Source organism: Artemia sp. Qi Xiang Cuo, chromosome 18, assembly GCF_049724085.1.
Source record: "Artemia sp. Qi Xiang Cuo chromosome 18, ASM4972408v1, whole genome shotgun sequence".
Taxonomy (NCBI): Eukaryota; Metazoa; Arthropoda; class Branchiopoda; order Anostraca; family Artemiidae; genus Artemia; species Artemia sp. Qi Xiang Cuo.
In genome coordinates, this window is record NC_142811.1 from 1,098,908 (window position 1) to 1,243,086 (window position 144,179).

Genomic DNA, 144,179 nt, shown 5'->3' on the forward strand with positions numbered 1-144,179 from the left:
AGTCGAATGAAAATTAAAATTGGAATGGTAGTACCTATAATATTTCTAATAAATTTTTGATTCACTGCCTAAGTGATTGATACCCTTGCATTAGTTATACATATTGTATTATGATAATATGACAGCTTCTTATAATTTAGTCTAAATCATTTCTGGACTGATCTTAGCAATCTTTCCCCCAAAGCTTCTGTTGTAAAAGATTACTATTATATTACTGTAATCTTTTAATTCGAGCCTCAAAATTTTTGTATACGCTCCACCATAATGTTAGAATATAGCTTGGTTCTATCTCGCGTAGAGTTCTATTTTACTGGGAATGCTCTGCGTTGTGCCGTCGCAAGTGTGACAGAGAATGTGTGTATAAGAAAAGTCGGCTGCCCGAGACTCTAGGTGGGCGTGTCTCTCTAAAAGCAAATACACAAGTATTTGAATTGCTCCCGCCAAGAGTCTTAGTTACTCCCGTCTCCTCAAAATTTATTTTAATTCAAAATTATTCATATAATAATGCAATCCTTTAATTAAAACATTGATTCACTTCAACAATTCTTCCCGTGGGATTGGGAAAGACGCTATTATGTCGCTAAGTTCTGTTTAGTCACGCCAAAAAGAGACTTTTGAAATAGCAAAGCTTTTAAAATCCTTTGACGTGCTCAGCTATGGACATAGAATCACTTGAAGTTTCTATTAAAGAGAATGAGCTTCAGGTCTGAAAAAAAATCTTAGAAATTTAAAATAAAAAGCCCTGACAAATTTGGGGTTCTTTATTAGTTTCTGGCTAAAAGATGAACATAGCTTAGCCAATTGATCCACCTTTTAATGTTCAATCCCAATAGGCTGTCTTAGGCACATTGATACCCTTGCAAACACGTCTCATCTATCCCCCAGTGTAGCAGGTATAGCCCTGGGCTGCATACACAGGTTTACTGATCTGTCTTTTTAATATCTGGCTTCAGGTCTATTTGGCACTGTAAACAGCTGTTGATGGACATTAGCTAATAGGCTACAAGCCAACAAAATCAGCAAAGTTTAATAGGCCTATTGGTAAATATTTGGCAGTCCATATTATTGACTTACAAATAAATTAAAAATAGCCTACTACTTGATGCCTCTTTTATGCTCTTTCCAAATATAACAATCATTTTTGTTGAATGAATTTTACCCCCACCCCTATATATACCAATTCAGGGTATTTAGGCTTATTTGATCATTAAGAGGGTGGGGTGAACTTTATTTCTGATTCAAATGAGAGGTAAGTTTAAACTTTACCCCCCCCCCCCCTTAATGTGCAAATATATAGGCTAGGCTACCCTGAATTGGTATAAATAGGCTATAAGGGTTGGGCTAAAATTCATTTCCGACAAAAATGATTATTTTATTTGTAAAGAGCATAAAAGATGCATCAAATAGTATGTTCTCTTTATTTGTAAGTCAATAATATGAACTGCCAAAAATTTACCTTAATATTTAGTCTAGGGCTCTAGCCTATCTTTTGACGTTAAGGGTGTATTTGTTAGGATAGTGATTATTAGCCTATATTTAGAATTAATGTTAAACTGTGGATTGAATGGTCCTATCTTCATCTTTTAGCTAATGATTTAGGCTAGCTGAATTGATCAAGAAAACTTCAAATATGTTAAACCTGCTCATTTATTATGCAACTAGTAGCCTAAGGTCCAGGTTATCCAATGAAAAGACTTAGGCCTAGGCTGCTTTTCTGATTTGATTTTGTTTAGTCAGGCATGACTGTTAAAAAGAATTTCCCTGGGAATTAGGGAGCTAGTTCCATATTATAAGGCTTTCATTACATTTTACATATAAATAGAAAACATAATTCTGTGCCAAGACTAAAGGAAATGCTTTAGCCTAATAATAAAGGCAAATTTGCAGGTTGCACTATCATCCTAGCTAAATTATAGTGCCACCTGCAAATTTACCATAATAAATAGGTAGGCTAGCCTTAATTTTATTAATTATCTGCTCACACTCTTTCCAAATGTGGCCCTATTATTTGCTTTCTTAGCATTTGCACCCCACTTTCCTTTAAGGGGTACAGATACAGCCCTAGCTTTTGTACAACATTTACTGATTTTGTTCCTTTTTTTAAACAAGCATTATTGTACCTGAGCCAAATACTGATGAGAATTAAATTCACAGTTATTGTAAATCTACTGAATCACCTACATTTTGAAACATATATAGCCTATATTGTGTCATTGGTAGGAGCTGGGACACAATTTTCATTATAGCAACCATAATATTTAAAAAGAATATAGAATACCCATAATTAACAAGAAATAAAATGAAAAATCAAGTCAAACTTAGAATGAGCAGAAGTTACCACAAATAGAGGAACTATATACCCCTAAGTCTTTGAAAGACCAGAGTATCATTTGTGCTTTACTGAGAACAATCATAATAACCAAAACTGGACTACATATAGAATTAATTAATGTAGATTGAAAGTTTAATAGGCTATGTATTGATATTTAGCCCTGGGAGTAATGGTAATTTTGAATACACAAAAGTAATATTTGCTATAGAGAGAAAACATTTGAAATATATCTTGTATTCAATAAAGCATAAATGACACTCTGATTTTAGAAGATGTAGGGGCATTAGCTGTCTCTCAGTTTATAGTAGTTTTGGTTGTTTAAGTTTGACTTGATTATTCATTGTAATTGTATCTTGTTTTGGGTTTCATTTATTTTTTGATGACAATTTTTTTTTGTTTAAGGCTTGACTAATTATTTGGCTTTATTTCTGTAAAACAAAGCCAATGCCAATAAAGCAAAATGAAAGTCTGAGCAAAATGAATGAACTCTTAAAAGTTTTGCAAATTCAGGGTGCTAGAATAGGTTTAAAAATTTAATGTTAAGACGACTAAGTCCCTAAGGCTAGGAATAAGTGAAGATGAAAAATATGACATTGGGTAACAAAAATATTGATCAGGTGAACAACTTCACTTACTTTGGTAGTGTTATTAGTAAAGATAGTGGGAGCAGTAATGATGTTAAAAGTAGGATAACAACAGCTCAGTTTTTTTTTTCACAGATAAAATAAAGTTTGAAAGAATAGGAAGATAAGTCTGCAAACCAAGATTAGAATATTAGAGGCAACAGCAGCAACATTTTAAGAAATTTACAAATCAATTTCTTGTGAATTATTACCTTGATTTATCAGTAGTTGTACCAAACCAATCATGCTGAGAATCCTCCTCAGGGCCATACTGTGGTGTTTCTTTTGTGGATGGTGAAGATTTTCCCCACAGTAGCATGCAGACAGTCTGTTATCATAGTATTATCCTTTCTTGTTTTAGTTTAAAGCTTATTCCAATAGGCAATGCATAGAACTCTTCCAAAAAAAGTCCCCCAGATCCCACTCCAAATACCAGTGAAATTGATACCCATCTTGGCTGATCAAGATCATTATCATAAAGTTCACATGATAGCTCCAATTCTGAGAATAGGACAATGATCAGTGTAGGGGCTAATGTCACTATAATTGATGATAATGGGTTCCAAGAGGTCCTTTCTAGAAGCTCTAAAAAAAGGAAAAAAATCTCCCCAATCAAAAGTATTGCCCCTCTCCCCGCCCAAGATCCGCCCTCCCAAAACTTAGGAATTTACCTTAAAATTTCTCCTAATACCCCCTTTGAAATAAAAAAGATTACTGCAATAAGAGTTGCAATTTTCAAATTGCTAAAATCAATGTTCTCTCTTAATATTCACCGTGATGGATCTCTGCTAATAGCTATTCAAGATCAGAAATCAGCAGACACAATAATTAATCTAAAATCCCTTCTGAATATCCCAATTAGTGCATCTAAATGGAACCCAAAACAATCCCCAACAAAAATTGTAGTTTATAATGTTCCCCCAGAAATACCCTTCTTTTAACTCCAGGAGTTAAAAGAAGGGCTCTCAGATAGGGCTGGCAATGCAATCCCAGTTGAAGATGTTACCCAACTTGGTAAACCTAACTCTAATGGCCTAAAAACAAGTAGATCTTTCTTATTTACACTGAAGGAAAAAATTAATATCCCAGAAAAGTTATTCCTATTTGGGCAAATCAAACCGCACAAGGAATACAAACCAAAGCCCATCCACTGTCAGAAGTGTCTCAAACTGGGACACACAACTAACAAATGCAATGAAATTCTCCTAGCATGTAGTAATTGTAAAGCATCCCATCCTAAAGAGTTGACAACTTGCAACAACACTCAGCCTACATGTATCAATTGCAAAATCCCACATTAATCTACCAATAAATCACTATGCCCTGCATATAAGAAAAGAGCACTGACACTCCAAATAGCAACTGAGAGGCCATTCCATACCCCTTTGCAGCTATGGAAGCAAATGCTGCCCAACCATACCAAATAAAGCCCATAATGAAACCAACGCAAACCCCCAAGTCAAATGAACCCAATGCATCAAGTACCCTGTATAAAATACCATCCTCTAAGCCCCCTAGCTCACATCCCTATCAGATAGAATCACCAAGTCAACAACCCTCTGTGCCCAGTGAGATGAAGTCAGCCTGGCCCCCCCCTCCCAAGAAGAAACAAACCAGAAACACTACCAGGAATTAATCCCTTAACTGACAAACAGGATGCACAACTAAACATGCAATCCCCAAATATATGCTTATTCATTCTAAACTGTAATGCAGTTCAGGCCATGAATATACATCAACTACAGAAAACAAAAATCATTGCAGAATTTGAAAAAATCTACATCCCTGATGATATGCTCATTCAAGCAAAAAAAAGATCTTGCTTTACCATTAACAAAGCTGAACATTGATACACAGTCATATGAAAAATAAATCAGCAGCACAACACATATCAATACTCCAGTGGAACGTAAGATCACTCACAGAAAATAAGCTAAATGAACTAATATCTTTTATGAATAATAATTCCATCAATATTACTTGCCTCCAAGAAACTCATTTAACCCAAAATCAACAAATTAATTCTCTGGTATATACTATCCTGAGAAAGGATAGATCATCAGAGAGAAAAGGAGGTGGAGTAGCTTTAATAGTTAAAAATAATATAAAATTCTGTGGCATCAACTTTCCAGATTTTGTAAATGGTGTTGATGCAATTGGTATCAGTGTTTAGCTGAATAATACAAAAACTTACATAATAAGTTTTTATAACCCTAATGGCCAAACTACAGATGCCATGGATTTCTTTAGCTATATAAATAATTCTAATATGTTAAAAAGTATCATTATTTGTGGAGACTTCAATGCCCACAGCCTTTTGTGGGGGAATAAACCAGCAAATAAAGCTGGTAAGTTCACTGAGCTTATGACTTCAAATAATATTGAATTAACTGTTGCTACCCCTCCAAACCTGAATTCATATTTCAACCCCAAAAGTGGCAGCTTCTCTACAATTGACCTACAAATTGTATCATTAAATATTTTGAATAAAATTTATATAAATAAAATTGATAGTCTATGTACTGACCACTTTGCTATAGTTTGCTCCCTAAACAAACCTGCTGAAACCCTATCACACACCTCCAAATATATCACCACTAAAGCAAATTGGCCTATGTTCCAAAATAAGCTAAATGATGAAATTACAAGTTTCACCCAAAATTCATGCATTTCAAACACAACTGTTGACACACATGCTAAAGTTTTGGCATCTTTACTAACAAATACAGCTAATCACACTATCCCCAGGACAACATCCAAGAAAACCTTCCCTAAACACATTCCCAAAGCTTGGTGGACAAATGATTGCCAAAATAAATGGAGAACAAAAAAGGCAGCTAGGAGAACATTCATAAAAAAACCCATCCCCTACTTCATATTTAAAAAAATTACAAGCAGAATCTAATCTAAAAAGGACTATAATAAATGCTAAATACAACTACTGGAATAATTTTGCAAATAATCTCCAGAGAAACACATGAGCCAATTATACATAAAGTCATAAGCCACATCTGTGGGAAAAAAGACTTCCCCCAACCCACTCCTGTATGAGCTTATACATGATAATACCCATTGTGACAATGGTAATGAAAAAGCTAAGCTATTTGCCACTCTTTTTGTTAATAAGCTAACATCAAATAATTGCAGCAAAATTCCCCAAATTTCTATGAACCCAAGTTACCAACCACGCCCAGGATCCGAGAATATAACCAGCCCATTCTGAATCTATGAAATGAATAATGCAATACATCATATTAGGACCAAGACTAGCGGCAGCTATGACAATATACACCCTACATGGATAAAGAATCTCACCCCTTCATACAAACATGAACTTATAAATTGTTATAATCACGCTTGAGCATCTTCTATGTTTCCCAATATCTGGAATTGTTCCTCGCTCTTACCAATCCTAAGGAAAAATAAACCCAAAGATAACCCTGAGTCTTAGAGGCCCATAATGATTACTCCTGTGATGGAGAAAATGATCTATTACCGACTCCTCTGGTTTGTTGAAAAAAAATAATATGATCCCTCATACTCAAACTGGTTTCAGGAAACACCACTCCTCAACAGATGCTTTCATATTGTTAACAAATGCAATAAATGAATCATTCTCAAAAAATAATGTCCTAGTTGCAGCTTTCCTAGATTTTGAAGGGGCATATGACAATGTGAACCACCAAATCCTTTTAAACAAACTTGCAAACCTTGGATTACCCCCCAAGCTAGTATCTTTCATAAAATCTTTCATAGAATTGCAAAGTTTCATTTTTTGTGTAGGTTGAGCCTCTTCACCCCAAAAGACAATAACCAAAGGCCTTCCTCAGGGAGCAGTCCTCAGCTGCCTCCTCCTTGCCCTATATCTCTGGGACATGAACCTCCCCCACACAAATCTACAATATGCTGACGATCTGGTGCTATGGTCATCTGGCAACACCTTTGAGATAGCACAGTCATAGCTTCAAAAGTCACTTTTCGAATTTGAAAAATTCTCTCAACATTTAGATTTACCCATTGCACCTACCAAGTTAAAAATAATCCAATTTCACTGAAAGCAAAATCATGTTAATGCAAGACTAACCCTAAATGGAACTACTATTTCAGAAGATAATCATATTAATTACCTAGGTCTTATGCTCAACCAAAAACTTAATTTCCACCTCCACATTTCAAACACAATAAAAAAATGCTATAGAAAAACAAATATACTAAAAACACTTCTTTCCACACCCTGGGGAAGTAAGGAGAAAACCTTACTCCAGATTTGTAAATCACATATAAGACCCCATATTGGCTATGGGCTCATCGTCTATGGTGCATGTGCAAAGACCCAGATGCAAAAAATTGAAACAATACAAAATGATATAATATGTCTCATATTTGGTCTTAGGAAACCCACAAGCACCAAGTTTCTGCTTATGGAAAGTGGATTAACAACAATAAGGGATAGACATAGCTTTTTCTTGACAAAACATCTTACAAAAATTGAATCAAACAGCTCACACACCCTACGTAATTGGTTAAGAAATCCAGTCATGTATAGAGGCATTGCAGATGAGTATGCCAATATTCAGAAGAATTTCCCTGTACCGGCAAAGCCTATTGCATCTACTTTCCCCCAATCTCCTTCATGGAATTGGTCAATTCCCCTAATAAATACTGATTTCTCAAAGTGGAATAAAGATTTAACCCCCAATGCTTTTGTCCAGAAAAAAATTGCTGAAATTAATACAATTACTTATAAAAACCACTTCCAAATATTTGTTGATGGGTCAAAAATGAATGAGAAGGTAGCAAGTGCTGCTTTTCTTCCTCACCTGAAAATTGCAATGGGTGAGAGATTGTATAATAATGTATCTATAATGTCTGCTGAGTTAAATGCCATAATCATAGCATTAGAACACCTTATAGAAAACCAACCTTTGATTGCTAATTCAAAAAATATTATAGTCTATTCCAACTCTTTATCAAGCCTTGAGTTGCTGGCCTCAGCCCCTCAGTATAAGTTGGACATTGACACTTATCATTGTCTTAGTATTATAGATAATCTTGCTTCAAGTGGCATAAGAACTTATCTTCAGTATATTCATAGCCACTCTAGTATAAGTGGTAATCATCAGGTTGATGAAATAGTAAAAAATGCTATAAATATTGACCAGCCAAGTGGGAGACCAATCCCCATTAGAGATATTTACCAATGGAGACTATCAGATATTACATTTAATAAGAATAATCCTATCCTTTCCCCAATTCCCAATAAGTATTTTTCAAAAATTTATCATAGAATTCGTTCTGGAACAAATGGACTAAACTTTCTTGCATTCTCGTACCAGTTTCCTAATTCAAGTGGTTCAGTTCCCCTGTCCCCTCTTTGCAGGTATTGTAATATGAATAAAACAATTGACCACTGCCTATTTGAATGTAATACGCTGACGTCTGCACAACATACCTTGCTTTGTAAACTGTTAAAATGCTTCAAACACCACAAAATCTCACTATCAGCCAAGAGCCTAGCCAACTATACCTGCACACAGAGCATATAAATCGACATCTATCATCTTATATTTGAACTCCTTGAGTCGAAAGATCTACTGAAAGATATCTGAAAATATCTAATAAATGAGGGGCAATTAAGCCAGTAGCTCTGTAGCCCACAGACTGAAGCAAAAGGAAAAGGGCTAAATAGTATTACTGAAAATCCCGCCTGCTGTGAAACAGAAGAAGAAGAATATTGGAAGCTTCAGTGATGACGGTGGTCAACTATGGCTCTGGAGCATGGGTGCTCCAAAAAGCAGATGAAGATTTGCTAGGTGTTTTCCAGAGGTATTGCCTATGGATTGTTCTGTGTCCACAGCTGACTGACAGTATTTCAAAAAGTAGGCTTTTCAAAAAGTATGGTTCAATGCTGCTTTCTAGGGCTATAATGAAGTAAAATTTGAGATGGCTAGGGCAATTTCTGTGGATGAAGGGTGACAGATTGCCTAAGATTGTCCTTTTCAGCCAACTGTCTATGGTTAAATGGAAAGCAGGTTGTCTGCAGTTGGGGTGGGAGGATGACATAAAGAAAGGTTTAAAGGAAACGGGAACTTCCTGGGAGGTTGTAAAGAGGGAGGCTCTGAATGGATTGGGATGGATGAGTGTGCATAGCTGTGTTGTCCTCAAGCAGCTTGGTGTTGTGGTACTTCTTTACTAGTAGTAGTTTATTTCTGCTTATCTTTGCCTTAATCTAGTTCTTTTCTTTTCTTTGAAGCACTTCTTTTGCAGAAAAAGTATTTCAAATTAATTTCTCTCCATTTTTAATTGACACTGTTTTTTGTTATAGGTTAATACAAGGAATACCTATAAAGTTGTTTTTGAAGTTTCTTGATAATAATCAAGATTTTGCCTTGCTACTTATATTTTAGACCAAATTTCAATAACCGGTTTAGTATAGTTGAGCAAAAGAAGTCTGGACAGATAGGGGAAAATTATTCAAATAAATGCACTGAAGATCTGTATAATTTATGGCCCTACATTAGGCTGAAGCTATAGTGATCCCCATCATGCTACAAACTTGAGCATAAATTAATACTGATTGACTACTTCATTATAACAATCAAATTATGTGAATTTTTCAAAGTATTTTATTTTAAAAATAAATGCATTTGAGCTGATTTATGAAAAAAGGCTCTGATTTGTTGTTTTAGAAGTGAAAATAAGATATCAAGAATCAATGCAACCAGATTTTGCCTAAAGGTTTGATTCCCTTGGTGCTGGTATTTTAATCGAGGTGTCTTCATTGCTTGAGATTTTAAGCAGATTAACACACAAAAACAAATATTTAACAATAAAAATCAATACTACAACATTTGGTTTCAAACACTTCCTTAATATGCTTCTCTTTTTCCCGAATGTCAAAGTTTAAAATCTACTTTTATATTCCTATCCAATATTCCCTCAAAGTTTTGGCTGGATTTTAGGCTAATAATTCATACCACTAGCCATAACAGAGTTGCTGCAAATACGCCCTTTTTACAACCTGAATCCATATAGTGTCTTTTGATTTTATTCAACATCCCCTTCAATTTTTCCTGATAGTTTCATGTTAATGCCCTTAGCTGCACCTCAGGTGCAGGAAAGAGACATGTTTGACTACCTGGATATACATAGTAAATTTAGATTTATTTCAACATTCTTGAAAGTTTAAACTTGAAACCTTGGCCATCCCTCAGATCTTGCAGAAGCACAATTTTGACAAACAGGATGCACATATTTCTGTGGAAGTAGTTCAACATTTCCTGAAAGCTTCAACATAATACCCTAAGCTGCTTCTGAGACATGCAAATAGTGTCTTTTAGTTTAGCTCCACATCCCCTGCAACCTCCCCTAAAATTTTCAACTTAGTACCCTTAGCCACTCCTGGGATATTGCTGATAGCCTATGCCATTTTCACCCTTAGCTGCTCTTGAGATATTGCACATATGCATTATTTTTTGGCATAGCTGTGCTAGGAGATAGTGAACTATTATTGCATAGCTATGCAAGGAGTGAACCAAGTAGCTAATCTCTCATCAGGTCACTCAGCTTCAAGAATGTTGTTGATTTGTGGTACTTCTCTGGGTATTATAATGAATCTTTACAATTTGTAATTATTCTCAAAACCATAGTAAAATTGCTCCAGTTGCTGGTAGCTATCATTTTATATTGCAGTGGAACCTGTTTAAGAAAGTTAAAATTAGTTAATCAGCAACTCAATAACTCCTAGGCCAATCCTTCATCCACAGAATGTGACCTAGCTGTCTCAAACTTTCTCTCATTATATCCCTAGAAAGCAGTACTTTTTGTACAGACTATTGTTTGAAATACAGTGAGTCAGCTGGGTACCCAGCACAATCTGTAGGCAATTTCTCTGGAAAACATCTAGCAAATCTTTGTCTGCTTTTTGGAGTATCCATGCCTCAGGTCTATATTTGACCACTGTCATGTAGCTTCCAATATTCTAATCTTGGTTTGCGTTGGTAAGGTTATAAACCTAGAAGAGGCCCAGAGACAGTTAATTTCATAAAGGCAGAACCAACAGAAAACACAAAAACAGCTTTAACTTTCATTTTGCTTCTATTGTACAGTTGTATCCACCACTACCTTCTGAAAATGCACCTTCATTTTCAACTGAAGCACTGTTCCCAAATTCACATGAAGATTCAAATTTAAATTCAATGCCTAAAGTCTCAATTTCAGAAATTAGAAAGAAAGTTGCCTTGTTAAAGATAACACCAGTGGCATATTTTGATATTCCAGCAGTATTTTTAAAAGAATTGTTGATCCTCTTTCATAGTATTATACAATAATATCACTAAAACTGGATATTTCCCAAATAAAGATGAAAATTAAATTCATCAGTCCTATTCCAGAATCAGAAAAACACTTTTTTTAAGTGAAAGTAAGGAGCAACATTTAAATTTAAACCAAACAAAAATTACTCAGTATCAATCAATTACTCAGTATCAGTATCAATCTAGCTTTCATTGAGTGAACACTGGATAAACATTTTGACTATTAACTAACCAGTGTGACAAGTTTATTTTATGAACAGGATATCATTGCAAGTTTACCTGGACTTTTTTGGACTATTTACAAACCTGTATGGCAAGTTTTTCTTCATAATAGGATATTCATTATAAGCTTTCAAGATTAGCTGTCGGACTGAAATTCCCCGCGTATTTAAGATTGGATTTCGTAGTGAATTTTCTTCTCCAGTTATGCAAGCGGGTGATCGTGTATTTGCGCAGTTTAAATATTACAAACTTTGGCCGTGCAAAATTAAGAGAGTGATTACTGTTTGTGACGGTCGATCCAACTATGAAGTTTGCTATTATGGAACGGACGAAACCAAGATTGTGACGTCTGATAATATTTTGCGCTACTCAATAAAGTATTCTCAAGCGGTAAAAGATGGGAGAAGAAGAAATTTACAAAGAGCGATTAAGCTTTGTATCAAAGATTCAGATGGATTGCCAGATGAATTATCTGAATCCGTGCTATCTCTACAGACTGATCTGTAGGAATTGCGAAGCGGTGTAGAAGACAAGATCCGGAAAAAGTGGACAAAGAGTTTTCCAAGTTAGATATATCTCCATTGCAGTTTACAAAGGAATTTTTAGACACGATTACACAAGCGGTTTATAAAGCAATTGAGATGCAGTTTCAGTTGAAGTTTGAGCAGGTTGAAAAGGCTCTCAAGGGTTTACGAGTGAAACTTGTTCAAAATGAGTCCAAACTTGAAAAACTTGAGTCGAAGTTGGACAACTTAGGTCAGTCTGCCCTTCTAAATAAAGTGATTGTTGCTGGGGTCGAGACAACTGCCCGTGATCTCCCGGTACTAGGTGAGAAAGTTCTTGATCATTTAAATTTGCAAATGGGACGTCAGCTTGAAAAATCAATGATTAAGGGGGCTAAACATCTAGGAGCTAATGATCAAGCTCTAGCCCCTATCAAACTTACATTGATCTCAGAAGCTGCAGCAGTCGAAATACTTCGCAATCGAAAAATAGACTCATAGACTCATAGACTCATTTATTTATAAACAACTATCGTAGCCGTGGCCGAAGCCCCGACTAAATGGCGCTGTTTAGTACATTACATAAAACTGGTCACTGGCGGTTTAAATAACTGACAAAAAAAGGCACGAAAGAATTGCTGTGACGGGTTGTTCGACACTTTGGCGGCACTAGTTGATTTTTATGGCGGGTGTTGGCGGTGATAGGTGCAGGTGGGGGAAGCAACGAACGGTGTTTCTGGGACGAAAGAAGGGACTGCCCAAAATTGCACATTAACTGTAAGCGCCTATCACGCAACGTTGGCAGTCGTAAGGTACTAAGGGCAGCCTCATAAGAGTTGTATTTCGGGCCTAGTATCACTTTCACTGCCCGTTTTTGAATGGCTTCCAGATCTTCACTTAGGTATTCAATATTATGAGCCTGAGGGCCCCACACAGGACACGCATATTCAAGGATTGGGCGCACATACGTGACGTAAACCGTCTTCAGCTGACTTTGTGAGAAACCCAGTCGGCGCAAGGTAATTAGCGACTGTAATGCGTAACTACCTTTTTTCACCAGACCGGCGATGTGCGCGCTAAATGAACAGTCGTCACTGAAAGTAACCCCGAGAATCACTGAGGTTGAGGTAGTAGGGTACCAAGGAACCGGGCATGAGAGGTCACGCTTAAGCGGATTAAACCTCATGACTTTTGTTTTATTCATATTAAGCTGGAGGTCATTAATGCTACACGCCTCGAGAAAGGAGTTCCTGATCTCACTGCTGAACTGGGGATACACGTCTGACTTTTCAGCAAGATATTTCAGAAGTAGGGAGAGATCGTCCACGTATTTGAATCTGTCTTCAAACTCGAGGATAATGTAGTTAATTACCGCTAAAAACAAAAGAGCTGCCAGCTTAGTGCCTTGTGGTGCGCCACACGTTAGTTCAGCCCACTCAGAGTTTAAGTCACTAGGGAAGAGAGCATAGACACACTGACAGCGGTTACGCAGGAAGTCAACAACTAAGAGCAAAATATGCTTCCTAGCGCCCATCTTTTTGAGGTTATTTGCTGCTGTATAGTGGCGGATCAAGTCAAAAGCCTTACGATAGTCGACTAAAAGCAGGTCAACGAGGCTACTGCCTTTGTCCAACCACTCGGTAATCAGGTGGTAGAGACGTACTAGATAATGCGTCGTACTACTCCCTTTCAAGCAGCCGTACTGAAACGGATCTAGGGCTGGCTGAACTTGGGCTAGGAGCTCTCTATAAATAAAAGATTCAGTCACTTTAGCCATATTAGGCGTAATAGAAATCGGACGAAGCTGATTGCAGGACTTCGGGTCTTTGACTTTAGGTAAGACGCGGACGTAGGCTTTTTTCCAAGCACTCGGGAAATGCTCAAGGGTTCCCGCGTCTTTGTTAATGAAGCGTTAACTAGGGAGAGGCAGGAGGTTTTCAAGCTTGCTTGCAACAGATTTGAAAATAAGAATGTGTGGACGATGTGAAAAATGGCTTCATTTTTGTGAAAAATGGCTCGCAAATTATACCATGCAAAACAATAGCCAATGTGGCTTAGATCCTCAATCTGGCTAATGAACCTTCACTGTGAATAATTGAAGTTTGATTTAGTTTTCCTTTGTTTATTTGTGATATGGATGGATTTCAGTCGTTTTCGGAGTCCCGTTTAAACTTAGATGCGATACTTAATGATTTGACTGGGAGTGATAAAGATGTACAGTATGTCAGAAATCTACCGGATTGTAACTTTTTGGATGAGCCTTTAACTAATGAAATTGAGCAATGTGAATTCCTGATAAGGGTATTACATGTTAATGCGCAAGGATTACAGGGTGCATGTAATGAACTTAAGTTCTTATTAAATTCTAGTCCTAAAGATATTGTAGCTGTATGTGAAACTTTTTTGTCGCAAAAGTCTCCAATGTCTATGCTGTCCCTTTCAGGTATGAAATCTGTTTCAAGGTGTAGGTCTGAGAGTGCGAAAGGTGGTCAATTAATTTATGTTTGACAGGATTGGTCTGTTAATATACTTGACGATTTTTCAGGTTGGGAAGAAGGTTTATGTGAGACTCTATTTATTGAATTACATCCCATTGGCTGCGAACCTTTTAGTTTTGGGTCAGTATATAGACCGCCATCAAGTAACCCCAAAGAGTTTTTAGATTTTTGAGCCCCTAGTTGTAAAACATGGTGGATGTAAAAAAACAGCAATAATTTCAGGTGATTTCAATTTTGATTTGTTGAATTTAGATGTGGCTTTTCATAAAAAGTTTCTGAACATTATGCTGTGTTCAGGACTTTTTCCAAGTATTTTGCTACCTACAAGAGTAACAAAGACTACTGCAACTTTGCTGGATAACATTTTCTTTTCTGGTGTTTCTTTTAAAGTGATAAAGTCTTCTGTTAGTATATGTGACATGTCTGATCATTTTCCAGTTAGTGTTGTTTTAGATGTAGCCCAAAAATTATTTCAACCTGCATTTAAAAAACATAGAAATAAAAATTTTTACCGACAAAAAAATTGATTGATTTTTAAGCTTTTGCGTGAATTGATAGATAATCAAGACTGGCCCCCCCATTTTTGATTCAAATGATGTTAATGATGCTTTTTGGAAATTTATCCATGATATGATGCAGCTCCGAGATCCAGTAGCATCGACAAGATTTTTGCACGGAAAGTTTTCAAAAAAATTTGACCCGTGGATTAGGGATGGTATTTTGACGTCACTTAAGATGAAAAGGAAAAAACATCGTCAGTATCTGGCTGTCCAATCTGATGTATTTTATGAGGAATATAGAACTTATAGAAATAAACTGAATTCTATTATAAGATATGCTAAAAGAAAATATTTTTCCGATAAATTTTTACAGTATAAGTCAAATATGAAACAGACATGGCAGCTAATCAATGATAAAATCGTACCAATCATCGTTCGAGTTCGGGAGTTAATTGTCTTGAACTTGATGGTTCAAAAGTGACGGATCCAAAAGAAATTTTGGATATTTTTGGCAAGCATTTAAGTACTATTGGGTACTATTGATTGTATTGAGTACAAATAGGCAAGAGAGTCAGTCAAATGATTTTGTTGTTGAAGATGAAGCACCAAACTCATTTGATTTATCTGAAATTGCACCTCAGGAAGTTAAAGGACATATAATGAAACTAAAGCAAAGTTTTTCATTGCATGATTTTGGGTTTTCTACACAAATTGTGAAACAAATAGCTCCTAATGTTGCCCCATTGTTGGTGCATATTTTTAATTTGTCTTTACTAAAAGGAGTTTTTCCGGATCTTTTAAAAATTCCCTGTGTATTAGCTTTGTATAAAGGTGGTGCTTCTATGGATCCTTCAAATTATAGGGGAATTTCACTGTTATCTGTTTTTAGTAAAATTTTGGAAAAAAATTGCTCATAAACAACTTCAAAATTATTGATGTAATAATAAAATATTGCATCCTTTGCAGTATGGATTCATTAAAGGAAACTCAGCAGAACTAGCAATACATCAGCTTTTAATTGAATTAAATAATGCGCTGGACGCTGGTCAGGGTGCCTTGGCTATATTCTTGGATGTGGCCAAGGCGTTTGACTCGTTGGATCACCATCTTTTACTAAATAAATGAAAAAAATATGGGTTTTCTTCAAAATCTTTAAATTTTTTTACATCTTACCTTGCTGAAAGAAAAATTGAATCCCATGATAGTAAAAATGGAATCCGATCTAAGTCATTTTTCGTAAATTGTGGGGTTCCTCAGGGCTCTGTTTTGGATCCTACCCTATTTCTTCTTTTTATTAATGATTTGCCTGTGTTTCTTCCAATCTGCAAAATTGTTATGTTTGCGGATGATGTTTTGATTTTTTCTTCCCTTTCAGATTTAACACAGCTTTTCTTGAACATCCAAAGTACTCTATCAACTACTTCAGAGTGGTATTGTCAAAACCTTCTTCTATTAAATGAAAGGAAATGCCAGTATATGCTATTTTTACAAGTTGGTTCAGTCAATTCTGATGTTTTTTCTCTTTATTTGAATAATATGGAACTGAAACGGGTACAACAGTTTAGATATCTTGGGATAATTATTGATGAAAATTTGTCATCTCATGAACATGTTAAAACTCTATCGGTAAAAGTTTGTAGGTTTGTTGGGATTATGTTCCGTCTCCGCCATGTTTTTCCGGTTAATATACTTAAATCAATTTACTTTTCTTTGGTCCATCATTTTTTTCTATATTGTGTTTCAGTGTGGGCTTTAAATTTTCCTTCAGTTTATAAACCCCTTCAAATTTTACAAAATAAAGCGATAAGGATACTTTTTGAGATTGATAATAGGTCTTCTATTACTCATCTTTTTGGATCAGCTGGAATTGTTTCTTTACATCAACTTCATTTCATTGCAATATCCCAGATATGTCACAATTACGTTTTTTGCCAGTTAGCATCATATTTCCATGGAATTTTCCCTTTTAACTCGCAGCGTCATTCATATCCGACATCACTCAGGTTCAATTTCTCACTCGAGTTTAGGCGAACAGCTAGAGCAAGATTTAGTTTGAGGCATATTGGTCTGAAGGTGTGGAATTTTATTCCCCTGGATATTAGAGAGTGCGCTGATTACCAGCAGTTTCACAGAATTCAATTTATTATTAAATTTATTATTAAATACTACAATAAATACATAAATACACTTAAGCGCTAGAGGTCCCAAGAACCATAGCTTGTAGAGGATCTCGTATCAATCACAAACTGTACACTAAACAAATCAGGGAAGCAAAAAAAAAAATACAACAATATCTCAAAAATATAAACACAATGCGAGAAAAAACAACAAAAAACAAACAACTGCTAAACAATAACCTCTTAATTAATTTTATCCAAAATTAAAATGGCTTTTAATTTATGAAAATTTCAAACCATTGTAGATATTATTAAATGACAGGGTTTGAACCTAATTAAAAATAACAAGAGAGGGGAAAAGAAAAAAAACTATATACATAAAAGCGGAAAAAAAAGATAAAGCAAAATGAATAAAGAAAAAAAACGAAATTACTTCAAGCCTTAGAGAATATTTTTCTGCAAAGGGAAGAAGAGTTTTTGATAAGAGAAAATTCACTGGGAATAGAGTTCCAAAGAGCAATTGCTCTATAAATTGGTGACCTCTGAGCTGCTGAGGATACCCTTTTAGGCAACCGAAATTGGTGAACAGAGCTCCGAAGCAAAGGCTGGCACTTACGTGTTGATGCTCGATCAAAGTAGGATATGATGTTTGGAGGAAGCAAGAAATTGAAGGCTCGATGAGCTAGTTTTGGGTTCTGCTTCTTTATAACCACATCTAAGGCATCTAGACCAGTGTCACTGCAAAGATCAGTTGTAGGATAGAGTCGGGGAAGGCGAAAAGTTGCCTTCACCGTTCTATTCTCTACTGTTTGGAGTTGCCGAAGGGAAGAATGGTTAGTATTGCCCCATACAGTGTAGCAATAAGAAAGATAAGGAAGGACAAATACAAAATAAAGAGAAAGCATTACATCAGGAGGAAGAAATTGATTGGCACGATGAAGCAAAGACACTTGACGAGAAATTATAGAATGTGTATAGGAAATATGAGTTTTGAAAGAATGAAAACAATCAACATGCACACCATGAAGTTTAACAAAAGAGCACTGGGGAATTATATCAGTACCATAAAAAACAAAGATTGTTGGAGAAGGTTCAGACATGTGGTATGGGGTTCGAAAATGAATAATGCTACTCTCAGAGCTATTCAACAGCATCCTGTTCTGCTCACACCAATCACGCACATGGTTGAGCAGAAGCTGAGCCTTAGACACAGCAGAGGGCAGATCATTAGAAACCACAAAAAATTACTATCGTCTGCAAACAAAACAGTGTGAGTATCAAGGTTGGGAGATGGAGGAAGGTCATTAATATAAATAAGAAAGAGGAGTGGTCCCAAAACTGAGCCTTGAGGAACCCCTTTGGAAACAGAAGCTAGATCAGAATATTTCCCATCGTAACACACAAACTGAGATCTATTAGACAGGTAAGATTTAAACCATTCAAAGGCAATTCCCCGAACTCCAAGTAGAGACAGTTTTCCCAGAAAGACAAAATGATCTACCACGTCGAAAGCTTTATAAAAATCAAGAAATAGTCCTAGAACACAACGACCCTTGTCTATATTAACACGCACGAATTCTGTAACGTCAACTAGAGCACATGCAGTAGAGAGTTTAGGTCGTAAGCCATACTGGTGATCAGACAGAACAGAACCGCTTCCAATTGAAGCACCAGTAGACAGGAATGAAAAAAGCCTCTTATGCACAACTTTTTCAAGTAGCTTTGAGAAAATTGGAAGAATTGATATAGGTCTATAATTTGACACTAAGATGGGGTCACCCTTCTTAAAAAGAGGGAGTACTTTTGCAATTTTAAACGAATCAGGGTATACACCTTTTGAAATAGATAGAATAAAGATATGGGTAAGAGGTTCAACAACATAAGAAGAAACAGACTTAAGCACATGGTTTGTTAGTTCAAGCGCATCAGCTGTGTTACTGCTACTTAAAGAAGAAATAAAATCACAGATCTCTATGCTTATACAAGGAGTTAGAAAAATACTTCTCTCAGCTGGTGAAGATTTACCTAGTTTAGGAAAGGAGGGGGTCTTAACAGTTGGTAGGGTGGTAAAGTAAGAGTTGAAGGCACTAGGTACAACTGCTGTTTCAATAGTTGAACTATATGCATTCTTGAAGGCAGTAGGCTGTTTCTTTGATTGTTTACTACGAGATAAAGCTTCATTAACTACACTCCAAACTTTCTGTAGATTACCTTTGCATTACCTTTGCATAAATCATCAGGATCAAGGCTTTTGCAAGCCAGCTTAAAAAGCTCTGACTTCTGCATTGTTGATCTCACAAGACTAGGAATGGTGAGGAAGTTTATCTCTGAGAGTTGACTTTGGTTTTATTTACCTTGTTTGTATTTGGGCAGTTGTCCAAGAGGCTTGTTTCTGTTTTTTTTTGTTGTTTTTTTTTCTTTGTTTTTTCTTTTTTTCGTTTTCATTGAAATTGCTACCAGTGTTTAATAGTTTGTTGTAATTTTAATGCGCTCAATTATGCCACTAGGCATGTGCGCAGGTGTATTTTGTAGCGTTATGTATATTTCATAACTAAATATCTATCTATCTATCTACTCTGTACATGAAAGGGCTGCCCATTCCCCAATCTTTGCTCTTTATGCTGAAGTCTTAAAAGTTCTTTTAAAATATATCTCATTCAAATTCAGTAGTTCTTATGTTTTAGGAGCCGTATTAAAGAATTGTGACAAAAGTCAAACTTTAGAATAAAGAGAAAGGGGAAGACCCACTCATTTACAGAATAATTTCTGCTCTTTTGATGTTTTAATGCTGTTCCTGACTTTTAGTTGAAAGAGTTTTTTTTTTAATTTCTGACTATTTTAAATTAAAGCTAGAAAATCCTCTTTCCTTTCCTCTATGTAAAGTATTCCCTGGAAAATTTCAACCCCACATAAAATCCTACCCGTGGAAAATCCCTTTGCAGAAAATACACCCCCAAAATTTCTATGTATTTCCTAATAAAAAATATGCGAACAACAGGCTAGTTATATGACCTACAGCCTTTTCCCCAGGGTCTGTGGGGGGTCATGTCATTCTCAGATGCAACTTATTGGACTTTTCAACTATGCTGTATCAAATGGCTGTTTTAAAGTTTTAATTGGATTTGTTCAGGGAAAAATGGGTATGGAAAGTAGGCTAGGTGCCCTCCAATCTTTTTGATCACTTAAAGAGGGCACTACAACTTTTGATTTCTGATCAAGTGAGCTATCTCATGGTCTTCTAGGATCACTGGTTTGATATGATCACCTCTGGAAAAAATAAACAACAACAAATAATTTTGCAACTGTCATCTTTCTTGTGTCAAAAAAATGCTAAATTCTTTTATTTTTGTATATAGGAGCCTGTAATCTCTATAGTAGAATTATCTAATGTGCTGAATCTGATGGTGTGATTTTCATTAAGATTGCTTGACTATTTGGAGGGGTTTCCCCCTTTTTCAAAAATTGGTAAATTTCTGCAGCCTTTTGGCTTTACACAAACTGTTTGAAAAGATGCAGTTAATGATTTTGCTGATATGAGGCTGATTGCTGTTACACCAATCTTCTGGCAAGTTTATGAGAGTTGTGTTGCTTTTTGGATAAACAAAAATATCTTTGAGAAGTAATTAATAAGGAGACTGCATTAATAAGGTAGACTTCAATAAAACAATAAAAAATTTATAATAAGAAAATAAATGAATAGATAAAAATGACTTCTTTCACCACTCTATTAATGTAACTCCTATATGAACTTCTATTTTCGGCCAGGCGGAGAAGGTAGAGCACGTTCAGTGACGTGAAATTGTCTTTCCATCTCTTTGGGGGGCATCATCAAGGGCAAGAACCATATACACGCCCTTCAAGGGCTATCTTTGGGAGGTGAGTTCTTTCCATAGGCTTGGTGTGTTCTAGCCATCTAAGTTGTTACAGTTTTTGGAGTACAATTTTTAAATTTGTTTTCCAAATTTTTCAGGTTGTTTCAATTTCAGTTAAATTGAGCCTGCTGATATTTTGTATCTGCTGCTTCTCAATAATTTGTAGATAATGTTGTTGACTGAAATTTTAAGGTAACCAATAATTGAATTGTATTAATTAGAAGGTTTAGTTGCTGAATTGATCGATTCAAGTAACCCCTCCATTGTGGATTACTTTTAAAAGCAACTGTTCCAAAGGATCATAATCATCTTCTAAAAGATCTTCTTCTAAAGATCATCTTCTAAAAGACTCGCTTTATATTTTAATTCTATTGAGAATTTTAGTTTTCTCTCCAAATATGAAGAAGTAGCAAATAACAATTATGATCAGGTTAATGTACACTGTTATAAAGGGTTCATTAATGCTATTTTTAGTTTTCACTTTATTATGATTGAGACGGTATAGTATCCATTTCAACAAGGACCTTAGGCAAGATTTAAGTTAAGGGTCTTAATTTTTTTTTTGTAACCATTGTAATAAATTTCAAGGTACTTGTATAATATAGCCCCTGCCTAATATTCTTCTAGTATGTTTCTCTGACGCTCAGTCCTAATGAAATATACCTAGGTATAATAAAAATAGAATACTTTAGAAACAAATTTGAGCTATATATTTGCATTAGGGGGGGTGGGGGTGGGGTAAAGTATAGCGGGTATGTATGCCTAATGTGATAGGTACAAGTTTTCTGCATATTATGAAGTAAGAATTGTTTTCTAACTTCACACTGCCCAAATAATCCCCCCGCCCCTAATGTGCAAATATATAGCCCAAATTATATATTTTCCATCTATTCTGTCACTTCTCTTTGTCTTGTCTTGCGCTAATCTGAAAGAAACTAACGAAAAAAGCTGATTCTATAATGCGTCAATGAATGAACAACTTGGGCGGTAGAGGCTATATTATACAAGGCCATATCATATATCATACCAATTTCAGATATGTATTGTATTTAAAGAATTGTCCTTTAAACAGGAAAAATATTAAAACGAAACAATAGTAAAAAAAGAGAAAAACGAGGATTATACAAGCCAGTGAAACATATGAACTAAAATGCAAATATTTCGGTCAAGACCTCCGCTTGACCGTCCTCAGTGCAGGATAATAACATCAAAATTACTAATAAAACTCCATGGATACTATAAATTTTTTTTTTTTTTTTTTCCAACCTTGAAACGAAACGCAACTAAAATTTGAAGACCCTCTCCATGTAACGGTGAAATTATTTAGGAAAAATATTGTTTTTGAAATTTTGGAACTTGTACATTTTGATAATAATAATCAGGCTTTCTTATATTATTAATTCTATAGCTTCAAAATGTTGAACTTCTGGGCCAAACAGCCTCTGGAGAAGATCTTGATAATTTAGGGAAACTAGCTGCTGATCTAAGAGAGGTCATTTCACTATCAAAACAGAGCCTTGATCTCCTGAAAAATCCGGCAAAGGGAAATGAGAATGTCATTGAAGACCCATTTGAGCTTGAATATGCCAGACTGAAGGTTGGTTTTATTTTTATTATATAAATCAATTTATATAATTTATTTATTCAGATAAATTTATTCAGAAACTCATTATCATAACCATGAAGCGATGGTAAAAGAGAGGGGCCCAAGACACACGCTACATTTTTCACCGAGCATTCATTTTGCTGTTGCTACTCTAGTATGTAGACAGTAAACATTCCGTCCTCTCCGTTCCCAGGAAATGAAATTCATTTATGAATTCCAATTTGGTTTTCGATTATGATGTACCTGTAATACGTTTTTATTATGATATGTGATATACCTATATGTGTATATAGCTATATTTATATAAAAAAAAAACTTCCGAAAAATAACTTTTTCAAAGAAAATTAAATGTCATTTTAAACTTAAGCTCAAAAAATACAAATACCTTTAAAAATTCAAAATCAAAACGACCAGAAATTACTATCAAAGAATAAATGAAACCCAAAACGAACAGAAATTAAATTAACAATCATAGCAAAAACATACAACAAGTAATAATATAAATGAATAAATAGATCTTAAAGAGAGTAACGCTTAAATTGAATATGAAAATCAAGTGTAAAACTAAAAAAAATATTTTCCTATTGAAGTATAAATGAAACTTAAAACGAACAGAAATTAAATAAACAATCAATTCAAACAAATATAAAATAGATATTAATTTAAATTAATAAATAAATCTTAAAATGAATGAAACTTAAATTAAATATGCAAATCAAGCTTGAAACGAACAATAATCACCACAAACAAGAGTTTGGGTATGACCTTCTCTCACTGTAAAAGTCTAAAACCTACTGCGTCATTGGCGCTTTACTGAAAATCAATTTTATGATAAATATGTTCTTTTGTACTTAATATTGAAAATAAACATTGAAATTATAGTAACATTTTGAACTGATAAGCTTTCAGCAATTAATATCATTATACATCAAATATTCAGTTTAATTTATTAGCTCTTTTTAAAGTTGTTTAAGATGAATATAGTTTCACTACAAACAAGTGTTTGGATACTGCCTCCTTTCCTAACTGTAAATAAAAACCACAAGCCTACTGTGTCATTGGCGCTTAACTGAAAATGAATTATATTACAAATATTTTCTTTTCCAGTTGTTACAGCATTGAAAGTAAAAATAAAATTACAGTGAAATAAATTCTTGAACTGATGGATCTTTCAACAATTAATATCATTATAGGCTACATCAAACATTCAATTTGATGTTGTTTGTACTTTCCAAGACTGTTCAAGACGCATATAGTTTTCAGTGAAGCGCCAATGACGCAGTAGGTCTTAGGCTTTTACAGTCAGAGAAGGAGGTCATACCCAAACTCTTGTTTGTAGTGATTTTTGTTCGTTTCAAGCTTTATTTGCATATTCAATTTAAGTTTCACTCGTTTTAAGATTTATTTATTGATTTACATTAATATCTATTGTATGTTTGTTTGCATTGATGGTTTATTTAGTTTCTGTTCGTTTTAAGTTTCAATTATACTTCAATAGGAAAATATTTTTTTTCGTTTTACACTTGATTTTCATATTCAATTTAAGCGTTACTCTCTTTAAGATCTATTTATTCATTTATATTATTACTTTTTGTATGTTTTTGCTATGATTGTTTATTTAATTTCTGTTCGTTTTGGGTTTCATTTATTCCTTAATAGTAATTTCTGTCATTTTGAGTTTGAATTTTAAAAGGTATTTGTATCTGCTGAGCTTAAGTTATAAATGGCCTTTACATTTTTTTGAAAAATTTATTTTTTTGAATGTTTTTTTTTTAATTAATTTTTGTTCGTTTCTGATTGCAAAAAGTTTCAAGTTTTTAAAAATTCCTTATTTCAAAATCAAACTTTAAAAAGAAAAAAACAAATATTCATTAAAGTATCAAAACTGGTATCAAAGTAACAATATCAAAGTGAAATAATGGGTTTGTGTTAACCTCGGAGTTTTTATTATCTGATGTTTGAATTATTTTTAACAAAATTGCTATCTCAAAATTTTTGTACGTTTTTATTATATGTGATATACCTATATATGTAAATAGCTATATTTATATAATAGATAGATAGATAGATAGATCGTGTATTTCAAAAGCCCAAGAGCCATATACACACAAAAATTATTAAAAATAGAAAAATTACAACAGAGGAAATTACGAAAGACACATTAACATGATACATAGCGAAAAATACCTTCTGGTAAATTACCAAAAAAATAACTTTAATTCCATATAATTAATAATAATTAATTTTAAAACATTTCCTTCTTTCTAATACCTACACTGTATACACACCAATACAAAATTTTATTGTTGGATTTCTACTTTGTAAAATTTTTTGAAGCAGCAAAACAATCACTTGTAAGTAATTTTCCTTTAAATCAGAGAACACCGAGCACTTCGGAGAAAATCGTCCAAATCTTCGTCCTCATCCCTACAAAGAGGCCACACATACCGACCATCAGGATGTACTATCCCCCTGTCGAACACCATTTGTCTGCTCTGGATTGGAAGGCAATTCGCCCTAAGCTGAATCCATCGACATGAAATCATAGCCGGTAAATTGAATTTAAAATTAATTTTCTCTCCAAAACTAGGTTTAACCTGATTATAATGATTCAATGTAGCAGAATTTAAAACCGGCCCTTGCCAATACTGAATTTCATAACCCTCTAAGATAAATCGTACATGGCTTACTAAATTTGTTGGTAGATCAGGGGAACCAAGACCGTCAATCTATGAGCAAGCCATTCCCACTTTTTCTTAGTAATGACCTAATTTAGGATGGCCGTGATGTCTTTGAACAAAAACTCAACCTCTGATAATTAGTGGCACTTTCTAGTCTATCTTCATTACACCTAATGATCTTCAACCAAAATCTAAGCATCAAAATAGACCTACGTAGTTCTAACGAAAACAGGCCCATATCACCTTTCAGAACCTGTGAATGAGTTGTCTGATGTAATCTAAACAGTCTTTTATAATACTGGAGCTGGAGGGACTCCAACTTCTGTGCCGCTTCTCAGCTCCATATTCTAATACTGGTAAAATTTTTGTATTAAATATTCTTTTATGCATTTTTAGGTTTTTAATTCCCATTATCGTCAGATATCTAAAAATTGCAGACATGGCCACTTTACCTCTATTAATTAGTTCATCAACATGACTCTTTAAACTTCCATTTTCCGATAAAACAAATCCTAAATATTTTATTCTTTTACTTACTTTCAGTTCCTTATTATTAAATTTAAATTTATAATTATCTTCGCCACTTGTTTTCCTTTTTTTAAAAATAACAACTTCACTCTTTTCAACATTCAGCCTTAGTTTTTTCATCTGCAAATATTCTTCTATAAGACTCAAAAGCGTCTGCAGATCTTGCGGTGTGCTAGCCACCAAAGCAATGCAATCATCTGCAAATAATAGTAGTGATAGTTTATGGGTCCCTAGACTAACATTCGGAGCCCATCTATTCTCTAGATAATCAACAATATCATTTATAAAAATGTTAAACAATTTAGGAGAAAGAGTGCTGCCTTGTTTTACACCCAGCTTAATATTAAAAAACCTAGAAAACCTGTTACCAACTAACACGATTCCACTCTCACAAATATACATACTCACTATCAACGTCACAAACAAATGAGGGAGGCCAATTCTAAACAGGGCATCCTTTAATAGCTCTCTGTCGACACTGTCGAACGCCTTGTGGAGGTCCAGAAATCCCACATAAAGACAAGTTTTTCCCTTTCCGTATTTATCAATTAATGCCTTTAAAATAAATATTGTATCTACTGTCCCGTACCCTGTCCTAAAACCTCCTTGTTCTTCATGTATTATATTATTTTTATTTAACCATTTAGAAGGCCTTGTATCTAGTATTTTCTCCATTATCTTACTTAAAGCAGAGACTAGCGCTATTAAACGGTAATTTATGTGCAACTTAGAGTTACCTCTCTTAAAAAGCGGCATAAGCAATGATCTCTTCCACTCATTTGGCCATTGTCCTGAAGTTAACACCTTATTACAAAGAAAAACGATTATCGACATAAAAATTGAAAGAACATTCTTAAATAACGTTATTGGTACACCATCAACACCCGCAGCCGAACCTCCTTTTAAATTCTTGAATACAAACCTCATCATTACTCACTTCCCCTACTAAATCATAATCATGTTCCTTCATGGGATAAACAACCATCTCTGTGGTATGTGTTACCTCTTGTAATTCTGCGCAATCACCTTCCAAGCTTTTTAGGTAATCAGGCCATGAATTGGCGTCTGGAGCCACCTGTGTCTTTCCTTTTTCATTTCCAGTATCATTCCTTATATAAACCCAAAACTTCTTAAAATCTTTGTTTCTAAAATGATCTGCAATGTCCAGTTTCTTCTTAATTTCAAGCTCTTTTTTTTCCTTTAAATTAACCTTTTATAATATCTCCTTTTATGTTTATGTTCGGCTAATCTTAAACTTTGCTCTTCAGTTTTATCACAATCTTTTAAAATACTCAATCAATATCTTACCTTTTCTTTCATTAACTTACTGTCCAAATCAAAATATCTCTCGTTTTTATTCTCGTTTTTATTCAGATTACACGATGCTGCACAACTGCAAATTATTTCATTTAACTCCATAATTATACCATGTATATCTTTTCCATCTTATTTTAACGCTTTCAACTTATTTGTTATATGCAACTTCATAAGCTCCCTTTAAAATTTTTCAAAATCATTATCATTTAAATCATATCTAATTCTTTTTCCTAAGGCCTCTAATTTAAGCTCCCCATTAGATAAATTTCTAACTCGAGGAACAACATCCTGAAGCTTCCCAGTCTTAAGCTCAGGCTTAATAGCTCTTTGATCAGATCCAACTAAATCTAGTACATCAATATCAGTTAATCCAGGTACAAATTTTGTATTAATCAGCACATAATCTACAACACTTGGAGTTTGGCCTGAAAGGAAATTAAACTCGCCCAGACCCTTATCATTTCCAAGCCTTCCATTCGCAATGATCAGACCATGTTCCCCGCAAAGCGCCAGGAGCTTTCTTCCCCAAACATTTATTTTTCTTTTTTCATCCTTATTACTTCGCGGTAATCTACAACGAATTGGGACCAAATCCCCTAAATCTGGGATTAATAAATCTGGAACCTCAACCTCAACGCCGGTATAAGCGTCGAAATCCCCCATCAAAACGCACTCAAAATCACTATAACTTTCTTGTATTAGCGACAATTCATCATCTGAAATTTCCCAAGTATTTTCTCGATTATAAGAACTATTTTGTGCAGGGATATACACAACGCCCCAAATTAATCTCTTCCTACATTTAAAAAAATACTCAGCCAAAGTAAATTTTCAGATCTACTATTAACTCTTTCATAACCAAAATACCACCATAATGTCTATTATTTCTTGCTGGTTTACGCACAACCTGTTCAACCAAATACCCTGGGCAAGGTGATATAGGAGAATGATCGTTCCATGTTTCAATAAACGAAATCACATCAAACGAAAGTAATTCATCATATAAATAAGGCAACTTATCACGTAGTCCTTGTATGTTCCATGACACTAAACTCAGTATATGGCTCTTTATTTCCTATGCGTCTATGCTTTCTGTCAGTGCATTAATATCACTAGCTATTTCTTGGAGTTTCTCGTTCCTGGCCTCTGTCGAAGAAAAGGCTAAATGGTAATACTCACGACTGCGACTATTAATATCTGTTAGCACTCGCTGTCTATTATCAATAAAATCACGGAAAAATACACTAGAAGGTTTTCTATTAAACTCTTTTCTTGAATAATGGTTTTCTCTGGATGCCGCATTACGAGTAACTGTTAAATGTAGCTCATTAGGGCTAATAAAACCACTAGCAGGTCTTTTAGTTGCCGATAATGCCTGAGAATAGGCTATTGATGGTATAACTGTCTCGGCATCGCTATTACTGGCATCACTATTTAGCCCCCTCGGGATAACAGCAGGGTAATTTGGGAGTCTAGCACTAGGGGGTGGACGAAGATTTTTATCTGGCGCCAAGTTATAATTAGCCTCAATCACAGACTATCCATCGTACCTGAATAGTCGGCCTTGGATAAACAGCTTGTCACCTCGTAGCATTGCATCACGGGCGTCGTTATGTGCAAGATTCATAATTTCCTTTAAGTGTTTACGGGCTTCTCTTTGTTTAGCTGTGTATTCTGGGGCCACCGATAGACCTGCCTTTCTCAATAAGGAACAATTTCTTAAGATGTAGTCTCTGATTTTGACCGAGTTTAGCTTCACTACTACTGGCCCTGATTTCAATCTAAAAATGTCACGTACATCACATCGACTTATTTTGAGAGAAGGCATAGCACGGTTTAATAAATCCATTATTTCTTGCTTCACAGTATACTCGCCATGCTGTTGCGGAGTATAATTATAAATAATCAAATTTGTTCTTTTCTGCTCTGTTTCGAGCTGGTTGGCTCGTTCAGATATGATTACTAGGTCTGATTTCACATTTTCCAGCTCTTTTTTAATTTCTTCATTTGTCTCAGCATTGCTTGATAGCTGTGTACTTTCTCGCAAAAACTGGGCATTTTGCATTTTCTCGGCCTCTAATGTTTGGTTTGTCATTTTCACACTTTGGATCTTATCGATACACAAATGTAGTCCTTAATTTGATCTAGTATTGTAACAAAGCAATAAGTTATTTTTCTTGTTTTCGAAAAAGATATTCACAATTTTGGCACAAAGCCACACACAGGTAAAAATTGGTTACGCAAGCTGTCCAGATTTAATCCTTTATTTTATCCGATTGAATTGCTCTTAACTCTCTGAACTCTGAATCAATACTGTACCAATAATATAGGTACATACATAATATGTATTTACCTATATTATGTGTACAATATACCTGTGTGCATATAATGTATGCATGTACCTTATGCGATATACCAATATACCTAAACTCATATATATATATATATATATATATTTATATATATATATATATATATATATATATATATATATATATATATATATATATATATATATATATATATATATATATATATATATATATATATATATATATATATATATATATATATATATATATATATATATATATATATATATATATATATATATAGTGGCGTATCCAGGATTTTGTTTCGGGGGGGGGGGCTGTCAGTCTACCTTTTTATAGCAGTCATGTGAGCAAGAAAATTATCTATCATAGTGCAAGATTTCAGGCGGGGGGTAGCTAGGTAAAGAAATGAAAAGTACACACTTGTCATGAGTATTTCTAGTTGTAGACTTTTTTTGTTTGAGAATGGATGACAAAATTTTGCCAACAAAGTCATGGAACTGCCACGAAGCAGCAGAACTTAGAAGATATAAAAAAACAGGTGCATTATTCCTCATATTTGCCTATAGGAACCTTGTTTTAGAGAACCAAATAAATAAAAATAATATTATATCAAAAACAATTGCCCAGAATTTGGTTTCGGAGGGGTGGGGGCCTCAGTCTACCTTATATAGCAGCCATGAAGGCAAGAAATGTATTGATATTAACATTGTTTACAGAGGATGAAGCACAATTAAAGTTTAAAAAACAAAATCAACTGCACTTAGAGAAACGAGGAACGAAAGACGACCTAACATCTCACAGTAACAGCCGCCGATCTTTTTTGGCTGCAAATCGATCAAAAACTTGGTCAGCATCGACCTGGATATCGTGGTTCAGGGTCATGTGAGCTAGTCCGTTCAGACGCTCCTCGCCCATTGAGCTCTGCAGATAAGTTTTTAATCGCTTTAGACATCTAAAGCTCCTCTCAGCAGAAGCGGTAGTCACTGGTAATGTCTGAAAAATCATCAAAAGCCTTCGAATGCATGGGAAAAATTTTGCATCGCATAACGCAAGAGTCGAAATTACAGTTGATGGTTTCTCAGACATTCCGAGCCACTTCTGTTTCCAAAGGACTAACTCACATTCGAGCGCACGTCTACCCCCGTGAAATCTCTCGTAAACAGCAACAGCGTTCACAAATTCATTAATATTTAATGACTCGCTGTTAGCTGGCAAAAGCCTTCCAATTTTGAAAGATGCCTCCTGATGGCGCAAAAATCTTTGATCAAGTTCTTCAATAAGTGAAGCAAAGTAAGTTTCGGACAATGACTCGCGATAAAAACCATGATGGACTCATTATCGTTGACGGACTTTCAGCGGATAGACCTTGGAACAGCCGGAGCCACATTTAACTCTTGTGCAAGCTCATAGACTTTCTGAAAAATTGTTTCAAAATTATTTTATTTTGACTGCAGTAAAGTATCAGAACATAGCTTAATATGCTGACAGCACTCAACTAAGTCTAAATCTTTGGCTTGCAGCGCCTTAGAGACAGAGAGCATTATGGCACTTACAAACTCTAGCATAGCCATCGTGAACATAAAGCTAAATTCGGTTGCTGCTGAAACCAACGCATTCGCTTTTGAAATAGCTTCCGTATCGCACCGTATGCTACCAACTATTTCCTCAAGTACGGAAATAATCGTACAATACAAAGACATAAAAACTAAAATGCAATCGTGACGCTCCACCCATCTTGTTTCCCACAACTTCAGAAGCTCTCTCACAGAACTATCGGGACAAACGACAGCGACCGCTTTTACAAACATATTCGTTCTTTTTGGTGAGGATGATAAAAATGATATAATCTGCTGTATAGTAGCAGAGGTTGACCTAACAAGTCCTACCCTACTAGTTTTACATAAAGCCAAATTTAAGCTGTGCGATGCACAGTGGGTGTAGATCACATGCGGATAAATTTTTCCTAATTTCTGCCTGTGCACCAGAATAGCAGCCTGACAAGTTGCTGGCCCCATCAAAACCAACCCCCACAAATTTCTTCATTTTTAAGCCAAACGCAATGCATTGGCCGATGATTTGTTCTGCTACTGCAGAGCCGGTGAGATTTCCACAAAAAGAAAACCCGAGAAACCGCTCTTCAAGTAAAGCACGAGTTTCATATTAGTATCTGACACCAAGAACTAACTAGAACTAATTAGGCTTGTCAGCATGTATACCAATAACTGTACAACGAACCTGAAGAATACTTTGACGCTATATGCTGATGACTGCAAGCTCCTAGGACTGGCCCAGAACGACCTAAATCTGTCAACTATGCAAGAAGATCTGGACAGACTATATAGATGGTCGTTGGATTGGTGTCTACAGTTCAATGCCTTAAAATGTAAAGTTCTACAACTTGGACGTAATAATCCAAAACTTGCGTATCACATAGGAGACTCCTATCTTGAGGCAGTCAGTGAGGAGAAGGACATGGGGGCTATTGTTGACAATGAGCTGAAGTTTCACTGCCACACACGAGCTCAAGTTGCAAAAGCAAACCAAGCCCTTGGCCTCATAAAGCGAACATTTACCACCAGGAAGTCAGGAGTTATTAAGAAACTGTATAAAGTCATGGTCCATCCTCACCTGAAATTTGGCATGACCCTAGCCTCTCCGTACTACAAGATAGATTTGAAAGTACTTGAGAGTGTCCAAAGAAGAGCAATTAAGCTTATCTCTGCATTCCAAGACAAATCTTACGAGGAACGTCTCACCTTACTCAAACTCCCTACCTTAGTATACCGTAGGAAAAGAGGAGACGTAATAGCAACTCGTAAGTTGCTAGGAAATGACCTATTAAGTCATGTCTTTTCCCCGTCCTTCTCAACTACCACAAGAGGACACACCAAGAAGTTGCAGGCCCCCGTTGCATCAAGCGAGAGCGCAAACAGTTCTTCTCAATCTGTTCTGTCCCACTCTGGACAGCCTATCCGAAGCCACCGTCCAATCTAAAACTCTAGATGCCTTCAAGAAAGGAGTTGATCAAGACTGGGCCAACGCCGGATGGAGACTGAACTGGGATGTCAAATCATAACCTTGGAACACCCCCAGCAAGATTTCTACAGGAGGCTCAACACCACCTTATATTACTGAACATGTGATTTACTGTAATTTAAGGTAATTTTCTTTGTTTTCTCTCATATGACCTGTCCTTTTCAGTGCTTAGTTTACATTGGAATTATAACAGCGTTTGAAACTTTGAATGAACCATCGCCTCTTAGTCCAATTCCTTATCGCAATTCATTCATTGCAGAGAAGCTAGTGCTTATAGCTGCGGGGGTTGAATAGTGAGAAATTTTTTCTGACATCTTGTTTGATTACAGGAGGCGATTGAACGTTTGATGATAAAATAATGATATAAGCTTGCTGGAGAAATGGATAGCCATTTAACAAGAAATGAAAAAAAAGAACGGGTGTTGCAAATAACTTAAAAGCGTGAATATTTCGGGACTTATTATATTGGCACTTAAAAAAAATAAGAAAAGAAATTTTTTTTTTTTGGGGGGGGGCCGCTCCGGCCCCTCCCTGGATACGCTACTGATATATATATATATATATATATATATATATGCGCGCATGTATGTATATATATATATATATATATATATATATATATATATATATATATATATATATATATATATATATATATATGTATATATATATATATATATATATATATATATATATATATATATATATATATATATATATATATATATATATATATATATATATATATATATATATATATATTATGATATACCTGTAATTTAGTTTTTTTTTATAATATATGAATCCTTACGTAAAAGTTTCACATTTATCGCTATTCTTTATGAGAGACTGCTCAAACCCAAGGGCCATTAGATTTGAATGAGAAGTATTTTTAAGCGGCTTTTAGTGTGAAGACCAAAAGTTGAGAAAAAGCCAGACCCCCTCATATACAGATTAATTTCCGTTATGCTTAATTTTTTAATATCTGAAAAACTTTTTTAATTTTTTTTTATTAGACAAACACAATGGTACAAAAAAATGTTAGTGAATACAAATATTCATTTTTGGTTTCGGGTAAATTGTTAATCCTGTATTCTCGGTTTTTTTCTATGAACTAAAATTTCTAAAGTTGAAGCTCTCTATTTTTTTTTCCATCGCAAAACTAAACTTCACTTCTAAAACATGTAAATCCCTTGTCTGAATGGATTTTGTACAAAATGTGAATTTTTTTACTAAAACGCCTTCTATATACCTTTCTCAAAATTATTTTCTCAAAAGGCTTGAAAAAGCATCAATTACCTCCAATGGTATTATCCTTACATAGTCTGGCTAAAAGTGATCTTTCAAACCTTGTAAGCCTCTCAGTTTTTTAAATTGTTTTTTTTTTTAAACTGAAAGGAATTTGTCAGTTAATATTTAGTAAGTTCTAGATAAAAAATATTTTAAATTTACCTACTCTTAGCTACATCACCAGCTTTTTAATTCACAAAGGGTCTTCAAACCTATTTTTAATTTCTTCAACTAATTATCAAGAAAGCAGGAAGGGTATGTGAAAGCACAGGATGGCTGGCCCCCAACTCCTCATTGCACTTCCTAGTTGAAGGGCCACGAAATGGAGATCAGCACTGCCGGTTCGGACCTTGAGGGTCTAGTGCCGTCATACTTATTTTCTTACTTACTTACTCACTGTACTTCTTTGCTGAAGGGCCACGAAACAGTGATCAGCACTGCCGGTTCGGACCTTGAGGGTCTAGTGCCGTTATACTTACTTACTCATTGTAATTCCTGGCTGAAGGGCCACGAAAAAGAGATCAGCACTGCCGGTTCGGACCTCGAGGGTGTAGTGTCGTCATACTTACTTACTTACTTACTTACTATCAAGCAATTGAAATTGTAAGAATTAGGACCCTCAGAAAATCAGCTTCTCAGTGTGAATGTTTTGGCTGTATATACCTGAAGTGTCTATTTTGTGACATGAAGGCTCGTTTAATGGCGTTCTTTTCTCGTTTGTTTTTATTTAGTTGGATTTCCACTACTACTCCTACTAATAACTCACCATAGAACCAAGCCGCCTGAGGCCAACACAGCTACGCACTCTCCTCCTCAATTGTAATCTATTTAAAACCTCCCTTTTTACACCCTCCCAGGTAGTTCCCATTTCCCTTAAATCTTTCTTTACGACATCCTCCCATCCCACACGCAGATGACCTGCTTTCCGTTTAACCCTAGACGGTTAGCCGAAAAGGACAATCTTTGGCAATCTATCATCCTTCATACGCAGAACGTGCTCTAGCCATCTCCACCTTTCTCAGATTATAGCCCTAGAAAGCAGGATTGAACTACACTTAAGTCCAGCGTGCTGTTTGAGATAAGGTCAGTCAGCCGGGTACGATTGATTTTGTGGTTTTCATTTAATTTTTTCTTGTTGCTGATGATGGCTGTTGCATATTTAATGAAAAATTTTCCACGTAAGTCGACCGTCTTGTTAATGGCAAGTCGAAAATCCTGAGGACTTTATTGGTTTATCTGCTAGCTGAAAATCCAAGTCTACAGTTTTGGGTAAATGCTAAAACATGACTTGACGTCTCAACGCTCCCCAAATGTTCCATTGTACCATCAAATTTTAAATCGAAACAAACTAAAAATGTTCACAACTATCAGTTTCATAATATTTTTGAAAGTTTGAAGGCTCAAATTGTAGAATTGGTGGTCGTGACGTCGTTGTTATATATCTATATCAATATATATATATGTATATTTATGCTGTGTGGAGATTTCTTAAACTGTGTGGAGATTTCTTAAGCTGTGTGGAGATTTCTTAAACGTAATGGTGATCAGAATAGTGTCGAACCTGTGATCTCTGAGCAAGATTGGGTGTCCCACTTTACTTCTGAGTTCTCTCCACCCGAACAAGATCTTGAAGATAAATATGAAGTCGAACTTGATAAGTTCATGGAATTGCCTAGTTCTGGTGTTGGCTACATAGTAACTGTTCCTAATCTGATTCGTGCAATTTCAAAATTAAAAAGAAACAATCGAAAGGTGTCGACAAGTTGTGTGGGTTGCATCTTGTACATGGTACTGCTGGTCTCCTGAGTCATTTAGAGCTTCTATTCCAAATTATCTTTAATTCTGGTCTCGTTCCCGACGTTTTTGGTACTGGAGTAATTACACCTATTTTGAAAAAAGGGAAAAATCCGTTTGAATGCGTATCTTACCGCCCTATAACTGTTTCGCCGGTTTTATGTAAGCTTATGGAATTGCTAGTTATAGATCATATTGCTTTTCAATGTTCTACCCCCGATAATCAGTTCTGATTTAAAAAAGGTGTTGGTCGCGAGCACGTCCATTATATTCTTGCTAATATATTAATAGAAGCTGATGAACTGAATGAATCCCTTATTCTAGCGAGTCATGATGTTAGACGTGCTTTTGATTCTGGGATACATCCCCAGTTATTAGTGTCTGCTCATAAACGTGGTGTGGACCGATCGGTTATTTTGCCTTTTCGGGATATGTATAAGAAGCTTCGAGTCCAAGTTAAAGTCCCGTCTCCTAACGGGCCGATTGTATTACCAAAAGCTATTCCGGTTAGAAAGGGCATTAGGCAGGGTGCAATTTCGTCACCCCGGTTGTATAATAATAGTGTTCTCGAGGCCCAAAAGTTAGTGCAAATGAGCTGCATTTTCCGAGGTTTGGATGTAACATTACTTAATTACGCAGATGATATTTTTAATTTAAGTAGATGTTTGTCTCGTATTGAAGAAAATTTTCAGATTCTAGATGATGCTTATAGAGAGATAGGCCTATCTTTTAATGCAAGTAAAAGCGAGATTGTTGCTTTCAATAGGAGAAATGCAGATTGTATAGATCTTGCTGTCAAATTTGGTGCTCAAGAGGTTCCACTGTCTGACTCCATAATGTACTTAGGAATGCCTATAGGTCATAACATGGCATCTACACGTGCTCGCCAAATAAGTAATTTCGCAGAAAAGGCACGTAAGGCTTACGGGGCGCTATCTTCAACTAAAGCGAAATATAATCGACAAATTCGAGCTAGGCTATATAATGCACTGGTGATCCCACACTTTCTGGCTTTATCACCGTTTTGGCATATATTTAGTGTTAGTGATAAAAGAAACCTTCGATCACTTTTTTACAAATATGCAAAATTTCTTTTAAATACCCCACCGTGGGTTAAAAATTCCAAGATGTCTGCAAGGTTCGGTATCACAGATCCGATTGCTGCTGTGACGAAACGTCGTTCTGAATTTTTGGGGTCGCTTGGGCCTAGTAGTCTGGCAATTGCAAGTCGTCCTTCGTGAGTTTTTGTAATAATGTCTTTATTTTTTGGCGGTTTATCGTAACGTTTTTTTTTTTTTTTGCAGTTAAGTGTTTTTTTTGTTTTTTTTTTCTTCTTCTTTATACTCCATTCGTGCCATTTGTGGTTTTGTATAGAGTGGGTGAATAAAATTATCTATCTATCTATCTATCTATATATATATATATATATATATATATATATATATATATATATATATATATATATATATATATATATATATATATATATATATATATATATATATATATATATATATATATATATATATATATATATATATATATATATATATATATATACAAATATATAATATAATATATATCTAAATTTAATTAATTGTATTAGAATATATTATATTAATTAGATAGACATATATATTAATATATCTATATACAAGATATAATATAATTAAGATATAAATATATCTATATTTTTAAATTACTTTTTTTATTTATGTTTATCAAATCTGCATTTTCTGTTCTAGGCGGAACTAGGTGACTCAGAACCTGAAGACACAAATAATACTGGAAAGCTTAACGGAAGCCAGTCATTGAGTCTTACAGAAATATCAGAAAATATTCAATTAACAGACGAGGTTAGTACTCTTGTTTTATATCCTGTAAAGGTGAATCTAGTTAGCGTGGCCTCATAATGCTGTCGGGGTGGATATTTTTGACGGGTTAGCTGACCCAGACCCATGACAACGAATGTCCTTGTGGGGTAACATAAACATTTTACATTATGTTTGACATTAATGACATTAATGTCTGAAAGTCATGATCTTCTAAGATGTCTAATGAATGTCTAAAATGTCTTGCAAATTCTAATACTTGAACAAAAAACCGTTTTAGGGTGTGCTCTTTAGGGCGTATGTTTTTCCTGGCGTATAGACAGATGTATTTATTGAAAAGCGATGAATAAAGAACTTTATAAAAAATTTTTATATTTTAAAGAAGAAGCTGAAAATACATTCAACGATGGTAACGATAAAATGCTTATTTCAAGAACAACTCACACAACTGTCAACACAGCGGAACTTTTGTTTTCCTCATTGAGCTAGAATAAACAAAGAACGAAAAGAAATACAAAGTAGAAACCCATAAAGTTAATTCGATGTTACATTTACCCAAGTTAAGAAATTACATGACATAATTATCAAGGCCATATCCAGGGGGTAGGTTGTTTGCCTTCCCCCCTGAAATGTTTGTCCAACTACAAGGAATGTAAACGAATTTTTGATGCGTTTAAAAAAAAATTTCTACTCCCCTCCTCCCCCCAAACAAAAATCCTGGATATGACCCTGGTAATTACACAGATTCTTTAGGATACAATATTTAAAAAAAAGTAGAAACGAAATTTTGTTCTCATGTCGCAAGACGTTCGACTCTTGTTTGGGAATAGGTGCTGCCGCTTGGCAGTAGGTTCTCATGGGGAATTTTGACGGCTCAGCTTCTGGCGGTATATTTACAGTTCCAGAATAATAAAACACCTACAATTTTGGAAATAAACTTTTTTTTAAAACAACGGTTCGCATTCTCATTTCTTTTTTTTTGTGATTGTAGATTGTTATTTTTCTTCATGTATTATTTTTTTCTTTAGTTTTTTCTATTTTTTGTTTTCTATCCTTTAGTTACTAAACTTGGCAAATCTGATTAGGCAAAACAAGCATAAATTTTGGAATTGTTTTGCGATGCTACCGGGTGTGACGCTTGATTTTAAATAAAGGTCAATATTCTAACTCTCTTTTTCATTCAGATTTATTACCATTCTTCTTCATTTTATTTTTCTTTACTATTTCCCTTCATTTTGTGAGTTTAATTTTCATCATCCTTTACTTTCCGAAATTAAAAAAAAATTGAAGGACAAAAATCTTTTGTGCCCTTTTCATGAAGTTGTTTATGGTTCATATTTATTTTCTTACGGCTTATTTACGTTTATTTAATGTTAAAACCTTGAACATTTTTAAAACTCACTGTTTTTGAATTACAGCACTATTCCGGGGTAAAGGTGCAGATCACGGGACAATTTGTTTAACCCCCAAAATTATGAAAACTGCGTTTAAATAATCATGAATATTTACTTAACTCCTTCCCAAAGAAGCAATGATTTATTTTATCAACCCCCCTCCCCCGGAAGGAAAATATATAGCCCATTTTATGTATTTCGATTATATTTTACAACATTGAACTGTGGACGCTAAAAGAGTATTGCTATTGTAGAAATATAATGGGAATATATAAAGTTGGCTATATATTTATCTATCACGGAGGGGGTGTTTGCAAAAGTAATGCCCCTTTATTAGTGAGAAATGTAAGTATTTATGAATGTTTTCAGAATTAGTGAGTTTCCTTCAATGGAGTCCCCTTTACCTATTCTTGGATGCTCCTGTTTTGGGACTTTAGATCAGTTCTTGTTCATCTTGGTTTTTCTTATTGTTTGTGTATTTTTTTCCTTCATTCAGTTTCCAGAATTAGCAAATCTCGAAGGACAAAAATGTCGTGCGCCTTTTAGTCACTCATGGGGACCTATTGAATATCACAATGCTATGATTGTCGGCTTGGAAGGCATTGAAGTCTTGAATGGGGAACCTAGTATAAAGGTTAGTTTCAATAATCTTATATTGATTAGACTACATCAGTCTTAACGATTGATTAGACTACATCAGTCTTAACGAGATGATGTCGATTTCTTTGGGCAGATTATACATTCGCTTGATTATGTTGAGACGTTACTAAGTAAACTTAATATTTGAAAAATCTGTCAGATCAAAACACAACATGACGGGGTACTTACGAAAAAAAGGATAAAAGAAACAAATTAAAATAACCGAACTGACTGAGAAAACAAAAAAGGGATCCAAAATTACGAAAAAAGAGGAAGAAAATAAGTTAAAAATTGCTGCTTGCATCGAAATTGAGCCTCTGTGACTAGCCAGAGCTTCCACCCCTGTAACAAGAGATACATCTTCTCATTGTAGACTTACGAGTCTATACAAAACAAAGAACTTGGAATAACAAAACATTATTATGTTATTATATATATTTATTCATTTAACGTATGTAAATAGACCGTGTTTACGCATTATTTCAAGGTAGTTGATTTCTATCCTGGGATCCCCAGGAAGTAAAAACGTTCCGTTTATTTGAGCTTTGTCTTTCAAAGCGTATGCACACTACCTCAGTGCCACAAGATAAAGCCAAGTGAATAGTTGGGCTTCATTAGTGGTGGCACTGTACCAAAAATGGTCTAGATTTCCCCGGGAAAATACACCCTCTCGGGTACTTTTGACGGCCAATGAGAATCCGGGAAATGACGACATGCCACTCATTGAGGCTTTTTCATTATGGGTGTCTGGTTTCCGCCAAAATTGATTATAAAATTTTCTGAGCTTACTGAATCTGACTTTCAGGCCAATAATAAAATACAGACGTTCACAATGAAAACATGTCAAAGCTTTTTATGAATAGGAAAGGACAAAATGTAAATTTAAATCTAAAAATATGAAATCATTGTATGAAACGTTAAACCTGTAACATGAAGAAATGAAGTAAAAAAAACAAACATAGATTACAATTAACAAAGAAGCCAAACTTTAGATTAGCATAATTTACCGCAAATAATGGAGATGTTGTCATTGTCTTAACCCCTTAATAGACTAGAGCGTCATTTAAATTTTTACTGAAAACAAAATATATTTTACGTACCATTTATCTTCTTCATCATATAAAAATGAAATACCGCCCCAACTTCCAAGAATTTTCGTTTTTTCGATATCAATACATCACAGACAATTTCGTTTTATTAGTCTTACATGTGATTATTTGAAAAAAACTACCGTTTTCTAAAGAGTTAAAGAGGCTGAGTCACAAGTTCGAACCTTAAAACGTACAGGGATTAGGAGGTGCAGTTGGGGGGCTGCCGCCCCCAAACCCCGCTTCCGTATATGAAAGGGGCTGTGCCCTCCTCAACACCTCGCTCTTTAAGCTAAAGTTTGACTTTCTCACAACTCTTTTTTAATCAATAAAAACTTTAGCGTAAAGAGCGAGGCGTTGAGGAAGGCACAGCCCCTTTCATATACGGAAGCTGGGGGGTAGGGGGCGGCCGCCCCCCAACTGCATCTCCTAATCCCGGTACGTTTTAAGGTTCGAACTTGTGACTCAGCCTCTTTAACTCTTTAGAAAACGTAGTTTTTTTCAAATAATTTCTGCACGTTTTTGTACAGTTTATAACTTATTATTGCTTGAGTAACTGTTAGCTGATCTTTTCAGGAGTTAAAGATGGGGGGCTGCCGCCCCCCAAACCCCCTGCTTTTGAAGATTCTTGTGTTAAGGCATTTAATTCCTGAATACTCAAATCAAATGCACAGTAAGATTTTTATCAGCCGCCCCAGGCCCCATGTTATCAAAGCAGTGGAGACTTACCTGTAACCTGAAGGCCGACTGTGATATTCTTCTGGAGACGCCTGTTGAGCCGAAGGGTTTAATAGATTGGATTTAAAAAAGAAACAGAGTTTCTTTTTTAAATTTTGAATTCAATATATAAAATAATCTCTCTGACGGGGAATCGAACTTTGATCTTCCTCCTGTCCGTCAAGAATAGCGACCACTGTACCACAGAGACATTACATTATTTTTATTCTGTGCGATGTATTTTTGACGCAAGCAAATCCCCTCAAAACTTGATATTTGTTTTTTGGAAAACAGGGAAGGAGTGATCGGATTGAGCTGAAATTTAAGGATAAGCTCCCAGGCCCCAGGAAAGCTTATCCTCTAGATTTCAGCCCGATCAGACAACGTTAAAGGGGGGCTGTGGTGGGAAAAATTAACATGGGCTCTTATAGGAAAACGAGGTTTTTCGTAAATGTAAATTCGGGGGATAATTTTTTCGGTCTGAAAATATCAAAGGCCCTAACAGGTCAATTTCCGGTTCGAATGAGTCCTCATTCACCCGGATCCGTTGCCAGCTGTGGCCTGTAGGCGTGTCTGATAAAAAAAAATGAGAAATGAACTTTAAATGGCTATATTTGGTTTTCGGAAAACAGGGAAGGAGTGATCGGATTTAGCTTAAATTTCGAGGATAAGCTCCCAGGCCCTAGAAATGCTTATCTACTAGATTTCAGCCCAATCGGATAACGCTAAAGGGGGGCTGTTGTCGGAGGGTCGAAACATCCGGCCCACTTTTACCCATGAAGATAAAGTCGGAGGGGGTGAAATTTTGCACGTTTCTTAGTTAGAGCTTGGGCTACAAAATGCGATCACCGCTGTCTCTCTGCGACCGCTAGGACCGGAAATCGCTTAACATTGTGGTGGGTCGCCTCTTTATAGAGGCACAGGTGTGCCTCCTTGATTATTAAATTCATCCCTTTCAAAAGCATAGAAAATCCCCGGGGAAAATGCACATGCTCTTCGGTACTTGTGACAGCCAATGAGAACCCGGAAAATGATGACGTGCCACTCATTGAGGCTTTCTCTTTCAAAGCCTATGCATCTTGGAATAGTGGATTAAAGTGACTTTTCTTGCAAAGAAAAGACACATAGAGATCGCCAAGTGATTTTTTATTTGGTTTCGAAAGTATGCAAAAGTCTTTGGTTGATTGAAAGTATTTTAATTGATTTTTCTTTTGTTTCAAAGAGGTCTAAATTTATTTTTTCAGTATGGCGGTGAAGTTTAGGGAAAGTAAAAGAATTGTTTCCTTTTAAAGCAAATTATTGAGCATAATTGTAAATCAGGCACACGCCGAGGGGGAGGGTGGGGGCTTGTGATTATTATGATTCTTCTCATGCAATAGATCCTGTATGGGCTTTGCATATAATTGCTTACCCCCTCCTAGTAGAAACAGCTGCATGTTGACTAGAAAAGAAAATATTGTTTTCCCTGAAAAAGGGCCAACAAACTCTTTTCGTTTTCTGAACACGTTGAAATTTAATGTTGTAACTTCTTGAACTAAGTGGACTCTAATGTACCAAAAAAATTGAAGTTTTGAGGGCTGGATTTTGCCACTGGAAATGGGGACCAAAAAGGGCAAAAATGTTTTTTTTTTCCGAATGACTTGAAACTTTCAAGGATTGTTGTCTAGGCTTAGAGGGCCACATCTTTTTGATTGAACGGGGAAGGTTGTTGGGGGCCTGGAAAAGGACATAAAAACTTATTGTTGTTGGTGTGTATGAAACTTCCAGCTATAAGTCCCAGGATCAAAGAGAATGATCGTTAAATCGATTTAAAAAAAGTTGTCAAGTTAAATGGGGCCAGAGGCAAATGGGGCGAAAGAGGGCTAGAAACTTTTGAAAAACCCCTGACAGGTACTTCCCGATCGGATTTGTAGTTACATGTATGTAGGGCCAAGAAGAAAAACCTTACCGAAGACGAAAAATTCTGAAAGAACGGATTGTATCGATTCGTGAGGTTAGAAACTATGCGTAATGTTTCTCGGCCTTTTTTTGAAATTAAATAAGAAAAACATGTTTTTTCAACTGAAAGTAAGGAGCAACATTAAAACTTAAAACGAACAGAAATTATTACGTATATGACGCGTGTTACTCCTCCACAACCCCTCGCTCTTTACGCTAAAGTTTTTAGTACTTTAAAAAAAAACGTCTTATTGTATCAATTAAACAGACATAGTGTTTCAGGAGTTGTTCTTAAAGAATTGGGACAGAATTCAAACTTAATCTTTTTTATAGCTTTTCTTCAGTTTTGAATCATCCCTGAAACAGAGCACCCTTATTAAAATTTGTTTGTGGAGGATGTTAAAGTAATTGCAGTGGTGTTAACACAAAATTCATGAAAAAAGTCTATTGACTAAAGACAATTCTATATATAAAAACATATGTAGATAGCGCTTTGTTTCAGAAAAATGGCCAAAATAAAGGTTAGCCGCATGCAAAATGTATTAACTATGATTATTCTGCATAATATGAAGTAAGAATTGTTTTCCTAACATGTTTCCATCTCTCAATCAATCAATCATTTTATGAATATTAAAACACTATTACAAACGTAAACAAGTTATTCGGCCCAAGAAGCCAGGCTTGTGGGCCATACAACACAATAACCAAGCACTAAAAGAACGACAAATAATACCCTAAATTAAACAATACATATGAATTGAAGATGAAGGAGAATAAACACTAGCATACAGCAAAAAAAAAATGAAAAAAACTGGTAATTATTATTATAATAGAAATAAACAGAAACAAAAAAGTAGAGAAACAGGAAAGACAAAAAAAAAAAAAAAAAAAAAAAAAAAAAAAAAAAAAAAAAAAAAAAAGTAGGAAGATTCCTGAATTTTTTTTCTTCTTTTCCCTTCCTTCCCTCACTTTTTTCTTTTAAGAAGAACAGGAGAGAGATATCTGTTGGGATAGAAGTTAGATCAAGTTAGATCTCTAGCAAAACACTTTTTTTCTTTCCACTTTTATTTTCATCTCGTTTTATTTTTAAATGGAAAAACAGTGTGGTATAAGTTATTTGTAGAAATTTACAGTTTTTAGAGATGTATGGTGCTAGAGGAAAAAAGGAAATTGCATTGAACTGTAGATGACAGCGAACAGTATGTATACAGCGATCCCAAAAATGCTAACAGCCAGAAATTTGAAAAAACAGTATGCACATAAAAAGAAAATAAATATCAAGGTGATTCAAATATATTTATTTAGGCGATGCTTTCCATTTGTTGCAGTGTATCTATTTTAGAGTACTGTTAAAGCGACTATTTTATTCATCTTCAAAAGGGGATACTATAGCCAAGTGTCTATGCAGTGCAAGGAAACAAATGCATTTTGGAATCCTTTTTTTGACATCTTGAGTAGTTGAATGGAGCTATTAAAGATCCTCAGGATATTATATTTTATTTGAACTGTTTTCTTTTATCCACTTAACGTTACAGAAAAACATTAACCGCCAACGAAGAGCAGGGCTTATAAAGTTTTTATAGTGATAAAACAAAATAACCTGGTTAGCCCCCCCCCCCAAAAAAAAATAACAACAAAGAAACATAATATATGAAACATAAAAAACCAAGAAACGCTGCGGAAAAGGAACATGGAATGCTACCCCCAAACATGGGAACATTAAAATAAACACACATAAATAAATAATTGTAATATATTTCATAAATAATTGTAATATATTTTAATATTCCATCATAAATAGTCAACAAATAATCTTTAATATTTTCTTCTTTAACTTCAGCTGAAGTATCCGGGATGAATGAATTAGAGTTTTATCATTTAACTTATATTCGTTTGAAATTAATGGTATTTGGTATCTAATTTAAAATCCAGATATTTCAGAACTATTATAGGGAATTCGGTACGTTCTATATTGCCTAAGAGTCGAAGGAGGAGGCATTTTCAAACACAAAATCCAATAAATGCTTGGATTTTGTGTTTGAAAATGCGATATCGAAGGATTGTCTTCTCTTATATGTTTTAAACCTAAAAAGAATATTGTTTCCTGGATCGTAACTATGAACTGGCCATATTATTCATCTAGTGACTTCATTGTTCAGAATAGGAGTGGCACCAGGACCGGTTTCCATACTAGATTTTCAGGACCTAATGTGTGGAACTCTGTTCCTGAGAGCATTTGAGTGGCTGAGCACCTGGGTTTATTTAAAAATGAATTGAAAAAATACTTGTTAGGTCAAAATTCAAAGTTTTTTTTCCTATTTTATAGTTAATTATTTGTTAGTAGATGAGTTGTATGTACCTGGCCAGTCGCAAGTGGTTTTCTATTATTATTATTATTATTGTTATTATTATTATTATTTGTTGTTCCTTTGTTTATAGTTAATTATTAGTTAGTATAGGAGTTTTATGTACCCGCCCAGTCGCAAGTTCTTTTTTGTATCTTTCTTGGGGCGGGTATTGGAATATTAGTTAAATTTGTTTTTGATGTTAAATAAAATGAACTGAACTTCAAAAGGGGATAATACAACCAACATCATGTGGTTTCTCTATGCAATGCAAGGACAAAATTGCTTTCTAGGATGCGTTATTTGACATTTTGAAAGTAAATAGTTGTGGTAGGTCAATGAAGCCATCAAGCATTTTCAGGATTTGATATTTAATCTAATTTCTGTTAGTTTTATTCATCTGGCTCTACCTTTGTCTTTACCTTTCTGTTACCTTTCTTAGCTTTCTGTCTCTTTCTCATAGTCTTTCTCTTACCTTACTCTGTACTTTCCCTAACTGTTTTTTCTTGATAGGTTCGTATATTTTACTTGATGCCTACTCATGAATCAATGAAAACTTGTCAATATTTTTTGGATGGCAAATGTCATTTTGATGAAGAAGAATGCCGATTTTCACATGGGGAAATTGTCAGTCTTCAAGATCTTAGAGACTATGAGTAAGTATTTGACAGGTATTTCATCCCTTAGGTTGAATGATATCTAAACCTATGCCCAAAAATTGCGCTTTCTTGAAAAATTTGAAGCTGCCTAAAAAGTCAATTGACCAAATTTCATGGAATGTTTGAAAACTAGATTGGGAGTAATTCCTGGAATGAAAAAGACAACAGTAGAAGGATAAGACCAAAAATAAAATTTTAATAACAAAAAGAGGAAAAAGGATAAACCAAAGGTATGTCTACCTATAGAAACATAGTTTATTGAAAAAAAAATATTTTAGGCTGCAATTGTGTGCTATAAATTTTATTTAAAAAAAAGGGAAAAAAAACCCAAAAAAACAAGGATAGTATTCCCTGTTCTCCTTCTTTTTAGTGTTAAACTTTAGTACTTTAAATTAAACAAGGTAAATTATTTCTGAGAATTAAAATTAATGTGAATTTTAAATCTTTTATTCTTTTTTAAAACTTAAATGTGGTGTAGCTTTAAGCATATTCAAAGTGCCCGATATAGCTATTTAGTTTCTAAGTTATTTGTACCTGTCGACCCTTGGCAAAAAAAAAAAAAATTGAGAGAAGATGGTGAATTTTCAAGTGAAAAACAAGAAAGTGACATGGTTTGGTACATTCCCGCTGGGATGTCTGTTTAAATTTGAAAGGATCAGGACTATTCTAAGATAATATCCTGGAAAAAGAAAATAATCTTTTGAATATGCATCTAATACATGCAAAAACACACAAAAACAGGCGTTAACACGTAGCTTGTATGTGTTGAAACCAATATTGCCAAAAAGCAAGTCCAACAGCCGTGTCACTATTGAATGAAAACTCCCAAAAATACTAAATGGTATTGGAATAGAGTAACAAAAAAAAGGGGAAAAACCATCTATAACATTTATTAAAACACTTAAAAAGGCATGGAACGAAACAACGCAATATTGGCTGCCGAAAAAAACGAACTATCGAGTTGATCTGAAACGTAAGTGAACCGAATATTCATCCCAACTTAAATATACAAACGTGACTAAACCCAACTAGAGAGACATTAGGGATACCCCCAGATGGCTAATTTGACAGTGTATATATATACAAATCTTTGAATTAGCCAACTGAACAACCAGTATTTTAAGCCTAGGAGTTCAGCTTGACATAAGGAAACATATTAAGAAAACAATTCTTACTCCATAATATGCAGAATAATCCTAGTTGACACATTTTGTAGGGGGAGAGCCTTTATCTTCACTTCTTTCCTTGTTTTTCCACTTTTTCTAAGAAATTCATGAATTTCTTAGAATGTATATATTCACAGAATATATACCCCCACCCCCTAATGTGCAGATATATACCTAGAATTGCATCCTCAATCTGAATATAACATCTGTTTGCATCACAAATGAACATTACTCCCATAATAGTCATGTTGTGGATGTCCAGAGACATTACACCTAAGTAAACGTAAACAAAGTTGCGTCCGTTTCTCCACCAATCTCCTCCCAATTCTTATCTAATCTGAAACATAGTGGTTTTTATTGGTCCTTTATGAAACTTCAAGCCTTCTTTAGTAGTAAAATTCAACTACTTAGCTGTATTTGTTGCCTTTGAGAGGAGGAGAGAAGGCAAAAACGAGGTCCAGGTCTGATGGACGCCAAGTCTGAGACCTTTTAGGATTGGTTTTTTACATTGCCAGATTTGTTGGCTATTTTCCAAGACATAGAATTCAAAATATAAGGGGAAAATGGACCCAGGTCAATATTAGGAACTGTCTCTCTGAGTCAGAGATATGATAAAATTGTACTCTTAGTTTTGATCTGAAACATCACACACTAAAATAAAAAACTAAGTTTTAACGATTGACACAGAAATCATTTAGGCATATAAGTTAGGGGAGGCATTTGGATCAAATCCTTCCTCCACCCCCCCCCCTAACTATATTGATTTTTGGGCTCTTTCCTATAACATCTTGTATTTTTCATAATCATCAGTATAATTAGCTTGTTGTTTGTAATCAATGTTGTGTCCCCGGAAACGTGGCCTCGCTCCTCAAAAAGCCTCCCGAATTCATATCTGAAAGGTCATGATTGACCTTTTCCAGTGTAGGAAAAATACTGCGATTCAACGTGATTTGCTTTATTTTAATATAAATAGTATATTGTTTTGTTTAAATAATAAGTACCATGCGACTGAGGTTCAATCGGTGAAAGGAAAGACAGTTTTTTCATCTCTTTTGTAAAACAACTTTCATTTTATTTTTTTCGATGTTGAAAGTAAAACTATTAGATTATTTGTCGGTTGGGTATTTGTGACGTCATTCGTATGAAAAATGTTTTTCCAAAATTAATTACGGCTGTAAACAAAATTTCCCAAAGTCGTGACCAATCAAGATCGTTTCTTCACACCGGAAAACGATCAGTTTTCTAATTACGAACAATTTTGTTAAGCGAACAATAATCACCGAGCGAAGCTTGGTCCCCTGGTAACCAAATTATTATCACAATTTTTTCGGTCACAATTCGTATCATCTAGTGCGAAGTAATTAAGAATCTGAGACTCACTCCAGTGGTACCAAACAGGATTTACTGTGTGTTAAACCTCACAAGTAACTGATTAGTCAACAAACAAATTGCGTTTTGAAACTCCTCTAACTTATGTTGAAAACTTTCAACTTTCATGGGTCTCTAATTTCAGTCAGTAAACTATTTATGAAAAATACTAAGGAGGCTTGGAGGGAAAGAAGACTATTTTAGACTATTTTCCAGCGTTGTGACCTATCTAGATAGTTTTTTTTTTCAATTTGGAAAATGATAGTATGCCAACTTACAATTATTGCTCATTTATTAAAATAAGCTAATAATCATTTAATTCCACGCGATCTAAATAATTAATATCACAGCAATCCTCCGCCAATAGATCATAATGGGACAAAAAAAACGAAAAAAACAAACAACAACAACAACTTCAGTACTAGCTTCTACAAGAATACGCAACTATGCTTTAATCAATGCAGATGAAAAACGGCATATCTAACTTTAATCTCTGAATTATGTCGAATGCTAGGCCATTGTTTGTATGGCTCTGGAAGGTCACATTTTTCAAATCATAAATTCTTATGACGCTTCGGTATATTCTTTGAAAATTTGGCTTATTTATGATAACACATTCCGATTTTTTTTGTTTACTGTCTCTCATTGTCAGCGCGTGGGATACACCGGCAAGGTAAATTAGATGTGGCTGTCAAATTGAACAAGAGATTGAGGCCAGAGTGGTGGGATCTGAGGTTCTACCTTTCAATTTGGCAGAAACTGGTGAAATTTTCGTACCAGAATTTCATGGTTTCACCATACTCGCCCTTATGCCACTGAACAGTAGATCACTCATTGTACAGGTATTAGGAGGGTAATCTTACACCAATCAATCAATCATAAGTCATTTTATTAATACTAAACCACTTTTACAAATATGAAGTGGTTATTTGGCCCAAGTAACTTGGCCTATGGCCCAAACAGTACAATAATAAATCACCGACAGAACCATAAAAAATACTCTAAATCATGAAATACATACAAAATGAAGGTAATGGAGAATATACATTAGACTACAGTTAAAATACTTAAAAAAGTTGTAATAATAATAATAGTGATAATTAGAAACAGAAGAAGCAGATAAAACAGAAAAGGCCAAGTTGACATTAGGAAATGGAAAAAAAAAACAATGAGTAAAAATGGGGGATTTTTGGGCGGCCATCGATGAACGTTTAGCAAAATAAAATTCTGTGAAGAATTAAGTCGCAACGAAGAGTACTTGTGTCATTTGGACAGGGTAAACTACCAATATTTCTATTCTTTTTCAGTTAGTTGCCCTCTCCTATTATATCTCCTCTCCATCTCCTATGCCAAACAATTCGTTTTATGATTATGCTGTTTTACTTTCGTTTTTGTACTTATTTCAATAACAGCGCCGTTTATCCCCTCTTCTGAACGAAACATTGCAATAAGAACATTCTTACTTCATTCCATTCCGGAATATTTCCGTTTGATTTCCTTAAAGGATCACTTCCAGTTTAAGGGCAACCCAACCCTCCGTCGCCCGCTTCTCTTTATGACGTCTCGATATGACGTTGGGCTATATACAAAAGCTTGTTAATTTTTTCAGTTTTTATTATAATTTTTTGTCCTCATTTCTCATCAACAGTTGGCTAAAAAATGGTTAACCACAAAATCAACAAGCTTTTATATATAGCCTGGGGCTATATCTTGGCATTAGGGGAAAGGGGCTGGGATGCAATTAAATGGAAAGGGATTCTGGAATGTCAATAAAAACTAGTTTTCTTACTATAATCAAGTACAGATTTTGATTTCGTAGTGTTTAGTTCACAAGAGGATGAACTGCACTATTTTTTTTTTTGAAGAAATAGAAATAATGTTTTTTTCTTAACACGTTTGTTTTTTGATTTGAGGATGACGTACATGGTAGGGAGAGGGAGTGTCTTTCTTTGGGCCTGGTCATGGCTCTTGGCGATTTGGTGTGCCTTATTACTAATGGTGGGTTGGGATTTACTGTTAAAATTGTTTCTACCTGTGTATTAAAAAAAAAAAAAAAAAAAAAAAAAAAAAAAAAAACTGAATGTAAGAACGAACTTAGAACGAACAGAAATTATTATGTATGTGAGGGGGGTTTCTCCTCCTCAACACCTCACTCTGTACGTGAAAATTCTTAGTACTTTTAAAAAAGCTTCTTATTGTTCTAATTAAACGAACATTGTGTTTCAGAAGTCATTCTTAAAGGATTGTGGCATAATTCAAACTTTAGCGTAAAGAGCGAGTTGTTAAGGAGGAGGCAACCCCCTTCATATACGTACAAATTTCTGTTCGTTTTAAGTTTTAATGTTGCTCCTTACTTTCAGTTGAAAGAACTTGTTTTTTTTTATTTAATTTCTGATCGTGTTTTAAATAATGCCTGGAAATCTGACTACACCTCCACGGAAAATTCCCTCCTCTTCACGGATTTATTCTATAGACAATTCAATCCTGGTGACAATCTGCCCCGGGCAATTATCCTTAAAATCTCAAAAATTGAGCCGGCAAAGAGGAAGCCTGACAAAAGAAGAATTTCGTGGAGGAATTCATGCAAATTCCTCCTGTGTAAAATTTCTACTGAAATATTTATCCCCTGGAAACTTCCCTCCCCAGGGAAAATTACCCCTGCGGAAATTCCCATCATCAGAAATTTCGCCCCCCACCCTGAAAATATATGCATACTTCCCAATAACAAATACTATACGTAAACAATGGGAAAATTTTGTAATTTAGACCGTTCTTCAGGGGTTGTTAGGGGATGCGATATCTCCAAAGGCATAGTTGTTCGGCCTTTCAACTATGCTGAACAGAATGGCTCTCTCAAAATTTTTATCAGACGATTTTGAGAAAAGTGGGGCTCGGCAGGGGGCCTTGTTGCCTTCTAATCTTCTTGGCCACTTAAAAAGGGTACTAGAACTTTTAATTTCCGTTTGATTGAGCCCTCTCCCGATATTCTAGGACCACTGGGTCGATACGATCACCCCAGAAAAAAAAACCAAAAAAAAAACACGCATCTGTGATTTTGCTTCTGGCACAAAAAATACAAAATTCAACATTTTGGCAGATGAAAGCTTGAAACCTCTACAGTAGGGTTCTCTGATACGCTGAATGTACTGGTGTGATTTCATTAAGATTCCACGACTTTTCCCCCCTTTTTCAAAAATAAGTTTTCCAATTGTGGAAAAAACTTTTTCCACAAAATAATTTTTTCAAAAGAAAGTAAAGAACTTCATTAAACAAAAAATGAGCAAAAATGAAATCAAATAATCTACCAAGTGTGAAACTACCACAAATCAGAATCGATAAATAAATGAAACCCTAAACGAATAGAAATTACAATAAACAAGCGAGTCAAACTCAAAACGAGCAAAATATAACATAAGTTGGGCTCAAAACCCCCTAAAACTTCTCAAGGCTGGAATAAAATTTATACTTTACTGAAAAAATTGTAGATGTTTTTACTTTTATAACTTTAATAAATTAAATAATATTAACATTTTGATTACTAAATATCAGTATACGTATGATAAACTGACAATGCACATTCATTTGTGTTTTTTCAGTAAAGTGCAAATTTTGTTCTGGCCTTGGGAAGGCATAGGGGTTTGGGAAGGCAAAAAAAATCTATTTACTTTCTTTGATAGCTTGGATTCACTTACGCTATTTTGATTTGGTTAAATTTTAAGAGCAGAAGTAGCCCCAAAAGTTTGAACATAATACTCTCAGTCGACTATTAAAAAGGGCACTAGCCATTTCAATATCCAATCGAATGAGCCATTTTGAAGTTTCTACGACAATGCGTTCTATAAAAACCTTATATGCCCCAAGGGCATAACGTACAACCCTTGCCCTGAGGGGTGTGGGGTCATCATCCTCAAAGACCTAATTTCCAGATCTCTCAACTACGTTGAACAAAATGGCTATCTTAAAATTTTGATTAAATGTGTTTGGGGAAAAGGTGGGCGTGAGAGGGGGGTTAGTTGCCCTCCAATCACTTTCGACTATTAAAAAGGGCACTAGCCCTTTGAATTGCCAATTGAATGAGCCTTTTTTGAAGTTTCTACAACAACGCCTTCTATAAAAACTTATATGCCCCAGGGCAAAACTTAGAACCCTTGCCCTGAGGGCTGAGGAGGAGTGTCCTCCTCAAAACATAATTTATATCTGGAAATCAACTACGCTGAACAAAATTGCTATCTAAAAATTTTGATTGGATGTGTTTGGGGAAAAGGTGGGTGTAAGTTGCCCTCAAATCACTTTCGACTATTAAAAAGGGCACTAGACCTTTTAATTTCCAATCGAATGAGCCCTTTTTCGAAGTTTCTACGACAAAGATTTCATTAAAAATTTATATGCCCCTAGAGCATAACTTATAACCCTTGCCATGAAGACTGTGGGGGAGTGCCCTGCTCAAAGGTATAATTTCCTGAACTTTAAACTGCGCGGAACAAAAAGGCTATCTCAAAATTTTGATTGGATGAGTTTGGAGAAATCGTAGGGCGTGCAAGGGGTGTTAGTTGCCTTCCTATCACTTTTGACTATTAGAAAGGGTACTAGTCATTTCAATTTCCAATCGAATGAGCCCTTTTTGAAGTTTTTACGACAGCGCGTTCTATAAAAACCTTATATGCCTCCAGGGCATAACTTACAACCCTTACCCTGTGGGCTGTGGGGGTTGTCATCCTCGAAGACTTAATTTCCAGAACTTTCCGTTGAAGAAAATGGCTATCTTAAAATTTTGATTGGATGTGTTTGGGGAAAACGTGGGCGTGATAGGTTGGTTAGTTGCCCTCCAATCACTATCGACTATTAAAAAGGGCACTAGCCCTTTGAATTTCCAATCGAATGAGCCTTTTTTGAAGTTTTTACGACAACGCTTTCTATAAAACCTTATATGCCCCTAGGGCATAACTTACAACCCTTGCCCTGAGGGCTCTGGGGGAGTGTCCTCCTCAAAAACATTATTTATATCTGGAAATCAACTACGCTGAACAAAATGGCTATCTCAAAATATTGATTGGATGAATTTGGGGAAATGATGGGCGGGGGGGGGGGGGTGTTATTTGCCTTCCAATTGCTTTCGACTATTAAAAAGGGTACTATCCATTTCAATTTCTAATCGAATGAGCCCTTTTTGAAGTTTTTAGGACGACAAGTACTATAAAAACCTTATTTGCCCCCAGGGCATAACTTACAACCCTTGCCCTGAGGGCTGTGAGGGGGTTGTCATCCTCAAAGACCTAATTTACAGAACTTGAAACTACGTTGAATAAAATGCCTATCTCAAAATTTTGATTGAATGTGTTTGGGGAAAAGGTGGGCGTGAGAGTCCTCCAATCACTTTCGACTATTAAAAAGGGCACTAGCCCTTTGAATTTCCAATCGAATGATCCTTTTTGAAGTTTCTACGACAACGCTTTCTATAAAAACATTATATGCCCCCCAGGGCATAACTTACAACCTGAAGGCTGTGGAGGAGTGTCCTCCTCAAAAACATAATTACTATCTGGACATCAACTACGCTGAAAAAATTGGCTATTTCAAAATTTTAATTGAATGTGTTTCGGGAAATGGTGGGCGTGGAGGGGATATTAGTTGCCTTCCAATCACTTCGTCTATTGAAAACAACAATAACCACTCCAATTTTCAATTGAACCAGCCCTCTTCGAAATTTCTACAACAAATTTTTTAATAAGAAGTGATGTGGTTTAAAGGGAAAAAATAATAAATAACACATTGTGCCAACATCGTTCTTATATGCAGTCAGGGCATAACTTAAAACCTTTGCCCCTTTGCCACTTAAAACCTTTGTGGGGGAGTGTCCTCCTCAAAAACATATATTCTATCTGGAAATCACCTACGCTGAACAAAATGGCTATATCAAAATTTTGATTGGACGTGTTTGAGGGAATGATGGGCGGGGGGGGGGGGGGGCTAGTTGCCCTCCAATTTCTTTCGACTATTAAAAACTGCACTAGACCTTTAAATTTCCAATCAACTGAGCTTTTTTGAAGTTTCTACGACAACACCTTCTATAAAAACCTTAAATGTTCAAAGGGAATAAGTTACAGTCCTTGCACTGAGTGTTGTGGAGTTGTGTCCTCTTCCAAAACATGATTTCTCTCTGGAAATCAACTACGCTGAACAAAATGGCTGTCTAAAAATTTTGATTGGATTTGATTCGGGAACAGGTTGGCATGAAATGTGTGTTAGTTGCCTTCCAACCACTTTTGACATTAAAAAGGGCATAAGCCACTCCAATTTCCAATTGAATGAGCCCTTTTCGGAGTTTCTACGACAACTTCTTCGATACGAAGTGCCCTGTTCTATAGAAAAAAAAAAATAATACTTTTTGCCAATATCGTTCTTATATGCCCTCAGGGCATAATTTAAACCCTTGCCCCGAGGGTTGGGGGGGGAGTCTCGTTCTCAAAAACATAATTTCTATCTGGAAATCAACTACGCTGAACAAAATGGCTATCCCAAAATTTTGATTGGATGTGTTTGGGGGAATTTGGGGGGGGGGGGGGGGGGGCTAGTTGCCCTCCAATCACTTTCGACTATTAAAAAGGGCACTAGCCACTCCAATTTCCAATCGAATGAGCCCTTTTCGAAGTTTTCACGACAACTCCTTCGATACAAAGTCCCCGGGTATTTAAACAAAAAGAAAAAAAAATAATATATTAGCCAACATTGTTCTTATCTTAGGGAGCGCTATTGCGCTGCCTATGATCAGGCAAATTTTCTCAGGCTCGTAGCCTTTGATGGGTATGACTAAGCTTAAGGAAACTTATATATCTGAAATCAGCAACGTAGAGTTTCTGTTACTATTGAGTCGGGTCCCTCCTTACTTACAGTTCGTTATCACGAACGTTTTGAACAGCGGTTATAAAAAACTGACGTTTTTTTCCACAAAATAATAAATTACAATAGCGGACACACTCCACGCCATATTATTTATGCTGTTATTAAGTATTATAATAATATCTATTTTAAGAAATAGAGTAAATAGATTAGAATTATGTCTGCTCTAGAAGAAGGTGTAGTGTGCATTGTAAAAATCCTCTCCAATTAACCTTTGATGCCCTGTTTTTTTAAGAATTCGTTTTTCAAGAACGAAACAGGCTGCAAAAATGTAAAAAAAACAGTGAATTTATCTTTTCTCTTCTGATATCCTGGCTGCTGCTATACGTCTTCTACAAAAAAAAAACAACTTAGGAATGTCTTTCAGTATTTACAGTGTGTCTGAATATACCGTAATTAATATTGTCAAACCTAAATTTTGCGTCCAAAACTTTAAAAATTGATGTTCCTGGGATGAATAGTAAAAGGTTTAATGACAATAAAAGGCATAAGATGTGATGGTGTAGGTCAAAATTTCCCTGACTCCCATGTCCGCTTGCTTTTGCCAGGAGGGTATATGGTGGAATGTGATCCTAATGTGCCGTCAATTTTTTATTTTCTTCGTCTTCTTTTTCTACTTGTCACGTTTTTCAAGACAGAAAAAAGAAAAAGAAATGAGGAATTGCATAAGCATAATAAGATATAACTCACTAATTAACAAATAATAAAAAGTAAATATAAAACGTGTTAGCTGGGCTTTTCATTTTTCACTTAAAAAAAAAAGTTCAGCAGTAATGTCTATCCAAACCCAACAATTATTTTCACTGTCTGGCAGACCAGTCCTACAATAATGATTATAATAAAAAAAGGTAAGTACAGTTATAAAAATTGTAGAAAAAAGAAAATTGATGAAAAAAGAATATCATAACAACAAAGGTCACGACTATGCGATTATCCAGGTAAGAACGCGACCCCAAAGTACAAATGCACTAGTAGTCTTCTGATAGCATCTTGAACGAAATAAATGAAAAATTTACAGTAACGAAGATTATTGTGTCAGTAGCTCGGGTAATATATAGGCCTTGCCTTGGGAATGAGGGCTTTAGGACTCCCAAATCAACCTTCCAGCTGCAGTGAACAGGATCGAGGTGGAGGAACTATCCTTAGAACACCTCACGCTGCACCTACCAATCAGACCTTCCCTCTCTTAACATATTCCTGCAGCCCGAGTGAGAAGATTTGCTGGCGGCAGGAGGATAACTTTCTTGATTCTTTTTTGATGCCTCTGGAGGCGCAACAAATTAATACTAAAGCTTACCTTGCCTTATGCATTTTTAGGGAGCCAAATTTTTTGGGTATCACTCAATTGAGCAAAATCCTTTGCCGTTACGAAGAAAATAATCTATGGTATAATGCGGCTGTGAAATCAGTTGGAGAAAACAATCGCCTCATCATAGTCTATGATAGCTATCCTAATCAAGATTATGAAGTTGGCTTAGAGGATGTTTGGCCTTTAGGTAAGTTGCTATTTGTTTAAATTCTTTGAATCTGCTGCTGACAATGTTGAACCGCTCCATAGGATCTATGGTCTTCCGTGATTGTACGTGATGAACTTGGAAGTTGATCATCTTCTAAAGTCAGCTATCCTCAAGGATCATTGGTTCTTTATTATCGTTCTCATCATAAAACTGCTCCGTCCTAGCCGAGTGGTTAGCGCTCCGGACTTGAAACCCTGAGGTCAGGGGGTTCGAGACCTGGTATTGCTGGTTATTTGGTTTGGAACGGGGGTCAATATTGTGACCCTGTAAGCTCAGCCAGAGTTGACCCAGCACTAAATGGGTACCTAGAGAAATCTGGGGGATAAACACAGAAGCGTCGAATGATTTGCCCCAAACCACGCATTGCACTCCTCACCGAAGGCATCGAATTAGGATATTGGCACCTGCGCAACGCAGACCTTTGGTCAGCATGCGAAAGTTTTTTTTTTTAAGTTCATCATAAAATTGCGGGTTTCGGCAAATTGACCCAAGCATATAAATTAAAAACGGCTAACGTATTTGTTCCTTTTGCACTTACGATTCTAAGAATCGACTATTGATTGTTTCATTCATTCATTTAGTAGTTTTAAATTTGAATTTGGGACTATCTGCTGTCTTTGGGCACACACACCAGCAGCGGTGAGGAACAGGGAGGAAAATGCCCTTTCCTTAGAGGAAAAAAGAAGACAATGAAAAACTTTATTTTGGGAGCAAGTCTGCTGTGTATTTCTCCCCTTTGTCATATGCTCTGTATAATACTTAGTTACGGTATTCTCATTTTTATAGCAATGTTACAATCTATTACCACGTTTAAAGTTCTTTAAATTATTACTTTCACACTTATTCATTGCAATAAAAATTTAAGTCAAAGCAGCTATCTTTTGTCTATGTTTCTATATTTTTTTTGATTGCTCTTCAAAATAAAATGGTATTATAGATTTTAATACCCTCTTCTGAACGCTTGAAAAAGAAAGTTTCGTTTAATGAACTTATTCCAGACGGGTATGTTCTTTTCAATTGCTCAGTAGAAATCAAGTTGATGAAAATTAAATATTTGTTTTCAATGCAGAATTTATTTTCAACAAAGATAAGCAAAATAGGATACCTGGTAGTTAATTTTTATATTTCGATTTCCATAATTGAATTTTATCAACGTCCCTGGTTTTTGTACCTCTGAAAGATAATTTTGAAGACCACACTGCCTTTCCATGACAATAAATAAAAGTTCAAATAGAGATAAATCCTTTTAATCGACAGTGATAAATTTCACAAAAATACTAGATATTTGGTCACATATGCTAATGAAACGGATCCAAGAAGGTCAAAGAGACTAGCTTCCATTTTTGCTTCGGAAAGAATTAGATTATTAAACATTATGTAGTTTTATTTTACTTCGTATATAAATTATTGTTTTTAATCGTTATAGTTTAGTTTTACTACTGATGACGGTCACTGCATATGTGACCGAAACATCTAGTATTTTTGTGAAATTTATCACTGTCGATTAAAAGGATTTTCTCTCTATTTGAACTTTTTTTTACTGTACATCGGAATTAAATAATAACTAAATCTTCGAATAGATGGGAATGGAAATTTCATGTAATAATGGATGGTAATGTCTATGATTTTTTTTCTCTTAGTCTTTCAGTACCTGTCAAATATTATTATTTTTGTTCATTTCCGTACCCGTTGTTTAGTAAAGACTGCACTCAACGGAAAGTAAAGACAAAAAAGAGAAAAGAAAACAAACTGACTTCATAGCAAATAAATAGAAACTCCATTCAAATCCCTTACAAATAATAGGAAGCTCTATTCAAATTATAAAAAAATATATCAACTATATGCCACACCAGCTGAGGTCATGAAGGAAATTTCACCTTATTTCTGTTGAGTTTCATTTAGTGAAGTTGCAGCTTCTTCAAGGTCAGCTGCTCCGAACCTCCGAAATACTCTTGAAATTCAGGGCTCGTGAGGGGAGTGAAGCATATATTCCTGTTATCTAACTTCAGATATAATTTTTCGAAGAAGAGGGGGGGGGGGTAATTTGCAGAATGTGGCGAAAAGTGAATGAATTGAAAGGGAAGACATGAATAGAAGCGCACATTTATGTTAAGTAGGAAGTGAATGTAGCAGGAATGAATCTTAAATTTCAGACCAAGCCCCAGGAATATATCTTAAAGGGTATTGACAATTTCAGAAAGTCATCCAATAGTTCGATTGATGCTAAGGGTATCATAAACATATGAAACATATGAATTCCCCCATTTTACACTGGGGGAATTCGTCAGAATTCCAATACGAAATTCTTCTTAGGTTTTGCTTCCTCTTTGCCAACTCAATTTTACGCGTGGAGATGTTAAAGGTAATTGTCCGGGGTAAATTTTCACCAGGATTGAATTGTCTAAAGAATAAATATTTGGGGAGGAGGGATTTTTCCCTGGAGGAGTAGCCAGATATTTAAAAACGATCATTATTTAAAAAACGATCAGAAATTAAAATAAAAAAACGTTTTTTCAACTGAAAGTAAGGAGCAACACTAAAACTTAAAACGAACAGAAATTATTACGTATATGAGGGGGGAGTCTCCTCCTCAACACCTCGCTCTTTACACTAAAGTTTGAATTCTGTCCCAATTAGAAATGCAAAAAGACGGTGATTTTCGTGGGGCTCCATAACACAGGTATTAAACAGAACAGGAGAGGAAACTCCGTCTTGTCGGTTTCCTTTTCGAACAGATCTGTTTCCATCTGGGGTTACTGGCTCTTTAGATTTCAAGAGAGAGGTTTTGTGAACGATTTGAAGGCAAGACTACATCCTATGGAAAGCCTTCATGACGATGGATTCAGTGCTGCTTTTAGCAGTAAGAAGGATTAGTGCCGAATGAGTAAGGAAGTCTAAAGCCCGACTCTCATATAGACCTTCAAGAACTAGGGAAAGACCAAAAATATCCGCTACTATGTGCAAATTGGAACAGCAGACAGTGCCTCGCAACACCCAAAATGGCAGTGGAGGCCGAATTGTTTTGATGGGTGTTAAACCTTACTTTGAACCTTAAACCTTACTTTATGCCGCCTGATAACCTGAAACGTTAACCTGATAACCTTGTTTAGCTATAAACAAGTTAATTAAACAGCAGCCTTTTCCTTCTTAGAAATGGATCGGCACAAAAAGATGACGGAATAATACCCACGATTGCGATAATTTACATGAGCAGTGTTAAATGCTCAGGTCCGATCCGGAAGACGGTTTAGGCTTCATTTATTTTTTCTCCCTTTCTCTGTCTCTCTCTCCCGCTCTCTCATTACATCTCTCTCTCCTCTCTTTCAACTTCCTCTTTTTCTCTTTCTTCCTCCTCCTCTTTCTCTGTCCCTCTCTGTCTCTCTCTCTCTTTCTATATTGCATAATTATTCTTTTCACTGTTTCTTCCAAATAAACGGATTATATAAAAAAATATATAAGAAATTTCTTACCAACATACTTACTCGTGCTTGCTGTTGAACCAGAAGTGGACGCCTCACCCAGAATTTAAAAGAGTTCGTAGGGTTGACCCCTATTTGTCGTTATGATCTGCTAGCTCCAGCAAACTAGATCGAGCAGCTCTACCAATTCTTCAATTGACCGCCAGGACACACAGCAGAAATATATATAACGAACAGTAGCAAAAAGTCCTGAGCTCTATATTAAATATTTTTGAAACACATTAACCTAAGCCACCCTTAATGACTCCACCCTCGCGCACGCGCAATGACAAAGGTTTAGCACATCGCGACGAACTTATGGGACCTATTCCTCTGACGGCTTAGGAACCTTCCCCAACTAGCGCGCTTTGATGTTGTATCATTTTTGGAAAAAAATTTCGCTACTGTTCGTTATATATGTATTTCTGCTGTAGCCAGGATGTCTCCGTCAATCTGCCAGAGGAACAGCTTGGAGAACTCTCTTGATGATGCGGTCGTCGGATCTTCTCTTTTAAGTTCAAATAAAGAAAAATTGTACATCCAGTGCATCAATACACATCGGTTTCCTCGAGGCCGTATCCAAGAGGGGGGGTTACCCGGCTTGAACCCCCCCCCCCCCCCCGAAATTTGTGACCGAGTCGAAAATTAGTCTAAAAAATACCTGTAAAGACAAAACCTTACCAGAAAAAAAATATGCTCCCACAGTAAATCCTATTGCATTTTGTGAGTTAACGGTTCTGATCAGCTTACGCATATTAGGTAACCGTAGGTAACCCCATGTTCACCTGACTTTTCATAGTAAATTAGGGTTAATAATATGTGCTCTGATCAGCTTACGGAATTAGATAGCACCAAGTTCGCTTGACCTTTCATAGTATATTAAGATTAATAGGCACTTGAGGTATACTATAAGAGAGTGCAAGATTGTCAGTTCAGTTCAGTTAGATATTAGACCTGGATAAGAGAAGAATAATTTTCAACATGAACAGAAAGTTTGACATTACGTCGTTTTTCGCGCCCAAGCAGACCAGGGATGTTTCTGACTTTGGCATTAGCGGGACGTCTGCGGAGCATTCATCTAAACCTGTGGATCTGAAGGGCACTGGAGCCATCGTTGAAGCTTCTGAATCACGCACACTGGAACCAACCACGACGCAATAGGCACTTGCACCAGCCCAGTCTTTGTCGTTGTTTGCAAATGACATCAGTCGTTTTGTCAACAAATCATCCAGTCTCGATTCAAATTCTGAACTTCGTTTGCTGAAGAGCCCTTGGACTCCAGATGTCTCCTACATTTTTCGAGTATCTGAAAAACGGAAGCTGAAGTTTCAGTTAACTTGGCTCGCTCGTTTCAGTTAGTTGTCCAACTCTCCGTCTGAGGACGCTGCTTTTTGAATATTTTGCGTTCTATTCTCGTCAGAGACAGCTGGGAAAGACTGCCACTAGTGCTTGGGGAATCTAGTCACCAAACCATTCAGGAACTGGAAGGATGCGATGGATTGCTTCACAGCTCATCAACAAGCACAGTTTCATAGAAACTGCATCGTATCGGCTGAAAACTTCATTTCTGTCTCGGAGAAAAGGCATGACAATATCGTGCACTAACTAGACGCGGCGAGGAAAGCGCAGGTTCAAGAAAATCGCCAGAAGTTGCGACCAATTGTTGAGACGGTGATATTTTGTGGGCGGCAACAGCTTGCCCTTCGTGGTACCAATGATTCCGGCCCCATTTCGGTCTCGGATCCAGAACCTTCTCACATTGATGGCAACTTTCTAGCACTACTGCGGCTGAGGGCGAGAAACGGTGGCGATGTTCAGCAGAACCATCTTCTTTCTGCGGCCAGAAATGCCACTATCTTTCTTCCATCATCCAGAATGGTATTATCACCGCATCCGGGGAGCTTCTTCAGCAGTCTATTGTGGAAAGAGTAAACGCAAGTCTATCGGTGCTTGCCGATGAAACGGCGGACGTTTTGAATACCAAGCAGCTGTCTGTTTGCGTCCGCTACACTTTCAAAGGGAACTTGCATGAGGACTTCCTTGGTTTTACCCCAGTTTCTGATTTGACTGGGCAAGATCTGGCTTCATCAATCCTGCAATTTCTCGAAAGTCTTGGTCTTAATCTAAACAAGATGGTTGGTCAGGGATATGACGGTGCAGCAGCAATGAGTGGGCATTTTAGGGGTGTCCAGGCTGTTATACGTGAAAAGTATCCGAAGGTGCTTTACGTCCATAGTAGTGCGCACAGATTCAACTTGGTCTTCTCTTCTGTATGCTCTATTCTGGCGTTTAAGCATTTCTTTGGTGTCTTATCACAAGTCTGCATTTTTTACCATACTTCCCCAAATAAGACACATAATTTAATAGAGGAGATAAATAAAACACTTCCGGATTTGAAAAAAAATGCTTGAATTAGACTCTGAGAAACAAGGTGGGAGGAGGACCACGATTCCTTCGTGTGTTTTCTTGAGCTATAGCGACCATTCCTGCGATCTCTGGAAGCCCTTGAAGAGAACGGAAATGCAAAAACGACGGCAAAAGCGGCGCAGTTGCTGGACACGATGAACCAGTCGCAATTTGTTGGGTGTCTCCGTGTGGGTAATGGGCTTTTCTACCTTATACTTCTACTGTTCAAGACTCTTCAGCCAGTTGACTATGATTTGGCAGCTGCATGCAGGCACATGGAAACTGTCCTTCTAAAAACAAATGAAATGCGAGGAAGTACTGCTACTGCTTTCACGTCTATTTTCGACGAAGCTCAGCGTTTTGCCAGCGACTTAGGACTGGAGATGACTTGTCCAAGAACAAGAGGTGGCCGGAGTATGCACGCAGACGATCCAGACCTTCTCAATCACTATAAAATCTCGATCTTTATTCCTTTCCTGGACCACTTCATTACCCAGCTGAAACAACGATTTGTGCTTCACCAGAAACTTCCAAATCTGTTAAATCTCAGCGTCCTTTCTCCTCTGTCGATCTAAAGGCATTAAACCTGGAGTCATTAGTTGAATTTTTTGGCGATATTCTTCCCGAGCCAGACTGTCTGAAGCAAGAAATTGAGCTATGACGCATCAAGTGGGAGAATGTTCTGGTATCAGAGAGGTCTACTTGTGCTGTGTCTTCGCTTCAGGCATGCAACACTAGCTTTTCTCCAAATGTTTTTCTTCTTCTGGCTGTTCTTGCGACGTTACCTGTTAGCACTGCTACTCCGGAAAAAATGTTTCTCAACGCTCAGAAGGCTCAAAACCTGGCTGAGAAATTCAACAGGAGAAGAACGACTGAATGGCTTAGCCCTCCTTGCAGTCCATAGGGACGTTGACATCTGCCCTGACAAGGTCATCGACATTTTTGCAGGGAAGAAAAATCGTCGCCTGGATTTCGTTTTATAGATATTCGCCCTTACTTTTAGCTAAAAAAAAACTAAAAAATATATAGACTACTTCTAGCCTACTATTTGGCTTATTTTTGCGCAAAAAAAAAAGCTTTTAGGTTTTAACTGTATTTAAATACTTGTCTTGTTTTTGCGTTACTAAAAAAAAAAAAAAAAAATAAAAATAAAAAAATAAAAATGCCCCTTATAGATACGAAAGTTTGCCTAGTGGACGCGTTCTCGTACGCAAGGGGCGGACTAACGGTCTCGAGCTGACGTAATGTTGCTCGAGGATGTTATACAAAGTCCCCGGGATAAAATCGGGTAACCCCCCCCCCCCCCCCGAACAAAAATCCTGGATACGGCCCTGGTTTTCTAGAAGTTAGTAAATAGTTATACAAATATTTTAGCTGTTTTTATTTTTAATTTATTTATATCTTCTTTTATTTTGGCTTTGAATTGAGCCCAAAATAAAAGAACCCCTTTTGCCAAAAGGAGACGTTAGGTACATTTAGCGCTTTTCCCTCTTCTTTTTTAAATAAATAATAACAAAAATCATGGCTATTCCCCTTTTTACATTTTTACTGTAGCCATCATCTTCACTAATAATTTCACCCAAGGGACACTATTCTCTTAACTGATTTCCACGTTACCTTTTTCCCCTATATTTATTCCATGTCTAAGTGACTTAATCTTCTTAACATTAATTTTCAAACATATTAACACCAACATTGCTCCGAGATAACAAATATCACAGCCCCCCTTAACAAATATCACTTTCGCATTAAGTGATGTCTAGTTCGAGCCCAGTTATACCGTTTTGCTAATGCAACATATTTTCTCCCTAGAAACAGTAGTGAGGGAAGCAGCTAGTGACGACGAAAGTGACTTCGAATTCAACCCTACTGATGATCAAATTATACAGAGAGAAGAAGAAGAAGGAAGTGAGATTGTTCAAGCGAATTTTTTTTCTAGCAACGTTGCTACTTCCGCCTTAGGTGAATGGGAAAAACATACTAAGGTTAGTTTTCATTTATCGAATATTATTAAGCATTTTTAGTGTTATTTGCTACTTGCGTGCAGGGGAGAACTGATGGAGAATTGATGCCGCCTTCTCTTAAATATTTCTCACGAAAGTAAGGAGTTTCATAGGAAGTAGGTCTTTCCATATGCACCATTATGTTGAAAAAGCTCTCTTTAAATCAAGATGCGGAACACTCAGAAAAATTACCCTGCTTTTCTTTTTCAATTATCCCACGATATATCAGGGTAGATTTAAGGAAGCCATGGATTTTTATCATTTTTCTTTCTAAAAAAGGGATCCAAAGGGCTGTTTTCTAGAATCTAAATGAGGGGTTCATTCGGGTGTTCTCTTAGAATTATTGGGTGACCAAACGAAAAAAATATATTTTGAAGCATCAGGAAAAGGGTAATCCCTCTCCTTTGGGTCCCCTGAAAAAGAGTAGTTTCCAAGAAAATTATTTCCTGAAATATTTCGTCTAATAAAACAGAAGTATAGGGAACCTGAAGAAAATTAGGATCTTGTAATATCAAACAGTTCGTGGTAACAAACTGTAAGTAAGGAGCAACCCGGCTCAATAGTAACCAAAACTCTAAAAATGAAAATCAAAAGTAAAAAATCAAAACCTTGCACCAAACTCCTAATAAGGGGCTATCATCTAGTCCAATGTAGTACTGTAAGTAATCTAGCAGTTCAATCCACGGAAAGGTCCAGAAATTATGTCTTTGAGGATGACAACCCCCCCCCCCCCTGCTCCAGGGAAAGGATTGTAATTTATGCCCTGGGGGCACATAAGGTTTTTTTTTATAGAAAGCGTTGTCCAGTCCACTGAAAAGTACTGTAGCTAACACTTAAGCGCAATATGATATCCAAACAAAATAGGAAAGTGAATAGTATGAGATTTGTGAAATAGTGTTTAGAAAAAAGCATCAAAACATGGATTTGTGTTGTTTTTTGTTCTTCGTTTTATGAAGAAAAAAAAGCAATACTATGGAAGATGAAATTAATAAGAAATGTCAGAGTTGTCATGAAAAATATTAAGTTGGATATTTACATCAAGGATATTTACATTTTACATGGTACCATGTACCATGTACCATTTTATTTTTATACCATGGAGGTAAAAAAAAAATTAATAACGTAATGAACAAAAATACGCAGCGTTAAGTACCATGTATGATCTCTAGAATCTGGTGACGTGTGACTTGTAAAACTTGTAAAAGGATTGTTTTCTGTTTTTTTTTTTTTTCATAAAGCTTTGACACTGCAATTTTTGAAATTGCAATACTGTTTTGAATAAAATATATTATGTTTATATAGTGTATGTTTCATTTTCAGGGATTTGGATCTAAAATGATGACAAGACTTGGCTACGTTATGGGCTCAGGTTTGGGAAAAAGTGGAGAAGGACGAACAGAACCTGTTGAAGCCATTGTCTTTCCACCTGGAAGATCTTTAGGTTGGTTATATATATATATATATATATATATATATATATATATATATATATATATATATATATATATATATATATATATATATATATATATATATATATATATATATATATATATATATATATATATATATATATATATATATATATATATATATATATATATATATATATATATATATATATATATATATATATATATATATATATATATATATATATATATATATATATATATATATATATATATATATGTGTGTGTGTGTATATATATATATATATATATATATATATATATATATATATATATATATATATACATATATATATATATCGGCGGTGTAAGACTATAAAAATTTTGCGCAATTAGGAAGTTTCTGCTAAGATTGTGAAGATTAGAGTTTGCCTTGTCTAATCCATGTATAAGACCATTAGAAGGGACCACCCCATTCTATCTTTCTGAACCAATAGGAATACTGAGCCTGTAATGGGTATTGTTTCTATGCTAAGAGGAATAAGGAAACTAAAACGGTGTTTAATTTGGTGTGAGTAGCACCATTCTCCTTATTTTAAAAAAAGTCCTAAAATGAAGTACTCTCATTGACTTTACTTGGCAATCAAGTCATGCCACTATACCTATGAAGACAGGGGTTTACTATAGTCAACATTTTAATACTTGTTGATGGCTCGAGGTTAATGCTTTTCAACCATTTATGCATTTTTGGCCTCTTTATTCTGATATCACTGTGATTAAGACGCCATCTGTAAATCTTTGTTGATTAATGTTTCAGTGGAAGTTTTGCATTGCACCATAGAATAAAGCTTTTAAGGGAATCCTCATCCGAAGAAAAACCGAAACAATAAAAGAAATAGCTTTTGTTCTCTGCTTCTCTGGCTTTTAATGTTTGTAAAATTGCGCGTAAATAAAATGATGATACTACTACTACTTTCAACTCATAGCAGCACCAAGCCGCCTGAGGCCAACACAACTACGCACGCTCCTCATCCATCATATTCTGTTCAAATTTCACTTAAATCATTATTTATGTCCTCCCCCCGCCCCAACTGAGGACGACCTACTTTCCGTTTAGCAATAGACGGTCGGCCGAAAAGGACAATCTTCGGCAATCTGTCATCCTTCATCCGCAGAACGTGCCCTAGGCACCTTAACCTTTCTCTCATTATGATCCTAGAAAATGGGATTGAACTGGACCATAGTTTTCGTACAGCCTACTGTTTGAAATACGGTCAGTCAGCCGGGTACCCTGGGGAAAAAAAATGCAGTAAATTACATAACCATTTATTTTTACACTATAATTAAAAAAAAAAAACAGTAGAAAACGCTGAATATGAAAAATTTAAAGTCAATGCCCCTTGAGAAGCAGAGACGCTGCCGCTACTTAACCAGCAGAGTAAGTGGGATATTGTGTTCCTTTTTATCTGTTTTACTAGACAGTCATTAAGTCCACTTTAGCATCTCACTATTGTCAGGTGTTTATTTCGTTTTTTAATGACATAGGCTGCGAAATGTTAAAGAAAAACTTGCATCGCCTGAATGAACTTTGTCTTGTCTGTCTCAATGCCTTCGGGGAAGAAGGTATGGGACCAGTTTTCGATTTAATAAACCCTTGACTTGTTGCGAAGTGGCCGAAAATAAAATATGCATGGAACATGGATGCACCCGGAAGACCCACGTTTTTGTAGGGAGGAGGGGATTACTGACTTACATAAATCTGTTAAAAAAGGTATTTAATCACAACAATTACTCAAATACGATTATAAAACACCAAATCGTTTTTTAACATTTATTTTTCCAAGTATCAAAATAAACAATTAAGTATAACAATTAACAACTAACAATTAAGTATAACAATTAAGTTGCAAGTAAAATAAACAATTATTTTGCCAAGTATCAAAATAAACAATTAAGTTTGCTGAAATGTTGTTTTTTATAGTATTTAGGAAACTTTTGAATATTAGATAGCTAATAGAAGGAAGGTGTTCTAGTCTACTAACACACACTGTCTCTGCATGTTAATCCCCTGCATGCCAGTGTTCTTAGCAGCATACAGAATATCTTTAGTTTGTCAATAGCTGTAGAAACCACCTTATTTTGTTGAAAATCTAAGTCTTTTTTACAAAAAAAGAAAAATTCACGAAAACAGCAATACACCGAAACTTTTTTCTCAAAATAGTAAAGCCACGCTTTCAGGCTCAGCGGGTTCGAACACGGGCTGTTTTCGTCTAGTTTCGAGTTTTTTGTCTAGTTTCAGCGGGTTCGAAGTTTCAACCCCGTGTTTGATGCACTAGATGCACTGATGCACAACGCTTGTTGCATTAGACGAGAACAACCCGTGTTCAAACCCACTGAGCCCTTAACAACCTGTTTCCAAACACGGGTTGTTCTCGTCTAATGCATCAAGTGTTTTCACAAAGTGGGTTCTTAAGGAAAATACGGGATTGAAACTTCGAACCCGCTGAGACTAGCCAAAACTAGACGAAAAACTAGAAATTTGAAACTAGATGAGAACAACCCGTGTTCGAACCCACTTAGCCTGAAAACGTGGCTTAAAATATTCCAATAACCAAAAAGACAAAAAAATGTTAAAAAGCAAAATTGCCTTGTAATAATTTAATCTTGTCTTTGTTTTTATATAACATTAAATACGATAATGCATATTATTTGATCGTTTGATTGGCCTTCAGTTCATTTAGAGATGATCCAATTTGTTGTTTCCTGTTTCTTTATTTTCTCATTGTCTTTTTCAGATCGTTGTATGGAAATAAAAGAGAAAGCAAAGGGGAGATGCCTACTAAGTGTAGAACAGCGACTGAAGCGACAAAAAATAAAAGCAGAAAGACAAGACAAACAGTTTATTGATGAACAAACTGCACAGGAAAACCATTTTCAATCCCTTTTTGACGTTTTAAACGCAAGAATGAGTTCTGGAATTCAAGGTTGGCCATTTTTGTATTTTTAACCATGGTAAAGAACAAATTACGGTGTTAAAACTGGTGCTAGTAACGAAAAGAAAATCACTATTGCTATCTAGCTATTTTTTCTTATTTTGAAAAAAGAGAAATTTTGAATTTTTTCAAAAATATTTTTTCTTCTAAAACTTAATTTTTGTAGAAGTTTATTTTCTTTAGTCTGTAGAGCATAAGAACCTGAGAGAGGACACCCAAATTGGCCAACAAAACTTGAGATGTATATATATATATATATATATATATATATATATATATATATATATATATATATATATATATATATATATATATATATATATATATATATATATATATTTAACTAGCCTAGTTTTAAAAGCAAATAATCTGTATCCCCTCAAAAAAATTTAAGGTTGAATCCAAAGAAACTAGAAACTTATGCCTTTAATTGAAAGCCAAATTTTCAAATTTAAATTCAACCTTGTATTGACTATGATAAATTCTTAAACCACATTGGCCTGACATCACATAAAGAAAGAAAAACAAGCAAAATTGGTTTTTTTATAGGCAAAATTAAGATACTTAAAAAAAGATAATATTTCGAGAGGACAAACGCCTCTCTTCTTCAGCGCGAAGAGAGGCGTCCTCTCTTCGCCCTCTCGAAATATTCGCTTCGTTTTTTCAGTATCTTCATTTGGCCTATAAAAACCCCATTTTTGCTCGTTTTTCTTTCTTTATGTGTATTGACTATCTGATTCCCATGGGTAACGACGCACCGTCAGTGACGCTAGTAGCTTTTAATTTCTATTAAAACTTTTTTCTATTTTAATTTCTGTTTTTGTTTACTCTTTGTTGCCTACCCTAAGCTGTTGCATATTTGTATTTTCGGGTACTTTAAAATATAGGAAAGAATAAAGATTGCAGAGTTCTATTACCATTAGGCTTACTATTTTAAAGGCAAATAAGGTACTTAGCTTGCAAAGATCTCCCCAAATTAACTTATTCCTACGTTACTGTTTTTTCACGTAATCACTTTCTTCATATTTTTTTTTTGCTTATTTGATGGCATTATATATATTTGAATTATTCCGCTGTGTAATATACTCCGGACAAGATAAAGCCTAAGGAGGGTTATGTGTATTTTCTTAATACACCCTTAGTTAGTCTAAAAAAAAAAAAAAAAAAAAATCCAATCTACTTCATGAGGCCAGGATTTTAATCTAAAATAGTTCCAGAATACCAAAAAAAAGTAGATACTAATTGTCAGCCGTATTCCAACAGATAACCCTTATCAAAGTTTTCTAAATATCCTACTTTTGCTCAAGTCTTCAGAATCTAGACTGTCAGTGCTACTAATATTTTTTAACACTAGGTGATCACGAAGACCCTTGAAACCTCCGAAAGACTGGAGTGTAATTCACGTTTTTATTTTTAATAACCCTCTTTACTTGTTTTTGATAGGTTTTTGGAAAACATTTTTTAGAATTAAGGACTGTGTTAGGGTGGTACGGTGCCTTAAAGGATGACCTATCTTGTTCAGAGTAAACTTTTGCAAATCATATCAAACTATTTAGAATTGATTTGGTTCTCTTTCCATAACTTGTACAGCTTGGATGAGAGATCTGAATACATGACGGGAAATCAAAAGCCAAAACTTTCTTCCGCAGGGATTTTAGAAAAATCGTAGACTTCCTTTTGTGCTGGAGATAGAGATGTTCAGTTTTAATTAGACATACATCATCAGAAAGTGTGAATTTTGTTCTTTCGACTATATAGAGCATAATTTTCTTTTTTAATTCCAGGAAAGGGCAGTCCCAAAAATGTTCTAGGATACCTACTAGGGGGGAGGGGGGTGTTCAATAAATATACCTGTACGTATAAAGCTATAGCCCAAGAAAGGGTCCCTCTAGGAGCAATCTGAGTTGGGAGAAAGAAGTTCTCTTGCTAGCTCCGGCTCAGCAAACCAAGTACCGCTAAGTGCTGATGGTGAGCGAGTGCTTGGTGACTCTTTTCTCTATTTTGAAGAACGATTGTTGTCCGCCCAAGTCGGTCGTAAGCTTGTGGGTGGGGTTGTCAGGAAGAGAGAACACAGTGGCAGAGCTCTATCGAAAAATAAGACGCCCAGAGAGGGTTTGTCGTTTGCTATATCTATTTTTCTCTTGTATAGAGGCAATGGGAACAGTGTGACCTGGGCCTTGACTCATTTCTTAGTCTTCTTATTACAATAAGAATAATAACATGCCGGAAACAGGTACATGACCTTATTTATGAACGAAGAGCTTGGTCCGAAGGGAGAAAGTATCCAAGGACACTACTTAAGTTCCGAGGTAAGGACGACTTGACTAGGTTCCTTGGTCATGCTACAATCTCCTTCGTTAATGTGTTAATGTGGACCCATTTCTATGATGGAAATTGACAAAACTCCTTCTGCCATCTAGTCTGCGTGAGAGTTTAGAAAACAAGTAAGTAAATAACTTACTATTCTGATTTTCTTTTTAGGTTCGACTCAGAAAAAAGAAAAAGATTCAACCACCAGTAAAGAGCTAAAAAAGGAATCGAGCAAAAATCTAAATTTAAAGAATTTCCAAATTTGTGAAAATATTCGGAAATGTGACAGTGAACTCAAGAGGCTACGAGAATCTCGATTGCGTCATTTAGCAAGAAATGATAAATTAGCCTCTGAAATGATTCAGAAGCAAATTGACGCTAAAGAAAATGAGTTGGAACAGCTGAAGCGATCAGAAAAAGCTGTAAGTCGTGAACAGGATTCCAGGAACCTTCAGAAGAAGTTGCAAATATTTTAAGGATACAAGTGCAAACGCAAAGTTAATTTTATATACTTACAACTAATTTCAATGGCATCAATTATTGTTTTATTACTATGTAAAATTCTAGGAAATGAGATTTATGCCTTCTGTAGAAGGTGTACACTGCTTTGTGTCGTTTCAGCCCCTTTTCATTTGACCTTTTAGGGACAGAGCGGAAAGCAAATCAACCAATGAAAGCACAAGAAAATGATTTTAACAAAAACTACTTTTCATTGGTTGATTTGCTGCCCGATTTCCTGTAAAATACCCCTAAAAATGGATTTTAGCCACGGTTTCATTTGGCTTATATGCCTGAGGTCCATGCGTATTAAACTATTTGTTAACCCTGAAACTAGCTTAAAATTGAAAACTAATTACGTTGATAAAGTTATCAATTCATAATCTAAGCAGTTGGGACAAGGCCGTATCCAGGGGGTTTGAACTCTTCCCAAAATGTTTGTCCAAATCGTAAAAACGTAACAAAAATGAATATGAATAATTTTTTTGTACCCCCCCCCCCCAAAAAAAAAATTTTTTTTTGTACCCCCCCCCCCCTCACACATACACCGAAAAAAATTCTTTTGCTTCTCCTCCCCCCCCCCCCCAAAAAAAAATCCTGAGTATGGCCCTGAGTTGGGATGATAAGAAAACATTTGAAACATATACCTCAATCTACAGCCATGCGTCTTTTGATAGCAGCGAGTGTCAAGCTAAAAAAAGAAACATATTTGCAAAAAAAGGTAAAAATAAACAGCTTAAGAAGATATACCTTTCCTTTGAAGGCAAAGTTACCTTTGGGAATCAGCAGGTTTTTAATGTTTGAATTCTCAAAGATGACAAGCTTTATCAAATTAAACTACTTTTTTCTGCTTGTTTATATTCATGGTCAAACATGTCAACACTGACGACAATGTCAAGCTGCTCTAAAAACTTTCCAATTTTTAAATAATCGAAAGAAAAATATTTTAAAATAACGGTTTTCAGGCTTGAATAAACCTATGACGGATTAAAGAGGGCAATTTTTGTTGAGGGGGGGGGGGGGTTAAGTCACGAACAAGGTCCTAATAACTCGTCATGTGTTTGTACTGTTGTTTGCAATGTTATTACTTTTTATACTTTTGGTTGTAAGTAAAATTTGTCGTGAAGGACTACTAAATGATTTGAAAATAAATCTGCTATAATAGATATGATTCTCAATAAAATTACATTGTTGGTGGATAAAATTTGAGAGCAACCGCTTATATTTCGTTACGAATTAAGTTTTTATGGCTTAATTTAGGCTCGGATAAGAGTCGCATTGTGCTTTAGCGCACAGATTTAACGTCATTTGATGAAAAACTACATTTTCGTCAATTCTTTCATGATAATATGATTCTTTTTTAATAAAAGTAACGAGATGTGACGTCAAGGAGCGATTTGACAGCTAATGCTTACTGGAATTGATAGTCTATATTGTTTGAACCTTTAATGTAGTTTTTTTAACGAAAAATTATTTGACTACATTTGACCATAATTTAATATATAGCTACCAGCCTATGTCGAATTTATCCGTGGTCTTTGATACTAAGTATTGCATAGTTTATCCGCAAAGTAAGAAATTTTGTTACTAAGTTACTGTAGTAGTTAATACTAGTTACCAATTAACTAATTTTCTACTAATCATCAAATTACTTATCTGAATAAGTAACAACTATTATGGTATTTTAAAAGTTAAAAATTTATGCATATTTAGAAATGTGTTTTGTATTAAAAATCCTGATTTATAGAAATTTTTCAACATTTACGTCTCCCAAAATTTACTATTTGGCTATTTTTTGAGGAGTAGGTGCTTTTATATTTTTGGAGGAGTTGACAAGAAGTTCTGTAGTTTCTCATTTATAAGATGCTTTTGGTTTGTAATTTTGTTCATCTTTATACTTTAAGAAGAAAAAATACCTTCCTCGACATTTTACAGTATGTATTATTTTAAGCCTTTGTAAATTAAGCATAATTACAATTAACAATACAAATAATTTCTAGCGTACTGTTTAAATGTGCTGTGTTTAGAGGTAAAAAAGCTGGTTTGCATGTGGGTTTAAATTTGTTGTCGATTTGTCAGTATTTTTGTGACTGCTATATTTATTAAAAATTGTTAAATTCAGTTGCGTTCTACTTCTACAAGAAGACTATTTGGATTAGAGGTCAATGTATAGTCCAACTCCCCAAGGCTGGTCCAAAGGACCTTCCAGGAATTATTGCCTGCCAATAATTCTTTTCTTTACTGCTGCTACTAAATGATAGTTTCATCCTTCACCCTATAGCTAGTAGCAAAGTATAGGTGAGAAAAAAAATAATCTTAATCTTAGACTGAATTACCTGTCACCTATACACATCCCTGGACACAGATGGGGGGGGGGGTATTCTCATATATCAGTACCAAGGCTTGTTGAAAGGATCCCTCCTCCCTCTTTTGGAAAATGTTCATTGCAAATTAGATTTTTCTGTGTTTTGAAATCCCAATCAAGAAAAATTCATCTGATTCTCTCCTATCCCATTCAGAGTCAGAACGATGTAAACATCGTAAACACCGTTATTTATTTGAACGTAATTTGATTTGAGGGTAATATAAGAAACTTAAACTTTTTCCAAGATCCTCAAATGCAGAATAAAATATCAAGACATTGGGGAAAATAACATGAGGGGGCAATCCTGTCCTGTCTCACACCAAAATATCCGCCACTCAGCAGACAACTCGATCTTCTCTGTCTGGTAAGGCTTTTCTTCTGTGGTGCGTCATATTAAACCTAGCCGGATTCCATTATACCAGAAATGAGTATTTACGGCTCCTGTGGAACACTTTCAAAAGCCTATGAGGGGCTCTTAAGTTTGACTCTAAAGTTAGGCCTATCTGGGCTTGTGATATGATTATTCGGAAATAATTCTTATTTTATCCTACCCAAGCCCATTTTTCTTTGTTAAAGTTGTCATTAATGTGGACATTGTTATAAACCAAATAATAGTAATGCAGTCACCATCATAAGATTGCTTTTAGCGCGTGATATGAATCGTCCGTCCTTTCTGATACGTGGGCGTTCCTAACATGGGCACCCATAAGCTGAATCTTAGGGGGGGGGGGCTTACCTGGTCAATTTGGCACTTCCAATGCTGTATAATAGAAATCTCAAAATATATTAAAATACAAGGCAGCATCGTTAAGCCCGGGGGAGGATGGAGCCCTCTCATATGGGCACCAATGGCTCCGAAAGATGGAGTAGAATCTATTAGATGTTGAGGCATTGTCTACTGATTCTTTTGGGCACCTGTCTGACTGACCGTATTTTAAGCTGTATGTAGATTGTGGTTCAACCCGGTTTCTAGGGCAATAATCATAGGCAGCGCGCCAGCGCTGCCTAAGTAAAGAACGATGTGGGCACAATGTGTTTTTTTCTCCATCCGGGCACTTCATATTGTAGGAGGTGTCATAGAAACTTCGAAAAGGGCTCATTTGATTGGAAATTAGAGTAGGTAGTGCCTTTTTTAATAGTCGAAAGTGATTGGAGGGAAACTAGCCCCCCCCCCCCCACGCCCATCATTCCCCAAAGCACATCGAATCCAAATTTTCAGATCCATTTTGTTCAGCGTAGTTGATTTCCTGATAGAAAATATCTTTTTGAGGAGGACACTCCCCCCACAACCCTCGGGGCAAGGGTTTTAAGTTATGCCCTGAGGGCATATAAGAACAATGTTGGCACAATGTACCCTTTATTATTTTTTTTTCCTTTAGAGCAGAGCACTTTATATGGAAGAGGTTGTCGTAGAGACTTCAAAAGGGGTTCATTCGATTGGAAATCGAGAGTTCTAGGGCCCTTTTTAATAGTCGAAAGTGATTGGAGGGCAACTAGCCTCCCCCCACGCCCATCATGCCCCCAAACACATTCACTCACAATTTCGAGATAGCCATTTTGTTCAGCGGAGTTGATTTCCAGATAGAAAATGTTTTTTTGAGGAGGACAGTCCCCCACAAGCCTCAGGGCAAGGTTTTTAAGCTATGCCATGGGGGCATATAAGGTTTTTATAGAAGGCGTTGTCGTAGAAACTTCAAAACAGGCTCATTCGATTGGAAAGTTAAAGGGATAGTACCCTTTTTAATAGTCGAAAATGATCGGAGGGTAACTAGCCCGTTTGAAGCTATTATTGACAAACACTAAGCAATCGCTAGAACCAAGCTCAGCTGGCTTAGACACTATTATTGGTTACCTTCAAAAAGGTATACATAAGAAGGCACAAGGTTAGCTTCTTTTATGCACTACTACTCACTTTTTTTATGCATTACTACTCACATAGCTGCTACTTCCATATATCTTCTAATAAATTTACTACCCACATAAAACATACATACGAAGGCGCTAGGCTCACTTCTTGTATGCACTACTGCTCATTAATAACTCATGTCTTCCTCTTACACCAACTCTGCGTTAGGTTGAGCCTTTTAGGTGGCCTGATAGCTCTTCCAATTCGTGTTTTGGTTGGTTCAGGAATACCATTATCCATAGCACAGGTCCTGGCGCTAGCTGTTACATTTGTTGCTACTGGTGCTAAAAGCGTTTGGGATAAGGGGGAGCTGCACCATTTGTGATGTGATTCTCCTGGAGACATGGAATCTGTTCCAGCAAGCTTAATGGGAGATTTGTTTTGCGGCAAAGCTGATCTGGGTGTGCATTGGTGATTATCAGGATTATATTGTGAACAACCAGAAATGTGTTTTCTGTTCCTTCTAATCACTGACCCCTCTTCTGTTTTCACTGTTTATGATCTTGGTTGCTCTGAATGGGCAACTACCGTTGCTGGATTCCAAACACCTTGCTGGGAGGTTTGAACACAGACACTATCCCCTACTTCAAGAGGGGCTAAAGCTTTAGCTGATTTATCGTAATAATGCTTCTCTTTCGACTTCTAACAAATACTTCGACTGGTACTATTTTCTTTTGTAGATGATTGACTGTGCATGGTAGGGTTGATCGCAACTGCCGACTCATAAGAAGTTGTGCTGGTGAAGCAATGCCATCTACAGGTATATTTCTATACTCTAGTAATCCCAGGTAGGGGCCATCACCATTTTCTGATGCCTTTGTCATTAGGTTCTTAGCAGTCTGGACTGATTTCTCAATTAGGCCATTTGACTGTGGGTTTGGATTCGATGGGCATGAATCCCTAAGGTTTTGCAAATCTTTGGAATTCTGCTTAGGAGTACTCAGGGTCATTATCTGATATGAATGTCACAGGTATTCCATATCTAGCAAAATGAGTTTTCAATTTGGTAATTACTGTATTTGAAGTTAAGCTGCTCAACTTCTCGTCTTCAAAAAAGCTGCTATGATAATCTGAAATGATCAAGAAATCCACTCCATTCTACTTGAAAAGGTCAGATGCACCCTTCTGCCAAGGAAGAGGCGGGATAGAATGGTTGATTAAAGGCTCATTCTGATTTGAAGGCATATTCTTAGCACAGGTTCTACATTTCCTAACATACTCCTCAATGTCGATGCTAAGACCTGGCCATTATGCTAACTGGCGGGCCCGTTGCTTCGTTTTTTCCACACCAAGATGGGCTGCATGCAATTGTTTTAAGATTTCAGGTTGTAACGTTTGGGGCATTACCATTCTGTCCGCTTTAAAGATGATGCCGTTTTCAGCCGAAAGCTGATGCTGAATGCTCCAATAATTGACGATGCTTGATTGGCACATTTTCCTGCAGCTTGGCCATCCAGACTCTATGGTCTTGAGAACAGAGTTCAACTGGGAGTCTTCATAGGTTTCAAGTTTGATGTCTGCCAATTTGCTGTCACTCACTGGCATGTGCTTGATGATGTGATGTACATATACACATATTTCCTCTGCAGTTTGTCATCAGTATCAGGTAAGTGCAGACTGGAGAAGGCATCAGCAACAGGAATTTCTGATCCGGGACAAAATTGTAAGTGGAGATCATAAGGCTGAAGCTGCAATATGAAGCTGCAATATGAGAACTCGAGGTGGGGCCCTGTGGATTGGATTGGCACCAATAGTCTCCAGTCGACGATGATCAGTAATGACGCTTACACGTCTTCCGTACAAGTAATGGTGAAAATGCTTGCAGCCATAGACAATTGCATAAAGCTCTTTTTCAAGTTGTGAATATTTCTGTTCAGTCTTACTCAGTGCTCGAGATGCATAGGCCACAACTTCGCCACTACAGCAAAAATAAACTCCCAAGCCATGGCCAGAGGCATCAACTTTCAATTCTACGTTTTTACTGGTATAGCCAAAGAATGATGTGTTTGAGACAATGGAAGATTTAAGTTCAGATAAAACTTTATCATGCTCTTTGCCCCAACTGAATGTGTCTTGTTTGGCAACTTCACGTAGGGTCTTGTTTTGAGTGGACAAGTTTGGTATGTACTTTCCCAGGTAATTCAGCATTCCTAAGAGGGTGAGGGGCTCTTCTCGGGTCTGAGGACTGGGCATTTGATTGATAGCTTTTATTTTCTTTGGATCAGGCTTCTTGCCTTCTGCTCCAATAATATGTCCAAAGTAACAGACATTGCTAACACGAAACTAGCATTTTTCCTTATTAAGCCTTACTGCCTTCTACAGTGCTCGACCTAGGAGGGCTTTCAGTCGCTCATCATGCTCCTCCTTGGTTCCCCCAAATACCAGGATGTCATCAATAACTATGAATCCATTTAGCCCTTCAAACGTTTCTTCAATTCTCATTTGAAACTCATCTTGGGCTGAAATTATGCCAAATGGCATTCTCAGAAACCAATACCATCCATATATGGTGCTGAATGTCATCATGTAAGATGCACTTTCAGACAGTGCAAGTGACCAATACTCAGATCGTGCATCCAGTTTGCTAAAGACAGTAGCACCATGAAGTTTTGATGTTACATCTTCTATTGTTGGTATAGGGTAATAGGACCGCCTTGTGCATTTGTTTAAGTCTACTGGATGTATGCATAGTCGAACATTTCCATCTTTTTTCTCTACCATTACCATTGAATTGACCCTTTCAGTGGGTTCAGTAACTTTCTTGATTATACCATCTCTCTCCATGCGTGTCAGCTGCTGCAGCAGTTTCCTTTTCAGTGCTTCAGGGACTCTTTGGGCAGGATATGCAGTAGGAACAGAACCTTCCTTCAGATGTATGCTGCATTCACCCTCCAGACAACCAATACCATCAAAGACAGTTTGTACTGAAGTTTTACATTAGTTTTTACATTAGTTTTACAGGCTAATGTTGAAGTAAATCAATAAATTCGGCTAGAGGTTAGTTTTACAAGCTAATGTTGAGTTATATTAAATAAGAAAACCAAAAAGTCTTCTGTATAACTTTGTTCATACTTCGCTATAATAATTTGATGTTAAAAAGTCATAAGGAAGACTATACCATTTTACATGCTTAAAGGAAACATAATATTTTCAATTAATTTCATTTTTATGTTCCTGGCCTCCCCCAGGCCATTCAGCGTGTCCCCAGGTGGCGATAGGGGAACGCCCTACAGATATGTAGGGTACCTTCATAGGAGGCACGGATCAAGGGGAGACCTTGTCCCTGGGGGTCTATAATAGAAACTGGGGCACCCTCACCTGGGACCATAAATACAGGCGAAGGAGGAAGAAGGCTAATCAAATGTACACTCAAAAGGGTCCATTTGTGTGTTCACACGTCCCATGAGTTGTAAACCTTCTCCCAGTAATGAGTTAAATTGCATGGTGATGCAGAATACCATCGCGGGAGGATCCTCTATAGGAGGACAACTGTGGCAGGGCGTAAGATCCAGATCTATGGACAATGGCCTCTGCAAAGGCTGCCTCGACCTTTTCGGCGTACCTGCAAGACTGGGGACCTTGCGGTCAATTCTATTCCCAATTGAGGAGTGGGACCCCTCGAGGAAATTATAGCCTAGTAAACGACACAGCATTCGCACGGGATTCTGACTAATGGACAATTCTTCTGGGCTTGGTATTTTTTTTTGGACATTTTTGGGCTGAAAAACCTATTCCTAGGTAATTTATCTCCTATGGGTTGCCTCCACGTAGTAGCATAACATTTTTAGGCATGAATATATAACGAGTCGGAGGTAATAGGCTTGAGACTGTCTGTGCAGGATTTCGACTCTTGTTGATAGAAGAGCATCGCCAAGTGCTGAAAACCATGTTGTGACCAAGATGGGTCCAGGATTGCACAAAGCTTCCATTCATGGAGGTCCCAGGGACTTCTTGCTGCCCGGTTCTAAGACGGCTTAAGCCCTTCAGTGTAGACTTGAGAAGATATGTGATCCCCTTCCTGCACTGGTATCCGGGATCATTGCTTTTCCTGAGGCGAAAATAATTTCAATGATTTAAAGAACATGAAAATTGGAACTTGGAATGTTACGACACTAAAATATGACTGTCGTACTGATATTTTGACTGACGAATTCAGACGATTCGGACTGGATTTATTAGGAATTTCTGAAATTCATATCCCAGGGGTAGGAAGTATGAAATTAGGTGATATAGAATTTGTTTACTCAGGCAGGAAGGATGGGGTACATAGAAAGGGAGCATGGCTCATGATGAATAAGGAAGCTGCTAAGTCTTATTTAGGCTGTGAAGGTATTAACAATAGAATACTAATTGCTCATCTTATGACTAAAAAGTTCAGGGTATCAGTTATAGTAGTATATGCCCCTGTAGAACTGACTGACGGAGATACTAGTGACACAGATGAGTTTTACTTACAGTTACAGGAGCAAATAGACAGGGTCCCACGTAGAAATATGATGTTACTACTGGGAGATTTTAACGCCCAGGTTAGTAGAAATAGGGATAGATGGTATCCCAGCCTAGGTAAATTTGGTGTAGGAAAAGAAAACAGTAATGGATACAGACTTTTGCAATTTTGTAGGTATAACAATCTAGTTATAACCAAAACGGTGTTTGGTCATACACTGGCTCATATGTTAATATTGCAGTCACTTGAAAGCCAACCAGAGAATGCTATTGAGTATGCTATTGTAAACTGAAGACTAGACGGATCAATACAATATGCTAGGGTATATAGGAGGGCTGTTATTGATGTTAAAAGTAAAGAACACCATCTAGTAGCGCCTAAGGTTAACTTAAAGCTGAAATATCGAAAGGGTAACTACCTCCCGGGATGTTATGATGTTGGTAGACTCCAGGATGAGAATTTGAGAGAAATTTTCAAAGAACAGTTGAATACAAAACTTGAGAGTTTAAAATTTGATAATGTGGAAGATGGTTGGAATAATTTTAGAAAAATAATTTGTGAAGTTGCTGAAGGTGTATTAGGGAAGAAAGCTAGAACTGGAGCTAAGAATATTAGTGAAAATGCTTTATGTTTAATAGAAAGGAGAAAGAACCTGTACAAGAATTATCTGAGTGATAGATCGTATGAAAACAAAAGAAATGTAAAGAAAGTGGAGAAAGCATTAAAATATGAATTAAGGAGGTGTCAAGTGGAGGCCATGGATAAACTTGCCTAGGATCTGGAAGATGCAGTTTGACGGCATCATATTAAAATATTGTACTGGAATGTTAACAAATTGAGAAGGGGTAGTCAATCCGGACTTGGCCCAGTTAAAGATAGGAATGGGGTCGCAATTAGCGATAAGGAAAAAACTAAAGAGGGATGGGCCGAACATTTTGAGAATTTGCTTAACCGAGACAGAGTTGCAGGAAAAAACTTAGAGGAAAATGAAAAAGTTTGTGATACCTTGGATGTGAAGGAAGATTTGTTTTGGGAGGAGGAATTAGTAACAGTACTAAAAGGAATTAAGAATAATAAGGCTCCAAGTGCTGATAAAGTGATAAATGAGTTTCTTAAATATTGTGGCTCAGAGGCTAGAAATAGTTACTGAAGATTATGAATAAGGTTTTTGAAAAAGGGGAAGTACCTAATAATTTTAGGAAAACTTTAATTAAGCCCCTTTATAAGAAAGGTGATAAAACTGAGTGTGGTAATTATCGAGGGATTAGTCTGGTCTCTGTAGGTAGTAAATTACTTAGTAATATGATACTTTTTAGACTGAGAGATGCCGTAGACTAAGTTTTAAGAGAAGAACAGTGCGGTTTTAGAAAAGGTAGAGGATGTGTCGACCAAATTTCACTCTTAGGCTAATAATTGAGAAGTGCCTGAGTTTTAAAACAACTTTGGTCTTCAGTTTTATAGATTATGAGCAAGCGTTCGATTCTGTTGATAGAAGGGCTTTAGTAAGTTTTATCCTTGTGTGGTATACCAGACAAATACATTAAAGTGATTAGTGCTATGTACGAGAATAACACTGCTGCGGTTAAGGTAAGAAATGACGTCAGCAGCTGGTTTTGTATTAAATCAGGAGTTAAGCACAATAAAGGCAATGGGAGACCACGGAATCAAATGGGTAGGAAACAGTCTCCTGGACTTAGATTATGCTGATGATTTAAGCATCCTAGATGAAAGTGTGAGCAAAATGAATGAAGTTTTAGAGGTTTTGCGAGTTCAGGGTGCTAGAATTGGTTGAAAATTAATGTTAGGAAGACTAAGTCACTAAGGCTAGGAATAAGTGAAGAAGAAAAGGTGACGTTGGGTAATGAAAAGATTGATCAGGTGGACAGCTTCATTTACCTTGGTAGTATTATTAGTAAAGGTGGTGGGCGGGTGTAAAAAGGGGCTTTGAATAGATTAGGGTGGAGGAGGAGCGTGCGTAGCTGCGTTAGCCTCAGGCGGTTTGGTGCTGCGGTGAGTTGTTAGTAGTAGTTGTACACAAGTGTTTGATTTGTGAGTCAACTATAGAAAGTGTTTGGATGGTGAGTCAACAATATAGAATTCTTGGGTCACAACTTTGCTATACTTATGGTTACTTGGTAAATCACAAACTCCAACAACTGGTATCTTGGAACCACAATAGTGGTAAGTAGACCCTGGCGCCGCGTCGATGAGGGACAACCGGTGGCGGCGGGGCCAAAAACAGCGCGCCGTGCCGCCGGTAAGAGGTCAGTGGCGCGCCGCCGATGCGATTAATGTTGACCGCAAACATTAATGTTTTCATCAGTCTTTCTCAAATCACAGCTTAAATTTACAACTGATTCGAGCCTATTAATGAGTTCAAAAATTCACAAGTTACTGGCTGGAAACTGGTCTTCTTCGTTTTTCATCAAGAGAAGTAGATCTCTGGTAGAGACGAAATGGCTGTGGCGTTTCATAACCCTTGCATAATACAAGTAGTTGGAGTATATATTAGCTATGTATTCTTAACATAAATTCATGTTTTCATCAGTCTTTCTCAAATCACAGCTTAAATTTACAACTGATTCGAGCCTATTCATGAGTTCAAAAATTCACAAGTTGCTGGCTGGAAACTGGTCTTCTTCGTTATTCATCAAGAGAAGTATAAATCTGGTAGAAACGAAATGGCTGTGGCGTTTCAGAACCCTTGCATAATACGAGTAGTTGAAGTATCTATTAGCTATGTATTCTTAACATAAATAATTATCAAAACTAGTAGTTTTTTCCATCGAGCATTACTGCATACAAAACTTCAAACACCGTATCACAAAATTCGTCGGTTAATTGGGTAAGAACTTTGAATATAACTTTGAACTTAGAATCTTAATTTTTTCATAATGCCCTTTGCCTATATCTGTTTTGTCACCTTTAAAACAGTAGAAATGAGTGAAATTTAGAGTGATTGTTTTTTTTTGCTCTTTTGGATTCCTAAAAAGCGTTTATACATTAAAAACTGGTTTTTAATTACAATTTAAAAAAAAAATGCATTTTAAAGTTTTTTTGGCTTCTTTATAGAATATATGTCATGTAGGCTAAGGCTGAATTGCTGCTTTTTTATTGCTTTTGACTGCTCTGTTGGATATTATTCATTTGTTCTTTTGGGGATTCATTCTAAATTATATGACTTCCTCGTTTATTGGATAAAATAAATGAAAATATAAACTGATAAATACCTAATATCAGTCAAATTATAAACTGCATCTAAAAGGAGTAAATTTATCAAATTGAAAAATACATGATGAACACTTCACATGAGAACACTTCAATTACAATGAAACAAAAAACACTTAATGGTTTATTTGGTATGAAGAAAAATTAAGTGCCAGCTATTTTATTAGGTAAAAAATGAAAAGCTCATCCGTTTTAAATGTGATTAAATGAAATAATATGCAGACTGAAGTAGCTACAGGAAGATGTTGAGATTTTCATCCTAGTTCGTCACTTTTAATCCAAGCAAAATGTTAGGACGCTTAGTATCAGTTATTGAGTTTAAGCTTTGATTTCCAAATGCTCAGAAAAATTACCAAATTTAAGAAAGTCGCAACAATAAGTCACCTGTGGTCAAAATACTAAAAGACTCCTCTTTGATCCCCACCCAGGCTCAAAGCTTCTGCTATGGTCATTTCTATGGAAATCTCTAAAGAGTTTCTTTTTAAAATAGCTTTCAAGCGTAGTTGGGGATATTTAGCCTTTTTTTGTTTTTCTTCAAAGCTTTGAAAAAAGTGTTATAATATTCCAAATGTTACATTTTTTATATTTGTGCATATTTTTGGTAATCATTTGTGGGGTGATCGAATTTTTTAAACCCCTGTAGATACGTAAGAACGTTGCAACATCTAGTACCCTGAGGTCATAAGACTGTCAAAGACTCTTCCTTGAACCTCCCAAATTGAAAGCTTTTATTATGACCTGGCCTTTTAATGTAACTTGGGCATTGGACCAAGGGTGCCATTGTCACTCGAGCGCAACGTTAATCCCCCCCCCCCCCTCTTGGCAATAATTTACTATTTATTTATGAATCATATTTTGGGGGTATCTTCCGGTTCAATCTTTAATTCCCCAATCTTGCACATAGCTTAGTCTATTGCTAACTTTTGTCTCAATAGAAGATTTTTTTTTGGGGGGGGGGTAAAAATGTTTCAGAAAGAAGATTGTATTTTCTATCAGGAGTTCAACAATTGAGTATTAAACATTAAGAAAGTCTTATTTATAAACAGCAAAAAAAAATCTGCAAACTTACAATTCAACTGTAGAAACAATCTGTCGGCTGTCAATTTCAAAATCTAACTGAAGGTTGAAGCTGTATAGTCGTGAATGCGTTCTATAATTCTATTCAAATTGAAAATACATTTCTTGACTACGAATGATGTAAGAAATAGCGATTGGGAAACTGCATTCGAAATGATTTAAACTCATTTCATAAAGACGATAGATTTTTTTTGTCAACATATGAAGAACTGTGTATATTGCAATATTTGCCATTGCATATTGCATCTGCCTGGTTTTTATGGAAAGTAACAAAAGAGAAAAAAATTAATGAACAAGAGAGTAGTGATGAATTATGGTATAAAAAGTAATATTTGGCAGGGAAAGTCACAGGTGATAAATTGCTAGGGGTGGCACCGTGATTGCGTGATTTTCAGGGATTCGGGAACAAAATTTTTTTTCGGGACGACGCATAGATTTTTGGGTAAATACCCGAAAATTCGTGGATAGCGCAAGCCCTGCTTGATTTCTAATCAGGAAAATCGAAATACTAAACCACACGAGAAGGAAAAGCTCCGACTTTGCGGTTGACGCAACAAAGAATTGCCGCAAAATTAATTTGAAGTCGACCGAACGCCGCCACCTCTGCCGGTGGTGGCGCGCCTGCGTCGTTACGACATTTCGGCGGCGTTCGACCGGGCCTCTCGTCGGCGGCGTTCGGTCGATCCGCCGGCGCGGTGCCGGGGTCTAGTGGTAAGTCTTTGACTAGTTGGAGGAAGCTTCGGTTTAGAATTGAGCTGATCAAAGATTGATTTAAGAATGATATTAGCGTGGACCCCTGTATCTACCTTGAAGCAAACAGGAAGCTGGTTGTTTATTACCAGGGTTGCAATTGCTTCATCCTTTTCACTCTTCTGATTAATAATAATACAAAAATACTGTATTATCTTCTTCTCGGACAGTGTCTGTTTGTTGGATTCCTTCATAAATTATGCTCACAATCTTTCTCCTATAGACTTTTGCAAAATTATTTGGCTTTTTGCAGTGGGAGCAAGTTTTTTCTTTTACTGGGCAAACATGTTTAGCTGAATATGCTCCGCCACAAAAGTAGCATTCTTTAGTAAAGAATCTTTACTTTTGAGGGCATTGCTTGTGAAGTCTCTCTGACTGCGGAAGTAACTTCGGGGTGATTTGCGAGTAACAGTATCTATTTCCTGTTTGATAAGTACAGATTTACTTCTGCTGAAGGACTTTAACTGAGCCTGGGTCGTTTCGTGGGTTCTGCATCTTGTATCAGCGTTTTCTAAAGTCAATGAATCCCCTACAGCCAGGAGTTTCTCCCTGACTGCCTGGTTTCTTATTCCACAGACAATTCGATCACGAATCATCTCATCACGTTCCTTGTAAAGGCAAGGCTTTGCTAATGTCTTTAAGTCAGTAATGTATTTTTCCACACTTTCGCCTTCTAACTGGTCCCGCTTTTGAAAAAGAAACCTAGCAAAGAGAGTATTTTTTTGGGCTAGCATATTTCTGAAACTGTGCAAGGAGAGGCTCTATTTATTGGGCGTCATAATCCTCAAGTTCAAAGGTATTGAAAATTTCTCCGTCCTTTTCTCCTGTCCAAATGAGCACACAAAGATGTTTCAGTTTTTTTCAGACAGAGTTCCAGCAAACATGGGTTGGGTATGTTGCTCAAATTGATTCCATTCCTCTGCAAGGGAACTAGAGTCCCAATTTATAGAAGGCTGTTGAACATCCATGGTAACTTGAAGGATCCCACTTCTGACACCATGCAATATTTGTATTAATAGGATTTAATGACCCAAATTACCTACATAATAAAGCAACACATAAGCAAGCATAAAGTAAGCACAAGCAAAAGCAATTACATTATATAAGCATAAGCATGGTACATAAGCACAAGCATAGCAGGAAGCTGCACTAAGATCCAGAGAACGACTCCCTTCCTCTCCCCGAGTGGGAACTCTAAACAACGGAATTTTGATATCAATAGATACATCAAAAGAATTGTATTCTTATTTTGATTCCAAATATACAAAATTTATTAAATTTAGTATTACCATTTAAAAGCTATGTGCCTAGAAGAATTTGCCTGATTTTCAAAAAAAGGGAGGAAACCCCATCCAATAGTCAAAGACTTTTAACGAAAGTTACACCATCAGTTTCAATGTTTTTTTGTTTTTGTTTTTTAAACCCTACTGTAGAAGTTTCAACCTTTCATCTGCCAAAAAGTGGGATTTTATATTTTTTTTTTTCTTTTGTTAAAATATGATAAATTCAAAAGAATAGCGAACCCTTCAATAATATAACAGCCAATTCACGAAAATACAGCGGGGAGGGGGCCAGGATTTCTCTGTTATTGTACAAAAAAGGCTTTTTTTCAAAATCTAGCTTTAGAAGTGACATTTTCGCTTTTACTTTTTACTACTTATTACTTCTACTTTTACAACATTTTTATTTTAATGTTGTTTAATGGAAACACTAAAAACGTTTTTTTTTGTTTTTTTTTACTAAAAGGTGTTCTTAAAATCTAAAGGGATAATGCCTCCCCTCTCTCTCTCTCCAATTGAAAAACCTAAAGAACGGAATTTTGACAATAATAGATACATCAAAATAATTGTATTCTTTTTCTTATGCCGAATATTTAAGATAAATTAAGTTTATTGTTGCCATTCAAAAGCTAGAGGTTTGGAAAAATTTTCTGATTTTCAAAAAGAGGTAAGAAACACCCCCTCCCCAAAAAGCCCAAAAAATCTAGTAAAATCACACCATAAGATTTACCGTTTCAGAGAACCCTACTTCAGAAGTTTTAAATTCTTATCTACAAAAAATTGGAATTTTTAAAAAAAATGTTTGCTAGAAAAAAGATCATGGATGTGTTTTTTTTTTTTTTTTTTTTTTTTTTTTTTTTTTTTTTTTTATAACGGTGACCATATAGAACCAATGGTACTAAGATATCAGAGGGGTACAATTTCTTAAATTCACCCATTTTTACACATAGTACTCGTTATTGGGAAGGGCATATATAGGTTTTGGAAAGTGACCGGCGTTTCCCCCCCTCCCTCCTGGAAAATACCCCCACCCACAAGAAAAACACCCCAAGGATTATACCCCAAAAATAACTCCCAGAGAAAATACCCCCTGAAATTACCCCCCCCACTCGGAGCATGTAGAAAAATATAAAAAAAGCATGGAGTCGAATAGAAAAAAAGCAAAAAGATGCAAAACAGATTTTCATAGGCAGCGCGCTAGCGCTGTCTAAGTATAGAACGATGTGGGCACAATGTGTTTTTTTCTCTCCATACCCGGGCACTTCGGATAGAAGGATTTGTCGTAGAAGCTTTGAAAAGGGCTCATTCGATTGGAAATTAGAGTGGCCAGTGCCCTTTTTAATAGTCGAAAGGGATTGGAGGGAAACTAGCCCCCCCCGCGCCCATCATTCCCTTTACCACAGTCACACAAAATTTTGAGATAGCCATTTAGTTCAGCGGAGTTAATTTTCAGATAGAATATATGTTTTGAAGGGTCACTTTTCCACAACCCTCGGGACAAGGGATTTAAGATATGTCCTGAGGGCATTTTAGAACAAGGTTGGCACAATGTACTATTTATTATTTTTTCCTTTAGCGCAGGGCCCCTCATATGGAAGGGGTCGTCGTAGAAACTTCAAAAGGAACTCATTCGATTGGAAATTGAGAGTTCTAGTGCTCTTTTTAATAGTCGAAAGTGATTGGAGGGTAACTAGCCCCCCCCCACGCCCCTCATTCCCCCAAACACATCTAATCAAAGTTTTGAGATAGCCATTTTGTTCAGCGTAGTTGATTTCCAGATAGAAAATATGTTTTTGAGGAGGACACTCCCACCCAACCCTCAGGGAAAGGGTTTTAAGTTATGCCCTGGGGGCATATAAGTTTTTAATAGAAGCCGTTGTCGTAGAAACTTCCAAACGGTCTTATTCGATTGGAAATTCGAAGGGCTAGTACCCTCTTTAATAGTCGAAATTGATTGGAGGGCAACTAGCCTCCCCCAATACCCATCATTCCCCAAAACACAACCAATCAAAATTTTGAGATAGTCAATTTGTTCAGCGTAGTTATCCATATAGAAAATATGTTTCTGAGGAGGACACTCCCCAACAACCCTCAGGGAAAGGGTTTTAAGTTATGCCCTGGGGGCATATAAGTTTTTTTTTTATACAAAAGTCGTTGTCATAGAAACTTCAAAAAAGGTTAATTCGATTGGAAATACAAAGGGCTAGTGCCCTTTGTAATAGTCGAAAGTGATTGGAGGGCAACTAGCCCCCCCACGCCCATCATCCAATCAAAATTTTGACACATTCAAACACACATCCCCAAACACATCAAATCAAAATTTTGAGATAGCTATTTTGTTCAGCGTAGCTGATTTACAGATATAAAATATGTTTTTGAGGAGCACACTCCCCCAGAGCCCTCAGGGCGAGGGTTTTAAGTTATGCCCTGGGGGCATGTAAGGTTTTATAAAAGGCGTTGTCGTAGAAACTTCAAAACAGGCTCATTCGATTGGAAATTCAAAGGGCTAGTGTCATTTTTAATGGGCGAAAGTGATTGAAGGGCAGCCCCCCCCCACGCGATCATTCCCCCAAACACATCCAATAAAAATTTTGCGATAGCCATATTGTTTAGCGTAGTTGATTTGCAGATAGAAAATATCTTTTTGAGGAGGACACTTCCCCACATCCCTCAGGGCAAGGGTTTTAAGTTATGCCTGGGGGCATATAAGGTTTTATAAAAGGCGTTGTCGTAGAAACTTCAACAGGGGCTCATTCGATTGGAAATTCAAAGGGCTAGTGCCCTTTTTAATAGTCGAAAGTGATTGGAGGGCAACTAGCCCCCCGCCCCCCCGCCCATCATTCCCCCAAACACATCCAATCAAAATTTATATGTAGCCATTTTATTCAACCTAGTTGAAAGTTTTGGAAATTAGGTCTTTAAGGATGACAAACCCAACCCCACAGCCCTCAGGGCAAAGGTTTTTAAGTTATGCCCTGGGGGAATATAAAGTTTTTATTGAAAGCGTTGTCGTAGAAACTTCAAAGGGGCTCATTCAATTGGAAACTGAAAGGGCTAGTGCCTTATTTAATAGTTGAAAGTGATTGGATAGCGACTAACACTCCTCTCACGCCCACCATTTTCCAAAACACATCCAATCAAAATTTTGAGATATCCGTTTTGTTCAACGTAGTTGAACGTTCTGGAAATTAGGTCTTTTGGAATGATAGCCCCCTCAGAGCCCTCAGTGCAAGGGTTGTAAGTTATGCCCTGGGGGCATATAAGGTTTATATAGAAATTTGCTGTACAAATCGTAGGCAGCGCGTTCGCGCTGCCTAAGTAAAGAACGGGGACACTCGAGAAAGGGACAAGAAACGGGGAATAAGTTAAGAGGAGGAAACTCCCACACAATTCTAGGGAAACGCTTAATAAGTTATGCCTGGCGGGAATATATGAATGATTTTGGTAACCTATATTTGTTATTAATTTTTTCCTGTAGAGAAGAGCACTTTGCATCAAAGACATTGTCCAAGAAACCGCGACTAGGGCTAATTCAATTTAAACTCGGAGTGGCTTGTGCCCTTTTTAATAGTCGAAAGTTATTGGAAGGCAACTAACACCTCTTCCACGCCCACCATTTCCAAAGACACATCCAATCAAAATTTTGAGATAGCCATTTTGTTCAGCGTAGTTTATTTCCAGATAGAAATTATGTTCTTGAGGACAGTCCCTCACAGCCCTTAGGGCAAGGGTTGTAAGTTATGCCCTGGGGCATATAAGGTTTTTTAAAGAAGGCGTTGTCGTAGAAACTTCAAAAAAGGCTCATTCGATTGGAAATTGAAAGGGCGAGTGCCCTTTTTAATAGTCGAAAGTGATTAGAGGGCAACTAATCCGCCTCCCACGCCCACCTCTCCCCAAAACACATCTAATCAAAACTTTGAGATAGCCATTTTATTCAACGCAGTTTTAAGTTCTGGATATTAGGTCTTTGAGGATGACCACCCCCCTACGACTCTCAGGGCAAGGGTTGTAATAATGCCCTGTGGGCGTAAACGGTTTTTAAATTGAAAGCATTGCAACTTCAAAAGGGCTCGTTCTATTGGAAATTGATAGGGCTAGTGCCTTTTTGAATAGTTGAAAGTGATTGGAGAGCGACTAACGCCCCTCTCACGCCCATCATTTTCCCAAACCCATCCAATAAAGATTTTAAGACAGCTATTTTGTTCCACGCAGTTCAAATTTCAGGAAATTATACATTTGAGCAGGAGACTCCAACCACAGTCTTCAGGGCAAGGGTTATAAGTTATTCCCTGGGGGCATATAAGGTTTTTATTGAAATCTTTGTCGTAGAAACTTGAAAAAAGGCTCATTCGATTTGAAAATTAAAGGGCGAGTACCCTTTTTAATGGACGAAAGTAATTAGTGATATTTGTTGTTGTTGTAGTTTAGACCAGGGCACTTCGTATCGAAGGAGTTGTCGTGGGAACTTCGAAAAGGGCTGATGCCCTTTATAATAGTCGAAAGTGATTGGAGGGCAACTAATCCCCTTCCACTCCCACCCTCCCACGCCCGCCCTCCCATTTGCCCATTATGTTTAAAAACTAAATGTTGCCTTAAGATTAAATCAAAATGCATTATCAAAATCCATTAAACAAAAAATGAGCAAATATAAAATCAAATAATGTACCAAGCGCGAAACTACCACAAATCAGCATCGATAATAAATGCAACCCAAAACGAACAGAAATTACAATAAATAACCGAGTCAAACCCAAAATGAGCAGAAATTAACAGCAGAAGTTGGGCGCAAAACCCCTATGCCTTCCCAAGGCCAGAACAAAATTTGCACTTTACTGAAAAAATACAAATGAATGTGCATTGTCAGTTTAATGTACATATACTTATATTTAGTAATCAAAATGTTAATATTATTTGATTTATTAAAGTTATAAAAGTAAAAACATTTATATTTTTTTCAGTAAAGTGCAAATTTTGTTCTGGGCCTGGGAAAGCATAGGGGTTTTGCGCCCAACTTATGTTAATTTCTGCTCGTTTTGAGTTTGACTCGGTTATTTATTGTAATTTCTGTTTGTTTTGGGTTTCGTTTATTTATCGATGCTGATTTGTGGGAGTTTCACGCTTGGTAGATTATTTGATTTTATTTTTGCTCATTTTTTGTTTAATGGAGTTCTTTACTTTTCTTTGAAAAACTTATTTTGTGGAAAAAGTTTTTTTAATTCATCCATGAAAAAGATTATCATAAGCAGTGCAATAGCATTGCCTAAGTAAAGAACGGTATTGGCACAATGTATTATTTATTTATTATTATTACTTTTTTTTTCGGTTTTAGACCAAGGCACTTTGTATAGAAGGAGTTGTTTTAGAAACTTCAAAAAAGCTCTTTCGATTGGAAATTGAGAGGGCTAGTGCCCTTTTAACAGTCGACAGTGATTAGAGGGCAAATGGCCCTCCCATCACGCCCATCATTTCCTCAAGCACTTTTGTTCAGCGTAGTTGAAAGGTTTTGAAATTATGTCTTTGAGGATGAAATTAGAAATTATTTATCTTACTTTCTCTTTGCCTACTAAATTGTACTTGTTGAGATCAATTTTGTACCCCAAAATTGCATTTAGCCAACAAGACCACCGAAAACCCTGAGTAATTACCTGCAAATGGATATACTGGTTTCAGCGGAGTATCTCCCGCATTTTTATTGGGGGAGCAAAAGGTGTCCATATCCAGATAGCCAAGGAGCATGGACTTTATGATAGTTTTTCCCCAAATTATGGGGGGGGGGGGGCAACCACCCTCCCCCTTGAAAATGCAGGGATTGGGGGCAGATATTTTTTTACCAAACAGTTCGTGATAACGTACTGTAAGTAAGGAGTGACGCGGCTCAATAGTGAACGAAACTCTAAAAAACAGAATTTAAATATCAATATAAATGTAAAGATATTCGGCTTATTATGCTAGTTAAATAAATTTCTTTTAACTGAAAGTAAGGAGCGACATTAAAACTTAAAAATAACAGAGATTATTCCGTATATGAAAGGGGCTCTCCCCTCCTCAATTCCTCGCTCTTTACGCTAAAGTTTGTCATGTTTTAAAAAATAAAGTCGCGAGAAAGAGTCAAACTTTAGCATAAAGAGTGAGGCATTGAGGAGGGACAGCCCCTTTCATATACGGAATAATTTCTGTTCGTTTTAAGTTTTAATATCGCTTCTTACTTTCAGATAAAAACACTTCTTTTTTTTATTTCATTTATGAACGTTCTTGAATTAATGCAGGTTTTGATTTTGGCTCAGCGTACATGAATAATTAAAACGAAATTTATATGTTAACTTTATGTGTTTTTGGTTAAATGGCTTTCTCGAATGTTAATTAATTTTATTTACAAACGTTTTTATTAGTAATAAATATACGTAACTTACGAATTAACTATATGTAACGAGCTTCTATATTCGTATGTTTTTATTACGTATATTAGGGAGTTCGCCCCCTAGTCAGCACCTCGCTCTTTACGCTCAATTTCAAATTGTGTTCCAGTTCATTAAAAATGACCCCTTAATCACAAAGGCCGTTAATTAGAATAAATAGCTCTTATGAAAGTAGTAAAAGGGCGAACCCAATCATATACGTAATAATTTCTGTTCGTTTTAAGTTTTGATGCTGCTCTTTACTTTCAGTTGAAAAACTGTTTTTTTTTAAATTTAATTTCTGATCGTTTTTTTCAATAATCCTGGGAAACCCGGTGCCCCCTTCATAGCAATGTCCCTTCCCCCATAGAAAGATCCTCCCATGTAACCCCCGAAAAACAAGTTTTTTCTGCTGAAAGTAAGGAGTAACATTAAAACTTACGCCGATAAAAAATCCGAATATGAGGTGGGCTGTGTCCTCTCAATACACCTGTCTTCACGCTAAAGTTTAAAAGAATTTTTGAAAAAGGTTCTGTTTCTAGTTACACAGCCCTTGGGTTTCAGGAATGATTCTTAAGGAATCGAGACAAAAGGTCGAACTTTAGCGTAAAGAGTGGGGTATTGAAGGGAAAGTAGCCTACCTCAAATACGTAAAAGCTCTTTGGCTTTTGACTTTTAACTTTGAGAGTTAAGGTTCCTATGGGGAGATTATTTTTCTTGGCATCTTTGTGGTGTTGATAATCTATGCTGGTGTTGATAACATCCGGTAATTTGTCATAAGTATGGTAAAATGTGTTAAATAATTAATCCCTCTGGAGATAGTTACAACTAGTAAATTAAGACTTCAGGGTAATATTCGGAACATACATTTTTAAAATTCAACTTATTTTTGATCAGTTGAACTTTTGAATCGAACTGAAACAAGCTAATTTTGGAATAATTATGGAATCCCAGGAATGTGTAAAGGTAAAATATGTTAAATTCAAAGAATAGTTAATCCCTTAAAGAATATAGTGGGTGAGGGATAAAGAAAATGCAGTGGCTGGGGGCAAAGATTTCTCTTTTTTATCAAAAAGTTTGTGGTAATGAACTGTAAGTAAGGAGTTAAGCGGCTCAGAATTTCGATATCAATATCGATTTCGATGGAATTTCGATATCAATAGACATATCAAAAGATTTGACTTATTATGTTGATTCCAAATGTATAGTATTCATTCAACTTGGTGTTACCCATCAAAGGCTACGAGCCTGAGAAAATTTTCTGGATTTTGAAAAAGGGGGGAACACCCCCTAAATGTAAAAGAATCTTGACGAAAGTCACACCATCAGACTTAGTGTACCAGAGAACCCTACTGTTGAGGTTCCAAGCTCCTCTCTGCAAAAATGTGGAATTGAAAATTTTTTGCAATAAGAAGGGTCACGGATTTTTCTTTACACTGGGAGATTTCCCAGAATTCGTATACGAAACTCATTTTATTTATCTTATCTTCTCGTTGGCGACACCATTTTATATTTTGAGATACTTAGGGGAAATTTTCTGGGGGGAATTCTCTGTGGAGTTGGAATTTTCTGTGGGACTTCTGAAAAGCAAAAAATTCCCGGGGGAATTCGTAGCGACGATGGAATTGTCCGGGGGTAATTTCCCGGCTGAAGAGTTTTACATGGGAGGAAATTTCTATGAAGGAATTTTATGTAGGGGGATTCCCCTGGAGGGGAGCAGATTTTTGGGGCTTATTTGGAAAATGAATGGTTCAGATGATATATTTGAAAAAAAAAGTTTTCTGCATACAATAAGGAGAAAGATTAAATTAAAATTTATCATGAATTAAAAAAAAAACTTTAAACATTAAAACATCAGCAACTTTAAAAGATCAAACGAACAGAAATTGTTCCGTATATAAGGTGGGCTGCCCCCTCTTCAATACTCTATTCGTTACGCTAAATTTAAATTTTTTGTCTCAATTCCTAAAGAACTACTCCTGAAACCCAAGGGACCTTTAATTAGAATCAGAATCTTTTTTAAAAGCTCTTAAAAACTTTACGGTGAAGGGAGGTACTGAAGGATCAACCCACCTCGTATACGGAAGAAATTTTGTTTGTTTTAAGTTTCAATGTTGCTCCTTACTTTCAGTAGATTTTTTTTATAATTTAATTATTAAAAAAATGGTATTTTTCAAAATCTAGCTTTAGAGGAAACATTAGGCTAGGGATTTTGTTTAAATTTTATTTAATGAAAATATTAAAAGCCTTTTTTTTACATAAAAAGGTGTTCCATTCCTTTCCCTTAGTGGGAACTCTAAAAACGGAATTTTGATATCAATAGATACACAAAAAACATTTGTATTCGTATTTTGATTTCAAATATATAAGGTTTATTAAAGTTTAGTGATACCAGTCAATAGCTATGGGCTTGGAAAATTTTGCCTGATTTTCAAAAAGGGGATAAAAACCCTCCATAGGTCAAGGAATCTTAATGTAAATCATGATCACCAGATTCAGCGTTTCAGAGAACCCTACTGAAGAAGTTTCAAGCTCCTATCTACAGAAAAGCGGAATTTGTATTTTTTTGCCAGAAGAAAAATTACGGATATGTCTTTAGTTCGTGGTAACGAACTGCAAGTAAGGAACGCCTCGGTTCAATAGTAAACGAAACTCTAATAAACAGAATTTTAATATCAATAAATACATAAAAAATCAGCTTATTATGCTGATTCTAAATATATAGGATTCATCAAGTTTAGTGTCACCTATCATAAGTTACGAGCTTTCAGTTTCAAGTTTCAGTTTCAAGCTCCTATCTGCAAAATTTGGAATTTTATTATTTTTGTCAGAAGACAGATCAAGGATGCGTGTTTACTTGTTTTTTTCTTTTCCCACGGGCGATTGTATCTAAATAATGGTCATAGAAGATCGGGAGAGGGTGCATTCGAAGGAAATTAAAAGTTCTAGTTTCCTTTTAAGTTACCAAAAATATTGAAGGGCAATTGGGCCCCCTACCACACCCATTTTTCCACAAAATTATTTGATCAAAATTTTGAGACAGCCATTTTGTTCAAAATAGTTGAAAGATCAAACAATTATATCTTTAAGTGTCAAATGATCCCCCATTGTCCGTGGGGAGAGGCATGTAAGTTATGAAATTTGCCCATTTGTTTACACATAGTAATTGCTATTGGGAGGTATATAGACATTTTTTGGGGGGTAGGGGGTTGTGCTTGGGGTGGACTCCTACAGAGAGTATATTCCTTGGGGGGCAAATATACCAGGGGAAATGTTACACTTGGGGGATTTTTGCAGAACTACTATACGAAATTCTTTTTAACTGTCTTACCTTCTCTTTGCAGAATTTTTTCATGCGGAGATGTTCTGGGGGAATTATCCTCGGGCTTTTTTTTGCGTGTTTTGATTTCCAGGAAATAATTTCCACGGAAGGGGCATTTCTGGAGTGATCAAGAAACCGTTAGAGATTAAAATCTTATTCAAATGAATGATTACTAAGAAGAATTTTTCAAGCTGAATCGTTCGCGAGCAATTTAACAAGGAGAGGGGATTTTCAGCGAGGATGGAACTGTCTGGAGAAAACTTGACGGAGGGAGGGATGTACTTTAAGATGGATGTAATTTCCACGGAGGAGTTTTTCGTGAGGGGAGGGGTATATTTCATAGAGGGTGAGCTAAATTTATCGGCATTATTTGAAAAACGAACAGAAATTATTCTATATATGAAGGGTTGTCCCTTCCTCAATACTTCGCTCTTTACGCTAAAGTTTGACTGGTTTGGCCCAATTTTTTTAAGAGTGTGTACTGAAATTTGGGGGCCGTTTATTAAGATTAGAAAGCTTTTTTAAATATACTAACAGCTTTAGCGTAAAGAGCATGGTATTGAGGAGGGGACAACCCTTCATATACGGAATAAATCTGCCAAAATTAATATACAAATTTTGTTTTAATTTTTCATGTACGTGAGCCAAATTTGAACCTTCATTAATTGAAAAAAGTTCAGAAATTAGATTAAAAAAACAAGTTTTTCTAACTGAAAGTAAGGAGAGACATTTAAGCTTTAATCGAATAGAAATTATTCCGTATGGGAAAGGGGCTGTCCCCTCCTGAATGCCTCGCTCTTTACGCTAAAGGTTTTATTGTTTTAAAAATTAGACTTGTGGCAAAGAGTCAAACTTTAGCGTAAAGAGTGAGGCGTTGAGGAGGGGACAGCCCCTTTTATATACGAAATAATTTCTGTTCATTTTAAGTTTTATTGTCACTCCTTACTTTCAGTTAAAAAAAAAAAACTTGTTTTACATTTAATGTTTTTCGGGGACGATCAAAACATACTAATGGTCTTAGAATATCAGAGGGCAATAATTTATGAAATTCATCTATTTCTTACAAATACTACTCGCTATTGAGAAGGGCACTTACATTTTTAAGGGGAAGAATTTTCTACAGGAAGGATTTCCCCGGGCAGAAAATTTCTGGGTATGAACTTCTTAGGTAAAATCTTAAAGTGAGGGAATTATTTTTTCCGGAAATTATTTTTATTTGTCTTACTTTTTCTTTGCCTCCTAAATTTTGCTTGTGGACATGTTCCAGGGGCATCATCTGGGTGAAATTTTCAGAGGGGTTTAAATTGTCTGGAGGATGAGATAGCCATTTTGTTCAACATAATTTAAATACCCAATAATTATGCCTTTAGGGATAACATGACCCCACACTGCCACTGGAATAGCGCTATAATTTTTAAAATTCGCCCATTATTTACGTACAACTTTAGTTATTGGAAAAAGCACATGTAGCTTTCACAGAGAGGAAATTTCTGCTGGGAAAATTTTCCGTGCCGATGAGGAATTTCCGGAATTGAATATTTTAGAGAAAACTTTGCACTGAGGAAGTTATCAGAAATTCCTACTCAATTTGGAAATATCCCAGGGGCATTCTACGGGTGAAACTGTCAGGAGGATTTTTCCGTTGAAGGTGATAATAAGCGGCAGAAATCCTCCATGGAGATTTCCGTGGGAGCAACTTTCCACATGTTATGAAAAAACGATATTAAAACATTTTTAGGAAAAAGTATGCTGAAAAGAAATTTTTGGGTGGAATCCTTCACAAGAAATCAAATTCACAAACTGTTCGATATCGCAAGACTGTAATTTGGTCATAAGGCTACTGGAAACTCTCAATTGGATTACTAGTAATTACTCGCAAATGGATATGCTGTTTTTTCTTATATTATCGGTACCTTTGGAGAGTTAAGGTACATTTGGGGAGATGTATTTTTCTTGGCACCTCTAGGGTGTTAATAGTTTGGGCTTCTTAATACTTTTGACTCTTAAAAAGGGAACTAGAACTTCCGATTTACAGTCAAAGTAGCCGCATCCGAAGTTTATACTACCACTGTTGGAGCTCCCCCCTTGTTTGTTTTCTTTTCAGATAAATGACCTGTTTTCTTTTCTGTAATTATATTTGCTTACAAGATAATTTTAATCATAAGCTGAACTCTGGTTGCTAAGCAAGATTCTTTCGCAATAGGTAAGCTTTGAAGTTAAATTATATCTTGGTCTTCCAGGTCTGGCCCATTGAGAGACAAAATTACGCAAAAGTAGAATGGATTTTGGACGTTGATTTAGAGGATTGGCCAGGGCCAAGCGAAGGTCCAACTCTATGCAAAGTTTGTAGTACAAAACGAATATTATTTTTCAGTTAGTCTACATTGAGACTCCGTTTGGGAAGTCTATTCTTTTTCAGAGTTGTTATATGTGTGTGACCTTCTGGAAGATTACAAGTAAGCTATTTTCTACAACTGTGTATACTATTTTTTCCCAGAACCCAGAGAGGGTAGGAAAAGAATTACGAGATACAGTCATTATTATATCGAAAGGGGAGTCAGTTACCTTCCAAGGAGACAGCTAAAGATTTTAGTGGTGACCCGAGTTGGGTGCACCCTTGACCTTAGAGTTTGGCCATTTGCCGTTCGATCACGTTACCCTACCCTGGGGCAGAGTATATTGTAAATTTGGTACTGCCATACCCTATGTTTACAGAACCGTTGTGGTAAGCGCGGGCATCCTATTATAGTATTTGGTGCCACCAGAGGCTTTCCCCTGCAGGAAGTAGTGTAGCACCATTTTTGCACCAATAAGTAATGACACCTGTACCTTACCAGACGAATACTGGTGGCAGTCGTAGATACTAGTATAATACTGGTGGCAGCAAGAAAGGTCCTATCGGTAAATCTGAAAGTAAAAGAATTCCGTGCTTTTGAAGAGACAGAAGAAAAACTTTATCTGGGCTATGCTTAGTTAGACAATAATAAGAAATAAAATTTAGGAATCAATATATCACAAGACTAATTAACTCGTAAGACAAGGGAGGCTGCGCCCCCCACGTAAAAACGGCAAATTAAAATGTAACAATTTTTCACGAAAAGATAAGAAGAGACATTGGTAAAAGAATTTTCATTTAGACGGAAGAAGTATTTTAACGTTAAGTTAACCTTGAAGTAATGGCGATTCATACAAGGTCAGAAAAGGGACAAGAATTGAATTAATCGGATATGAATTAAAAAAAAACTACCGCGGTAAACCAAAAATTGTATTCAGACCCACAATTGCATGCGACTCCCGCTGGAAGTACCCTAAGAAAAATACCATCAGATAGAACCATATTTCACTCAGGGGGTGAAACAGACAATTCGGACACATGTGAAGGGGGAAACTTCAAAACAAAACAGTAATAGGAGTAGAAACGCATATTGGCATTTGAGACGAACAAGATCACAGCCAATCAGAGGGCTAGAATCCGTGGACGAACAAGACCACATCTTCTTTCTAAGGCAATCACAGAGCTAGAAATACTGACGGGAGTGACGCAACTAATATAAGAGAGGATTGACATTATCTGCTGACACAATTCCATCTTGAGACTTTGTTTATAAAATCCTCTTATTTGATTATCGAATATACTTGAAGTAGAACTTTCATAGAGGTGAAACAAAGCTAGATATTATGTATATTTTTAATTGGATTGTATGAAAGGGATAAAAGAGTTAAAAGTGCGTAACAGTAAAGGTAAGTCTGAGAGGATGGTAAATTTAAAATGTATCTGTGCACAGTTTCCAGAACAAAGGAAACGTCAGAGATTAATTGACATTTTAGGGGATTATTTGGGGTGAAACACTTTGAGACATGTGACTTGACCTAGTTTTACTTCTCGGCTCTGGTCGCTATAATAGACAAGTACAAAATATAGGATTAGTGAGATGGTTATGGATTTGAAACATCAAGGACCGCAACCACCAATGGCCATAGTCACCAAGGACCTCAACCTCCAGGGTCGCCTCTCCCCGTCTCCAAGGGGCCCCCTCCCTCCAGCTTTTTGGGCTCATCCCCCATTTTTTTTATACTTTTTTGAAGTTTATTTTTTAAACATGATATTTTTATTTCAACTTTTTTTACATGTCTTAGAATGAACAAGTACACAATATGAGATTAGTGAGATTGTTATGGATTTGAACCATCAAGGACCGCAACCATCAATGACCCTAGCCACAAACAACCTCAACCTCTAAGGTTCTCTCTCCCCAACCTCCAAAGGGCCCCTCACTCCAACTTTTTGGGCCCATCCCCCCATTTTTATACTTTTTTGAAGTTTATTTTTTTAACATAATAATTTTATTTCTACTTTTTTTTACATGTCTTAGAATGAACAAGTACACAATATGAGATTAGTGAGACGGTTATGGATTTGACTCAACCTCCAAGGCCCCATCTCCCCAACCTCCAAGGGGCCCCCTCCTTCCAACTTGTTGGGTCTATCCCCCATTATCTTCATACTTTTTGAAGTTTATTTTTTAACGTGATAATTTTATTTCAACTTTTTTTTACATGTCTTAGAATGACATAGAACATACTTAAAGCATAAAAAAAATGACATTTTAGAGGATTATTTGGGATGAAACAGTTTTAGACATTTGACTTGACATAGCTTTACTTCTCGGCTTTGGTCACTATAATAGACAAGTACACAATATGGGATTAGTGAGATGGTTATGGATTTGAACCATCAAGGACCGCAACCACCAATGAACCTAGCCACCAAGGACCTCAATCTCCAAGTTCCCCTCTCCTCAACCTCCAAGGAGCCCCCTCGCTCCAACTTTTTGGGCCCATCCCACCTTTTCTTAATACTTTTTGAAGTTTATTTTTTTAACATGATAATTTTATTTCCACTTTTTTTACATGTCTTAGAACCCCTTTCCCTACAGATGGATCTTTTGAAAATTGAAAAGTGGTCTGATGCGTGGATGATCAACTTCAATGCATCGAAAACAAAGGAGCTTCTAATTACCTAATCAAAGGTGCCACGTGAACACCCCAGTTTCATGAAAAATGAAGCTATAAAGAGAGTCGACGAGATTCGTCTACTAGGGATTCATTTCTCCACCGATCTCTCTTGGAACAACCACCCTGATCGGGTGAGAACCTCCTGCGCAAGAAAGCTGGGAGTGACTCTTCGCTGCAAAAACCTTCTTCCATCAAGCTCGATTATCCCACTCTACAAGTCTTGCATCAGACCCATAGCTGAATATGGATGCCCGCTATATGCTGGTGCTCCGAAAACGCTGTTGGCACCACTTCAGAAGATCCAGAATAGGGCAAATATGGTGGGCTGCGCCTCTGCACAAGAATCTCTCCAGCCTCTAAATGAAAGGTTTGATGTAGCGTCGGTGGCTGTTTTCAACAAGTACAAGAATTCGCTTCCCTCAGACGAGCTTTTTCGAATTGTGCCCCCCTTTGTCCAGCCGACAAGGCAGACACGAACGCACACAGCTCGGTCCAATTATCTAAAGGAGGATACGCTGAAAACAAAGTACTTGAGGAACAGCTTCATCCGGCGTTGCACTTCTATCTGGAACGATCTTCCTGGGAATATTATCCCTGCAAATCCCTCTGTTGACACCTTCAAAAGAAGGTTCAATAGATATTTAAAACCTCGAGGCCATTGAAAGAGGTAAATAAATAGCGGCATATCAGTAGAGAGGGGAGTGCTACTCCCGTAAGTACATAATTTATGCATGTTCTTATGGTTTTTGTCAGTGAGAATGAAAAAACAGGATTTTTCTCACTTGAAAAAACAGGATTTTTCTCAATTTTATGGGTGTTTCTTGGACGGTTATGTGTGTTGGTCAATTTATTTGATGTTTTTCATGGATGTTAACATCAATTTATGTCTGTTTTATGGTTTTTGTCAGTGAGAATGAAAAAAAAGGATTTTTCTCACTTTGATGGATGTTTTCTGGATTATTGAGTCTAATGGGGAACAGGGTCAATGACGCTTCGTTCAAGATCTTGTTTTGTCGTTGTTGTTGTTTTGGCCAAGTGCACGCTAGGGGCAATGTATTGATCTAGGACTCGAGGGGGAAGTGAATTTCTGAGAACTTGATTTACATAATCTGTAGGGAGAATGTATTGATTTGCAAAAGGGGAATTAAGAAAGAAATATAGCTTCTTTGTTGTTTTGGCCAAGTGCACGCTCGGGATGACTGTTAAGATCCAGGAATAGGAAACCGGAAGTACATGCATCCTTCTCAGCCAATCAAAGGCTCGGTTACATCCCCCTTCTCAGCCAATCACAGACTCGCTTACATATGATTTTCCCTATTACATAACAATTCGCCCTTGAGATTTCGTATATAATGGACATGCATTGTGATTAAATTATCAGAAAGTATTGTGACACAGTTGAAAGAACAAGAATGAATGTTATTGATGAGCTTGAAGCATTGGCAGCCACAATTAGCAATGTGAGTTCTGTTTTAGTACATTTTCATTTTTTATTTTCAAAATGAAATTACTTTCCTTGATCACCCTCCAGTATATTTAGGTAAGTCCCCCCTCCCCCACAATACAAACTCCACTATGCTATCTTTATACTCACTAGAAAACATAAAATATGTTCTTTTTACTACCTAAACCCTCCTCAAACCCCCCACTGTTTTTACAAGTATAATTCTTCCAATAGAACTAAATTTATTCTTTCTGTAAGCCTATCTAAAAGTGACGGTCAACTTTATGTCAATCCCTTAGCCATTAAGCCGCTAAATTGACAAAACATTTCCGCAAGATTATAATTGGTCACCCTCCAGTATATCTAAGTAAGTCCCCCCTCCCCCACAATACAAACCCCACCATGTTATCTTTATACTCACTAGAAAACATAAAATATGTTCTTTTTACTACCTAACCCCCCTCAAACCCCCCCACCCCACTGTTTTTACAAGTATAATTCTTCCAATAGAAATATTTCTCTTTCTTCGATAAATTTATTCTTTCTGTAAGCCTATCAAAAAGTGACATTCAACTTCTGTCTATCCCTAGCTATTAATATACCGTTTCCATTTAAGCCGCCGCCGCTTATTTGACTTAAAAACATTTCCGCAATGATTTAAACAGGTGACACCCCACAATTGCACTTCCTGCTTGTTAATCCTTTACGTTAGCGACTTAACCAAAAGGTTTCAATGAGAAAAAGGATTTTCTCTCTTTCTCAAATTAAAGCAGTTTTAAGCAAAAAGAGATTGCTGTTTATTAAGCTTGTGGATTCGCAACCTGTATTTTTGGAGGAGTGAAACGAGATTATTTCCAAAAATAATTACTAACAATATATTTAGGACATTGGTGAAAGGAGGGGGGGGAGGACATGCCTAAAGTTTATGGCTATTATTTTACAATGAAAGCAAGGTGTTTCATTGCATGAAAAGTAAGGGGCTGGGATTTCTAAGAATAAGCTTTTTTAATTAATTAAAATAGCATTTGATTTCTGAGTGTAGTAAATTTTTACTTTCTGCTTTACTGAAAATGCTGGGGAGGGGATTTCTTAGTGATAAATGCTTTTCTAGACAAAATTATGTGGATGGGGGTACTAATTTTCTCTCTGTAAAAAAGGGGGAAATTATTTCGATACTAACTTTTTTCTCTTCTTTTAAAGCAAATTGTGAAGAATGCCCGCCGCCACCCAGTAGGAGAGCAAGGGGTAATAATGCGGCCCCTACGAAGGCGACAGTTGTCCAATATGGTCGCTGGCCGAAGCCTCCTAAACATGTGTTGCCTGCCCAAGCCGCAGCCCAATCTGCGCAGGATTGTGACATCGCTTGTCCATCTGCTCTCCATGGACCTCTAATAGCTGCCCCACCAACGCTAGGTCAGGAGATTGCCCTCCAGCATGCTATGCCAGGACCATCTGGCACCCAAGTGCAACTGGAATTTGCAAATGTGAGCATTTTTTCTTACCTACCTTTTCTTCCAATCTTTTTAGGCCTTTTCTTTTCGCTTTTTTTTCAACACTGTAAAATTGTGTCAGAGATATTAAAAGATATTTTTTTCGATAAAGATGTTTTCTCCCCACTCAATTTGAGTTGGACAGAGATTATCCCATTTATCTATTGCACATATGGATTCTAATTTGCGTAATATTTTCGACAGCTTTCAACCTTACAACTTGCCAAGATTTTAGGGGATTTAACGGTCCCCATTTAATTGTAGTGTTTCCCTGCTGAACAGTCTTGGAACAGAACAGACGTGGCTTACAATAATTAAGCTAATGAGTCCTAGACAACCTGTAGGAAATCAGAGAGAAAAACAACTTATGGTCTAACAATATTTTTTTTTATGACGTTATGTAAACGGCCAGCGACCGCGGTGGGAAGGGCCGGTGGGCCTGGGAAGCGCTGCGGGAAGCGCCGCGGGCCGTGGAAGCGCCGCGGGATGCGCCACGATGGCCCGCTGGGCCGGCTTGGAGGGGGAGCATTAAATAGTGGAAATTGAGGGGGGGGAGTTGTTTGAACAAAATCAAATTGTCAATTCTATGTAAAGCGTTTTAGATTGTAAATATCTTATATTAAGTTGGAAATTGGAAATTTCAGAATATCGATAGAGTAGGGAACAATGAATTAACCAAATGCTACTGTGTTCATACTGCTACTACTACCACTACTACTACCACTAATAAGCGCGTTTTAAATAATATGTGAATAATAATCAAAATTTTAAACAGTAGGGGTGATTTGAACACTTTGAAAATAAGCTATTTTTCATTTATAGGAAAATGGGCCATTGGTACCATATTCCATGTCGCTGTCCTCATCAGTTGGAGAAGGAGAGGAAGAACTCGCGTCTACAGAATTTCATGTCATTCAGGACAATTCACATATCAATGAATGGGATGGTATTGTTAATTCCGATGAAATACCTTTTAATATTAATAATTTTCTAAGTAATTATTTCAATGTAGAACCTAGCACAGTTGAGCAAGGTAATGTTCATAGTTCAGAGGGGGACTTGCCATTGCTAAGTCCAAATACCATGCTAATTTTAGACGATTTTACCCGGGATTTAACAGGGAATCCTCCTCTAGCCCCCACTGATTACCTACTTCCACTTCAAACAACTGAAGTGGATTCACATACCCCAAATATTGAACAATGTGGGGGAGGGAGTGTTGATAATATACAAGAGGGGGAGGGGGGTAATGTCCAATTTACGACTTTTCCCGATTTTCAATTATCTAATACAATTTTAAATGCAATAGTTGTATACACTGCGACTTTTGGGGACCCGTTTAATTCACTTATGGGGGGAAATTTTGTGTTTGACCCCGTAGAACTGCTGGAGAACCAAATTCAATTATGGGGAGGGGGAGGGAATCAATTAAGGTTTCAATTGTTTTAAAGGTGTTCTATTTAAATGAGGGGAAAAGTGAAGTTTATTACCATTATATACACTCCGAGATGCGTTTGATCTATCCAAATTTAGAAAATTTTGAGGGTGTTTTTTCGGAGTGGTAAAACTCTTAACTAAAATAAATAAAAATTGTGATAAAATGTTTGTGGAAAAGCCGAAAAAAATCTATTATTGTTACAGTATTTTGTAGGGTTCCTATGATCAAATCAAAGCAATTGGCCCTACAGAATTGGCGCAGATATAATTAATAAAGGAACTTGATACTTTCAATAGTATCGAACCTAACTCTTGGTTGATCATTCAGGATCTGGCTGAATCTTTTTAACAATTGTCCCCAAACATGCTGCAATTGTTCACTGTTTGCTCTCATCATGAACAGATTTCAATTACTCTGGTTCTATACAATCTCTTTTATCAGAGCAAATGTATGCGAACACTTGCATTGAACTGCACCAACTATATCATCTACAGAGTTGTTCGTGATTCTAGCTCGCTAATAACTCTCAATAAACAAATCTATCCAGGCGCCCCCAAATTTCTGCTTTCAGCGTTCAATCAGGCAACTAGAAAACCCTACGGCTACATCCTATTTGATCTTAATCAAAATACACCTGAGGATCTGCGTGTAGTAACAGATATTTTTGACAGTTAATTTACAGTATATCTCCCTTTGAATACTAAAAATACCTATAAGTCGCTATCATGACACTGAATAAACTAAATGACAACAGACATTCATTTTCCGTTCTAAGTGCTTCAAAACCCCCACTTAGGAAAGCCTTGCTTAAACATGGAATTGACAATGCTTTCATTAATCTAATATCTGAACTGTTTTCAAATTTGACCAAGGGCAATGTTCAATTGACAGAATTAGTTAAGCAGCAGGAAAAGCAACAAAGTTCCATTGTGCGCACATTGGCCTTTAAAAACAAAGTAAAGAAATTTAAAAGGAAACGACTTCTTCAGGCAGGCGGTAGCTTTTTCACACTTTTACTGCCAATAATTGCAGGACTTGTAAACAGTTTTCTCTAGAGAATGGCAAAACCCTACAAATTGACTCCAATAGAACTCGCTCTCTCACCCGTGGAACACTTTGAGAACAATCTGAGTAAATTCACTGAAAACGATAATATTGAGGATGATAAAAAACTGCTTTTACTTCAAGATGCACTTCGCCGAGTGGACAAACATAAGCCCTATCCTGTGAAGGCCAGTGGTATTGATAAAAAAAAAGACTCATCTCCTCAGGAGTCTGCTGCTGCTGGAACACAATTAAAGAAAAAAGAATTGTATTCAATTTTAATGAAATTTGGAAATATATGGCCCAAAACATTTGTTGAAAAAATAAAACAACTCCTAACTTATCTCAAAAAGAGCGGTCAAAATTATATTCAAGTTGATGGTAATGAGAAAGGTATTGTAATTCAGGGCAAGAGCTATAATCTATTCGATTTAATCTATGATATAATTACAAATTGTAAAGAACTATTATCATTTAACGCTCATCTATACAAATTTTTAAATACATTAAACTTTCTCAAAAGCCTTATTAGCAATAAAAAAATTCTACAAAAATTAAATGAACATGCACCATTGTCAACACCATTAAAATATGAAGAAGAGAAAGAAGATTTTAAATAAATTTTGAAAAATACTACCACATCTAGTAGAAACTTGACAATAAGGAGCAGCAGCACACCATTGATACCTAGACAAAAGCGAAGACGTATCAAGTCAACGTCACCACAACCACCGCCAACCACCAGTATACAAAGGGGTAGCGGACGTTACACTACACGTTTACCTTCAAAATGGTTAAAGTCCTGAAACGTGTTTATCAAAATATTGGTGAAGTGGGGAGTTTAAGTTCCCCCACCACTCTTTCCAAATTCACTGGTGTTCACGCTAAAAGAGTAAAAAACTATCTACAAAACGAATCAAGTTACACTCTGCATAGAAATCATAGACTTCGTGCTAATCATTATCGAAAAACTAAAGCCTTTTACCCATTGCATATAATGCAAGCAGATCTCCTAACTCTAGATGAGATTCAAAGACGTCACAATACACCGTACAAGTACATTCTACTTGCAATCAGTGTTTTTAGTCGCTATGCATATGCCATTCCATTGCGATTAAAGAGAGGTGTTGAAGTTGCTCAGGCCATTGAAAGTATTCTCGAACAGGATTCATATAAAAAAATTCAATCGGATCGTGGTAGTGAATTTGTTAATCCCCATGTTGTAAAAGTACTAGCGAAATAAAATACACTGCTCTATGATAGTCATAGTCCTATAAAGGCTGCATCAACCGAACGATTGATAAGAACTATTCGACTTTTAATTTCAAGATATTGTACATTGAAAAATACTTCTGCTTTTATTCATGATTTACATAAAATCATGTTGATATATAATCAACGCTCTCATCGAACATTGTCCAATTCAACCCCAATGGAAGTTCATCATTCTGATCATGATACAATTGACACTTTTCTTAAACAATATTCCAATGAAACGAGTGTAAAGACGAAAAAATTCAATTTTGGTGATACTGTTCAAATTAATAGAACAACTAATGTTTTTGAAAAGGGGAATTACTTGTGGTCCACAGAACTTTTTGAAGTGGCAAAAATCCTAGACACTAAACCCATAACTTATCGTTTGCGCGATACCGAAGATGAAGAAATTTTCGGCCGCTCTTAGGACTATGAACTACAAAAAGTTAAAAATAATAATGAAATCTATCACATTGAAAACATATTAAAGACTCATACTCGCAGGGGTATGAAACAGTTACTTGTTCGGTGGCTAGGATACAACTCTGATTCTGATTCTTTGATCAGTGTTGAAGATATTGACAATGCCCAATGATTTCTATGTAACTTTTATGTCCAATGTTTCCGATCCTCTCTACAACGACTTGAATAAGACAAGTGATTTTGGAACGAAACTCTCCCCTGCCAGCAAATTTGATGGCGCGTATGCAGTGGCTCTTGTCGATTGTATTCTCAAAAATACCTATGACATCCTGAGAAAGGATCGTGTGTATGATATAAAAGTTATACCATTCGATTGGTCACTCTTTGTCGACTATGAATGGGTTGAAGCACTTAAATCTAACGAATATCCACATGTCAAATTGAAATATATTGAATATGATTGTATGAAAGATTTGTGTCGTACAATCAATAGAAAAATCTCATATCGTAGGAATGGTACATTCCATTTTAATTATTAAATGGAACACGATAGGATTTACATTACCTCACCTGTTGACAGTGAAATAATTATTCTCAATGGTAATCTGAGAGACATTCTTGGCTTTAAACGGAATTTGATCAACGGGAAAAACGCTGGCACCGTTTACGGGATGGATCAAGATACGTTTGCTGATTATCCACCAGGTTTCACCTCGGACTCTTGCATATTTCTCTATGCATCTTTTGTGGAAACATCGAGAGTCGATAATTCAAATGTCCCCCTCCTACGTGTTCTTGAACGAAAAACAACCCATGATCTTGTTCATCACTATAATATAAAGCATCTTCAATATGTTCCTGTAAGTACTTCGTATTTGGAACTCTGCCAGTTTACACTAAGAAGTGAATTGGGTGATCTTCTAGTAATAACAAAAGGTTTAGCAGTGATTACATGTCATTTTCGACCCATTGTCGGCGACAGCACCATTACCTAAAATGAACAATAGAAGAATTCCATTTGTGTGTCAAGATATTGATTATTATGCTGGTGCTCTAGGATCCCGCCAATTTATCAATGGATCGAACAGCCACGTGTAGGGTACTGCAGTGCATGGCTTTCATATTGGTATTTGGTTTGCGAGGCTATTTCACTCTGTACTACCCCTTATCAGCAAAAATCTTTCACCTATTACGTCATATTTTGCTGCCTCAACACTACAGGAGTGGGGGTCGGGCAAGAATTTCCAGGAGAGTGTTAAGGAAAATATTAGATCTTCAGCAAGAGCCATTGGCGATCAATTAAAATCTCGACAAAATGGGGAGGGATTGAAAAGGATGCGTGCACGTCATTCACTCATCAGTGTCCAACCAGGCGGGAAGCGAAGGACATCAACAAGGACTTTGAGGAATAAAACAAGGAAGACAAATAAGCAGAAGAAGAAAAAGAAAAAGATTGTTGGATCAAAGAAGGATTTCTTCTCTTAAGATGACCTATCTCCCCCACAAGGAATCATATCCATCAATCAGTTCCTCATTAAATCTATTCAATGCTGAAAATGTTGATTTCAGTGTCAAGTATGGTTATTATGAACAATTTCATCCCCAACAACCCCTCTCGGAAAATATACACTTTCAAATATTTTCCAATAAAGACTATTTTATTGATTTGTTATCAACATTTATTGATTGAAATGCTGTGGGGAAGAAAATGCCAGATAAACCAGATCAAACTGCTGCCAATAGTCTCTTTTATGAAAACTATATTCAACTCTGCATGTTCAAAATAAGAACTGTATTTATTAAGGGTCAGTGTGGGAGCTTTAGCAATAATTTATCAAACTATGCAAGCTACACACAATTTATGATGATGACACCAAAGGCGTACAAGGAGTTGAGAGGACAATCATTGGGCTGTGAATATCCAATCAATCAGTTAAGGAATCATATCCATCGATCAGTTCCTCATTGAATCTATTCAATGCTGAAAATGGTGATGTCAGTGTCAAGGATGGCTACTATGAACAATTTCACCCCCAACAATCCCTCTCGGAAAATATACACTTTCAGATATTTTCCAATGAAGACTATTTCATTGATTTGTCATCAATATTTATTGATTTAAATGTTGTGGTGAAGAAAAATTTAGATAATACAACACCAAATGCTGACGAGGGTCTCTCCTATGAGAACTGGGTTCTACATAATCTGTTCAAACAAATTAATGTATTTATTAATGGAACATTGGAGAGCACTAGCAATAATTTATCCAACTATGCAAGCTATATACAATTTATGATGATGACATCAAAGGCGTACAAGAAGTTGAGAGGACAATCATTGGGCAATGAATATTGATCAGGTGTTGATACTGATGGTGAGTTGACTACTGCAGTGAGCCAGGAGTATCATCTGGTTGGAAAATTAAATCATGAGATATTCAATATATCTCAATGGTTACCCCCCAATGTCAAGATTGACATAAAGTTGCAACTGGCCCCATCGAATTTCATTCTGAGAAAAACACTTCCTGCAGCACCCGATGCAAATGTCATTATCACATCGGCAATTCTCCACATCCGAAAACAACAAGTTATGAGCTCTGTTGCATTGGCAGTGGAAAAGCTAAGATCATTTTCAAAAAATCCTATAGAACTCTGTACGAGTTGACCATGCAATCCCTAGATCATGACTCTCAACTATTTGAAACTGGAATAACCGATTCAATGTTTTCAAAAAATTATGGGGTTATTGTTTTGGACTTGTTGGGGAACCAGAATGTGAACATATTACGAACAGAGACTGTACTTTTAGAGTGTACATTTGCCGATGCTCTGACTGAGAGTATCATGCTAATATCATTGAGGAAATTTCAGACTTATTGGGAAATCACACCCATCGACATTGTTCTACTAGACCTAGCACCAGGAACACAAACCAAATAAACAAGATATTTAGTATGGATCCATACATGTCCCAGTACAAGTCCTATTGTATACCATCGGACTTCATTGAAAAAATTCTAAGTGTTAACAATACCCTAATCATTGTTAATAGCAGTCCATCGACATTGAAGACTGGCCATTGGCTATGCATCTTTCAAACAGCGAAGAATATTGAATTTTTTGATCCGCTCGGCTTATCGTATAAATTCTACACTCCATACATCAGCAACTTTATTGAAAGCAGTGGGACAAATATTATTCAACATCAACGAAGAGTACAGGATTTAACGACTAAGACATGTTGCTTTCATGCACTACTCTTTTTCATGTTCAGATGTCGTGGCTCTACCTACAAGCAGTTTCTCGACATGTACGTTGACTTACCTCGATTGAACGGCTTTCTAGTGGAAAATATACTTACAAGCGTGTTTAATATTGATTTTAGTGCCCTAAGAATAAAATATTCTAGAAATGTATGTGAGATTGTTTATTAATAAATGAAAAATGTATGTACATAATAAAAACGACTTTTTTACTCTTTAGATTTCATCTTCTACTAGGTATTTGTCGATAACAACTAATGCAGGTAGATTATCCGAATTCACAGTATACTGATCCTGATGTACTGCAATGTCAGGGTCGCATTTTCTACAGTAGAGTGTAACTTCACTCTTGTCATATCTCTTTGTATAGTCAATGATACTATTCTCATTCATTCTATAGAATTCACATGTTTCAATTTGTTTATTTGAAGTAATGTCACAAACAGTGTCCTCAAGTGGCGAATCACATTCCGTCACAGCCTAATAAAAATCAGTGGGCTTATAATCCTAGTAGTCATTGTCTTCACAACGATGACATAGAAACCAAATTCTTTTGTTGTTCCAACAGTTGAATCGCTAACCCGGTTCCTCCTCCCAGAACAATCTAAAACCACGATGATACCAATCTCTTAGCAATTAACTAAAATCACGCTTAGGATTCTTTCCAATCATACAGGGATATGTATTCTCCAATTGATTACATTACTCATAGTGGCAATTGGAGGATATGTACCCTCTAGGATGAGAGTTACACACCTCCTCATGACTGGAATTACAACCTTTAATTTGTACAGCTTATCCTCTATGCAATTTACACGGGTTGCATAATCTACACTTTTCATCATACTCATCAATCATTGTGCAATTCACACATGATGACCAGCTGCCCAGTGTGTACATACATAGTGGACATGTATGGAACATTTTGTCATGTGTTGACACTCTCACTGCTACAATGAAACTGAGCTAGCAGCAACAACAAATTGAGTAGGATAGAGAGAGAGAGGAGTAAATACCTCCGCTGTCTCTGATTGGCCCCTAAAAACGGATGTTGGCTCAAAAAATAGTCTGGTTGAAAAATTTGGAGTTGAAACAAACTTGTGTAGGGAATCCCCGCTCATACTGCTATATTTTTTGCAATGTTTAGGAACCGGTGGGGAATCCCCGCTAGTTTGGCAAGGTACCAATGAAAGGCAAGCAAAACGTGTTTAATCACGTGTAGATGTCCCATAGAATAACATTGGAAGGACCACAGCGCTAGAAAATAGCTTGGGAGAGAACATAAGCCCTTATAATAGCATAGGAAGGAACATAGTGCTATAAAATAGCATGGGAGGGAACATAAGTCCTTAGAATTGCTTAGGAGGGACCATAAGCCCTTAGAATAGCATGGGAGGGAACATAAACCCTTAGAATAGCATAGGACGGAACATATACCACCCAAATCCATAAGTAAATGCTCTGGAAAGGTGCCAAGGAACATAAGGCAAGCAAATCCATAAGTACATGCTCTGGAAATGTGCCAAGGAACGTAAAGTAAGCAAATAGCACAAGAAGGAACATAAAGTACCCAAATTCATTATTAGCATTCTACTACTGTAGCCAAAGTATCATCGCAGGGCCCCCTGTTTTAAGTAGCTCTGAATTGTAATGGGATCGATTCTCAAACAATATACATCAAAATTCCCCAATTAAAGTTACCCCAATAAAGTAACATCACCCAAGAATATGAATCCGAAAATTCTAGTAACCTACAAATCAAACAAATATCAAGCGTTCAATTTAAAAATACTGAAATAAACGTAGTTAATTAAACAAAAAATCTTTCCCACAGAAAATGTAATAAGTAAATCCGACTCCCCGTCTCCAAAGTATCCAATAAATATTAGCTTGACCTAATCTTATACGACAGGTGACTAACACCTGTGTTGGAATAATAAGAGCTCGAAAATACCAAACAGTCAAGAAAGTAAGATTTACAATACAAAAAAGTAGTCACTCAAGATGCAAAATATATTTTGCTTGAGCTAATTAAATTTTTCTGTAGAATAAGTTTGAAACTCGCTATATCAGTGAATTCAATCGTTATTATCATTTACAAATTTAAACATAAATAAGATATGATTATAATTAAAATTAAGCAACCCCCTGCTGGGAATATGCTATAATGTAAAAATTAGTTATTTCAAAAAATCCTTAAAAGATAGATTAAAAAGTCATAAATTAAGCGACACCCGCTAGCAGAATATTGCAGTGTAGAATTTTTAGTTGCTAGAAAAATTCCAGAGTGACATCTTAAAAGTCATAAACTTGAATTAAACCCAAGCAGCCCATTGGTGCAAGCCTGCCCAATAGTGATGTAGGGCAAATAATGCAACCAATAAGAGTTGCAAAATATACTTTTAGCAACGCCTAAATGTAACCTCCGGCATAGTTGCAGAGGATAGATAGTGAGAGCTTATCAAATTTGCGCCAGTCTTTTACAGTCTACTAGGAGTCTTAGTTTGAGTTCAATTTGAGTCTTACACCAGTCTTTTAGCAATTTTTTACCATGATTGTGTTGTAATGAACTTTTGAAGTAACATTCCACCAGTGTACAAACTTAGTGTTATATCGTCTCAGTACAATTTGTTGTTGGAGACCTGTGTTTCTATTTTGTTAATTCAACCGAGAACTCTGCGACTATTATGTAAGTAACAATAAATGCATTACTATTTTATTTTATTCTCTTGTGTTAATATTTCTCAAGCTCGTTAGTCCTTGTGGCTCCACTCGCTCCTAAGGGAAACTGAAACTCATCAATCTGATGTCGACTCAGTATGGTCGTTAATATAAGCTCCCTACACGCATTCCCAGATTAAGCTCCCCACTCTAGAAGTTTAGCCTCCACTCAGGTAAGCCACTCGCGAACCGCCAGCCAAGAGTTTAACTAAATTTCCTATTGAGTAAATTAATCGGAAATCCTCCATTGGGAAATCTCAGAAAGGGATATAAGAATTAGTCGTTTTGAAAACCCCCCCATTAGACTTGGCTTTAACTTACCCAGACATGCTATTGTAATTATTAAAAGAAAACCCCCCATTAGAATTGGCGCGGGGGGTTTAAAGGATCAAAACCACAATTAAAACATTGAAAAAAAAACGTTGAGAAAGAGTAACGACAATGAAATATTTTTTTTTCTTTTTCTCTTTGCATTCTTTGAAGTGTAATATTTTTTACATATTTTCAAGTGCAAAATTTTTTTTTAGGCCTAAATCCTCTGGAAGTAGTAGCAAAAGAGAGTACACGTAACAAAAAAAAAATTTTTTCAATTTTAAATGGTATAAAACAATTAAAAATCAGTACCGAATTTTACCCAATCAAAAAAAAACAAACAAAATGTCGTTGGACCAAAACGAACAATTATTAAAGCAAAAAATTATCGACAAAACAGTGAAAATATCGAAATCGCTTCCTTCATATAACGGCGATGCAGACGTAGATGAGTTTGTTATTCAATTAAACCAATTCGTAGAAGTAACCCAAACAGACTTAAAATCATTAGTAGGCATGTTGTTAATGAGACTTAAGGGACAGGCATTAACATTCCTGAAACAAATAGAACAAACAATAGGGGAAGATAACAACCTCCCAGTAAACTCAATCTAAAAATTGCTATAAGCGTTCCGAGAAAGATTTGTTGAAACCAGTTCAACACATAAATTGAAGAATGGTACGGTATGTTTTAACGAAACACAAAATATTAGGTAATACCTAGACAAGGTAATCGTATCCATTGAGGAAAAATATGGAAAAGAATCGGGCCCGGTATACGATAAAATTGTACTTACTGCTCTCATGCAAGGATTAGGCCCCAAACTGTACAGAATGTTGATATCAAAAAATATTCAAACGTTAGAACTTGCAGTCCAAGAAGTAAAAAGAATGATTGAAATTGACTCAATTGTGTTGAACAACAATAATTCAAGAATAAATAACGTAGAAAAATAAACTCCGGGACGATCACGAGCAATTTCCCCAAATTTCTTTCCAAGAGACAACTCGCACAAAGCAAACCAAAATAGATCTCCAACCCCTACGAGGCAAAAAATGGTACGTTTTGTACCCACGAACACGACAAACAACGCACAGAACCCTCCAATTATCTGCTATGCATTTAATAAACAAGGACATATTGCCCGGGAATGCCGTACTAGAAATAACTTCACACCAACAACCCCGAATTTTAATAACCGTTTGTTCGGGAGAACAAACTTAAATGCCAACGGGTCAGGAGACTATAGAAATGATCCCCCACGTCTCCCCTCGTACCGCAACTCGTACCAACAAGGATTTGTACACACGAATCCTTCCCACTATATAAATCCCCACACCTATACAAACCCTTCCCCCAACCGCCAAAGTAACTATCGGTTCCCCAACTCAAACACGCAACAAAACATGTACCAATATAATTCACGAACAGTGTATACAACTAGATTCAACAGGAATGCAACTGATAACAGAGTATATTTTTCCCGACGGGAACCGAAAGAAATTTTTCGTCAATACAAAATGAACAAATGCCACGAGCCGTAGGCACGAGAAACTTTAACCCACGCAATAATACGTGGCAAACAAGACAATCAAATGTCAATCAACTTGGAAATTCACTAGCATGTGAAATTCCCACCGAACCCCACTGTCAAACCCCAATTTATCAAATAAGCGCACAGGGAAACAAATGAGGCCCCCAAGAAAATTAACTGGGACCCTGGAGGCCAGTATTTTTTATAGGTCCCATCCAGTAATTGTACCTTCTTTTAGTGATAATAATGATATGCTACCTATATTGAATAATTTGAGTGTCGCGGTTATTAACTTCAAAGCGTTAATAGATTCGGGTGCATCGGTTAACATAATAAGTTCAAATGTATTTAATAGACTAACAGTATATATTAAACGGCAGAAAAATTTCAATATTCCCAACTTAACAAGTGTCACGGGGCATAGGCTGGAAGCTATAGGCTCCATATGCCTAGATGTGATAAAAGATAATAGGATCTTTCCTACAAACTTCATAATCTGTAAGAATTTCCCATATTAAGCTATATTTGGTGCTAATTTCTTTAAATATAATACATTTTTATTATATATAGCAGATAACTGACTCGTGTATCCACACGACCCTATTCTCCAACGCGTGGAGAGAGGTGAAGCAACAGTTAATAGAATCAAAACTTTTGTACCCCACGTCACGTCATTCCCTCCCATTTCTCGTCCCGTGGGAAATCAAACGAGCAAACGGATAGAAAATCAAAATCAATGGAGCAGACGAAAAAGAAAATCAAACAGCAAATGGATCGAGTCAGTAAAAGTAAAAATAGGAGAAATGCAGGAGTATAGACAAAAAGAGATAAAGAAAATAGCTGAATTGTGGAATGAAATAATAAACCCAAAAACTGTTGTAAGGGGAAAGGACTTGGAATCACCCTGACAATCAATCCCAAAAACGGAAGACTTGACGCAATCAAGCGCCAACCTCAATTTAATAGAAAATAACACGGACAGGAAATATTATGGGTTTGAGGTGCGTAAAATAAAAATCCCCCAAAATACTATGCAAAGAGTACAAATCTCTCAAATGGTCACCCCTGTAAATGACAATTCCGAAATTTGGTTTGCATCCCCGTGTAAAGAAATTCCAGAAAATCTGTTTTGTGAAGAACAGATCATTTCATACGAAAAAGGCGAAGGCTTTATTTGGTTAACTAACACGCATGAAAACGATATGATTACATTGAAAAAAGGATCATGTCTCGTTGAAATACAGGTTATTTCTGAGCATGAGCTAAACAAATGGAGAGACTCCAAGGAAAGCTTAGTTAATAACATTGGAACTAGCAATCCAAAGAATAGGTACCCCCTAACAAAACCCCAATTTTTCGAAAAATTTAAATTAGATCATATTCGAGATACGCAACTAAGGGGGAAATTATGTGATTTACTTTGGAACTTTAGAGATATTTTTTCTACATGTTAGGAAGATATTAGGTTAATATATTTTTATCATCATTCTATCCACACCAGAGGATTGTCCTTAGCTACACAACCCTATCACATTCCTCATCCCTATAAATGCTGGTTAAAAAATAAAGTCCGCGAGCTTGAAAAAAACAATTTCATACGGCCGAGCATAAACCCGTATTCAGCCCCCATTATACTAGTACCAAAAAAGAACAAGGACCTCAGGCTTGTAGTGGATTATAGAGCCTTAAATAAGCAAGTAGTAAGCGACAAATTTCCCCTGCCACGAATTGACAAAATCCTAGATTCCATCTCCACCAAAAACAAAATTTTTACGTCTCTTGACCTCACGCAAGGTTATCATCAGGTTAAGATAGCAGATGATGACGTTTATAAAACGGCTTTTTCAACGACGGAATGTGGTACTTATGAATATTTGAGAGTACCCTTTGGACTAAAAACTAGTTCAAGTGCATTATGTAGACCTCTGTTACATTTATTGTAATGTATAGAAAATATTATACATGTTTTGGATGATGTTATTTGTGTGGGAGAAAGACCAGAGGACCATTTAATTACATTAACCAAAGTTTTTGAAAAATTCGGAGAGGGCAATTTGAAATGTAGATCGGAAAAAGTAAATTTGTTTCAATCCGAAATAAAATTCTTGGGAATGATAGTGACCCAAGGTCAAATATCACCGGACCCTGAGAAGATAAAATGTGTAGAGAATCTTAAGCCGCCAAAAACTATGAAACAATTAAGAGGCATTATTGGTTTAACCAGTTATTTTAGAAAATTTATACGTAACTACGCCCAAATCGCAAAACCCCTAACAGACCTAACTAAAGGGAATTCTCAAACTATTACCTGGTCACAGGAAGCTCAAACTTCTTTAGACACTCTCAAGAAAGCTCTTACTTCTGAACCAATATTAGCATTACCAAACTTTGAAAAAGGAACATTCGTGGTTACTACTGATGCTTCAGCTCTAGGCATCGGCTCAATCCTTTTCCAAATAATCCCCGTGGAAAAAAACCCCGAATCCCAACAGGATCCCCCTCAATATATAGAGAAAGTCATATGCTATTCAAGCAGAACTCTAACTAAAGGCGAAAATAGTTATTCAGCAACGCAATTAGAGTTACTATCTATAATTTACCACTTAGACAAATTTAGACATTATTTAGTAGGTCGAAAATTTAGGTTGCGCTCGGACCATAAAAGCTTAAAGTACCTAAGCACATTTAAGAATCCAACCAGAATTTTAGCACGATGGATAATGAAAATCCAGGATCTGGATTACAAATTTGAACACGTGACCGGTAAACAGAATGCCCCTTGCGATTACCTAAGTAGATACCCTGAGAATAACTCTTCAGATGATGAAATTAAACAAATAAATGCCATTAATCCCAGTAAACAAAAACAAAAGAAGAATATACCAAAAATCCTTACAGAAGAAAAAGGGCCACGAGTAAGTCCCTTATCCCTTGACAATATTAAAAGAAAACAAGTTAAGCATGAGATATGTTTGACCCTGATTAACAAATTTTTGAATTCTTATAACATTCCCGATAATTTATAATAACGAAGACTTTAACTAGAAAGTTACTAATATGACCTTGACGAGAACATCCTTTTACGGACGGTGACAGGTGAGACAAATCGAAATCAAACGTTGGTAATTACAATGCTTTCCCACAATTTAATAATACCCGCCCTCGAATACTTCCATCCAGAAATAGGCGGACACTTAGGAATAACCAAGACATTTCACAAGATTAGACAATACTTCTAGGTTGTGTCGTCACTAATAAAACTCAAGGATTATATAAGTGCATGCGAATCGTCCAATTTAAGGAAAAAACCCCAAACGTACCCAACTCCCCCCTTGAGAAGTACCAGTAGCACGGTTCCCTTTCGACATCGCATCATTCGACCTATATGGTACGAGTGGAGGATTGCCTGTTTCTAATAGAGGTCATACTTGCATCCTCTCAGTAATAGATCATTTTACCGGCTTCACTTTTGCCAAAGCATTGAAAAATCAAGGCGCATATGCCACAAGCAAAGCCTTAGCAAAAATATTTTTAGAGTTTGGCGTTCCTCAACGGGTCATTAGTGACAATGGATCTAACTTCGTTTCTAAAGTAACTAAGGATCTAATGAGTTTCCTTAAAATAGAAAAACTAGTAACCTCTCCCTACCATCCCCAAGCTAATGGAAAAATTGAAAATAGGCACAAAATATTTTCCAATGTTTTGAGTATTTATTCGAAGGACAACCGAAACGATTGGGATTTGTATCTACCCTACCTGACCAATGTAATTAACACCACTTACTCAGAAGCGACCAAGGATAATCCATTTTTTCTTTTGTTCGGACGCGATTTTAAAATACCTTATCAAGAAATTATAGAATCAAGACAATATTACAATAGTACAGAGGAATATAAACAAGACCTTATAAATAAGATGAGAAAAACCTATAAAATAGTTCGACAAGAGTTAGAAAAATGTAAAATGAATCAAGAGTTGAGAAATGAGTCTAAAATCAAAGGGAATATAAATTTCAAGGTAGGCGACCGTGTCTATCTGAAAAATGAAGCTAAACTGGAAGGCAAAAAACTTTCCAATAAATATTCAGGACCCTACAGAATAATCAAAAAATATGACAACGATTTTACTTTTAAAATGATAAATCCAGAAAACGGAAGAACATACAAAGCACATGTAAGCCGTATGAAAGGTGCCAAATACCCCGTTAAGTGGGCACCCGAACCCTCACCTTCAGATTCATCAAACGCGGAAAATCAATTTCCTAAGCCCAGGCTATCCGAACTAAAGCCCTTTAATTTCAGACAAAACTATTTTGAAAACAATAGCGAAGAGGAAGATTTTGAAGAATTTTTGGCCATGAAAAACCTAGTCATCCCTAAAAGAAAACCCCTAATACCCATGCCTGCAAGAACCAAAAAGTCCAGAGAGTTCGTCCACAGAAAGCCCAGAGCAAGAATTGGATTATACATTGTCACCAAAAACCCAATTTTTCCCCGATAGAATTTCGACCCCATGTCCCCCCAAAAGATTTCCTGACGACATGGTGTCCCCAGCAACCCCGGTAGAAAGACCCCTGTCGCTACAAGAGGAATTAAACAGAGCCGTGGAGACCCCAGTTGCAAAAAGGAGGAAGACTCCTCCTAGAGATACAAATACAAAAAGCTTGAGAGAGGGCATGGACATTATAAATTATCCAATAAAAACAAGGCAAAGTACGTTGCCTTGGACACAGGAACACCTGGAAGACGAAAACTTGGGACAATACCACCGCATCGCGGTGTCTAAAGTAAAACCCAAAGAATCTTATTCCTGGAAACAGACACTACTACGTAATACACCACACCCCCCGACCGACATGGCATTCAAGCAGTGGACACAGTCTCCACAATTCTTTGACTCCTCCAAAAGATCTCACGAATCATTTAACTCCCCTGACACAGGATTTCAACGCAACGAAATGGAAAATAAACCATCTACCTCAAAAGGAGACGAAATATATGAAGCAAGGGCAGGAGATACCCTTCAATTGCAAAGGACCGCCCCCGAAAGACCAAATAATGAATCTTCAGATACTAGCTCTAATGAGTCCGATGATGAATCAGATCCTGACTACCCCCAGAACGCACTACAACAAAAACAGGATTCTGCCGCGGCCCATGCGAAAGCCTCAAAATTAAAAGGTCAAAAATACTTACTAAAACAGTATAAGAAATTTGATCTGATCTCTATGGGAAAATCAAAAAAGAATAAAAAACAAGAAGGCGAACAGTAAATTGCCACGAAATCTGGCATAATTAGCAAGAGGCCATAAAAATTGACATAAGTCTATTATAAAATACCCCAGAAAATTATATAGCAATTTTAAATATAAATGAAGAATTTAAAAAAAAAAAAAAACTTAAAACAAGGGTACATGAGTAGAATATTACAATGAAAAATACCCATGAAAGGTCAGAAGAAGTTAAAAATCAATTTTTCCAGACAAACTATATCCTGGCTTGGTAAAGAACCCCAAAGATAGAAGAAGAACAAGAATTGTTCAAACCATCCTCCAAAAAGAAAAATACCTAGTGCAACCATGTTACTGACAGAACAAATATGGATCAAATATTTCAAATACGATCAAAACTTCTCGACGACTCGGCAAAATTAGTAGCAGAAAAATTGAAAATCGACAATATGATAGAAGCCACACTTAAATCCCTTAGGGAAGTGAAGGCCTCCCAAGAAACAATGAACAAAAGAATAAATGAGATTTTAATAACTAAACAAATGGATAAGTTGGTTGAAACCCAGTTTATGGAAGTTAAAGAACAGACCGCCAAAATCCAAAATGAAATGGAATCAATAAGCGATGCCACGCTTTTCAAGGGATATAATTATCCCGATCAGATCCTAAAATTGCAAATATTATACGATAAAATGCAGGAAATTGGTAAGAAAGTACAAGATTATAGAAATAGTACTGTTCTGTCCGCGACAATGGCAGTACAAGAAGCCCTGGCTCCCCAACGAGCAAAAATCCTAGACTTACAGCATAAATACGATCACTTAAAAGCACAGAAAGAAATAATTAGCCTGCAACAGGACAGCTTAGAGAAACAACTAAAGGAGAACCACGCCAAAATTACCGAAGAACTTCAGAAACAGAGAGATTTCTGCTCAAACCTAGAAAAAGTGGTTGCAACATATTTTACTGTTGAAATTGACCTACCCCTCAGTCCCCATTTGGAAAATCTTCTCACTAACACCTACAACGAAGGAACATCCCAACCTGCATATTTTGCGATTCCAAATCAGGCTTGTCAGCACCACATAAAACCTCAAGTGGAAACTAATCAACGGAACCCTCCAACGGATAACAATGTAATTGCGAGGACCCAGTGCCCTGACGCCCAAGAGAATGTTACTACGGGCCAAAATTCCTCAGAAGTGCCTGCACCACAAGGAACACCCACAACCCAACCATTGCCAGAAGATACAGAAAACTAAGGAATACCAGACATGAGAATAAATCAAAAAAAGAGGTAAAAATTCTTCTTCGTTAGAGTCCCCTTCTAATACATTAAAAGTGACTACATTTTATAGAATGTGATGTATACCGACAAAAAGTAGTAAATAACCCAATATTCGAACGAAAACTCGTTAAACTAGATAATTATGTTTCTGCTAGACAGAACATAGTATTTCCTTAATAAGTAAATAGATAAATAAATGCAGATTACAAATTAAATAGCATCTCGGACACCCCCCAGAGTAGGTAAACCTGACGATCATAAGGGATCGTTTAGTGTGGCGATTTACTTCAGGGCGCGAGGATCAGATCCGTGTCCTGGGTTCGATCGTCTATCAATCCATGACCACAAATCATTACAACCCAAAATTTTTTTTTAGTTTTGATGAAGTATTCGGTTATGCGCTGAATTCTCAACTTGGAAACCGATCCGGGGAGCCTTCGGTGTGTCGAGCCTCCAAGGGCTTGATTGTATATGTTTGAATGTTCAATAGGCTTAGCTTTCATTAAGAAAAAATTCTCCTTTTTTCCTAAATAAATTTTGTGGTATATTTATTTTTGATCATCATGACAATGATACAATCAAATACGGAGTTCCAAAATATACTAAATCTAATCACAAAAAGGGAAGAACGGAAATAACTACCACCCAAACCTGCTATAAATAATATAAGAACGTCAAAAAAAAATCCAGTCAAAAAAATATATGTGCAAGTTACTATCGTGTTGATTACCAAGCTAAAACGCAATTAGGAAAACAAGTAATTAGTGGCAGCCTGATGATCAAGCAGTTGGGTTTGTAAGTGTGTGTATGTGCATATGCATGTGTGTGCATATGTGTACATATATGTGCGCGTATGTACATATGAGGACAGTAACATGCGAGGCAAAATTTACTTGCATATGAGGATGTGATGACTAACCTGGTCATGAGTATAGGGTTTTCCGTTAACTTAAATGACAGAAGCAAGCCTAGTTAATCTTCCAAAAAATTATAAATATGAACTGAAGACCTTGCAGAAGAATTAACTAATTGAAAATAACTATAAGTTAAATTGTATCTTTTCTGAGTACAATGGCGAATACCTTATCCGCATACATTAATCGCAGCCTTTATCTGAGCCCTAAAATAAATTCAACTACTTAAACAAACCCTACAAGTCGCTAAGAAAAAAAAAAATAAGTTACTAAACAAATACCACATCTATCAATGTTAAAATAATTATGCGATTCGAAAAACCCTCGTAAAGTGTTGATATGATAAGAGATGAACACCCATAATACCATGTGGAAGCCATTAAGATTTGTGATAGCATAGTCAAGGTATCTAAGAATAATATTCTCGAACTAAGAAACCTTCTCTTCTCATTTCGTGATTAACAAAAAATTGCTGACCCGTATACCGTGTGTACATCGAACTAATCGCATACCAATAATTGATAGTTCTGTCGCCTAAAAAACTCATAATTAGCATGCCATATTAAGATGTCTCTCCCCAAAATAAAAAAAAAAAATATATAAGGTGATTGGAAAATAAGGATTGACCTCAGCAATTGATATCGTCAATAAATCCTTAACAAGTTGTTTAATCATATGGTAATTAGAAATTTGAGGAACAAAAGCAAAAATGGATTCCATTCTTGAAACCTGAATGAACAAAGGAAATTAATTGCTAAATAATTAATGCAAAACACAATAGTAACCCTGAAAGGTAACAATAAGTTAAAATTGTAGAATTTAAAATGCCGATCTGGTGCATAAATTTTAACCTATAGATATGCGATAAATTGCTGAATAAGAGGCATATTATCAGACAAAAGAAAACATTGAGAATAGCGTAATAATTGAGTTGTAAAAATAGCCCCCTAAGCCAACACCTTGACACAAAGAAACAGACGAACACCAAACAGGGAGACTCGTTAAACTCTCAAACAATTTGTAAGTTTAATTTCTGTAGTGATGTAGTCGAACGCTAACTAGAATATCTTTAAGCCAGGTGCGATAAAAACCATAAATCAAAATATTTCGACAAATAATCCCTGTGATATAAAAATTAATCACATATCACCCGTGCAGATTACAAAATAAACCTTCCGTAGATCAAGAAAATACGTAAGGTAGTTAACGAAATTATGAGATATCGTACCTGCAAATCGCAAATAAGACAGATTAAAGCAAAAAAAAAAGAGACCTTGATTGATTTTTTTTTATTGTTACTTATGATGCCTCTCTATCGAGGAAGTGTCTCGCCATCAAAATTGTGGTACCATGAACTAAAATGGTATCCAATGTCTAAGCTAATTACACCATTAATTAAATAACCAACAACAAGAGTGACTTTATCGCTATTTAGCCGATATTTGTGGTATAAAATATTAAAAAAAAAAAAAAAAAAACAACGCCAATGGTTAAAATAATTGTAGCTGGAAAATTTATTATAAAAATCGGCAGCAGCGGAAAAGAGCCGAAAAACTATAAAATATAAAATATGGCGAGTCTGGCAATAAGACCATTCATCGTTAATCCAGGGATCAGGCATACGCTATACGCTAAACTTGTTCGCAGACCAAATAACTAAACTCGTTCACAGACCAAATAATGCAATGTTTTACATAATTTTCTTCTCTCTCTCAAAATTTGTTTCTCGCATATACCTGTAGAAAAATAATACTTAATAGATTTACTAACCTTATAAAAAGTCACAGCTTTTAGCCCCCGCAAATCCCTATCCCCCCAATAAGGACTATAATATAGTGAATCACCATATTTACAAAACCTAAGTTTTGTACACTAAGGAACAAGATTAACAAAACTGAAATTAACAGTTTGACAATGAGCTTATATACGAATAATTCAAGGGTAGTTGCTAAAACAATTAAGCGAAAGTCAAGCCATTAAGGAGAACAAATAAATAATCTTAACATCTACAAAATACTCTTGCCCTTTGACCTGAACATGTTTCAAAGACCCTGAATCAAAAGATAAAATAAAAATAAATTTTCAAGCTCTCACTTTCAATCAAACTCCCATAGGACGCTGACCTAGTAAAGAATATCAATAAAACCCCAAGGAAAAGGGACTACAGATGAAATGGGTAATATTCAAATCAAAATTACGAATCCCCCCCCCCTTTTTTTCTTAGTCGCGCGGCACACTTGTGCGGCACGTCCGAGGCCTAACGTATAGTGCCGCGAGTAAACAAAAAAAAAGAAAGAAAAAGGAGAGACTATTCAGCGATATTTCTTTTTAGGACCATCTTAAACATAAAACATATACCTGTGAAATTCTTGATAATACCATACCTGCGCCATGTGGCACAACCACTATCACTAAAAAAAAAGAATGCTGAAACGTAATGAATGCAAAAAAAAAACAGCTAAACGTAATTATTCGCACACTTTTGAGCAAAAATCGGGCCAACCCGCCAATTCCTAATTATTCGCCCCCAGAATAGGGATAAAATGCCTTACGATGACCCAGGAGGGCTGTGATTGAAAACAATCTATTTTGTGATATAACAAGACTGTCATATAAGACAATCCCTTGCGTGTAATGACCGCGTATTCAAAAAAAACTTAAATCAATCAAGCTTTAGACAACGCGTTTTGATTTGATTCCCATGTTTTTCTATAGCATTTCCAACGCCTTTATATAAAAAAAAAAATTGTATCTTGTGGTGAATTATTGCACCCAAATTGGACTAAATCGGTTTCAACCCTTCAGCGAATACGCTACAAAAAATAAATATATCTCAATTTTCATTAAAAAATAATAAAAAAATAATACAAGGAAGATTAAAAATATTACATCTTATCAAATCTTTCCTTAGGTAAACCCGTATTTAATAAAAAATGCCTCTGTGACGTGGTGTAACTCCGCCACGGGAACAGAATAAGTTGCCACCTGAGAAGTAAATAAATCTACCTTTAACTCGTTCAAGCGGAAATTTCACTTTGACTAACAAACCTTTGTATCCCACCAATTTAACATCATTTTAAAGTATGCTAAAATAGGGAATTTATACTTGCGTAATTTAAAAGGAATTAAGTAAATAGCAACGCGCGACTCTTCACACAATTCAACTTGAACCAAATAGCAATATTAAATAGTTACCAAAACAAGCAATTAGGAACCAGTCGCATTCAATATAAAATAAATTAATCCCTTTAATTAAGCATGTAGAAAGCTGCATAAGTAAATTAATAAATATTTTAATCAGAGTAGACGGAACTAAAAGTAATAGTGCTATATAAAGTAGTAGTAGTACTACATGCGCTCCGCATGGTGAAAAAAAAAATTTTTTTTCTTTGTTATAAAAAAAAAAAAAAAAAGAACACACTTAAAACAAGGTGAAGCACACTTTTAAATAAAAGTCAGTAGTAGTACCCTATACGCTTCCAAGGTGACAATAAATTTTTTTTTCTTCTCTCAAAAGTTAATAAAAGCACAGTATACATGGCAATTCTAGTTCGTAAGGGCGAAGTAAAATAACCGTCAGTGGACAACACCATAAAATACCTTAAAATGGTATAGGAAAAATGACTTAAATATCCACATAACGTATAATGGTGAGGGCGAATGGACCCCCAAGCATAGGAGGTTGGATCCAAGAATGCACGTGGTGTACAGTGTCTCAACATGCAATCACTTGACTCTCACCCTCCGTTGAGAAAAAGTCACGGAGATACGAGACTTGATTCCACAATAAGACGTTGCATGGGAAGTACTACAACGGTCTAGCCACCAAGCTCCATAAACAAATAGACCTTCAGTTTTGGGTAGCGGTGGCCACAGAGGAATGGCAATGGTGTCATTGTCTTTCCGTTGCCGTTCCCGTTTGGTCCTAGCTCTCTATTATTAAAAACTATGGAAGTTGTTAGCTCTCTTATTTGGAACGACAATAGAAAAAAAAAACTACGGTTGTGAAATTGAAAAAAGAAACTACCCTAAATCAAGGAGAGCCCTTGGTCAGCGATCGAGACGTGTGGTGCCTCGTATCCCCATTTGTAACAACAGGAGGATAAAATGACAACAAAGGTAACCGTACGTGAATCTGAAGCGAAAATGAAAAGGATTCCGATACGTAGGGAATTCCCTGACTCTGTATGCTTTTCCTGTTGATTGTTTGGGGGAAGTGTGCGGAGTCGAGGTATCTCTTACGAAATACAACCAGAACAGAAAGAACAATGCCATAGAGACTAGTAAAATTAACTATGCGACCCGCTAAAATTACCCTACCTAACCCTCACAATTTAAAATGTAATAACACAAGTGACCATACGAGAATATGGAATAAAAATGGACAAAAATCCCGATGCGTGGGAATGCGTTGACGCGGTGCTGGGACCCAAGTAGTTAAATTTCGTGTTAGGGCACCATGCCGAAGTATTTATTACGAAGATCAACTCAAGTAGGAAAGGAACCCAACGATACCAGTGAAAGCTAAATACCAAAAACTAGAGGAACCAACTAAAAACAGCTAAGATTAATAACAGCTATCACCAAGTTGAAGGCACCTAACTAATCTATTATTATGCCTTAACAATTTTTACATTAAGTTAATTTATTTCACAATTACTGATAAGTTTTACATAATAACACATTTCCAGATACGGTGTGTAACTAACCATCAGCCACTTGTTAAGAGAAACGCCGAAACATGCAACCATACGGTATGTTGCTTATATTAGCCTAAAATCTAGTAGAATAATCAAAAAAAACGTAAACATGATGAGATACCCAAGCAATCAACGATTAAATAATCGTAGACGAGAAAATGCAATCTTTTGGAATCTTATGATAAGACATAGCGTAGACAATATTAATGCTCCGTTAAAGGAATGTGGACTTGTTGACAGTTTAGTGGAAGAAGAGGAACTCATTAAAGCAGTAGAAAATCTTGATTGTCCAAAATTATATTGTCTTCTAAAAACTCGAAAGACAAGATTGGAACGAAGAATGGTCCTTAGACTAACAGCAAGCCTAGTGATTTATAACTGTAGCGCACATGCAATAATAAGAATACTGGAGCACACAAGACGACGTGCCAACCTGGCCTTCCGAGCTTTAGTACAATATATCCCATCAACAATGTATAGCTCGTTGTCTGAATATATCGCCAACAATATGTGGTACGATCAAGATGATAATAACATAACTACAATTTGGCCCATTAAATTTCTCTCCATACTAATAGACGAAGGACATCCGTTAAAAGGTGAAAATTTTCTTAAAATCTTGTACGTCAATTGTGTAAATAACACATACCTGAATCCAATAAACCCTTCGACGCCAGCCGCAATTTTTCAGGTTACCCCAAGAGAATACAAACACATAAAGGAAATAACCCTGAATTTCTTCCAAGACGATGAGAATCTTAGAAGAACAATAGTCCCTGGATTAGACATAATAGTACGCGAGCAACTATGCTGTTGCCAATCGCACGTGAATTTAAGTTTCTCCGTGGTAAAAATAATAAATGACCCATTGTCTTTGTCTTAGTTGTGCCGGAAAGTCATTCGTCACAATATGCGGAAGAAGGACATAACCACCCCTTCGGAAGGCCTGCACCTCCCAAACCAACTATTAGTGTATTTAATGGACCTAAATATACCTGAAAACGGTAAAAATGATATAATTTTCGAACTCCAATTCCTCAGCCCAAATGTTTCATCATGGGAAAATTACCGACTTCTAGACATGCTTAAATCTCCAAATTCAGAGGCGGCACTGCTGGACGATGCACCCATATTGAAATTAAAACCCAACCTCAGTGGAAGAAACTGTATATATAAATAATCTTGTGAATATGAATTATAAAGGAACCATATAATATTATCTTAACTTTTATAAATATTAAAATAGATGATTCTCAAAAAAAATGCATTATAAGACAGTATTTTGTTAATATTTAGATTACAATGAATCATAGTAAATATCACTAGATCTAAATGCTCTAGCAATATATTGGCAAAAAGGTAGTTTCTGGAAAATCTCTATACTTTTAAGACTATAACGCGACCGCAAAGTCGTTAAACTAGAGCACAGACCTTTAGGGATGATATTATGTTCGAACACACAAATAGCCAGGTGCAAGGTGGCACCGGTGAACAAGTAGTTCAACTTCAACTTAAAGCTGCCTTGTTTTTCCACACAAAGTAAATATTCATTATTGGTTAACATGGAGTTTTAAGTAAGTTATGGTTGAACGAATTAGTACCCGATGTATTGAGGAAATGCCGGTGAAAATGTAGTTTGACTTCGACCCAGAGTGTAACATAATCATAACCAATCTTGAAAAAAAATTATAAATTAAACACAGATCAATAGAGACTAACTTTTATTTCAGAATAATGGCCAAGGCAATTATTGACACAGAGTTCATATGTATAAAGAACGCAAAAGAAGATGTCATATACTTAGCGGCAATTATCATCATGAATAAATCAAGGGAATAAGTCTTTGCTAAAAAAGAAATGGAACGTCAAGTACGATTTAAGAAAACATGACAAAAAAAAATCGTATAGTTTCGGATTACGATTTTGAAATAAACCCAAATCTCGATCAGTAGCAGGAAAATTGTTAATAAAAGACACTGCGAGAAAGGATTCGTACCTTCACTATATTGAGCATCCATGTAGCTAACGATGTTCGCTGTACGCGTAATAATGCAATCTATATTCAAAACCCTAAAGAATAAAATCGAAAAATTAGGGATAGATTACATTGCAAGATAAATTAACACATTTAACGGAAAGTACGATTAACGGATGCCATCATAATTTTCATTGCTCATGCAGTGGCCCAAGACGTCATAAATCAGGAAATCATACCTAAGCATGGGAACTACCCCCAAAATAGTCATAATGCATGAGAAATATGAATTCTCCTATTCGCAAGGAGACCGGAGATTATCAAATACGAGAAACCAATGTGGAGCGTCTTCAGCTCATTTCAAGTGGAATATTTAGTCGTTTGCGATACTGGAGCTCATTGATTTCCCTAACCATGAGGATTTTGTTGATTCAAGTTATTGAAAAATTATGAGACCACGGAAACAAAACCCTAAGGATGATTGTATTGAGCCAAACGAGATTCAAAGCCTAAACCCTGACCTCCCTGATAACCCCTTAAAAAAAAAGTAAGGGAGGACGTAATCGAGCGACTGGGAGTAGAGGCCCTCATTCGTGCATTGTCCAATCACAAACTTTCTCCTAACTTTTTTGTGCAAGCCCATGCAGATGCACAGATATATTCCTTGGGCAGCGTAGAAGCGCAGGAACAATAAAGATTTGAAAATTTTATAGTAAATCGAGACCTCTAATAAAAACCATGTAATCTATCTCGCAAGTAGTAGCAGAATAGAAAATTAAATGCTAAAGTAGATGAGTGTTGAATAAAATTTAAAAATGCATTGAATATAGAACATGTGCCAAATGCACATGTGTACATGTATACATATAGTCACCAAGTCTTGAAAATCTTGTAGTGTTATTTTTTTGTAAACATAATAATTTGTCCTATAATAACTTTACTTATATCACAGTAATCTAGTGATTTCTGCAAAATACTTGTAAAATCATGAGAGTTGCCCTTAATTGCTCTATTGTCAATTTTGACTGTACACATGCTAAAATTGATATTATTCATATGTCTAATCACGACTACTATTTATAAAATAGTCCCCGCAGGGTATTATGTAAGTTGTATATTATTGCTGTATGTGTTATAACTTGTGTAATTATAAAGAGCATATGATTCTGCCCAGATATTTATATTCTAGGAAGTAACCAGTGCAAATTAATTATTGTCGTACCAGTAAGCAACACGGATATAACCCAGTAGCATCTACTTTCATCGTTCATCAACCACCGATAATTACTCACCAAGAAAGTCCCTGAAGACAATACCCCGATGACATTCCAAGTCACCCAAGCCTAGTACCAGGTAACCTTATACCAAGCAATATTGGCAAACCAAGAACCCCACGTATACATAAAGATACCTGAATTAATGATTACCTAAAGAACCGCCCCGACCGCAACGTTGTAAAACTACGTGGAGACCGTAGATAACTCTCCTCAGACGGCAACGGCCTTAAGATTTAATGTTTGAAACACCAAGAATGAAACTAGGGTCAATCCCTCAGGGATCATGTATCTTAAGTCCCAAATCAGAGACAATATGTTAAACCAGCATCAAAAGCTTAAGTTTAGACTCTATTCAATCACTATTAGAGGTCGTAAAACCAAACCATCCTCCATGAGAAGAAAAATCAAACATGATCAATTAAAGGGAAATATGGACTGTATGTGATAAATTTCTGTCCCAAGAATGAAGTGTTCAGAGAAGAGAACCAAACTGTTATTATTGTTTTAATCTCTATAATTAATCCCTAAATGACTGTGTATCATTTAACCGGGAATCAAAGACAATGCGTCGAGCCAAGGTCCTTAGATCAAGTTTTTGATCCTGACATAGATAACGTTAAGTGTCGTAACACAGCCCAAAGTCCAAATGAAAGATGGACTAAACGTAGACAATTTACGGGAAATACAGACTGTACGAGTATTAGATTTTCCGAGGATAAAAAGTGTCAAGAAGAGATACCCAGCTAGCGATCAAGAGACCCATTTGATGTAATTAATTCAAAAGGGTTATGTACCTAGGATACAATTCAACAAATCCATGACATCAACCCCTCTTATACGATGTTAAAAACCACGCACTTACAATTTTATGCGTGTAGTCGTAATTGTTAAAAACATAAACAATTATCCCTAGTAACAATTGCCAAAAAGCGACACGCCAAGAAGACAAACCATAAACAATTAGCCAACAAAGTAACTAACTGAATGGAAGCCTAAAGTAAGAGTGAAAACGTATGTGAGTATTATAGACACGTAGAATGATGAAGTAAGTGTGAAACCTTATGTATCTAACCTTTTACTTTAATGAATATTGAAAAGCTTATCACAAAACAGATGAAAACCAGTTCAAGCTACCTTATCTAAGTGTTGCGATCAGACATTAAAATTAAAATCTATTAATGTGTCAAACTTTTTCTTGCAAATTGTTTTGAATTCAGTGTGTTAAAAATTTAGATGTAGTTAGATGTTTTAGACGTAGTTAGATGTTTTTGAAGTCAGATACTTATCATACCAATATAGCGTTAGGTGGAAGTATAAACTAGCATTAGAAGTAGATAATATGTACCACGTTAAATAATAAAGTAATTACAAAATCAGAACTTAACTAGTTGAAGCCGTGTAGAAGTATTAGCATATCAGGTGAAGTAGTAAAAATATAATCGTGTTATTATAGCGTCAGGTGGAAGTATAGTCAAGTTTTAGAAAAGGCAAATATGTACCATTTTCAGTGATAATATAAACGTATCAGGTGAAGGTGAACTTAGTGTTAGGTGGAGGAAATAATAATTACTATATAATCACATAACCTAATGTAGAAACTCTTTGGCCCCTTCGCCAAATCGAGTGAGTAGGCCATAAACTTTAAAAGTTATTTTGTTACATGTATAGTCTAGTAGAGAAATCAGTTATATAAAAAAAAAATATATGAATATTATCAAAGTACTAATTCAAGTAATTAGTACAAAATAAATTATTTTGAAAAAAAAAATAAAAAATCAAATTTGAAAGTGTGGGGAGAGCATACAACGATGAGGACATCGTTAAAGATGGGATGGATGATATGTAATGGGACCGATTCTCAAAAAAATATACATCAAAATTCCCCAATTAAAGTTACCCAAATAAAGTAACATCACCCAAGAATATGAATCCGAAAATTCTAGTAACCTACAAATCAAACAAATATCAAGCGTTCAATTTAAAAATACTGAAATAAACGTAGTTAATTAAACAAAAAATTTTTCCCACAGAAAATATAATAAGTAAATCCGACTCCCCATCTCCAAAGTATCCAATAAATATTAGCTTGACCAAATCTTATACGACAGGTGACTAACACCTGTGTTGGAATAATAAGAGCTCGAAAATACCAAACTGTCAACAAAGTAAGATTTACAATACAAAAAAGTAGTCACTCGAGATGCAAAATATATTTGCTTAAGCTAATTGCATTGTTCTGGAGACTAAATTTAAAACCCGGTGTCTTAGTGAAATTAAATTTTATTATCCTTTACCAATTTTCAAATAAATAAAATATAAGTATTCTGAAAATTAAGCGACACCCTGCTGGGAAAATGTTACAATATAAAACTTTGATCGTTCGAAAACATTCCAAAGTGATATCTTAAAAGTCATAAATTAAGCAACACCTGCTAGCAGAATATTGCAGTGTAGAATTTTTAATTGTTAGAAAAATTCCAGAGTGACATCTTAAAAGTCATAAACTTGAATTAAACCCAAGCAGCCCATTGGTGCAAGCCTGCCCAATAGTGATGTAGGGCAAATAATGCAACCAATAAGAGTTGCAAAATATACTTTTGGCAACGCCTAAACGTAACCCCCGGCAAAATTGCAGAGGATAGATAGTTAGAACTTAACAATTTTGACCGAGTCTATTTTCAGTCTTTTTACAGTCGACTAGGAGTCTTAGTTTGGAGTTCAGTTTGAGTCTTACACCAGTCTTTTAGCAATTTTTTACCATGATTTTGTTGTAATGAACTTTTGAAGTAACATTCCACCAGTGTACAAACTTAGTGTTATATCGTCTCAGTACAATTTGTTGTTGGAGACCTGTGTTTCTATTTTGTTAATTCAACCGAGAACTCTGCGACTATTATGTAAGTAACAATAAATGCATTACTATTTTATTTCTGTGTCTTGTGTTAATATTTCTCAAGCTCGTTAGTCCTTGTGGCTCCACTCGCTCCTAAGGGAAACTGAAACTCATCAATCTGATTTCGACTCAGTATGGTCGTTAATATAAGCTACCTACACGTAGTCCCAGATTAAGCTCCCCACTCTAGAAGTTTAGCCTCCACTCAGGTAAGCCACTCGCGAACCGCCAGCCAAGAGCTTAACTAAATTCCCCATTGAGTAAATTAATCGGTAACCCTCCATTGGGAAACCTCAAAAAGGGATATACGAATTAGTCGTTTTCAAATCCCCCCCATGTGAATTAGCTTTAACTAACCCAGATATGCGCTGGTAAATATTAAAAAAGAAAACCCCCCCATTAGAGAATTGATGCCACAGGTGCTAGCTGCTTTGTTGTTTTAAATTTTGTTTTTAAGGCGGATCTAATCCTCTGGCAAAAATCCGGCGTCGTCAGGGGCAAGGATAGCCTCTGCACTGGCAGTGACGAGCCTTGTGTCAATGCCATGTGGCGGATCTGAATTTAGCAGCTTATCGAAGTGTTTCTCCCATAAACATAGACATTTTCACTGATCGTTTATTGTTTCTACGTTCGCTGCTTTCAAGCTTGCGGACACCATGGTCTTTTGGCCGGTCAGCTCATACAGAATCTTGAATGTTGTGCCAATGTCTTTCTTTTGGACAGCTAACTCGAGTTTATTGGCTTTATAAAGCCGTTCTTGTCCTTGTAGAGCATATAGTTACGTTGTTTGTTGAGCTGTCTGTATAGTGTTATATCTCCTCGTAGTCTCGTTCACTGTCTCTGCTCGATTAGTTCTAATTTCTGGCTGCTTATCCACATTTTTCTGCTGTTAAGAGCCCACAGCTTCTTTGGCTGCTGTGAGAACTTTGTCCTTAAAAGTTTTCCATGCTGACTCGCTTTCTGAACACTGTAAGAGAGCATCTAAGCGGTTGGAGACTTCAACTATAAACCGCTCGCGAACCAAGGGATCGTGCTACAATCGAGATGTATCTGTCTTCTTGGAGGAAGAGGAGTTACTCTTGTTGGCCCTCAGTCAAAGTTTGATCCTTGCAAAAACAAGACGGTGGTCCGCATTGCCGAGATCGGCCCTCTGTATGGGCAGCATTTCTAGACAGACGAGAGCCAGAGTCGTCTAATAATGATGAAATCTAGCACCTTTTCTGTTCTGCCATTGTTCCTGTACCATGTGCACTTTGCAATGTCCTTTCTCACGAACCATGTATTCAAGACTGATACAACAGTGAAAGTAGAATAACCCACCAATTTCAGGTCGTACCAAGCAAAAGTGTCAATTTATGTCATTTTGTGCTGTAAAAAATAAACTGTTGACCATAATAAGGGCAAAATACTTAGGAAAAAAAAATTCTGAGATGACCAATCAATTTAAAACTGTCAAAAAGTAAGATAAATTTTCATCTGATTTAAGGGTTAATCATGGGTGCCAATGTACGAAAACGTTGGAGGGGAGAAACAAGATGTATTCTTCATAGTCTGTGGGGGGGGGGGGTAGGATTGCAATTTGGTTGTTTTTTTTTTTCAATAAAAATACGGATAAAAGGCATTTTTCAATAAAAATAACAAAACAAGTTATTTAATGAAAATACCCAAAAAATCCATTCTTTAAACTCTAAAATGCAAGGAAAGGAAATTTAGAGAGGGTTAGGGAACTCAACGTATCCCTTGACAGATATTCAGTCCATACTGAACAAAAACACAGAGATAAATAACCTAGTTAAGCAGGATCCTATTGACTTTCGGAGTTTCTTTCCTTTTCTTGTTTAAAATAATGTTCATCTCCTTATGCATTGAATGTAAAGTCTGGGTATGTCAAAAGGTATATTTTTTTCTGATTTCTGTCTTTTACTATGCCATAATTGCTAAAACTATAGCCAAATTTAGCCTATCTGTGCAAATCCACGCTTCCATTATACATGAAAGAAAGAAAGCATAAAAAAAACAACAAAGAAACAGTAACGGAAGTTAAGAAAAATTGTGTTTCTTTAACCAAGACAACACAAAAGTTTTGAGCCTGGTGATTTAGTTTCTAAAACTGACGGTTCTTGTACTATTGCTTGGTAGTAATGGTTCAAAATAGGGTCACTGGTGCATTCATATCTAAGACAATCATGACCATATTTGGTATCCAAAGTATTCTGAGCCCATTCAGCCATTTTTGTTAGTGAAAAAGCTACTTTTTTTTATAGTGCAGCTTTTGTAATTTATGAAAATCGTTGTTCTGGCAGTGAATACAGGAACCTGAGACCCAATCCGTCGTTGGAGAAAGAGGAAAGGATATGAAACTTGACCCTTAAAGTCCAAAATGACGGTGCTGATCTCTGGTTCAAAGCCCTTCATCCAGGAAGGGCAAAAACAGAATGGGGACTAGCCATCCTGTGCTTTAACAGACCCTTCCTGCTTACTTTCCCCAGAGTTCTCCGGGGACCCATTCAGAGCTGGGTCAACTCTAGCTGAGCTTGCAGAGTCACGTCACTGACCCCCGGGCAAAACTAAATAACATACCACACCTGGAATTGAACCCCATCCTATGGACAAAGGATTCCAAATCCGGCGCGTCAACCACTCGGCTAGCACGACATCCGTCGGCTAGCCGTCACTGGTATACGAGATCTTCTCCCCACAAACAGAAAAATAAAAAATGTTGTAATTTATTTATACTTATTATAGGCAGCGCAATGGCACTGCCCAAGTAAAGAACGATGTTTGCACAATGTATTAATATTATTTTTTTGTTTGGTTTTACACCAGGGCACTTCGTATCGAAGGAGTTGTCTTAGAAACTTCGAAAAGGGCTCATTCGATTGGAACTTGGAAGTGCTTTTGCCCTTTTTAATTGTCGAAAGTGATTGAAAGGCAACTAACACCCTTTCCACGCCCACCATTTCCCTAAACACATCCAATCAAAATTTTGAGATAGCCATTTTGTTCAACGTAGTTTAAAGATCTGGAAATTATGTCTTAGAGGAGGGCACTCCCGCTACAGCCCTCAGGGCAAGGATTGTGAGCTATGCCAAGGGGGCATACCTTACACCTAGTTTCCAGAAATTAGACATAACTCCGACGTAGTTTCCAGAAATTCTTTTAAATGTTTTCATTTTTATAACCCCAGCATATGTATATTAAACTGACACTGCACACTTTTTTTCAGTAAATTCATTTGAATTTTTGCAGTAAAGTACAAATTATATTCTGGCTTTTAGAAAGCATAGGGTGTTAGAACCCTACTCAAATTAATTTCTGCGCGTTTTGAGATTGACTCTGTTATTTATTTTAATTTATGTTTATTTTGGGTTTCATTTGTTTATTGATACTGATTTGTGGTAGTTGAATGCTTTGTAGATTATTTGATGCTATTTTTGTTCATTTTTGGTTTAATGGTGTTCTTTTCTTTTTTTTGAAAAACTCTATTTGTGGGAAAAGTTTCTTTAATTAACTTAGAATAAAGAACCTTGAGAAACTCAAAAACAACACCTTTATCAGTTTATACAAAGTTTAGTATTTTGTAGATATTGGCTCTCCTTTGAGTTCTCCGATCTTTAATTTTTTTTTGTTAGCATTGTCTCAATTTAAACCCTTTTCAGGTGTTTAACCCCTTTTTTGCTTTGCCAATTCTTATGGTAATTGTTCTTCTTGGGGAAATTTGCTGGATTAGTCTTTATTTGCCTTTCGTGTTGCTAGTTTAGTTTTGTACCAGCTATTAGAGAGGGTATCCTTTAAGGGTGTAGCTTCAGCATTTTTATTGGGGGTCCACCTCCGAATAGTCAATGAGCATGGGTTATACTTCAGGAGAAAGCATTGGCGGTTCTGGACTCTTCAATTTGCTTATACTTACAGTAAGTATTCAGTATTGTTATATAAATATTATAGTAAGTGACTAACTTGCTGCCAACTATACCCTCTACTTTATTTTAATAAAGATAATTAAAATAAAATTAAAATATGATTATAAATGCTAGATTAAATATTTCAAATTTGTGCCCCTAATATTTTTGTACCCGGGGCGAGTGCCTCTTCAACCCCTTTCCTCTAAAACCACCTTTTGTAAAAGGGGTGTTAGACCACTTGAGAAAAATGCAAGTCTATATGTGTTTTAAAGATGTCTAAAAATTCTGAAGATTCTGTTCCGAATTTTCTCCAGTTAGTCTAAGGGAAAATCAAGTCTCTTTGTTGAAAGGGGCCATCACAAATATGAGCCAAGCTGAGGCTGAGCCATTCATAGGATCATATTTCTTTATTATTTTGGTCAAAGTTGCGCTGCTTTCACTGTTAAGATTGTCTCCATTTCTTGTCCTCATGTTACTATAAGAAGACGTAGATGGGAATCAAATCCCTTTTCAATACCTTTTTCTTCTTGTTCTACTTTCCGTTGCTTTATAAAGTTAGTTCTGAGCCAAAGAGAGTAAGCAAGGAGCTCTACCCTTTATTGATTTCATTAGCTTGTTAGAACCAGTTAAAATGGAAACAAATTATATTTTTAATAACGTTAAAAACCCCACCAAACTTGAGAGCTGGACAAAGCTGTTTTTTATGGAACTGGTTAAAGAACCGGAAGTTTGGATTTTTTACATCACTGAACCTAAGGATGCGTTTATTAAGAAATAATAATCTACAGAATACATAGTAGCCCAGCTGTCCCTATCTTGGGACCACATGAGAAATCTTACGCTTAATGGGGGGGGGGTGTACCAAGTGGTTAAAAACTAAGGATAGCCTGTTCCTTTCCTAAGTCTTACATAGGACATTTTTCTTGAAGCAATAACGAAGAAAAGTTAGTATTTAGCAAAGACGATACTCAGTTAAATTAAAACATATTGCAGAACACAGAAATAAACAGTGCAAACACATTAAACAAACACACATTAAGCAGTAGTAGAAAGGCCTTATTGACTCGTGACAGGACCACGTGGTTTATGGTTTTTGTCAGTGAGAATGAAAAAACAGGAATATTCTCACTTGAAAAAACAGGAATTTTCTCACATTTATGGATGTTTCTTGGACAGTTATGTGTCGGTCAATTTATTTGATGTTTTTCATGGATGTCAACAGTAATTCATGTCTGTTTTATGGTTTTTGTCAGTGAGAATGGAAAAACAGGAATTTTCTCACTTTGATGGATGTTTTCTGGATTATGTCTGACAGGTGATGTCAAGAATGATTGATTTGTCATGAAAAAGGAATGAGTGAAGTTCATTAATGTCTTTGATGTATTTCCAAGATAATTGTTTCCGAGGCAAAGTTTATTAATATCTTTGGAGTTCGACCAGAAGAATTGTTTCCGGGGTGAAGTTTTTTAATGTCTGACAGATGATGTCATGGTTGATTGATTTGTCACGAAAGGGGAATTAATTTGTTGTTTCTTAGGAGAATTATTGATTCACGAAAGGGGAATTAATTTGTTGTTTCCAAAGAGAATTGTTTCCGAGCGAATGTCTATTAATGTCTTTGGAGTTCTACCAAGAGAATTGTTTCCGGGCGAATGTTTTGATCTTAGCGATGAAGTGATTAGCACGCGAAAGGGTTTCTTAGTAATTTCAAATGTGACAGCACAGGGATGCCAAAAACAAAAGGAACTCGCTGAAATTACGTTTTTGGATTATTTGGGCGAAACCGTTTTAGACATTTTAGGGAATTATTTCGGCGAAACAGTTAGAGACATTTTAAAAGATGATTTTAGAAGATGTTTTAGAAGAGAATTTGAGGGTGAAACTCTGTGGTCGTTATAATACACAAGTTGTATTTGAAAAGTGTTGTGAGGTTCTCTACCCCAACCCCAAAGGGTTCCGATCCCCCTACCCCAACCCCCAACGAAGCCCCCGGTCCCCAAAGGTCCCCGGCTCCCAAAGGACCACCCGGCCCTCAACGCCCCCCAGACCCCAAAGGCCCTCTCCGGACCCCCAAAGAGTCCCCGCCCCATTTTTAATACTTTTTAAGGCTTTATTATATCTTTTCACAACAAGTTATTTTCTTAATGTCCATCCTAAACCCATTTTACAAGTTGAAGTACCAATCCTATCACCACAACTCTACTGTAAGGCTTTTCCAATACCCCAACATCAAGCAATAGTTTTCAAAAGACGTTTCAGAGCAACTTCTTTTCTTAATGTTCCCTTCTAAACCCATTTTACAAGTTGAAGCATCCTTCCTTTTCACCCACAACTTTACTTTACAGCTTTTTGGACACCAAGAAACACCTTTCATGTTTTGTCGTGGTTTACCATGTCACAGTTACATTCTCGTGATTTTTCAAAGTTCATTTTGAATTTATTTCATTGAAATGCAAGAGTTGGAATATTTCAGTAGTGTTTTGTTGTGGTTTATCGTGTCACAGTTACATTCTCTTGATTTTCAACGTTCATTGCGGATTTCTTTCATTAAAATACAAGAGTTGGAATATTTCAGTAGTGTTTTCTTGTAGTTTACCTTGTCGCAAGTTACATTCTCGTGATTTTTCAAAGTTCATTTTGAATTTCTTTCGTTGAAATGCAAGAGTTGGAATATTTCAGTAGTGTTTTGCTGTAGTTTACCTTGTCGCAGTTACATTTTCTTGATTTTTCAAAGTTCATTTTGGATTTCTTTCGTTGAAATGCAAGAGTTGGAATATTTCAGTAGTGTTTTGTTGCGGTTTACCTTGTCACAGTTACATTCTCTTAATTTTTCAAAGTTCATTTTGAATTTATTTCATTGAAATGCGAGAGTTGGAATATTTCAGTAGTGTTTTGTCATGGTTTACCTTGTCACAGTTACATTCTCTTGATTTTTCAAAGTTGATTTTGAATTTCTTTCATTCAAATGCAAGAGTTGTAATATTTCAGTAGTGTTTGTTGTGGTTTACCCTGTCACACTTTCATTCTCTTGATTTTTCAAAGTTCATTTTGATTTTCTTTTGTTGAAATGCGAGAGTTGGAATATTTCAGTAATGTTTTGTTATGGTTTACCTTCTCACAGTTACATTCTCGTGATTTTTCAAAGTTCATTTTGAATTTCTATCGTTGAAATGCAAGAGTCGGAATAATTCAGTAGTGTTTTGTCGTGGTTTACCTTAACACAGTTACATTCTCTTGATTTTTCAGAGTTCATTTTGATTTTCTTTCGTTGAAATGCACGAGAAGGAATATTTCAGTAGTGTTTTGTCGTGGTTTACCCTGTCACAGTTACATTCTCTTGATTTTTCAAAGCTCATTTTGAATTTCTTTCGTTGAAATGCAAGAGTTGGAATATTTCAGTAGTGTTTTGTTACGGTTTACCTTGTCACAGTTACATTCTCTTAATTTTTCAAAGTTCATTCTGAGTTTCTATCATTGAAATGCAAGAGTTGGGTTTTTTCAGTAGTGTTTTATCGTGGTTTACCTTGTCAAAGCTACATTCTCTTGATTTTTCAAAGTTCATTTTGGATTTCTTTCGTTGAAATGCAAGAGTTTTAAAAATTCAGTAGTGTTTTGTTGTGGTTTATCATTTCACAGTTACATTCTCTTGATTATTCAAAGTTCATTTTGAATTTCTTTCGTTGAAATGCAGGAGTTGGAATAATTCAGTAGTGTTTTGTCATGGTTTACGTTGTCACAGTTACATTCTCGTGATTTTTCAAAGTTGATTTTGAATTTCTTTCATTGAAATGCAAGAGTTGGAATATTTCAGAAGTTTTTTGTTGTGGTTTACCTTAACACAGTTACATTCTCTTGATTTTTCAAAGTTCATTTTGATTTTCTTTTGTTGAAATGCAAGAGTTAGAAAATTTCAGTAGTGTTTTGTTGTGGTTTACCTTAACACAGTTACATTCTCTTAATTTTTCAAAGTTCATTTTGAATTTCTTTCGTTGAAATGCGAGAGTTGGAATATTTCAGTAGTGTTTTGTTGTGATTTACCGTGTCACAGCTACATTTTCTTGATTTTTCAAAGTTCATTTTGAATTTCTATCGTTGAAATGCAAGAGTTGGATTATTTCAGTAGTGTTTTGTTGTGGTTTACATTTTCACAGTTACATTGTCTTGATTTTTAAAAGTTCATTTTGTATTTATTTCTTTGAAATGCAAGAGTTGGAATATTTCAGTAGTGTTTTGTCGTGGTTTACCTTGTCATAGTTACATTCTCCTGATTTTTCAAAGTTCATTTTGAATTTCTTTCACTGAAATGCACGAGTTGGAATATTTCAGTAGTGCTTTGTCGTGGTTTTGCTTGTCACAGTTACATTCTCTTGATTTTTCAAAGCTCATTGTGAATTTCTTTCGCTGAAATGCAAGAGTTGGAATATTTCAGTAGTGTTTTGTTGCAGTTTACCTTGTCACAGTTACATTCTCTTAATTTTTCAAAGTTCATTTGAATTTCTATCATTGAAATGCAAGGGTTGGGTTATTTCAATAGTGTTTTGTCGTGGTTTACCTTGTCACAATTGCATTCTCTTGTTTTTTCAAAGTTCATTTTGAATTTCTTTCGTTGAAATGCAAGAGTCGGAATATTTCAGTAGTGTTTTGTCGTGGTTTACCTTGTCACAGTTACATTCTCTTGATTTTTCAAAGTTCATTTTGAATTTATTTCACTGAAATGCAAGAGTTGGAATATTTCATTAGTGTTTTGTCGTGGTTTAGCTTGTCACAGTTACATTCTCTTGATTTTTCAAAGTTCATTTGAATTTCTATCATTGAAATGCAAGAGTTGGGTTATTTCGATAGTGTTTTGTCGTGGTTTACCTTGTCACAATTACGTTCTCTTGATTTTTCAAAGTTCATTTTGGATTTCTTTCGTTGAAATGCAAGAGTTGGAAAATTTCAGTAGTGTTTTGTTGTGATTTACCGTGTCACAGCTACATTCTCTTGATTTTTCAAAGTTCATTTTGAATTTCTTTCGTTGAAATGCAAGAGTTGGAATATATCAGTAGTGTTTTGTTGTTGTGTACCTCATCACA

General features: G+C 36.1%; 1 protein-coding gene across 1 annotated transcript; it reads left to right on the top strand.

The window, feature by feature from the left end:
• The first annotated feature begins 593 nt into the window (after nt 1–593).
• LOC148941108 (zinc finger CCCH-type with G patch domain-containing protein-like) lies at nt 594–74,203 on the top strand. The gene is made up of 10 exons (XM_089103818.1): nt 594–704; nt 22,391–22,579; nt 37,316–37,426; nt 39,293–39,430; nt 46,037–46,179; nt 56,931–57,109; nt 64,807–64,979; nt 66,318–66,438; nt 69,205–69,393; nt 71,884–74,203. The coding sequence occupies exons 1-10, from the start codon at nt 657–659 to the stop codon at nt 72,186–72,188; spliced, it is 1,596 nt and encodes a 531-aa protein (XP_088959944.1). The 5' UTR covers nt 594–656; the 3' UTR covers nt 72,189–74,203.
• Nucleotides 74,204–144,179: the final 69,976 nt, after the last annotated feature.

What these genes read in the sequence shown, in the direction of transcription:
- LOC148941108 (XM_089103818.1), top strand. Translation starts at nt 657, where the DNA reads ATGGACATAGAATCACTTGAAGTTTCTATTAAAGAGAATGAGCTTCAG. An exon ending in AATGGGAAAAACATACTAAG is followed by an intron (nt 64,980 to 66,317) that starts GTTAGTTTTCAT and finishes TTTCATTTTCAG; the next exon opens with GGATTTGGATCTAAAATGAT. An exon ending in TCCACCTGGAAGATCTTTAG is followed by an intron (nt 66,439 to 69,204) that starts GTTGGTTATATA and finishes TGTCTTTTTCAG; the next exon opens with ATCGTTGTATGGAAATAAAA.